General features: G+C 39.0%; 1 protein-coding gene and 1 long non-coding RNA gene across 2 annotated transcripts; both read right to left on the bottom strand.

Annotated features, from left to right (window-relative positions):
- Positions 1 to 18,033: 18,033 nt before the first annotated feature.
- LOC311081709 lies at positions 18,034 to 19,318 on the bottom strand. Its single transcript, XR_014605981.1, has 2 exons — positions 19,088 to 19,318; positions 18,034 to 19,016 (listed from the first exon to the last, which is right to left on the bottom strand). It is a non-coding gene; the product is annotated as an uncharacterized lncRNA (long non-coding RNA).
- A 30,170-nt stretch (positions 19,319 to 49,488) lies between these two features.
- On the bottom strand, positions 49,489 to 94,111 carry LOC311080619 (uncharacterized protein). The gene is made up of 11 exons (XM_084110667.1): positions 94,081 to 94,111; positions 93,848 to 93,929; positions 92,307 to 92,529; positions 90,672 to 90,767; positions 70,329 to 70,579; positions 64,867 to 70,229; positions 64,593 to 64,758; positions 54,023 to 54,240; positions 53,434 to 53,706; positions 50,759 to 50,865; positions 49,489 to 49,954 (listed from the first exon to the last, which is right to left on the bottom strand). Exons 2-11 carry the CDS (start codon positions 93,914 to 93,916, stop codon positions 49,737 to 49,739), a joined length of 6,984 nt encoding a protein of 2,327 aa, XP_083966793.1. The 5' UTR covers positions 93,917 to 93,929; positions 94,081 to 94,111; the 3' UTR covers positions 49,489 to 49,736.
- Positions 94,112 to 144,179: the final 50,068 nt, after the last annotated feature.

Here is a 144,179-nt window from a genome sequence, read left to right as displayed (position 1 = left end):
GAAGGAAGGTGACCTAGACTTGAGGATCATATGGAATTGCAATACGCATGGCATTATCATTTTCTTGTTGATTAATTTACCTCTTTTTACAGGGACTAGACAGCAGGCTGAAAAAGTTTGTACAATGGTAATATTAGAATAAAATGCACATAAGGCCAATTAAGTTTAACAAAGGGCAAAGAAATCTCCAAAAAGATTATATTTTCTGTCAACAGAACAAACAGTCCTAGAACGTCAATGCACCCTCCATTTGTACTTTAAGATGAAAAAAAAAGAAAAAAAAAATCTGTCCTGATCAACACTGCCATCATATTTTCCTTATATAACCTCAGAGGCCAGAAATCCTAGACACTACACTGTGATATGGAGTCAGTATAGCATAGAATTACATATACACTCAGAGACCAGCAAGTATTTATTCGAGGTGTATAAATAAAATGAAGGTGTAGACATCAAGATATTCTAAGACAAGACACCACACCAGAGGAAGCTTACACAGACACACTTACAGTGTTGCTGGGATGTCCTCTTCGGGTATGCCAGCAAGTAGTTTCTCTTTCGGCACATGTTTGGCCAGTGCCATGCCAAACCCGTTTGCTAGGTCTTCCGCCTCTCCCTCGGTTAAAGTGCTGAATATTGTCAGCATTGTCTTTGCCTTTCTAGGCTGCTGCAGCACATTGGGTGGAACATCTTTTTTGCCAACCAAAGTACAGTGTCACAGATGCAAAGCATGAGAGCAGAGCTTTCTAAATATCAATCATGTACTGTACCATGCCTATCAATAGCCATGAGGGGCACAGTGGCTATTCTATCTTCTTTTATACTTAAATGTATGTATATAAGGCTTTGTATGCATACAAACCCTTATCAACATTCGGAACATGTTTGTGGACATGTTTTCTCCTTTGACCCTCCTCCTCAACTCATTTTCATCTACCTGGTAGCTCTTTCCTTGCGCTTTTAGCCTTCCTAAAACTTTGTACACGTTCCTTTCTTTTTCCTCCACTCCCTCATCTTCCCTATGTCTTTCTTCATTGTGTTGCTCATGCATCTCTTCTTCCTTGTCCTCCTCCTCCATTTCTTCCTCACTGCAAATGGCCATAGGTTTTTCTATGGCCTCCAACATGAACATAACGGTCTCTTCTGTTCAAAAATATGTCAGAACTCATGTCAACATCACATGTTTACAATGTGGGACAGTCTACAAAAATGTAATTACTAGCTAAACTTTTCTATCAATTGAAGAGGAATGTCACTCCTTTATAAGAATGTCCCAGGGCAGAGCAAGTAAACAATACTTGTTTCTAACATATAAACAAACAGAACTCAGACACTCCTAGGTGTTTCAAACATTATCAAACGTACACATCATTGCAGCAAGCTAAACTATATAAATGTTGAATTAAATTGAATGTACAATTAAATAGAGAAAGTTTATAGAGCAAATAGATTTGGTCAAAATTACTGAATTTTGTTTAAGATAAATACTGTTGTTAGAAACTGTTTAGGGGTGTCCCCGACTATAGTCGAATCAGAATCGTCAAGTCTTGCCTATTCGCTTTATTCACCTGGCGGCCATTTTGAAAACTCGAACGCCGTTGAGGGGTACACAAACCCGGAAGTTTGACTCCGACGCAGCACCAGCAATGGAAACTCCAGTGTGGACCACCAATCTTTCCTGTCTGCCCGAATTAACGATACAAAATGTGGAGCAGTGGGCCAGTACCGACTGCAACATCCCCCGGGCTGTGTTAATTAAGGGATACAGTAACTGGATCGAAGGTTTTATCCACGACATTAAAGGTATAAATAGACGCTAATTTACCTCAGTTTCTGCTAGCTTGTACCAGCTAACGTTAGGGGTAGTACGTTTAGCTGTGGTATGGAGTTGTTGACTGTGTACTATGTTAGATTTTATTTAACACTTAACATGTCTTTAATCGACAGTTAATAGGAGCCCATCACACATATTTGTGAGAGCTAGTTCAATCTTAATATGAGCTTTTCCACAACCCTGACTTTTTTGTACAATGAGTGTCCAAGATATTATGTATCTTTCAAGTTGTGTTCGCAAGTATCACAGCTGAAAACAACCACTACCAGCATGTAGCTGTAATATTTTCATGGCAGATCATTTAAATGCCAGATGTACTTTATTCACTGCACACTCAGTGTATGTGTGTGTGTGTGTGTATGCACTGTATATATATACAGTGAGGAAAATAAGTATTTGAACACCCTGCTATTTTGCAAGTTCTCCCACTTGGAAATCATGGAGGGGTCTGAAATTGTCATCGTAGGTGCATGTCCACTGTGAGAGACATAATCTAAAAAAAAATCCAGAAATCACAATATATGATTTTTTAACTATTTATTTTAGGGCTGTCAACGTTAACGCGTTAACGCATGCGATTAATCAAATATTCTTATCGCGTTAAAATAATTTAACGCAAATAAATTAACGGAAAAAAAAAACAGAAATACACAAACGTGCGTCATTAACGTAATTTGCGTCACGCAGTTGATGATATTGGGCGAGGGCGGGAGTCTAATCAGCATCTATAATGGCGAAAGCAGTAACTCTGGTAGGCGGACATTTCTCTTTTAAAAGAAAATTGGATGGCACTCTGGATAAACGCAAAGTTGTGTGCATACACTGTAAGGAAGAACTGGCCTACCATCGAAGCTCATCGAGTTTAAAATATCATTTAAAAGCAAAACATATAACAGGTTCTAACGTTACTAGCAATCTGACGAGTCTTGTGCAACAACCCACACTGGATCAGTGTATACCACGGCGTGTGAATACTCAAACGTCAGCCAGGCTTACTACTTCCATAGCAAAGTGGATTGCTAAGGACTGCCGTCCAGTCAACATCGTAACTGACCAGGGCCTGAAAGAAGTGATCAGGATTGCCACTTCCGACCCATCGTTCGAGCTACCGTCAAGATCAACAATCATGCCCAGGATTAACAAACTGTACATTAACGAAAAGAAATGCAAAGTAGAGCTGCTATCACAATCAAAGAGTGTTGCTTTGACTGGGGACCACTGGACATCGGTAAGCCAGCATAATTACTTGGGTACAACTGCGCATCTCATCGATAAAAACTGGCATATGCATTCATTTGCATTAACTGTGCTTAAAAGTGAAGAAAGGCATTTTGCCGAGGCCTGCGCCGAACAGTTTATACAAGTAGCGAAGGAGTGGGAGATAGAGAGCAAAATCACTACTGTAGGTACGGACAGCGCAAGAAACATGATCGCTGCATCTAGATTGCTTCCTTTCGAGCATATGCCGTGTATAGCGCACATCATACAGAGGGAAATCGTCATGGCTCTTCGTGAAGGTGGCTTTGATGGCGTTTTAGTGAAATGTCGAAAATTAGTCGGACATTTTAAACATAACCCATCTAATATGATAGACCTGAAAGCACAGCAAATAGCGTGCCGCACGAGTGCTATTTTTAGACCGCAAGGCCGCGTGACGTCAGCAACGTAAACCGGAAGGGGGTCAACATAGAAGCGCGCTCGCTTATGATTCATGCTAGTACTGCTTGTTTTCTGCCGGTTATCCCTCAAATAAGAACATGCCGAGTAAACACTGCTGCTATGGAACTTGCAGAAACGACTCCAGACACTATGACCGTCCACATATGAAGGATGTATTCTTTATTCGTTTCCCGAAGCCAAAAACCCAGAGGGATAAATGTGAACGATGGGTCAACTTGTGCGGACGTCCAAAAGACCAGTTAAATGCCAGCAACGTGAAACCATTCACCTTCATATGTTGTAAACATTTTGTTGGGGGCCATGGTCCTACAGATGACAATCCTGATCCATTGCCGGCCACAGCCTGCCCCGAAGAGGTAAGCCATTTCTATAATTTCCTTTCTTTTTTGCTTGGCGTTTGGCCGTACTGCTACTGTCTGACGAAAATGAATGACGTGAAAAAAGTTTTTAAATGGTCTCTCTGCCACTGTTGTTCTAACCTGTGTTTTTTTTGCTTCACACATCAATCGTGATATTGATGAACAACCTTTTATTTTCTGTCTGTATGCTTCTGTCAGTCTACCTCAGGGCAGCTGTGGCTACAGTAGTAGCTTACCACCACCCAGTGTGGAATGAATGAATAGTGCAATGTAAAGCGTCTTTGAGTTTCCAGAAAAGTGTTATATAAAACAGATGCTTTATTTATTCTATCTTGTTGAGAGTTGAGATGGGCCTGAACTAAGGCCTCACCTGTGAGATGTATGAGAAGTTATTATTAGAAAGGATAAGCAGAGTTTTTCAGGAGATTTGTAAAGAATTTTGGTTTATTGTTGCAGATTGAACGTATTATCAGGCGGAGGAGAAAAGCACCAACACCTAGGCCATTCGCAAGCACTCCAGCGACAAAAAGAAGGAAAGTGGTGGACTCCGCAAATACTGATCTCGACGCAGCAAACATCTTGTTGGATCTCAGTATGATCTCACCTCTAGATGTTACTGACACAGAAGAAAATAAAGTAAGTGTACAAAGATATTTTTTGATGTAGTGTAAATCTGATTGTCATATACTTCAATAAGTGATATTAAACTATTTAGATCTTTGAGTATGTGCTCTATCAAACAACAAATTGTGGGTATTAAGAACGTGGCCTCTTAATATACACTTTTACAACAGCTTCATTTTTAATAACATCAGAAAAAGGTGGAGCCAAGCAATCTTTGAAAATTTCAATAATCACAAATTTGAGGGCCATCCAGAAAACAAAAATTGATTTTTATACACAAAACATTTTAAGCTAATTCCTGATCTAGTCCACTTAAATTCTAATTTATCAGGTATATTTGTAGCCCTATAAATCTGTACCAGTATTAATGTACATGTATCTTTGTTTTTCTGTCAGGCTAACTCTGTAGGGATTCAAACAGAAGCTCTGGAACCCTGCTCCAAATGTTCAAAGGTGATGGTGGATGTTGGCTGTCAGACTGTATATGACCGATACATGTTGCAGTCCAAGATTGAAAACATCATACTGAAGAATGAAGCAACTGTATCGAGATCCAGGCCTTCTTCTCCTGATGTGCCTCCAAGTGATCAGAAACCTGAAGATGAGGCCCTCCTGACTTTAGATGATGTTAAAGATGATGCCAGAAAAATGAAGTTCTTTACTGGACTTTCGTTTTTACACTTCATGGCCTTATTCAACTTCCTCGGCCCCGCGGTAAATAACCTTACTTACTGGAACAGTACTGGGAAAAGTGAGCAGAGTTCAACTAAGAAGAGGAGAAAGACAAAACCAATCGAGGAACTATTTATGACTGTTGTTAGACTACGTCGTGGCTATTGCTTTTATACAATGTCATTCTTATTCAAATTATCGGAGTCCTCACTAAGGTCAATATTTACTACATGGCTCCAATTATTGTACTGCCACTTTAAAGAGGTAAAACTGTTCCCAGATAGATCTGTCCTCAAGAAATTTATGCCTAAATCATTCAAAGGGTTCAAAAATATTCGGTGCTCTGTGGACTGTACAGAATTCTTCGTACAAATGCCTCGTAACTTTTCTCAGCAAGGAAACTTATTCTCAAATTATAAGCACCATCACACATTTAAGTGTTTTATAGCTGTTGCGCCTAATGGCACTGGTGTGTTCGTCTCAGATCTTTACGAGGGTGCTATAAGTGACAGAGACATATTTGAACAAAGTGGCATATTGGAGCATTTACATCCCGGTGATCTTTTATTAGTTGACAGAGGCTTTACTGTGAAAGACTTACTCATGTCAAGACAGGTCAAGATGAACATTCCTCCATTTTTGAAAGGTCGGGATAAGCTCACACCCCAAGAAGAGCTTCTGACAAGAAAAATAGCAAAGGCACGTATCCATGTAGAGCGATATAACGAACGTATTAAGAAATTTAAACTGATCTCTGGCACGATTCCCTTGTCTCTAACTCCACTAGCAAGTCAGGCTGTCTTTGTTGCTTGTTGTCTTGTTAACTTTCAAGATCAGTTGGCAAAGTAAATAAAAAAAGACATGTTAAAGCTTTATTTAAGTTGTAAAATGTTCTACTAATTCTGCACATTTAATCCAAAATCTATCAATATTTAGAGGGGTCATCTCAATATTACTTTGATGCTTAAAGGCAATCATATTTCCAACAAGTGACCCCATTCAATTTCATTCTGAAATATACACTTGAACTTTGAAAATTTAAAAAGTGATTTTCTATAAACATTTACTTGGATTTATTATTTCATTTTTGTTTACATATAGGGGTAATTTATAACCTATATCCACAGAGAGAATGAAGGTTAATTGCAAAGAGAACAGTTGTGCACTATTGCCTTCATTGTATGTACAGTGAAAGCAATAAAGAAAGATAATAGAAAATATTCTAAGTTTTGAGGTAATGAGTAGATTAACATAGAATTGATATCTTAGGAATTTTTGATCAAAATGTATTTTACATAAAACTAATGAAATGCATACACATGAAATGACCTTTTAAACATTTTAATTCAAAAGTTAATAGTTTAAAATCATCATGAATAACAATGAAATACCCATAAATAACTGATCATTTCTGAAGCAAACATTTGTATAGCATCAAAATGTCGCCATTGTCTTAAGTAAATATAATCAAAATTAAAGTTTTAACAATAAGAGGTAAATGCTGAGCAGGCACTTCTGCTGTAAAAAATGTTTGGTGAAAGGTCTATTACAGTAAACTTGTCAAAAGAAAACTACATTCAATGTCAATACTGTGTTGATATTTTATTTGGGAAGAATGAATGGTATTAGATTACGAGGGGCCCTCATTTCAACCAACTCTGGCATGACAACACAGCTCCACAACTTATAGTTTGAGTTAATAATGTCAGCAATGAAATTTGAATCGGAGTAGATTCTCTCAATGGAAGGATCTCCTTTCACTGACCACAGGACAAAGTCACACCACTCAAGGCCTGTGACACCAAGCTGATACTGAACTTGGTAATAATAGGGATGAGAACGACGCAAAACAAGTTTATTGTCACTAATCGTGAAACAGGTGGCTTGGATGTCCTTGCTGGTCATTTCTCCAGAGTTGTACTGATCAACACATTCCTGAGGAGATTTCTTCTGAAGAAGCCCTAAAATTTTGATTTCAGCAAGACCAAAACTATTTGTGGAGGGATCATATGATAAGCCATCAGGGCTACAAGCCAGTTGGGGAAGCCTGTGTGAAACAAACAGTCCGGTCTTCTCACAAGAGAAGTCAGGAACAGTCTTTTTTTTAAACAGCACATAACTGTCCCTTGCTCTGTCCTCGTTTTTGATTCCTTCATTCATATGTTTTGTGGTGATTCTGTCGAGGCCCCACACATTTTTCCGGATGTAGTGTAGCAGTCTTAACTTCACCGCAGCACTCATTTTTTGTTCACAGTTTGCTATGACCTCCCAAATCTTGTGAGCCTCTTTACACGTGGAAGCTGTCATTCTGAGGTATCTTTCTGAATACCAAACATCTGAGGATGACTGCTCAACTGTCCCTGGAATCATCGAACTGATGCATTGCACACTGCACTTAGGTAGTAAGTTGGCTTCATACACACTACGTAAGCTGGTGATGACATCCCTGTGGCTCTCTGGCAAATCATAGTCCTCATAATGGTATACAAGGACTGTTTCCCACATACTGATAACACCAGTTCCACTGTTTGCTCCCTGTAACTCAGTCAAGAAGGCATTGACATCCTCATTTTTGACATGACTGCCATCTGGACGCGGATCGAAAGATTTTACTTTAGTTGGAGGGAGTTTACCATACGATTTTGCATTGATGCTACCAGGATTTTTTCGTTTCCGACCCCGTTTCCACTCACATGGTAGGTCTGTACAAGCCGGTGTTCTCCCAACATCAGTGTCGACAACTTTTGTCAGGAAAAGAAGAAGGGCAGCCACGTGACTACACCGCCCTAGGGCTGATGCTTTACATTTACACGTTGCACTTAAAACTGCACCACTCACAGACGACATCTCAACTGATACATCATGGTGCTCATTTTTCATAGATGCATCAACTTTTGCTTTGTATACTATAGAATTATGAGTCTGCCTTACTTTGATATCCTGAACAAAGTTTGAGTCAACATACTGCCAGCCACGGCGCAGAGATTTTTCAGTGACAACTGAAGTTATGTCATCCTCCTCATCACTGTCTTCTGTCTGAGTAGGCCTTGTGGGAAGAGTGGGCAGAGATTCCACCAGCCAGTGATACACGTAGCCATAGTTGTACAGTGGTGGGATGTTTGATGGTAGGAACTCCTTCCAATCATTAGATTCGAGAGCAGTTTGTGGACTCTCAGTATGGGTATCTGCTAATTTCTGATACCATTTCCCTTTGTCAACTGATACGTCAATGTCTCCTGCTTTCCCTGATGCAATGCAATCTTTACATCTGAAAAATACATAAAATGACACAAGTTGTAGGCCTACAAACACTAGTCCTGTACTACGCCCTAGACATTATTTTGAATGAATGAATAACTCTCTCTCTCTCTCTCTCTCTATATATATATATATATATATATATATATATATATATATATATATATATATATATATATATATATATATATTGTTTTATGGTGTGTACTTTACTCTTAACACCTTTTACCTATTTATTTATTATTCTCAGGTAAGGTAAAGAAAGTCAAATCTGACCTAAACCGTAAGCATTCAAAAGGTACTTACAATTTGGTCAGAAGACTCCCCTGTGGTATGTTCGCATTAAAAGTCTTCCAGCATCATAAATCTAAGTCTCGGTAGGCAGATTTTGTAATCAATTAAATTTAATTTAATTGGTTACTTTTCTTTTATAATAAACAAAAATATAAAGGCAAATAAAACTTCATCGTTTAAGTATAAAATACAATAATCACATCTTGAATCAAAGGTGTAGTAAGCTCTGGGCTTCTTCTCTTCTGCTTGGGGTTTCTTGTCCTCAGCTCTGGGCTTCTAGGCGTCGTTGGCACACTGGCGTATCAGTATCCCCCCGGGCAAATCAGTTCTTCAGTCTTTTATACTCCTGTTGTTTACAACAGGCGTTGGGTTGTCACTCCTCCAAAGTTTCCCAGATCCTTCTCCAGGCAGGTGCAAGCGGTCCACCTCTTCATGTCCTTGAACTACAGTAAACTCAGCTAAGATGGCTAGCGCACACACATAATCGCACTTTTCTGCTCCTCTTAACATGGGTTGGCACAGTCACATATACATACATAACCAATTACTGTACATCTATGCCAAAACAATATAAGCCATCTTTTACAAACAAAATAAATAACAACATTGAATGCAATGCATTATATCCAATACATTGGCTAAATATGTGTAACAATAAAGGCATCTATAATAAACAAGGAGGCAGGTAATTGCATTTTCTTGATATTATACAACACCCCCTTCATGCAATTATCCTGACTCTTTATCCTTCATTCTCATAATTGTAGCACAAACTTTGTTCACTTCATCAAACTTTACCAATAACATAGACATTTGTCCATCATTCTTAAATAGATTGGTTTGTTACAGTTCATGCAATATTTCACCCAGTTTCGTTTTCTGGTTCCCATAACAGAAATAATCAATTATATTTCTTTTGTAATTGTATTAAAATTATTTATTTATCAATGGGCAAAACTTTGTGCTCTGCTTGTTTATCACGTATTAGGCCAATTTGGATCTCAAAAAGAATCCATTACTTAAAGCACCCGGTCTTCCCCAGAGGTCGCGGCTCCACCCCTAGCCCAGCTAGCGGTTGCGCTTCCAGGTGAAAAGTGGAAACGTGAGCCGCTTACATCTCATAGGGTCTTTAGGGCACAAAGTTAGTATCTGGGGTATGATGGGTTTTCTTGCCCCAACTACAAAATTTAACATCCCCCTTGGTTTGAACCAGTCTTGAAATTCATTCAATGTTCAAACAGTGCACAAGGTTTCTTTTTTTTTTTATTATTGCTGGTAAACGTCCAGTTCCAAACCTCTGGGTCAAATATTTTCAAGCAACTCATTTTCTCATTCAAATATCTTACACTAAATCCAGTAATCATTTCTTAAGCATTAACAGATTCTCAGATATCATAATTGTACCATCAAATATAACAAAACCCTTTTGTAGTAATTGTTGCATAAACATATCACATCCTACAATTATTTATCTGGATAAGTATGGTTACATTTCATTTACTATAATCAGAACAATACAGTTATTAAACCTTTGTATCCAGAGTAATCCTAATGTTTCCCTTCATTTCTGAGAACACTATGTTCAAACATAAATTATATAAGTCAATAAATCAATTTGTTACTTGTTATACATAAGGTTCCCATTGTAAAGTTTGTAAACAATCTCTCAAGTTAATAATGTCCATCTTTAAACCTTTTATATGTTAAATTACATTTACAAGTTCATCTTTTAACATGCCCTACGGTCACAAGAGTTTCTTCTTCAATTAGCATAGCATATATTTTAATTTACTTAATATATTATATACATTCAAAGTCCACTGAAGCCAATGAATTCTTTAATTCATAAAGATTTAAAAATATTTCAAAAAGCAAAAACAACAACATCATTTTCAGTAATTCCTTACTATAAATTATCTTTACATCCCCATTATAAGGTTCACACTTTGTTACATCAGCGTTTGGTGGCATCACACACATTTTAAATCCTCAAAAATGAACCCAATAATTAAATCGTCTTATCAGGAGTTCTCACCCTAAACATCTCCTTAGTTAAATCTAAAAGGTATAATCTTTTCTAACCCCAGATTTGTTTGTTACTATAATACCTTTACACATAATACAATTAAAATATTCTTTATTCATTTACAATAATATATTTCGTTTTCTTAAATCAACATGTATTTATCAGTCAGTAAAAACCATAACTACTTGGCATTATAGATGACATAAAATTATTACATTTTATCATACAGTACATTCGTGTTTACAATATCAAACACCCACTTCATAATTTGAATTTGGTTTTTCATTTTATTTATCTTTTATAAATCATTAAAGTAATAAAGTAATAATATTTACCAGGATTTCCCAAAAGGTTTAACTGACCCCAGCTAAGGTCTCAGTGCTGGTGGATGCAGAGCGGCCGTTTCTTGCTATTACAGTCTATCTTGTTTTACAGTCTATTTTGTGACTGAATAAGAGGCATATACAAACTATATAGGACTTCTTATGCTATTTCCACCCCCTTCTTTGGAAGGGTTCCAGTTTCAGTCAAGGCCATTTGGTGCTCTTGCATGGATCATAATGAGAGCTTGTTTGTCCTCATCTGCTCTCTTGCTATTCTCAAACACCTGCATGATAAGCCTGCATCCAGAAGTGTCAATCAGGTCAACATTACAATATGTCTACTAGCACCTATTATTCATAATGAGCTATTTTTTCAATTATTCATTTCTTTTTGTTTGTTATGGAAACATACTAAATTAACTTTAAGTTGTTTTCTCAACTCCTCTACAAGTTGATTGACCATCCTTGTCCAGTTTCTCTCCCAATTTTTCTAGTCTTTCTAGTCTTCTTTCTGCATATTAGAATACTTTAATATAATAGATACTGCAATATTTTCCATAATCCTAATCTATTTTATGTGACTCTCATTAAATATTATTGGCCTACATGCTCCATATGCTATCATCATATATTCGTGATTTAATATCACTCTTCGTTTCTGCTGCCAAGTACGTGCACACTTTTTTTTTTTTTTTCCTAAAAAGAAATACTGTCTATTTTAATTTTTAATTTTATCATGATATTTAGGATGATGTTTAAAAATAACCCATGTTTTATATCATTTTTCATTTCTCACTCTTACTACAAGTAGGAGGAATTAGCCTCCTATCCATGCATTATTTTATCTTATATTGCCATTATCTCTTGGTTATTTTTCCTTCTAGCCAATGCTAGAATATTCTTCAACATTCTTCACATTATTTAATAGTTTTCAAAATATTAGTTTCATTATCACCAAATAAGTCTCCATAACTGTATTAAGACTTTTAGGATTTGCTTCTATGCCATTTTCTAAATTACATTCTTACACAATTCATATTTAATTTGTCCGTGAATGTTCTTCTTAAACTTTGCTAAGACTGACTATACTGTTGCAGTGTTTACAGATGTCTTTCCATTTTCCCCAAATATTCCAGTTCTAACCAAATGTATACTTTTCTCTCTTATCGTCAAAATATTAATTTCCTGTAATGTTCCTTTAGGGTAGATTCACCTTACAGTGAATAATCTTTGTTTACCTTCCTATTAAATATTTCTATCAGGACATTCACTTTAAAACATCTTGTTCTTTCCGTTTGTAATACTAATATCATTGTTTTGTTTTGTTTTTTTCTTCAATTTTTGACCCTAATTTACTTCACCTATTTTCTAGTGCTTCATATGGTGGATTCATCAGGAAAGATTATGCAGATATGAAAATCCAATAATTTTAGCAGTTCCATAATGCACTATTCAAATGTTCTTCCTTTATGTACTATTAAATATATTTTCCCACTTTCTATATTTTATGCTTGTAGATTTTCCACATTAGCTTTATAGCACAACTTCCTGCTTTCTTTTGCTCCCAAAAAGCTTTAGTCCACTTAAATCGCTTGTACAGTTAGGCTACAATAAAATCAACAAAATGCCAAATTGCTGCTACATCCATAATAATTTAAACAATCAATAATTATCATTTACCCACAGCAATTGATTTATATTAGCAGGATTTTTCTATATTTCAGCATTATTCTCCCCTCTTTTTGGACTATTTACTTTAAATGTTTTTGATAAGTAAATTCCAAAGTATCACTCTACCCGCATCAAAAACTTTTAATATTTTACTGTTTTGTTAATCTTGTGCCAGCTCTTTCTCTTGGCACAGGCTATCAAGGTGCTTTGCTGGTGGTCCTGTTCTCTATTTCCTTTAAGACCAGCCTGTCGTGCTGAGTGAACCTCTGCTAGCAGGCTCTCCCCCTTCCAGAAGTTCACTCACACACAGGATCAGCTCTGCCTTTCAATCATGTATTTGGGACTTTTTTTTTTTTTTTTTTTTATATATATATATATTATGCATTTAATCACATTCCCCCTTTTTGGGAGATTTTTAATAGTGATACATTCTTACGCTATATTGTAAATAACTTTTAGCAATTGTTTCCATTAACCATTTCTCACTTTGGTTGGAATATTTCCTTCTTCAAAGCAAGATTTTAGGCTCTCTAGTGTTCTCCCAAGTCTCCTGGGACAAAACCAGCAGCCACTTGCTTTCTACGTCATTTGTATTTATTTCAATACATTTTGACTATATTTACGACGCTAGAAATACCCAGCTGTTTCCAAGTCTGATTTCTTTGTACACCTTTGTTCCGTAATTTTGCCTTAAATGGTTAAATCACCAAAGGTCCATGCCCCAAATTCTATGCCTATTGCCTACCATATACCAGCAAATTACTTTGGTTAATGTCTTTCAAACATTCATCGCATTTAGTCCACTGCAACCCTGTTACAAAACAGTCCTATGCATCCATGTGCTCACTGATAGTCACTGGGTCATTCATTATTACTTTGAGGATAACTCATCCTACATTCCTGGCAGACAACAACACAATAGGTTCTTTCATTGTTTGTTGACAATCTTCTTTTTCAATTCATCATTAAATTAACCTCAATCCTCTTAATACCTCCCTAGTTATCTCTAACTTAAGAAGGTTTTCTTTATCATAATCATACTTTTATTGTTAAATTTCATTTGTCACCTTTTTTATAGCAAGGATCAAATTCCTTTTAAATCAGAGGAGATATTCTAATAACTCCAAGTTTCTTAGTCAACTATCCTCACTGTTATTATTATTTTTACATCTGTAAATGGCTAATCTTAATCTATGTAAGCTTATTCAGACATTTCTTACAGTCACTTTGCATGCAGTACTTGTTGATTTTCAGTTTGTTAAATAGCTGTAAAATGAAAAATATTAATTTCATTTATCACATATTGCCTGCAACTTTTATTAGTAGGCTATTAACAGTTGTCCTTGCATTTTGATCACTCTGCTGCATATCTTAATACTTTATATTAAAACTAATTTCAGTTAATCAATATTCAAACCTGGTCTTTGTTCTAAATATCCTAAAACTATTTGCTCAGTCTAAAGCAGTCACTATCTCTTCCACCGTAGTAATAATTAGACATTTACTTTTGTTATGTACATTATTATTTTAACATTATAATTTTTTTTATTTTTTTTTATTCATTCCGATGATCCATACACTTTTTCTCTCTCTATGTTTCTTCCGGCTTCTCCCGTTATAGGGGTCATCACAGTGGATCATCCACATATCTGTTTGGCATTGGGGTTAACAACAAATTCCTTTCCTTGTGCGACCCAGCATTGGGAGTGCACTCCTGCAACGCCAGTCGCTAGGACTTCCTAAAAATCCATGAACTACTATAATATGTCACCCACTTAATTATTTTAATATCTTATTTCTTGTTTACTATATTTAACCTCCATATTTGACTTTTAAATAACTGCATTATAATTGTTGCATATCTTGAACATATGCAATAGTATTATATCTTAAACAAACAATAGTAATATTATAATGTCTGTCCCCATTTAGGAACATGTATCTTGTTACCAGTCAAAACTTCAAAGATTAAATTCTCACTAAGCTGTTAAATTTAGTCCAATATCTGTTATATATTATACATTCTGTTTCCGTTTCTCTACTTTTCTTTAAGTCAAGCTAGTTATCAGCTGTATTAATATCATATCACTGTGTTTTCTTTAAAATTGTCTGGTTGGACTAAAAGGTTCAGAAAAAGGCTTAGTCTATATAAGAGGTTAAGTCCCCCCAACATTTTTTAAAGCTTTAGAGCTAAATCAGTTAGTTTACCTGGCAATCTATTTTCCAGTTTTTCAAAACAGTTTAAATCAAACCCTGTTTCTCCATGTATTGTCTGAGTTTGTCTGGCAAAAATGCTGTTGAGCGACCTTGAGCTACTCCCGTGAGCTCTGCGTGCTAGGCTGTAACAGGAGAAAAATCACTCCCCCTAACATGCTTCTTTTCCGGACTTCAAACTGAAATCTTCAGTCTTCAGTGCACATAGTTTTACAAACAATTGTACTTTTTTAAGAAACCTCTTTTCCTTTTTTATGACTTTTTATCTGGCTATTAATAGTTGTTACAACATAATATATCAATCGTGCTTTTATTATAATGTTTTGCTTTTATTTATTTTTTATTTTTATTCCTCACTGCAATGTTCCCACATTTGACTCTAACTGCTCTCTAACTGTAGTTGTTTGTCAAATGAAGCATATCTTTTGACCTCGGTCAAAAATTCCAACTTGGAATATCTTTTGCACAGAACTGCTAATCTTTTTCCTCAAAAGCAAGGTATGTTTTTATTTTTATTTTATTTTTATTAAGTGATATCATATTTTATCAATATCAATATTCAAATGCCCTAATGTTTTTATCTCATTAGTCTAGTTATAATTGCACTAGATACTTAGGGTAAAGTTACTGACAATACAACAGCAGTGAAGCAACACTTTAGTGACTTAAATCTCTTCTTAAAACTCTTCTTATTTTAGGATTTGCTTGATTTTCCATTTTAGTTGTTTGTATTTGTATTTAAAATGTGTAGTTTTCACTCTTGTGTTTGCCTGTAAAGCGCTTTGAGAAAGCAACTTTTAAAGGTGCTATATAAAATAAATGTATTATTATTAATACTTCGGTAAAGCTGGTTTTATGTTCACCATTCGGCACAAACTACAACACATTTGTTTGTTTTTTTCCTCTATAGAACTCTACAGACGTCTTTCACATGGCTGCTTTAATTGCACTAACATTTCAGCTTATTCCTATTTAGTTTAATCAATTTTTTGTTTTTCTAATATGTAATTATGCTTCATCATTTGCTAGCAATAACATGTTTTAATGTAACCCATTAAGCTATGTATTTTATGCGTATAAATCACTTCACATTACAAAACCTAAAACTCTTAAATTCAAACTCGTTAAACATTAATAATCTTTTGTATATATACTTATTAAATCCTCAAACTTGACTTCCTAGGCAATTTTAACACAACTTCTACAGCTTTTAAACAGTTTTTGCTTTATTGAGTCCTCAATCAAATTATTAATTCTAAATTTCACTGTCCAGGGTGTTTCCTTAGCTATCTTGAGCGGCTGGAATGGTAGGCATTTCAACTCCTTTAAAACCTTCTGCCATTAGTATAATAGTATTAAAAAATTATATATATATAGCCTATATATACATAAAAACAGCTTTGCCTTCTTTCACAACTTCTTCAATTGGGATAGACCTCTCTTATCTAAACGTATTTATTAGATCAATTTTCCATCCATTATTCTTAGTTTCTCAGATGTTAATAAAACATCTATCAGCCTTTTTCCTCCGGTCCAAAACATTGTATCTTGTCGCTAACTTAAACATTCCTAATCTAATCTCCTAATCTAAGAAGTTTACAATATAAGTTTTTGTAGAAATTTCTGTATAAAAATCCATAGTTCATGTATAGTTATAATTAACTTTTTACTAATTATAGCTCATCCTTCTTGCTTATCTGTTGGTCCGACTGTTTGTACAGTATTTTATTTTATTTTTGTCTAAACTGTAATATTTATTCTTATTTCTTTTATAATATTTTCTTATATGTAAAGCACTTTGAATTACCATTGTGTATGAAATGTGCTATATAAATAAGCTTGCTTTGCCTTGCCTTATCTTGTTATTTTAATAAATTAATTAAGTTTCTTGCTGCTAGCCCTTAATTACATATTTTTAAATAAATTATATTCTCTTACCTTAGATTAGCAAAGTTTTCTTGTAGAAAACCCGTTATAGTTCAGTCTCAGTCACATCTCCATTTTTGAACATTTATCAGCGTACCAAGCCCTGTTCTAAGTTACTGAAGTATTTATCATTTTCTCTGCTGTAGTCATTATTTAAAATTTTGTTCGAGACTAAAATAGCCTATAAAATATGAAAAATTCTATTTATGTTTGTTTGTTTGTCCACTTATGTAATTTACATATTTATTTATTACTTCGTTGTATTCATATTATTTAGTTTTTACTATCTTGTCATTTTTTGACCTAGGAATATCTCTCTCAGTAATCGGTCATTATATTTGTCTTTATATCTGAGACAGATACACGTTTCGAAATCTCGGCTCACTTATATGCATTTTCTAATGCTTTAACCTGCTGTCAGCATAGTCACTATATGGTTATGGAATTTTTAACTCCTACCCGTTTACTTATGTTTGCAGTATGACCTGACATGATTTAAGTCTAATATTCCAGCTTATAAACTATTCTTCATTGAATTTTGGGTTAAAAGTCAGACTAGCATAATCAAAGTCCCAGTGTCTTTTTCCATCTCTTCTTCTGGACTTTGAAGCTTCTCTTTACCAATATTAACACTCTCTTGTCTTTTGAAGTTCTTACTGACTTCTTACGGTACCTAAGTCTCGCTTCAGAAACTAATTTTTGTTTTTAATGACACTATTACTTGTTCTAAAGTTTTAGTCACTTTTCTACTTAAACCCTCAGTAAATGGGTTCCAATTTTAGACTGGCTAACTTTATATCTCTGTAAGTAAAATTTCTGTAGGCACAATTTTTTTTATATATATATATTTTTTTTATTATTATTATTTTTATCGTTTTCCTCTTAAAAGCATCCTACTTCATTTCTTTCTATCAGAATATTTGTATTTAGTCCTCTGTATTTACTACATTAACCTCTGACTAATCATTCAATATTAAAAGTATATACTAGTGTAGCCAGTGGCGTCAGGTACTTGAGGGAACTGTATGAAACTATTATATAACGTTCGACTACGCCACCCGGTGTATACCGGGAACTATCAGCCCCAAATCAGGGAGCGCACAGGTTCGTTACCAAAAGAAATGGGTAAGCAGAGAGACATAGGCCAGGGAATATCAATGATGAGGCAGCTTTATTCAAATACAAAATTTAAAACCATCAATACATTAACATCAAGGGCTCAATATTCACATGTCAAAAAGAAAAAGGAAAACAAACACCACTTTACAAAACTTCAAAATAAAGAAATAAATACAAAAATACAAATACACAAGAAAGCTTAATTAGGAGGGAGATGGCCTGCTGTGACCCTCAATTCACACAACACACTTAATATCCACACACACCCGCTCTGGTGAAGTCAGGTCACTCAAACACAGCACTCAATGTGAACCCCGTTAAACAGCAGCTAAACCCCTCCTCGATACACTTTCTTCGTCACGCTGTTTACGAGAGAAAAGAAAGGACAAACAATAAACATTAACTGGTAAAAGCCAGCCCCCCCCAAAAAGAAAGAAACCGTCAGTTCACAAACATAAAATAAATAAAAATACACAAACAAAATATATAAACTAATTAAACTTAAACAAACAAAAAAAAAAAAAAATTACATACAAAATACGCAAAAATGAGCACAAGACAAAAATAAAGAAATCTAAATTAAAATTCGAAGCAAACCAAGAGACAAATCAAAATAAAACAAACATGCCACGGTCGGCCGCACACACACTCAAAGAGCAGAACAAGTCAGCGAGGAAACAGCCGCGTTTCCACGTTAATTCGCACACTGCGGCGAGCAATCGTCCCAGCTCGCTGTTATGCAAGTTCAAGTTCGCTCCAACGAAAAGACGACAAAACTAAGCCCAGGCAAGACAGCAGTGCGTTACGTCAACAGACGCGCATCTCTTCCCGCAATATAGAGGTGAAACCCTTGCTCTCGTCACTCAAATCTGTCGAACATGAAACAGAAAAATTACTAATAAAACAATAAAAGGGACAAACCACGCGAATGGCTCTCATACATACCGGAAACGTTCTCAGCGCAGCACTATGCGTGTTCGCTGGCCTCAACATACCGCCGGTTGCTCGTCAATGAACTACACAGACTCAAAATAGTAAATACACATTCCATTGATGAAAATCCTCAAAACAGACGTAGGTTACCAACCTCAAAGCCCGGGGCAGACGGTGCACGGCCGCACAGAGCCGAGACAGCACTTCATACTCTCCATTCATAAATGGCGGCCTCCGTAAAGGGGCGGTACGGGTGTCGACGACGCATCCCAAATGACAAAAAACCTCCCCATTTTATACCATGACACCAGACTGTTGATAGGTTCAATGGTTTCACATGACACTGGCCAATAATCAACACAGATACACTTCACCCTGCTACACTAGCAACATTTAACATAATATTATTTGATTTCCTGCTGTCACTTTCTGTGTTGTGTATCAGAGGTATCGGAGTTCTCCGAACCCTCAAACTCACCCTGACTCTGTTGTAAAACTCTCATACGGAGGCCTGGACGGCCGAGAGAGTCCTTGCGGGACATCTTTTCCCGTTTCTAAAGTTGTTACTCTTTGCATTGTTACTTAACAAGTTTATTGTTAATAGTTTATCTCCCATTTTCTTCATTGTCTGTTATTTGTATTATATTCCTTCAATTAACATTTTCACTCCATCATAAACTATTATTTAACTTTATATTAAAATAAAGTTTACCTGACTTATTTTGTTGTCAGTGCATCCCTTAAGTTTCATTAATTATCGTTTTACAGGTCTTTCAGCCTCTAGCGTTCTGAAGTACGAGCTCTTCTCTGTAATACAGTGTGGGAGACGATCTGGCATGCACCACTGTTGGCTTTTCGAGTCTGAGCTATGCTCACAGACTCTGTCTCTTTAACCGGTACACCTATTTTACAATAAAATCATCCTGGCTGTTCCAGGACCAATAATTATACTTTCATTACACTTTTTATTTTTATTTTAATATGCCAGATAACATCCCATTTTTCTCAGCACATATTGTTACTGATTATAAGTCCTACTTTTAGCCTGCATATTTCCACTTCATAAAACTGTCTTCTGACAATGTTAGGTGCATTTCTTCTGTTTGTTTAAAGATATTAATATCAATTTGATATAGCCTGTCTATCCAGGTCTGGTGGTTTAAATTCTTTTTAGCACTCTATCATTCGCAATATTTCGAAAAACATTTCTTAGCCGTTTATTAACAGTCATTCATTATTAACCATTATTCCTTGTCTAGAAGTCTTATTCTGTAATGTTATTACATGTACACATTTTTCCACTTCATGTTAGACCTACCTCAGTCTTTAAGTTTTAACCTTTTCGGTCTATCTCCATAGCGGAGCCTTGTTCTATTTCTAGAACCGTTGTGTCTGCCTGGAAGGCTAGTTTTCATTTTAATACATGAGAATCTCCTCATGTTAAATATCTACATTGCTGGATTTTACTGCTTGCCCTGTCATAAGCGAAGCGTCCTCCACTAACAGGTCTTATCTTTTAGCCAGTCTCTGCCTCTTACTCTCTGAGGCTAGCCGTTTGAGACTTTCTGTCTCTCCTTTATTTCGGCTTTCTCAATCTTTACGGCTCTCTCGCTCATAAAGTTATTTGTTCTACGCGCGTTCAACCCTTTCTAGGTTGTCTATACATAATCTCTGTTCAACCCTTTCTGGGATTTTCCTTCAAATAATCTTTTCTAGATTATTACTTTCTGGCTAAATTTCTCTTAGTCGACTTTTGGTTTAACCCTTCTGGGTTTTATTATTATTACATTTAATCTTTGCCCTTTCTGGGTATGCATTAGCATTCATTTTTCCACTCTCACGGAATTTTATTTTTATATTTTCCACTCTCACGGAATTTTATTTTTATATTAATCTTTGCCCTCTCTAAGTTGTATTTTTAAATACTATCTTTTCCAGAAGTTTCTCTTAGACGTCTTTTATTTTAACCCCTTTTGGGTTGTTCCTTTAAATAATCTTTTCTAGATTATTAACATTTTTGGGGTCTTACAGGTTGCCTCTTAGTTGGTAATTTACTAGCTTTCAAAGTTCGTACTTCTATACTCAAGCGTACGAGTGCGGAAACGAATGGGCAAGCATTGCTCGATCGACTGTGGCCAGGGGTCGATGGATCAATGCCCCTAAAACGTTGGGCGCCATGTTTTATGGTGTGTACTTTACTCTTAACACCTTTTACCTATTTATTTATTATTCTCAGGTAAGGTAAAGAAAGTCAAATCTGACCTAAACCGTAAGCATTCAAAAGGTACTTACAATTTGGTCAGAAGACTCCCCTGTGGTATGTTCGCATTAAAAGTCTTCCAGCATCATAAATCTAAGTCTCGGTAGGCAGATTTTGTAATCAATTAAATTAAATTTAATTGGTTACTTTTCTTTTATAATAAACAAAAATATAAAGGCAAATAAAACTTCATCGTTTAAGTATAAAATACAATAATCACATCTTGAATCAAAGGTGTAGTAAGCTCTGGGCTTCTTCTCTTCTGCTTGGGGTTTCTTGTCCTCAGCTCTGGGCTTCTAGGCGTCGTTGGCACACTGGCGTATCAGTATCCCCCCGGGCAAATCAGTTCTTCAGTCTTTTATACTCCTGTTGTTTACAACAGGCGTTGGGTTGTCACTCCTCCAAAGTTTCCCAGATCCTTCTCCAGGCAGGTGCAAGCGGTCCACCTCTTCATGTCCTTGAACTACAGTAAACTCAGCTAAGATGGCTGAGTTCATTTAAAGTTCTAGGAGTCTAGCGCACACACATAATCGCACTTTTCTGCTCCTCTTAACATGGGTTGGCACAGTCACATATACATACATAACCAATTACTGTACATCTATGCCAAAACAATATAAGCCATCTTTTACAAACAAAATAAATAACAACATTGAATGCAATGCATTATATCCAATACATTGGCTAAATATGTGTAACAATAAAGGCATCTATAATAAACAAGGAGGCAGGTAATTGCATTTTCTTGATATTATACAACAATATATATATGTATGTATATATATATATATATATATATATATATATATATAGTTACTTGTAGGTGCTACTACTGCCTTGAATGACATGTATTTATCATAAAAGTCATATGTAGGCCTACTTTCTTAAAATACTCTTATTTAAATATGTAAGACATGTTCAGCCTCTGCCTTTTTCTAGCAAGCCTGGTCATGCTACTTTTTCTGTAGTAAGGAAACAGCCTTAGGGGGGAGGGTAAAATAATTGAGAGAATTTAGATTTGATATTAATTAAAAATTAAGTGTTGTTGGTTGTGACCAAGTAGCATTAGCGATCGCTAAACAAAAAATAAATACATTAATAATAATAATATAAATTACCCCCAACAACTGTCAGACGTAAGACAACCAGAGGACATAGTATATATGACAGACAGGACATAGGGTGGTAAAAGATAGCTTGTTGAAACTGCAAAATGTCACTGTCAGTGGCGTAAGGCGATGTTTTTTGGGGGAGAAATTCTGTCGATAACAATCTACCTCTGGATCAGGTCGGCTCTTTTTCCCGTCTTTTTCAGCCCTCTACACTCAAGCCATCTCTTCAATTGAATATTTGTATGTTCTTCTACTTCTATACCAGTGAATTTGGCACCGGGGACATCATTCTCGGACAGAGTTAGCAGGTTTAGCTCAGTAGACATCTCGTCCGTAAACTGTTTACATGCGTCTAGCATGAGTGACACGCGCGAGTTTGACCCCCCTAGCAACCGTCGCTAGCTTAATGAATATTAATGAGAAAAGGTGACGTATATCGTGCGGTACGCTATTGCTCATGGCCTGGGCGAAGAGTCTCTAGTGCAAGATGTTCTCACAAGGTGGCATTCCACCCTCGAGATGGTCAGCCGGATACTACGGAACAAAGACCCCCTGATGGCAACCTTGGCTCATCAAAACCACAAGCTAACCCTTCTAACATCTGCAGAGTTTGATAAGCTTGCCAGGCTGGAGAAACTACTGGAACCATGCAGGTTGGTACTTCAGTTTATTTGATATGTTATTTTTAGACAGTATTTATTGATTTTTCTTTTTTTTTTTTTTTTTTTTTTATTAAAACAAGTCCTGTATATTGTCATATTGGCTTATGTCATGTTGTTATTGTGAGTAATGGTAACTAAGTAACTACAGTAATCAATTACTAGCAAACTATTGTTTAGTGTTAATCTTTGTTTTTATAGTTAACTAATACTTGTAACATTAAATTAAAAAAAAAAAAAAATTAGTAAATGCTGACATTAAAATTAACTAAGACCTAATGATAGGTCATTGTTAGCAAATGCAATCTATTAATTGGATGTGTGTTTATTATTCAGATATGTCATGGAACTTCTTGGGGGTGAAAAATATGTCTCCTGTTCTGTTGTGTTGCCTGCACTTTGCCACCTGGCCCTGAAGATGGCTGTCACAGAAGATGACCCTGCTTATGTTGTGCGCTTTAAGGATGCCTTCAAAGAGGATTTGACCAAGCGCAAAGAAAACACAAACATTGCTTGGCTCAAAATCGCATCAGCTCTTGATCCCAGATTCAAAAACCTGAAATTCATTCCTAAAGCAGAAAGAGCTGAAGTTTGGGAAACATTAGACAAGATGCTAAAAGAGGAGGAACCTTCTCCACATTCCTCAGAAGCGGGATCAGGGCCGCAAAAGAAGAAAATTGGTCTCCTCTTGATGGGCTCTGATACAGAGTCAGACGATGAAACATCACTGGAATCCAGTCCTCTTGCTAGATACAGAGCAGAGCCTAGCATAAGCCTTGAACAATGCCCTCTGCAATGGTGGTCTGCACACAGCAGAAGTCATGACAAGCTGGCGACCATTGCACTGAAATATCTGCCAACTCCTGCTTCAACTGTGCCATGTGAGAGACTATTTTCACTTGCAGGGCACATAGTGCACAAGAAGAGGGCTGCTCTGGCACCTGAGAATGTTAACAAACTTGTATGCCTTAGCAGTTGGTTGAATGCTGACTAGAAAAATAAGCACCACTTTAGGACAAAAATGGAATATTGAGAGGAGTAGAAAAAAGGGAATCTGGTGAGATTTTCTGGATTATGGGTTAAATGGAGAAAAGTGAGATATTTGAGAGAAAGACATGCACACAGATACGAACAGAAAAATCTTTAAACAAAATGGGGAACCAGACTTGCTAAATGCATTAAAAAAAACATTCTACATCCATGAAATAAACACACACACATACAAAAAACACCACATTCAAAACAGAGATATTGTATTGCAAATGTGCAAAAGTAATATGATTTGCTCAAAGGTTTCTCTGTCATTGCTCAGGAATAGTGAAGTATTAACTTTGCCCGAGATACTTCTGAAAGAAAGACATAAAAATGGTTGTCCTACAGAGATATGAATTTTGTTCTTCAGTTCAGATCATTTGATTTTAGAATAAGTTGATTAAATACTGCGGTTTCTGTGTCTTTTTCTGTTAAGTTCATTTCTGTCTAGAATCAACTGAGATGATATCTGTAAAATCTCAGTGTGTTTCCTGTCCAAATGAATGTTCAGGTCATTTGCTTTTTAATTTAATGTTAAATGTTCATATTAAAGTGACTTAATTCTGAATTTGGTCTCTAGGCAGACTAGTTTACAATATTAAATGTCTTCTGAAAACTTTTAAAATTGAATTGAGATTGAAACTGTTCTGGTATAGTTCTCTTTGCTGGATATGGCAATTTTGTGAAATGACAAAAATAAACATGTTGTATGCCTTAGCAGCTGATTAAATGCAGACTAGAAAAATAAGCTGTTCTGTTTTAGTTTGGCAAGCAGGTAATTGAATTGAGATTGAAACTGTTCTGATGGTTCTCTTTGCTAGATATAGCAATTTTGTGAAATGACAAAAATAAACATGTTTTAAACGGTGATAAATAGTGTATGTTTAATTTCACAATAAGAGTGCGATTAATCGCAGTTAATCGCACAAAAAGGGTGTGATTAATCGCGATTAAAAAATGTAATCTATTGACAGCCCTAATTTATTTGTATGATACAGCTGCAAATAAGTATTTGAACATCTGTCTATCAGCTAGAATTCTGACCCTCAAAGACCTGTTAGTTTGCCTTTAAAATGTCCACCTCCACTCCATTTATTATCCTAAATTAGATGCACCTGTTTGAGGTCGTTAGCTGCATAAAGACACCTGTCCACCCCATACAATCAGTAAGAATCCAACTACTAACATGGCCAAGACCAAAGAGCTGTCCAAAGACACTAGAGACAAAATTGTACACCTCCACAAGGCTGGAAAGGGCTACGGGGAAATTGCCAAGCAGCTTGGTGAAAAAAGGTCCACTGTTGGATCAATCAGACCTAATTTTGGATGCGATTAATCGCGATTAATCTTTTCCCACCCCTAATATATATAGGTTCTGGCGTGGCCTAGCCAGTCTCCAGACCTAAACCCAATAGAGAATCTTTGGAGGGAGCTCAAACTCCGTGTTTCTCAGCGACAGCCCAGAAACCTGACTGATCTAGAGAAGATCTGTGTGGAGGAGTGGGCCAAAATCCCTCCTGCAGTGTGTGCAAACCTGGTGAAAAACTACAGGAAACGTTTGACCTCTGTAATTGCAAACAAAGGCTACTGTACCAAATATTAACATTGATTTTCTCAGGTGTTCAAATACTTATTTGCAGCTGCATCATACAAATAAATAGTTAAAAAATCATACATTGTGATTTCTGGATTTTCTTTTTTAGATTATGTCTCTCACTGGACATGCACCTACGATGACAATTTCAGACCCCTCCATGATTTCTAAGTGGGAGAACTTGCAAAATAGCAGGGTGTTCAAATACTTATTTTCCTCACTGTATATATATATATATATATATATATATATATATATATATATTAGGGCTGGGAAAAGATTAATCGCATCCAAAATAAAAGTTTGTGTCTACATGATATGTGTGTGTGTACTGTGCATAATTATTTTGTATATATATAAATACACCCTTGCATGTATATATTTAAGAAATATTTGTTATTTATATATAAAATATTTACATTTATTTATAATATAAAGTATATATAAATATATACAGTATATACATGCAAATATTTCTTAAATATATACATGCATATGTGTGTGTATTAATCTATACAAAATAATTATACACAGTACACACACATATATCATGTAGACACAAACTTTTATTTTGGATGCGATTAATCGCGATTAATCTTTTCCCAGCCCTAATATATATATATATATATACACTGCTCAAAAAAATAAAGGGAACACTTTTTAATCAGAGAATAGCATCAAGTCAGTTAAACTCCTGGGATATTGATCTGGTCAGTTAAGTAACAGAGGGGGTTGGTAATCAGTTTCCGCTGCTTTAGTGTTAATGAAATTAACAGCAGGTGCACTAGATGGGCAACAGTGAGACAACCCCCAAAACAGGAATGGTTTTACAGGTGGAGGCCACTGACATTTTTTTCCCTACTCATCTTTTCAGACTGTTTTTCACCAGTTTTGCATTTGGCTAGGGTCAGTGTCACTACTGGTAGCATGAGGCGATACCTGGACCCTACAGAGGATGCGCAGGCAGTCCAGCTCCTTCAGGATGGCTCATCAATACGTGCCATTGCCAGAAGGTTTGCTGTGTCTCCCAGCACAGTCTCAAGAGCATGGAGGAGATTCCAGGAAGACAGACAGCTACTCTAGGAGAGCTGGACAGGGCCGTAGAAGGTCCTTAACCCATCAGCAGGACCGGTATCTGCTCCTTTGTGCGAGGAGGAACATGATGAGCACTGCCAGAACCCTACAAAATGACCTCCAGCAGGCCACTGGTGTGAATGTCTCTGACCAAACAATCAGAAACAGACTTCATGAGGGTGGCCTGAGGGCCCGACGTCTTCTAGTGGGCCCTGTGCTCACTGCCCAGCACCAGGGAGCTCGATTGGCATTTCCCATTGAACACCAGAATTGGCAGGTCCGCCACTGGTGCCCTGTGGTTTTCACAAATGAGAGCAGGTTCACCCTGAGCACGTGACAGACAGGAAAGGGTCTGGAGAAGCCGTGGAGAATGTTATGCTGCCTGTAACATCGTTCAGCATGACCGGTTTGGTGGTGGGTCAGTGAGGGTCTGGGGAGGCATATCCATGGAGGGACGCACAGACCTCTGCAGGCTAGACAATGGCACCCTGACTGCCATTAGGTATTGGGATGAAATCCTTGGATCCATTGTCAGACCCTATGCTGGTGCAGTGGGTCCTGGGTTCCTCCTGGTGCACAACAATGCCCGGCCTCATGTGGCCCAGAGCATGCAGGCAGTTCCTGGAGGATGAAGGAATGATACCATTGAAGGGCCACCACGCTCACCTGACCTACATCCAATAGAACACCTCTGGGACATTGTGTTTCGGTCCATCTGACATCACCTGGTTGCACCTCAGACTGTCCAGGAGCTCAGTGATGCGCTGGTCCAGATCTGGGAGGAAATACCCCAGGACACCATCCGTCGTCTCAGTAGGAGCATGTCCCGACGTTGTCAGGCATGCATACAAGCACGTGGGGGCCATATAAACTACTGAGAACCATTTTGAGTTGCTGCAATGAAATTTTAGCAAAATTGACAAGCCTGCTGCATCATTTTTTCACTTAGATTTCCGGGGTGTCTTTGAATTCAATCCTCTGTAGGTTTATTATTTTCATTTCCATCAAACGATGTGGCATCCTTTCGTTCATAACACATTACCCAGTCCATATTAGTATAGATATCCAGCATGATATTTTTCCCCATTGAGATCTGATGTGTTTTCAAAGTGTTCCTTTAATTTTTTTGAGCAGTGTATATAGCCTATACCTCATAACATCAGTAACTTGACAGCTCTACCTAGAGTGGTTTTCCTCAGCATTTGGAACGACTGCACAAAGGGCAGCTGTGCAAAGATTTGCCTTTGGAGAAAACTGTTGATTTTATATGCGAAAAATTTATCTTTGGTAAAGTATCATTAATATGTATGTCATATGAAACAGCTATGCATGAATACACTCTAGATGTGTATATAGTGAACATATCTACATTTTCATTCAAACAATAAATAAAGCATTAATTAAATAATTATATTTTATTTACTGACAACAATGTTTTTACAATAAATTAGTAAAAGAATGAATCAAAGTCACCATCACACAATAAACAAATGCATATACAAGTCAACACATGAAACAAAGCTTTATTGAAACTACAATCATGTATGTAGGCTGAAGACGCTGAGGTTGTTGCGTGATGTGTTGTGCTTCACAATCTGAGGCAATAAGGGCAGGTGGAGTGATGGAGGGTCTCGTAAGGGCTGGTGGAGGGATGGAGGGTCTCGTAAGGGCAGGTGGAGTGATGGAGGGTCTCGTAAGGGCAGGTGGAGTGATGGAGGGACTCGTAAGGGCAGGTGGAGTGATGGAGGGTCTCGTAAGGGCAGGTGGAGTGATGGAGGGTCACGTAAGGGCAGGTGGAGTGATGGAGGGTCTCGTAAGGGCAGGTGGAGTGATGGAGGGACTCGTAAGGGCAGGTGGAGTGATGGAGGGTCTCGTAAGGGCTGGTGGAGTGATGGAGGGTCTCGTAAGGGCAGGTGGAGTGATGGAGGGTCTCGTAAGGGCAGGTGGAGTGATGGAGGGTCTCGTAAGGGCAGGTGGAGTGATGGAGGGACTCGTAAGGGCAGGTGGAGTGATGGAGGGTCTTGTAAGGGCTGGTGGAGTGATGGAGGGTCTCGTAAGGGCAGGTGGAGTGATGGAGGGTCTCATAAGGGCAGGTGGAGTGATGGAGGGTCTCGTCCATGGCACCATCTCCAGGATTCAGCTCTGGGCTCTTCATCCTCAGTGTTCACACCAGCCTGCTGGCATTTCAGATCCTACAAAAATGCACAAACAACACAAAAGCAGTCATTTTAACTGCACAATGTCATTTGATTTCAGTATTATTTAGAAGACAAAAACGTTTTTTTTTCACAAATGCCGCCATCATCTTCCCTTGCAGGTCCTTCTCCACAAAAGCTCGGCAGCAAATGCACAGAAATCAAGAATCAGAAAGGTGCTGTAATAGCTCTGTTTGAAATTACAATAATTAAAATAAACTACAACTTAATATTTAAATAGATTTTGTTATTCATTTCTGTAGTATACTCACTCAAAGCCTTCTTCAGCCACTCTCCACTGGATAAACACACATCTGTTCATCTGTCCCTGTAACATCCAGACAAGATTCACATTACCTCTGTGATTTATGAGCTCAAAACTACATTTACATGTTCAGGTTGTTTTAACTTTTTATCCAACATAAATGTTCCTCAATTTATCAACAGTACTAATGGACAAATGGACTATACTTTACTGTGTAACGTCTTTACACCTCCAACAATTCAACAGTTTACTCTTCAGTAGTTCAAAACATGCAATTTTAACACAAGGAACCGTGTTTACTCACATTTGAAAGCACCCGCGTCGCTGATCTATGCGATGTTTAATAATGACGTATCCTCTCGCGTGGCCTCCTGGGATAGAAGAGTATCCATCAGTCGAGCACTCGAAAATCTGTGCGGAAGCAGTAAGCCATCCGGGAACTTCTCGCCTACTCTTTTGTAAATACTGATGTTTCTTACGTACTGCTTCCTTCACGTACTGTTTTCGCCTACTATATAGTAGGAAAGTAGGCATATTCGAACGCACTTAAGTCCGAATCTCGCGATAATTAGTACGTCACCCAGGTAATTCTCGCCTACTCTTTTGGATTCGTACATACTTTTTTGCTCGCCTACTCTTTTTCCCATACTAAATAGTAGGGAAGTATGCGGTTTCGAACGCAGCCATAGTAACTTTGTGTGGCAGGGCGGGTTAAGATCCCGCCCTATTATTTGTGGTGAGTGATGGGTGTGACAGCCTATCGGCAGCCATCCCTGGCCTATTTAAGGCGGAGTTCAGTTCACCTGGGTATGCGTCATTGTCACTATCGCCTCTGTTTGGGTGCGCGCGCATCTCTGCTGGAGGTATGTACCTAGCTGTTTGGCTAATGTTGCTGCTAGTCAGAGATGGGCATAAATACATGGAAATGTATTTTAAATACAAATACAAAATACTGTGTGAAAAAATGTATTTAAATACAAATACAGTATTTTGTATTTTGAAAATACACAAAATACATGTGAAATTGGCCATCCAGTGCAGGTATAGGTCACAGTGATTGAAGAAACTACATAGGCCTATACTGACTTCTTTCTTTCTTTCTTTCTTTCTTTCTTTCTGGCAATTACAAATAAACATGCAAAATAGCAGCCATTTATATACTCATTTCTGGTTACAATGTAGTCTATTACTTGTGGTGAACACTATTAAAAAAATCATACTGTATGTAAAACTGTGGGAACCTTTTCTGCTATCTAGCAAAGAATATGGATGGGCGATATGACCAAAATCTCAATTTTACTTCACAGTAACAATATCATGGTTTCACATTTCTCAATATCAGTTTTGATTCCACAGAATAAACTGAATTTCAAACTCTTTTTACAGGGAGTCCAATGCTTTTTAAGTAATTTTATGTTTATTTTATGTAAAGTTTATTTGTTTCCATAAGTTTATTAAAATTAGAAAGTGTATCTAAAATTTAAAATTAGAATTAATTTAGATTCATTTGACACTATTTAGCCCTTTTTGATTATTATTGTTTATGTACAATAAAACTAAAAGCTGAAGATTTTTGTGGTGTATCATTCATCAGTGTTTGTTTTACCACTCCAACGTTCCAATAATTCCTGCCCACTAAAAGCTGCACGGATAAATTTGCTTACCCCACAAATAGGCCCATCTATGTAAACGATTTAGAAAACGTTCCATCAATTCACACTTTATATCATCGCTATGATATGTAGTGTCATATCACCCAGCCCTAACATGCAGTAATGCTTTAAAGGGGTCATATAATGCCATTTTTGTACAAGCTAATATGATTCTTTAGGGTCTAATTTAAAAGTTTGTAATATACTTTAATTAAAAATTCTCATTAGTATTGTAAGAAAACACTCATTTTACCTGGTCAAAAACAGCTCTGTTTTCAGCACGCCATTTAAGTGCATGCGTTTTTAAATGATAATGAGCTTTGCTCACCCCGCCCCTCTGTTCTGTGCATACACCATTTGTAATAATAACACAATAACCATAACGCGTTGTTCATTATAAACGTGGGATTATGAATTATATTGAGAACGTCGTACATAGAAAACATGCCATAATGTACCCTGAGTGTAAACAGCCGCATTCATCGTGAAGCGGGCAGCTAGCGATTTGCAAAGATTAATATAAATATTAATATAAAGGTTAACCCTCTGAGGTCTGAGCTGTTTTCTGGGCCCTGGAGGTGTTCTGACATGCTCTGACATTTCTGGTTATTTCTGTTACTTGTGACATTTTCATGGCTAAAGTCTAATTACACTGTATTCAGCACAAACTCTGCTACAATAATATATCAGCAGCATGTATGTAAAAGTTTGTAGTTTTGAGATAATGACATTTATGCGTGGTTTGTGAAAATACAAAAAAACATTCTCACTGAAATAAGGCTATGAAACCCATACTGATTATTTCTTCACAAGACTTTTGAAAATTGTATCACGTAGCCTAGAATATTTGCTCTAAAACTATGTGAAAATCACCCTGATTGCTCATTCAGATAAGACAATATATTGATTTAAAAATTTTAAAAAAAGTGTGTGAAAAAGCCTTATGCGAGAGGTCATTAATATGTAAGCTTTTCTCACCTGAGAAAGACAAAGACCCTCCCCTAACGGCCCTATTAGGAGCTATCAGGCCCTGCCATTCTGGGCAACCTTGCACAAAACTGTAAATGAGGAGATTTAAAAAAAGAATGGCTTTTAAATTGTTTGGATTTATTTACAACACAACATAGTCCAAAGATACACACAGCAAATGCCAAAAAAGCACTTATTGAAAACAATGATCCAAAGACAGAGACCTTTGTGCCATTCCTAAAAACATTGTACATACCTTTCATTTCCAAGGTGTTTGATTTTCACTTTACCATGTTCATGTTCACTGAAGTCCTCAGTGGCATATGGGCCCTGAAAAAAAAAAGTGAACATACTGATATCAAGAGAAAGGCCTGCACGATTTTGGGAATAAATTTTAGATTTTTCTGGTTAAAATTGCTTTTTAAAATTCACAGAATACACACACACACACACACAAATGTTTCCAACAATATATAATATAATGAACAGTGAACACCAGGTTTGTTGTGCCTTGTAGGCATAAGCTATGCGCAGTGCTGGATAAAATATGATACATTCAAACGTGATCACAATCCAAAATATGATACATTCAAACGCGATCGCGCTGCAAAATATGATACATTCAAACACGAGAGGCAGAACGCACACCCTGTCTATTTTCTTTATTTTACAAAAGCACAATGTTTTGATTTGATTGTAAGTGGACACATACAAAAGTAGAAATATCACAGATTCTTTTTTTCTATTTCTTTTTTCTGTATGACCATAAATGACGAAGAAATTTAAGTTTATAGTGTTACAATGTGGAGAAAATCCAGCAAAACGCGCCCGCGTGTTTGTCGACCTCAGAGGGTTAATAAAACGTTACATTCACTTCTTCTGGAGGTGCAGCAGGAACACGAATAGTTGGTACTGATCCTTTTTTCAGGAGCAGCTTCTTAGCAAAACCAGCTTTATACTGACCCTCGTTTGTAAAGCAGTCTGGTGTGTGAAATGATTCGCGCAAACATGAAAGCATTGACGTTGATCGTGGGGAATATTCCCTTCGAAAACAAAACTCAGCCACTGCGTCTTCAGCGGTTCGGATTTAGGAACATCAACATGACTGCTGTGTTCGTTATTACACCCAAGAACAGAACACCACAATCGCTTAGACGCTATTCTGCTCATAGACAGTGCTCCAGCGTATCAACAATGACCACGCCGGTCCGCGCGGAGTATGATTGACAGCTCGCTCACGAGCGAGGGCAGGTCTGTGTTGAAATGCTGCTGTCAATCAACAATAGTGGGAGGGGTGTCGATTTTGTGACGTCACAAAATCGAACGGCTTGATTTGAGACAGAGGAAAACATAAGAAGATTTAAAAAAAAAAACACTGGATGGATTTTTAGCATTTTATGATGGTTGTGTACAGGCACTGACAACACACATTTCTGTACAATCAACTTGTAAAAGTGCATGTACCATTTTATGACCCCTTTAAACACATTTGACAAGCTAGTTGATAAAAATCAAGAACCGGTCAAGACTGATGGCGTACGCAATTGTCCCACTTGTCTGTGCTCTTTTATTCTTTCAAGTGAATAATGCACTATTTTAACTTTAATCAACAAGTAGAATTGATCATGACATTCTCACCTTATAAAAGAAAAAAAGAAAAGAAAAAAATCGCTGATCCAATGCTGAGCTAGTGAATGTCTGAACTAGTTGATGCACAAAATCAATACCCTGATAAAGAGGTTGACTGGCAAAAAGTATTTTATGTATTTTGAAAATCTTAAATGTATTTAAATACAAAATACATTTGATTTTTTCCAAAGGCTTTAAAATACAAAATAGTATTTTGTATTTAAAATACGTATTTTAAATACATGTATCTGAAATACTGCCCATCCCTGCTGCTAGTACACATGCACTATTAACGTGGGAATGTATATGTTTTAGCCAGACTAGGGTCCGGATTTGTGCAACGTTGCTTTTGGGTGCAGGCTGTCCTCATCACAGGTATGTTAATTCTAACGGACTACTGTTAGTTCTGGTTTGATCCCCGGTAACCTATGTAATAATCATAGTGCAGCTTATGTGTTTGGCCAGATGGAACACGGTACATTTGCGGTTTGCCTATTATGAACAAGGCTGTGAGTAACTGAGTATTCTGTGGGTCTAGCGATCTACCATTGGGTAGGTAAATTTAACCACTTGATTATTACGAGGTGGGTGTTTTACATTCATTCATTCATTCATTGTTTTTTCTTTAGTGCGTCAATCTGTTTGCGAGCGGTTCATCTCAGTGGACTGCGGGGCAAATGCTCCATAGACAACGTCGTTAAGACTGCATTGTTTGTTCTGCTGCCATTAATACCACTATGTGACCGTTTTATTATTTTGATACATTATTGTGTTTTTCTTTTTAGTTCGTTTTGTCTTTGAAGATTGCTTTAAGCCAATGCTGGTGGACTAAGTGAGTGGCTAGTCTCAGAGCCGTCATTCAATGTGAGACGTACTATCACTAGTGTAATTTAGCCCTTACCTTTTGTTATATTGCCACCAGCAGTTTGGTTATTTTGCTCTTTGATCAGTGCTTTTCTAAAGGACTGTGAAAAAGTGAGCTACATTCTGTTTTGGATTTGTTTTCTGTGATTCAATTAATTGTTCTCATTTTGTATTATTTCACTTTATTTTTTTGTTTTATATAGCATTTGGCTGCTCTAATGTTTATGCTGAAATGGCAATCTGATGTGAACTCTTTGGGAAACACTAGCCGGTTTAACTTCTGTGGCCAGTAATTTGCCAAGTGTTTTTTTTATTTTTTATAGTTAGAATTTGTTCTACTATAATTTGTTGATACATGTGTCTGCAGCTAATTGTGAAATTGTATTGTGTCTTTTTGTTTCTTTCAGAAGCTGAAGGCCCCCGGTGTAGGGAAGCTAGCTGTTTGTCCTTTTTGGTGGTGGTGTTTCCTTCACCGAGTGTTTTGCCATTGGCACCTGCGTTTCTTTCACTTAGCAAGTGTGAGTGAGTGTTCGTGTGGAGTGGAGTTTGGTGAGTGGTGTGGTCTTAGGATACTCACTGCCCAGCTAGCTCCCTACTGGTAAGCCTCAGCCTGAAAGTGTGTTTTTTTTTTTTTTTTTTTTTTTACTTCTGATGCACACTGAAGTGGTGTAAAACTCTTGCTCCCCCTGAGTCAATAGCTTTTTTATATATTTAAAATAATTATTATTGTGAAAATAAAGTATTTTTGTATTCAGATCCACGTCTCTTGTCCTCTGTGGTAGCGAACCTGTGTGTTCTTGTGAAATTTCCCCGTTCAGTGAAACGGGGTGGCGTAGTCTGCTCTTTATTCTGCTATACTTTTCTCATAAGTGTAACTTTTGCCCTTCCACCACCTCGCCACATTTGTTGTCACATTGTTGCCGCGTTTTTGTCACATTTTTGTTGCGTTTTCGTCACTTTTTTTGTGGCTTTTTGTCATGTTTTTGTTGTTTTTTTTGTTGCTTTTTCATTGCTTATTTTCATTGCTTTTTTGTCATGTTTTCACCTTGTTTTTGTCACTTTTTTGCTGCGTTTTCATCGTGTTTTTCGTCGTTATTTTGATGCTTTTTTTTTTTTAAAGCTTTTAGGTTTTGGGTTGCCAAACTGGAGAAAATGTGCTCGGTTCAGGTGGGGGTTAAGAGGTTAACATACATCAGACTCATGCATGTAAACACGCCACACGGATTGTATTCATGGACTAATTTGCATCTGTTTACCCGCACTCACACTCTAAAACACACAAACTCATTCATCCTGACATATTGTACATGTTTTCATTTGCCTATCAGAGAATAGCTGCTTTGCAGGTGACTCATTAAGACTTTCTGTTTTCCTATTTCAGAGCACATTACTCAACTGTCCTGCAGTATCAGAGAGGCTACAAAGCATTCTGCAAAACAGTGTTGTATGTGTTCAAAACTCTGTAAATGTGTTCATTGTGACAATATGAGATTAACTGAGGATAGTGTTTCATGTGAATCTGATATTTAGTGATGTGTATATGATAATAAAATTAATATAGGACATATATTTAATATAAATCAATCAAAATTAAATCTTGTTTACAATAATCATTCCTGTGAATATGTACATGTAGTGCAGTTACTGCTCGTGTATGCGAATTGACAATTCACCATTAAATGTGTTATTTTGAAAAGTGTTTTTTTTATATACAGATGTGGCCTTTAAAAATGCGCGTCTCAGAGAGAAGAATGCCGCGAGCACTTCCGAAATTCTGCGGGATCGTGCAGAAGGGGGATTAGGTGTTGGACGCAGGAAATACTAAAACCTGTAGATGGCAGTCGTGTTTCATGTGGCCATACTGAGTTGACGAAGTATGACGAAGACAATGTTTTCTTTTGCCAGTTACATAAACAGTCACATATTCTTCATAAAAATCCGACTCAAACGCGCATCATTTGTCTTATTTTTTTTCTGTGTACTTACAGTAGAAGAGACGTGATGAAGGCTATGATAACTGAGCCTTATAACAATAATTTGCGAAGACCTTTGAAGAGACCGAGAGCATTTGCGCAATATCATTATCTAATTTTACATTTAGTTCCTTTTTGCATCTTAACGTTTTAATACACTGTAGCTTTAACATGGTTGTAATGCGCTTTTCTGCATTACTGTACAGTACTTTTTAAATTATCATGTTTCCCTTATAGGCGTCGATTTCGGTGGGGACGGTGGGTACGCACCCACCAGATTTCGTCATGAGTCATTTTGTACCCACCACTTTCAACTTCCGTCCATATTAATTTGACTTTTGGTTCGATTTTTTTTTTACTGTTTTCAGTGGTTATGAGGAGCTTAATTAATTTAACCTGAGATGTGCGTTATATCGCTTTTTAATCATTCTTTGTGTTGTCGAATTTTGACACAGTTTCATTATTTGTTCATAATAATTTGATTCATAATTATGTCATTTTTTTTCTAAAAGTAAAAGTAAAAAAAACTAAAAGTTTTTCTAAAAGCAATATTCTAAAGAGATACAAAGACAGTGTACGTGTACCCACCCGATTTCGTCATGAGTCATTTTGTACCCCCCACTTTTAACTTCTGTTGATCGTTTTCAGTGGTTATGAGGAGCAATATGAGAGAGAAATTTGGTAATCATTGACCCAACAAAAAAAACATAATATTCATTTTATTTATTTTTTCGTGTTCGCATTTATGAGGGAAAAAACAACGTGTCAGTTCTCGTTTACGGACGTGAGCGCTCTGAAAGCGGCACTAAAAGACTGCTTTACAACTTTCACAGAGACCTCAAACAGAACAGCTGCCTTTCTTTAAATTGAATATCGTTTTGTATTAATTATATCTTAATTTTAATCAATGTTTCATAAACCAATTGCCTGGATTTAAGAAGTAAATATAGCAGACAATCACGACATTGGAGGCGCCGGCGAGTGAACTGGAGTTCGTCTCATAAATGAACCGAAACTCGGTGTATAATGCACATTCACATTCACAGCGTATTTAGAAGCATTCATAATCATTACTTTTACCGGTTCTTTGTGGCAAGCTTTATGCGTGCGGTCGTGCGCTTGAGTGCGGCTCTATTACGTAAATGCTCATTATCCCATTAGGCTATATAGGCCTAAGTAGGCTAATTAAATTAATATAAAGGGGCGATTTGTCCACGAATTACTTAAATGAACAACTAGACTACTAGTCGACTAGAAGAAAAAAAAAACTTTTAGTCGGAAGCAGCCCTTATTCCACATATTTTCGAACCAGGCAACAGGACATCTGTGTTGAGCGAGCAACCCTACGGAATGAACGAGCGGAGCGGGGAAATTTTATTCAGAAATGCGCTCTCCACTCACAAGCTCTGATCGGAACAAACCCGAACCTCACTGTCTGCTGAACTTGCGCAGAAACATCAAAATATAATATTTTCTAAAGAAGAATTTTAAAACTTTATTGGTGGTAGTTGAGAAGAATTCCTCTTTCCATATCTAAATCATTTTGAGCCCAATATAAATGTAGGCTATCATATTGTTATTCTTATTATATAAGAATAATACGTTTGGGTTTTTTTTACAACATTTTTAACATATAGAGAATATAAGTTTAGCGTGTTGTGTGTATTTCCTAATTATAAGCTTTTAGTGAAATTGCAACTGTCACGGTTCATGAATTCACTGACTCTTTCTCGCGCTGTGTTTGTGTTGTGTGTGTGTGTGTGTGTGTGTGGGCGTGGTCGCTGATCAGCTGCTGATTGTCATCAGCGCCAGCTGATTCTGATCAGCGATCTCTATTTAAGCTCATGGTCTTTCGTCTTGTGTTTGTCAGATCGTTGTGGGATTTTTCCCTGTGCTGTTGGTCTTTGTTGGTGTTCCCGGTACCCGTTTGATGTTCACGTTGAGTTCTGCCTGCCTGTCCTCGTTCAAGGATCCCGTCTCGTCTCTTCACTTCACGGGTTCGTGTTGTGTTCCTGTCAGCCCACGTCATCTAAGGATTCATCTCTTCTCATCATCTCATCACGGGATTCGGGTTGCCCATCTGCTCCCTGCGCTACCAGGGATATATGGACTGAGCCTTGAGTGTTTGATTACTCTTTCTACGTATTCATTCAATAAAACTGAGTTCTTGCATCTGCATCTTCTGTCTTCATTGTAACGTAACAGAACGATCTGACCAACATGGATGCAGCGAGAAGCCCAGACCTGGCCGAGTTTCTGTCCAGAAGCGCTACGAGGATGGACCAGCAGGAGGAGAATTTAGCCCTGACTGGACGCGCTGTGCAAGCCTTGGTAGCGCAGGTGAACCGAGCTCACCCAGCGAATTCAAGATCTAGCTCCTCCCACTGCGCCACCCACACCGCCAACCACACCTACAACCCCGTCGACTAACCAGCCACATGAGCCCAGATTACCAGCTCCTGAGAGATACAGCGGTGAGCCACATTTATGTAGAGCATTTCTAACCAAGTGCTCCATGTTTTTTGCTCTGCAACCCCAGACTTTTGCTTCTGAAGACGCAAAGGTAGCACTGGTTCTCACGCTACTGTCTGGACGTGCGGCTCAGTGGGGAACGGCGGTGTGGGAGAATCGAGATCCATGCTGTTCCTCGTTCCAGTCACTCGCGGCAGAAATAAAGAGAGTGTTCGATCGAGCGGTGGCTGGAAGAGAAGCTGCACGTCAACTAGCCGATCTTCGCCAAGGAAGCCAATCAGTCACCGACTACTCGATTGAGTTTCGCACTCTCGCCGCGGAGTGTAACTGGAACGAGGAGGCGCAGTGGGATCGGTTCCTGCATGGGCTGGCTGACCGTATCCAACGAGAGATATATGCTTTGGATCTTCCGAAGGATCTTAATGGACTCATCGAGTTGGCCCTGCGGGTGGATGCCCGACTGCAACGGGTGGAACAACACTCCCGCAGGACTCTGGTTCCGGAGACCTTCGCAGTCCCTCAAGCCAGTGGTGGTGATACGGTCAGCCATACCTTCGATCACGAGCCCATGCAGGTGGGTAGATCCCGGGGCCTGTGCCTGTACTGCGGTGGGGCTGGTCATTTCATCAATACCTGCCCCGTAAAAGATCGAGCTCGACAGTAAGCAGGAGGCTACTGTCGGGCGGGATCTCCACCAACAAGACCTCCTCCACTCTCCTCCCGGTGAGACTGCAATGGGCAACCCGATTTTTCAACTGCCACGCACTCCTGGATTCTGGGGCCGAGGGGAATTTTATGGATTTATCCATGGCACGTAAGCTGCAAATTCCCATCAGACCACTCACCAGTCCGATTTTTGTCAATGCACTTAACGGACAAGAACTACCGGTCATTACACTCACTACTGACAATCTGACACTCATAACCTCAGGCAACCATACAGAAGAACTATCTTTCTTACTCCTGGACTCTCCTCATACTCCGGTGGTCCTCGGTCATCCCTGGCTCACACAGCATAATCCCAGGGTTGACTGGGGCCACAATTCTGTGTCTGCTTGGAGCACTAATTGTTATGCGTCTTGTTTAATGTCTGCCTGTTCTTCGGTGTCCAGTTCTGTCTTGCAGGAGTCGGTGAATTTGTCTAACGTGCCCGCGGAGTACTTCGACCTGAAGGAAGTGTTCAGTAAGTCTCGGGCTGCTTCTCTTCCTCCGCATCGTCCCTATGACTGTGCAATAGATCTTATGCCAGGTACGTCTCCGCCTAAGGGCAAGTTATACTCTCTTTCTGTTCCTGAGAGGGAGGCCATGGAGAAATACATTTCTGATTCTCTAGCTTCCGAATTCATTCGTCCTTCCTCTTCTCCAGTGGGGGCGGGGTTCTTTTTTGTGGGTAAGAAGGATGGATCTCTGCGACCGTGTATTGATTACCGAGGGTTGAACAACATCACGGTAAAGAATACTTATCCTTTACCGTTGATGTCTTCAGCCTTCGAGCGGTTGCAGGGAGCCTCCATATTCACAAAATTGGACTTACGCAATGCATATCATTTGGTTCACATCAGGAAGGGGGATGAATGGAAAACCGCTTTCAATACCCCCAGGGGCCATTTTGAATATTTGGTCATGCCCTTCGGGCTGTCCAACTCCCCAGCGGTTTTCCAGGCACTCGTCAATGACGTGCTGAGAGATATGGTAGACCAGTTCATATATGTCTACCTGGATGACATATTAATTTTTTCGTCTTCTCTCCAGGAACACGTCCAGCACGTCAGACGAGTGCTTCAGAGGTTGCTAGAGAATGGGCTTTTTGTCAAGGCGGAGAAATGCGCTTTTCATGCACAGTCTGTTCCTTTCTTAGGCTACATCATCTCATCTGAGGGAATACGCATGGATCCTGACAAGGTTAAGGCTGTGATGGATTGGCCAAGTCCAGATTCCCGTAAGGCCCTACAGAGGTTTCTGGGGTTTGCCAATTTCTATCGGCGTTTTATTCGCAACTTCAGCCAACTAGCCGCACCTCTGACTGCCTTGACCTCCCCCAGAACGACGTTCAGGTGGTCTGATACAGCCGAGGCTGTATTCGCTAACCTCAAGAGCCGCTTCAGTTCAGCTCCCATTCTGATTGCCCCTGATTCCTCCCGTCAGTTCGTAGTGGAGGTCGACGCGTCAGAGGTGGGGTTAGGTGCAGTTCTATCCCAGCGTTCTTCCTCAGATGACAAGATGCACCCTTGTGCGTTTTTGTCCCATTGTTTATCTCCTGCCGAACGTAACTATGACATTGGTAACAGAGAGTTGTTGGCAGTCAAGTTAGCGCTGGAGGAGTGGCGTCATTGGTTAGAGGGGTCGGAGGTACCTTTTATCGTTTGGACCGATCATAAGAACCTGGAATATATTAGATCTGCCAAAAGACTCAACTCCAGGCAGGCTCGATGGGCACTTTTTTTCGGACGTTTTGACTTTGTTCTCTCGTACCGCCCGGGTTCCGAAAACATCAAGCCCGACTCTTTATCTCGTATTTTTGATCCATCCGAACGCCCGGTTACTCCCGAGTGCGTTTTACCTGAGAAAGTAGTTATCTCCACACTCACATGGGAGGTCGAATCGAAGGTCAAGACGGCCTTAGAAGGGGTAATGCCTCCGCCCGGTTGCCCACCGAGTCGTTTGTTTGTGCCAGAGGGGGTTCGGTCCGACGTTATTCGATGGGGTCACTGTTCCAGCGTAGCATGTCATCCAGGTGTAAATCGCACCAGTTTTTTGGTCAAGCAACGATTCTGGTGGCCATTAATGGCTCGCGACATTCGGAGTTTTGTTTTGGCTTGCTCGGTTTGTGCCACTGGTAAGACTTCCAATCGACCCCCAGATGGGTTACTCCAACCGCTGTCTGTCCCTTCGAGACCCTGGTCCCATATAGCGCTAGATTTTATAACCGCCCTCCCACCCTCTCAGGGTAAGACGGTCGTTTTGACCGTAGTGGACCGGTTCTCGAAGGCGGCTCATTTCATTCCCTTGCCCAAATTACCTTCAGCCAAGGAGACAGCGGTGGCTGTCATAGATCACGTGTTTCGGTTACATGGCCTCCCGACTGACGTGGTTTCTGACAGAGGGTCCCAATTTGTGTCCAAATTTTGGCAGGAGTTTTGTAGATTACTGGGCGCGACTGTCAGTCTGTCTTCGGGTTACCATCCCCAAAGCAATGGGCAAACGGAGAGGGCCAACCAAGATCTTGAGAGAATGTTGCGATGTTTGGTGTCCAAGAATCCTTCCTGCTGGAGTCAGCAACTTTCATTAGTGGAGTACGCCCATAACTCGCTACCAGTGTCATCCAGGGGCCTATCTCCGTTTCAGTGCAGCTTAGGGTACCAGCCACCAGTTTTTTCTAGCCTGGAATCCGAAGTCGCGGTCCCCTCCGCTCACGCCTTCGTCCACAGGTGTTGTCGCACATGGACCAGAGCCCTTGAGACTCTGCTCCAGGTGAGGGCACGCACCAAGGCTAAGGCCGATCGCCACCGGTCAAGGCCTCCTGTATACGTCGTGGGTCAAAAAGCGTGGCTTTCTACTAGAAACATTCCGCTCCGCTCCGTGTCTAACAAACTAGCTCCTAAATTCATTGGCCCGTTCACTGTCACTAAGATCATTAGTCCGGTGACAGTCCGCCTCAAACTTCCTCCAGCTTACAGGAGAATTCATCCCGCCTTTCATGTCTCCAAATTAAAGCCCGTGTTTCGTTCTCAGCTTAATCCGCCAGTCCCGGTTCCCCCACCGCCGCGACTCGTAGATGGGGAACCTACGTATTCGGTAAATCGTATTCTGGACTCTAGGCGGAGGGGACGCGGATTTCAGTATCTGGTGGACTGGGAAGGTTATGGTCCGGAGGAGAGAAGTTGGGTTCCTGCTAGAGACATTCTGGATCACTCCCTTATTGATGATTACAATCAACAGGTTGGTCCTCCTGGGAGCGCCAGAGTCAAGAAATTACAAACCACCCACCCCCCAGGTCTGCCGATTCTTTGTCAACCCCCAATGCTAATCGATCTCCTCTCAGGGAATCAAAAGAAAACTGTTTTTTCCTGTTTTCACCAGCGCGTGGGCGGGGTTTTAATCACTTGCAGTTCCTTTGTTTAAATGCTATTTAAGCAAATCTACTATAGGGGAGAGCGGGGCACAAAGTAACGCTTTTTGACTTTCTCAGTTTGTGTAAATCTACTTATGGTTCAGAGTATTTATTTTTTCCCACATTCATTTCCCACATGTCTAGTACAATTATGTGTTTTTGTTTTATCAATACAGTATATACTTTTTTTCTTGATATACCCCGAAAGAATGGAAGTGAAATGTGACAACATGCCCCATAGGTGGGGTACATTGTAACATGTGCAGGGGCACAATTGTAACATGACCATATGACAGCTTAAAATGTTATCTGATCTAATAAAAAAATATACAAAACAAAACAATATTTTCTAAATAAAATACAATTAAAAAACTTTTTCATATAAAATAATGGCAATTTTTAATAATTAAATATAAACTAATTTTGGAGTTTTGACTACGAACACACAGCTATACAACATAGTTCAAAACAAATAAATAATTAGTAATTTCTGAACATTGACTCTCTTTCTCAATAAAATTAATAAAAGTATAGAATATAATAGCATATTTCTAATAGGGGCACATTGTAACGCAGTGTTACAACATGCCCCCGCCTGCACAACTGGGATTTAAACCCTGCTAGTGTCTTCTGCTAGTTAGCGAAGCATTAAATAACTATCTCAACTGTTAAATAACATCTTGGAGATTAAAATAATATCAGATTTGTCTTATTTTAAATAAACAAAAAAATAGAGATGAAAAATTAACTTAAGTAAGAAATTTACTTTTGCTATGGTTTAATAAATGTCTATGGATATCTTCCAAAAAATAAATAATTTTGGCGGATTTTTTATTTATATAGTGTTGATATGGCAACTAGTAAATACACAAAGTTTCGTCATCCAAGCATGTGCAGAAGTATTTAAAACAAGCGTGTTACAACTAACCCCGCGTTAGGTTGTGCCCCGCGCTCCCCCTACATACGCTTAAGTTATTTCAAATTAATGTTTATAACTTAATTTGTTGAAATCGCGTAACTTAATTTGACATATGTTGATATAACCAACTGACATTGTAGCCTAGTAGATTAGATTGCATGCCAGGAAGAGGCTTATGCTTTGTATTAAGTAATGAGCGTTTACTATAATATAGCCGCACTCAAGCGCACGACCACACGCATAAAGCTTGCCACAAAGAACCGGTAAAAGTAATGATTATGAATGCGTCTAAATGTGTCTAAATATGCTGTGAATGTGAATGTGCATTATACGCCGAGTTTCGGTTCATTTATGAGACGAACTCCAGTTCACTCGCCGGCGCCTCCAATGTCGTGATTGTCTGCTATATTTACTTCTTAAATCCAGGCAATTGGTTCACGAAACATTGATTAAAATTAAGATATAATTAATACAAAACGAAATTCAATTTAAAGAAAGGCAGCTGTTCTGTTTGAGGTCTCTGTGAAAGTTGTAAAGCAGTCTTTTAGTGCCGCTTTCAGAGCCCTCACGTCCGTAAACGAGAACTGACACGTTGTTTTTTCCCTCATAAATGCGAACACGAAAATTTTAATAAAATGAATATTATAATGTTTTTTTGTTGTGTCAGACAATGATTACCAATTTTTTCTCTCATATTGCTCCTCATAACCACTGAAAACGGTCAACGGAAGTTAAAAGTGGTGGGTACAAAATGACTCATGACGAAATCTGGTGGGTAGCCTACACGTACACTGTCTTTGTATTTCTTTAGAATATTGCTACTTTTAGAAAAAAATGACATAATTATGAATCAAATTATTATGAACAAATAATGAAACTGTGTCAAAATTCGACAACACAAAGAATGATCAAAAAGCGATATAACGCACATCTCAGGTTAAATTAATTATATAAAAAACAGGGAACATTTTGTAAAAGCAAAACTGAACAAAATGCGTAATTAAAATAATTGTATTATGTGTTACCAAATATTTAATACCACTTCCCCATAATGTTGTAATTATTTTTTAAAACAACATCTGTCAAACTGTCAATCAGATACCTCTTATCTGGTCATTTTTATTTTATTTTAGAAGTCATAACTGTTGATCACCCTTTATATGGAATTTGTGAATATGAATATTTAGAAGATTTACAAACTGTCGGCAAGACCTCAAACCAACCCCGGACATTCTGAGACTAACGTGGAAAAATCTTTATGCTTAATGCATTAAGACAGTTCAATTACAATATTTATTAATAATGTAATGGTAAATCAGATGCGCCCAAAATATAAATGCTACGCGTTGTGCTGCAACATTACCTCAAAAGAAATATCTGCCCAAGAACAATCACACAAGAAATATCTGCACGAATTAAGAATCTGGGTAAGTCGCATTATTTAAGCCTTTCATTATGTTATTTTGTGTATATATATATAAACAAAAATACTGCTGGGTTTTTACAGGCAGAGTCACGTGTATTATGCTCACACTAAATTCTCTGTTGCACTTATATAAATGCGCATTGCATGCACAATCATCTTAATAGTTGTACAAAAAAGTTATGCGCTCGCAAGAACGTCACGTTGCTGTTTTAATAAAAGCAATGTTAAATATTCTGCATGCACTCATCTCCTGGAAACCACAGCAATGACAAAGCATATAAAAATTCGTAAACGTTGTCCAAAGCCCTTCTTGTCTTAAGACAACTTTGATGAACCTTTTGCATTTACAAATATTTTCAAATGTCTGTATAATACAGTAGCCTACTGTAAATATTTGTGTCTATTTACTATTTATAATTTATATTTTATTGTGGATGTTTTCTCACAATCATGACGTAATGTGAAGTAAAATAAAAAATCTGATGTAAAGTTGTTGTTTTATGCGCCACCTGGTGGATATTCTGTGAAGCGAAACACATTGAGGGATTTTTTAAGTAGGCCCCCCCGAAAGCACTTGCAGAATTCTGCGAGACTATGCAAGACGAATTGCCGAATGCCGCGGGAGAAAACGCGCGTTTTTAAAGGCCACATATGTATTATATTTTGGCTTAATTCTATTTGTTATTCAGATTTTACCTCAAATATTACCTTTTGAATTGGAACAACATAATGAGAAGTAATTGGGATGTTAATGCTACAGTAGAAGTTTTCTTGATAATCTTATCATGTTTACTGTCCCTAGATAGCAACTTCAGGTATATCACACATTTCAAACTGGTTTATTTTGTACTTCAAGTGGTAATTCTGCATTTTTGGGTTTATATGATAAACAGGTTTGAAAGTGCAAAATTCCTTCTTTTTTCAAAACGGGCACCTTTAGCATAATTTTTTCTCAAAAACTGCAAGGTTGTGTGCGGAGAACTTTTTCCTAAGGAATCTCTATATATTTCTGATGTTAAATATAAAAAAAGTAGGTAGTGCCTATAAAGGAGGTGTTGGGAAGAAGACCCAAACTTGTGACCTCTGAGAAGGACTGTACTTAGGTTGATACAAAATCCTCAATCTCCCCAGGTTGTCCGGTCAGAACAATAATGAGGACGAATTTTACACTCTCATGCCACTCTTTAATGAAACAGTTTGATATAGACCAGTGGTTCCCAAACCTGTCCTGGAGTACCCCCAACACTGCACGTTTTCTTTGTCTCCCTAATCAAACACACCTGATTCAACTCATTAACCCATGTGATGATGAGCTGATGAGTTGAATCAGGTGTGTTTGATTATGGAGACAAATAAAACGTGCAGTGTTGGGGGTACTCCAGGACAGGTTTGGGAACCACTGATATAGACGATGTGAGTTTTGTTCATGGTTTCTAAAACAAAACAGAAAAAAATGGACTTATGAATAATAAGTATTCATACACGATTGTAACAATAAATGCAATTGAGGTATGAAAAGAAGATGTCTAAATCACTAAAATGAATATAATATAACAATAAACAATATATCTCAAAAGTGCAAAATATTATACAACTGGTACATATACAAATGGCACATACAATACTGTCTTGAATTGCACAGACATAAATGATTAAACTGCCTGGTTGGCTGAAAACCACCAAAACTCTGGTGTCACGTGATCAGAGTTAAAGCCTATGATGCGCACAGCCAAAAACACAGTGAAATCGCTCTAAACACCATTAAAGATATGGGAAAGTGTGAAACTATCATGTAGCCTAAATTTGGTTTGGTTATTTAGCTCCAGGAATGCACACATCGATAGGCAAAGTAAAGTGTAAGGAATCGTACAGATACTATATTAATCTAAGCAAGGAACAGATAACAATATTTACATAGACTTACGTTCTCATGGACGCATGAAGCAGAAGTGAAGAATAAAGATATTTCCCCCTAGATATACTGGATCGGGGATGGAGTGAGTGTCTCCGATGAAAGTTACATGCATACTAACAACAGTCCGGAGATGCGCTAGTGGAGACTGTCTGATTGGTGGAGAAAAAAAGGGGGATTGCTGATTGGCCTAACTGTTGCTGGGCACGTGTAAAGTGGAAAGTGACGCTACAGTAAACTAGATAATAACTTATAACACAAACACAAGATAAAGTTAGAACCTTATTAACAGTGCCCCACTTGGTGGAACGAAACCCTATTTCTAGGCCTCTTTTAGGCTACCGACAGCGGCCTACTGCGGTGTAACTATATCTCGCCCATTAGCAGCCAGTATCGCTGGAGCATATGAGAATGAACGCTCCCTTTCAATCGCCTCTGGTCCCGCAAGATTGAGGAGTATGTAGGCTTTAGTTTTATCTGGCTTTTCACTGTGGGCTGCGGTGATAAATATGTCGAATTCCAGTTCGAATTTATAGCGAATTTAGACCATATATGAACATAGCTTCCTTAAACATACCTCAAGTATGTTATAACCAGTGTTGGGCAGTAACGAGTTACTAGTAACGCGTTACTGTAACTCAGTTACTTTTGACAGTAACTAATACTGTAACGCATTACTTTTTAAATAAATTAACTCCGTTACCGGTACCATATGGTGCGTTGTCCGTTACTTTTTAAAATTAATTATGTGCGGCAGACCGGCAGTCATGGCGAGTCAAGGCGAGAGCAAGGCGAACAAAAGCAAGGCGAACAAAAGCGAGGCGAACGCCGCGAGCGCCCTTGAAAGTGCGCGAGAGAGACCGTTGGGGAGCGCGCTAGGAAGTGCGCGAGAGAGACCGTGTTGGAGAGCGCGCTCGAAAGTGCGCGAGAGAGACCGATGTGTCCGAGAGAGACCGGTGTGTATGTTGGAGAGCGCGCTCGGAAGTGCGCGAGAGAGACCGAATGTGTTCGAGCATAATATAGTTTGTTTATAAATAAATTACACACTTCAGCATTTGAATAATATCTGTAGCATATTGGTATCATCTGCAACGTTTTAATTAGTTTACATATGAAACAAAACTCCAAAATAACCTGCAGAGAACGTTCTCAGAACACATCTGACCGGTTGTGAACACGTGCGGCAAACACGACTAGAATTTGGCTTAAATAACCTCTGATGGTGAAGTTCTCTGTAGGTTATAGAAATTTTTTTTTAAGTAACGCAATAGTTACTTTCCCTGGTAATTAGTTACTTTTGTAATGATGTAACTCAGTTACTAACTCAGTTACGTTTTGTGAGAAGTAACTAGTAACTATAACTAATTAAATTTTTAAAGTAACTTGCCCAACACTGGTTATAACAAACTGGATAGCACATCATTAGTTATCTACAGTCTTAAACAACTTCCTTGAGGTACACCACATTGCAACTCTTTCACATCTGAATAACTTCTATTATAAGATACACATTGACAGTGGATTGTAAACTATAGCAATATTGCAGCACTAAATATACAATTTAATTAGCTATGTAATAAGTTACTTTTATAACCAAATACAAATTGGGATTATAGAGTGATTTTTAATTGTAAAATATTTTTAATTATTTTCTAAAATCTCAAAGTTAACCTCATGTTTAAGAATGAAAAAAGTAAAATAATCATTTTATTGGCAAAAGTTTCAGAAAATGAGATCAGTTATAAGTATAAATCCATTCACCAGCATCATGCAGATTAGTAACAAAACATTTTACAAATTTAGATGATTAAAAAATGTCACTGATTATGAAGAATTATATGATTTAAAGTAAAATACAAGTAAGTTTTTAATAGAACACAATCTTTCTAGACATTTTTTTTTTACTGATTTTGAGTTTTAAATGCTCTTATTCTATCACTCTTACAAGCTTACAATTACCAAAATTATCACCAATAGTCTATAGAACAAGTCATATTTACTTGCCAAAATGCTTTTTTTAGGAGCAGAGATCAATCGTTTCCAATTTTCATCACCATAATCATCTTCAAAATGTTTTACATGTGTAAAAAAACCTCCCTTCATTTCACTAATTATAAATAATTATATGATTTAAAGTAATATGATTTCACAGTGTCTTATTTCACTTGTAAAGATCATCAAATTGGGTATGTTCCTGTTCTACACTATAGAGCAGTGTTTACATCAGTCTACTGAAGAGAAGCTGAAAAACTGCATTTGGATTTCATTACCATTATATATTTTTGTAATTTATTCACACAACTCAACACTATTCCTCTGTTTGGAACTCAATTCATGTTTTGTGGGATAATTCTACATGTTTAAACCTCAAACACACTCATTAAAACATTATTACCCTGAAAACTGAAGGAACTACAATAAAAAAAAAAAAAATTAATCATATTGAATAGTCAGTTTAATCAATACAACACAATGTTTCTAGACATTTTTACTGATTTTGAGTTTTAAATGCTCTTATTCTATCACTCCTAGAAATAAATGCTTACAATTACCAAAATGATCACCAATAGATTTGCTAAAATGCTTTTTTGCCGTAAATGCAATTTTAGGTGTAGAGATCAATCATTTGCTACTTTCTATAGCCATCACCACCATCTTCTTCATAAGGTGTTGAAGAGAACACGTTCATTTTTCCTTGAATCCCTGCAGAAGTCGTCCGTACTCCTCAGTGTTGGTGTCCTCGTGCCGATCCTGATTCACCCACTCATCCAGACGCTCGCGCTGCGTCTGATCCAGGATTCCCACACGGCTGTACTCCGACACCAGGTTTCGGTATCCTGCTTTATAGTAGCCTCGGATGCCTTCATCCGACAAAACGCAGCTCTGAGACAGAACGCTGTCACCTGGAATTACACACAAGAATATTATCAAGTGCAGCAACAGACAGCTCTGTTAATCTCAGACTAGCAGTCGTGTTATGCTTTACATTTAATCTCTTCAGTTCAGTTTATTTCTAAAGCACATTTAATGACAGCAACAAGGCTGACCAAAGTGCTGTACAATATAAAATAAAATAGTAATTGAATTATCCCTTTAAGACCTCCTTCAAATCCTTCAAAGCAATGACATTTCAAATGTATGTTTTTCTTATATTTTACAGTGGTCTATGGTCAGTTCTCATTATATAAATAAAACATTTTAGCTGGCTGTTTTCATTTGTCATTATTTACAGTAAAAGATGTATATACAATAGCGACAAACCAAACATATGCTTGGAACAGTTTCATATTCACAAAGAACAATCAAAACAGCATCTCATTGCCATTACGTAAAACATTAATTATTTACTTAATTCCACTTAATATCTTGTGTTGTATTTATTGTCTTGTCCATTGTGTACTGCCACATTGTCTTCCTCTAATCTGTGTGCTACATGTTGTTGAGTGTGTTCACTGCTGTCTGTGACTTCTGTAATGTTGCACCAAGGCTTTAGAGACTTTTATATCGTTCTACTGTATTGTTGTATATGGCTCAAATGACAATAAAACTCTTTAATCTTCCTTATCTAATTGGTCAAAGATTACATTTTCACCATAAAAGCTCCTGCATTATCATGTCTACCGTAAACACTCTGGAAAATCACAGTATCTGCTGGAGGGTAGATTATACACGTGTTTTGCAGGATTAACACCTCAAGAGTTTCTTACCTAGAGCTTCTCTGAGCTTTTGTGAGGTAAACGGGTGATGAAGAATCATGGAGTGTTTCAGCAGAAGCTCCACGTCTCCACTAATCATTGAGTCTGCTAGAAGTTTCCTGTAAAAAACAAATTTTGCCCGTCATAGGATCACTGGTGATCCCAGATTATTGTTGTTCAAAATGCATTACGATTTAAAACATCACACTCTTACTTGATCTGGACAAAATCAGCATTATGAGAAAGGTTTAAGACTCCAGCTTCGATATTTGACCACTGTTAAACTGGTTTGCAGTGACATTAATTTCTTAATTTATGCCAGGAGAGCAAAATAATTAATCTGTAACGTTCGTTATTTTGAATAGAATTAATCACTCACACAACATCCATTCTCGTCTTCTCCGGTTTATTTGTGTTCAAATACATATAATATACAGCATACGACAGGGCTATTAGTCCAATGGTGCGCATATTTGGAGAAATAATGAATAATTATTACATGCTAGTAAAATATTTCGTCATACAGAATAACATTTGTATTCATTTTCCACTGAATTATGCGATCTGAAGAGCTCAAACAGCGAACACAGCGAGATGTGTGTCTCCTCTTCCTGATTTGCGTCATACTTGACCTCAAATCTTTATGATTCGCTGAATAGCTGTCAATCATCTCATGTGATTCAACGTGACCTCTTCTGCATGACGCGTCTGTGTACACTTCCTGATTCTGCACCAGTGTTGCCAACTTAGCGCCTTTGTCGCTATTTTTAGCGACTTTTCAGACCCCTTTAGCTACATTTTTTCAAAAAAGCGACTAGCGACAAATCTAGCTACTTTTTGGACAAACCTCAGTAACCTCTAAACAATGCCAGCACAGTCCTGCGAGCGCGAGTTTTGCTTTCTCCCTGCCGTCACACACCTCTCTTCTGCGTCTACCCTGTTCAGTGAATGGCTGAGAGAGGAGAATGAGCAGTGTTGTTTCACGGACTTATCACTTTGTTTTATATTTAAAGAATTTAGTTTGACCATTTTATTTTCCTTTCTTTTCTTGTGCTTGTCACTTTTAATACTCACTATCACAGTGCTTTAGTTCACCCAGTTCCCGAACTCTCTCAATTCAGATAATTTTACACATATAAAAAAATAGTCATTCAATAGCTACTCGTTCTATTGTCTGACAAAAAAATATAGTAAATGAGAACAGCTTTATTGGACATCCGGCTATATTATATTATATTATATTATATTATATTATATTATATACTAAAATACAGTTAGTATGTGAGCATGATTTTAATGAGAAAAAACATTAGGCAGGCAGAAAGCAAGTACGCCGCGATGACGTCATGAATATGCTAATTGACGTATGACGTCATCTAGCGACTTTTAGGGGAGGCGTTAGCTACTTTCCTTTGAAAATAGTTGGCAACACTGTTCTGCACATCCGTGATAAACAAAGCGAAAGTGGCATTTCTTCACCGAAAGAAGCAGCTAATAAATGCACGATTTAAGTATTTGTGTTTTGTGTTTGATTTTCGTGCGATTTGGGGTGTTTTTATATGAATAAAGAATAAAGTTATAGGTAAGCATAGCCCATAGCTTCATATAAATTGCTAAATATAACATATTTCAAAATCTTTTTTTGACTTGAAAACATTTTAATCCGCGACCGGAATATGATACAAACACTCGATGGTGTTTTAAAGTGAGCTTTTAGTAAAAGTGTAATATTAATCAATTAAATTGTGTCATGTAGCTTGAGGCTACTGTTGTGCTAATGCACCTGCTGCAGGAGCTTTCTATTCCATAATAAATATATATTTTTTAAAGAATTCGCATTTAAAAGTTCCAAGAATAGTTTATTGTTGTTTGTTTTCTAACAAGACTTAACGTTAAGTTAATAGGTGGATTATTCACGTTTAGTGGGATTTACATAGGTGTCAATGGCCAAGCATTATGCCAAAAGAAAGGCTATTATGGCTGAATTCAAACAAAAGAATAAGGATAAAAGAATAAGAAGATTAAGTCTTGGTCGATTTAAATGAATAGAACATGAATGGGGCCAGTTCTCCTCGCCAGACATTAGTCAAAGACTGTAAATGGGTGTTTATAGGGCAATAAAATATTTGATGAGAATCTTGTTAGCCTTTCTGTGAAACTTCTCCAAATCCTCCCCTGACATGGTCTTACAATAGGCATCATAAAATGCATAATTTTAGAGATATCAAACTCAGATTTGAAATGAAGTATGACTACAATTGTGGCTACACTTTAGTTGTGGTTATAAGTTGCTATCCTAAATTCAAATATTTTTATACATTTAATAAATATATTCTTAATATTTGTTGTTTTTGTTTTTATGTTTGAGCTTATATATCTCAATATTAATAACAGTCTGGTTAATTTTGAGTCTTGAACTATAAACTCTCAAGGGTTGGCTTTCTAAATATATGTGTGTTATGTGTCTATTCAGAATGACTTATGAGCAGCAACCTTTTTATTTTGGGTATGTCATGTATGCAGCACTTGCCAAAATTGGGGGTGACTGGTAAGGGGTTAAAAGCAGATTTAACCTTTGTGATGCTGTACCTAAAATAGTCAATGTTAAATATTGCTAAAGATTCCTGTAGTGTTCATTCAGTATAATTGTCTTGCATGAGCACTTGGTCCGTAACTGTGAACGTTACCTGGCCATCTGTGAGCGGCTGCTTGGGCCCGTAGTTAAAGCTCGTCTGTGATCTTGTCCCAGAACCTCCATGGCCATCAGGTTCTGTCCATTATTGTCAGTCTTTATGCTGCTGATCAGTTTATGAAGCTTAGGGTTTTTATTTTTAAACTCGCTCACTGAGTTTGGGTTTTCTATGAACGTCAGAGCTCGTCTGATGGAGTCCTTGGGTGGAATATGGCTCGTGTTGAGTGTCCCTGTGTTGTTCTTACTGGACCTCCGAGCACTTTGAACACTGTCCAGAGAGAATGAGAATTTACTGACAATTTGATAGAATGAAATTAGCATAAAATCTGCTTATTTAAACTAGTAAGCTGATTTAGAGCTCAGGTGAGGCTATGATCTTCCTCTAGATTCTGTTGCTGTGTGGAATCAAATAAATTGACAAATGACACTCCTGATTATGAATACTATTTTTCAATACCTAAATAATATATATATACTGTATATTTGGTGTATCAGGTGAATCTTCTCTATTTCCTTTGTGGATCTCCAGACACAGTCCTATTGTGTTGTGAATAAGTATCAGCTTCAGCAATCAAAAACTTTACCTGTTATATTCACCAACAAATCCAAGATGGTACATTTTGATGAGGATACGTTCGTCACTTCTGATGAATTTAACACTCTGTAAGTATTTCTGCAGTGCACCGTCTGTCTCCTTTCTAATTCCTCCAGTTATGTTGTATATCCTGGGGTTTTTGTGACAGAAGTCATATCCTCTCTGGAGAATAAGCAGGGGTTTGTACGATTCAAGGTTTGTCTGGATCTAATGAGAAAAAAAATTAAGAGTGTGAGATTAAACAATACTGATCATCTGTACAGTGATTGGTCAGGAATGGGATTTTCATCAATCTTTTTTCTCTACCACTTATGCTACACAGGGTTGCGGGAAGCCTGAAGCCTATCCCAGGACACTCGGGGCTCAAGGCATGGGACACCGTGCAAACCCTCCGCAGGGCACGTTCGCATACACATTCACACACTACAGAGAATTTAGAGATGCTAATCAGCCTGCAACGCATGAATTTAGACTGGGGGAGAAAACCAGAATACCGGGGGAGAGCATGCAAATTCTGCACACACAAGGCAGAGACCGAAATCAATCCTCCAATCCCAGAGGTGTGAGGCAAACGTGCTACCCAGCTGACAAATGTTTGTTCGAAGAACGTTTTCTAAACATTATGTTTTGGTTATGGGAATGATGAAAATGTTTTATTAATGTTATTGGAAGTTTTCAGGATATTATTATGTTCTTGAAACATTCTTTCAACTTAAAGGGATAGTTCACTTTGAAATTAAATTTTGGTATGTTTTAGCTTACCTCAAGGGCATTCAAGATGTAGGTGTCTTTTTTTAATTTGGACGATGGGGAATTGTTTTAATTTGGACTCTGTGCATGCTCTTTGAGACAGTGACCACAGACCTGCATTATAGGACTGACAGACAAGAACGGTTTAACCTAAAAATATCAAAATTGAAACTACTGCGGAAAAAAAGACACCTACATCTTGGATGCCCTTGAGGTAAGCTAAAACATACCAAAATTTAATTTCAAAGTGAACTATCCCTTTAATTTTTATTAACATCTCAACATTCTACATAGCAAAATCCTCAGTGTTAAATGAACACTACTTGATGTCTATATAGGTCCAATCTACAGTGTAAACAGTAACATTGAGGGTATGTTTACACGACAATGATGTACTAAAAACAGAAACGTTTTTTCCTTTGTGTTTTTCGCGTACAGACAACAATGTTGTCAAAACGATCCCTATTCACATGGATCCACGAAAATGATTAAAAACGCTGTATTTGTCACGGTTTATGAATTCGCTGTCTCCTTTCTTGTCTTGTGATATGTGTGTGTGTGCACGTGGGCGTGGTCGCTGATCACTGCTGCTGATCCACACGCCAGCTGCTTCTGATCAGCGCACCAGCTGCAGCTGATCAGCGAACCCTTTTAGTCTCACTGTTGTCGCCTTGTCTTTGTCAGATCGTTGTGGATGTTCCCGCGTGTTGTTTCCTGCCTGTCTCCTGTTCCTGTGTGTCCTTCTTGCTCAGCACTTCTGGTTCGTCACACCATTTTCTTACTGGTCTCCGGTTCCCGAGTCTCTGGACTTCATCATCTTCATCATCATCACCACCATCTCCGGAGAGATTGGGTTGTCCTCAGCGTCCCTGTGCTGCCAAGGGCTTAATACCGGACTTTTGCACACCATCACGCTCCCAGCATCTGACCAGCTCTCAATAAACATATCTTTCATTTGCAATTGAATCTTCTGGTTATTTCATAACAGAACAATCTGACCATCATGGATTCAGCAAATGCACCAGAACTGAACGAGTTCCTGTCCCGAAGCATCTCCAGAATGGATCAACAAGAAGAAAACTTGGCCGTCACGGGACGAGCAGTGCAAGCCTTGGTAGCACAGGTGTCCGAGCTCACCCAACAGCTTCAACACCTAGCTAGTCCCACTTCCGTCAAGGTAATCGATCAGTGTCAGATTACTCGATTGAATTCCGCACCCTGGCTGCCGAGTGCCACTGGAACGAGGAAGCGCAGTGGGACATGTTCCTGCATGGGTTGGCTGACCGCATCCAGAAGGAGATCTTCACCCTGGACCTGCCCGGGAAACTCGATGGACTCATTGAGTTGGCGCCGAGGGTGGACGCTCGCCTACATCGATTGGAGCAGCAGACCAGGACGGCCCTGCTTCCCGGGAGTGTCGAAAGCCCTCAGGCCAGTGGCTGCGATGCGGTCAGCCACATTTTCGATCACAAACCCATGCAGGTGGGTAGAGCTCGGCTTTCCCGGGAGGAGAGAGAGCGACGGAGATCAAGGGGTCTTTGCCTCTACTGCAGCGGAGCGGGACACCTCTTGAACACCTGTTCAGTAAGAGACAGAGCTCGGCAGTAAACAGGAGGCTACTGTCGGGCGGGATCTCCATGGGAAAGACCTCATCCTCTACTCTCCTTCTGGTAAGACTGCTTTGGGCAACCCAGTCCTACCACTGTCAAGCTCTACTGGACTCGGGGGCGGAAGGTAATTTTATGGACTTAACATTAGCTCAGAGACACAAGATACCCCTCACTTCTCTCAAAGACAATATTTCAGTCAGCGCACTCAACGGTCAAGAACTCCCTGACATAACACTCACCACTAACCCTCTGACACTCGTCACATCCGGCAACCACACGGAACAACTATCATTTCTCCTTCTGGACTCACCCCTGGCTCTCATCGTCCTCGGTCATCCCTGGCTGGTACAACACAACCCGAAGGTTGACTGGGGACACAATTCAGTTTCATCTTGGAGCACTCAATGTTATGCGTCTTGTCTTATGTCTGCCTGTTCGTCGGTGTCTAGTTCTGTTTTCAGAAGGAGTCTGTGAATTTATCAAACATGCCCGCAGAGTACCTTGACCTGAATGAAGTGTTCAGTAAGTCCTGTGCTGCTTCTCTCCCTCCGCATCGTCCCTATGACTGTGCTATAGATTTACACCCAGGTAAGTCTCCGTCTAAGGGCAAACTTTACTCACTTTCTGTTCCTGAAAGGGAGGCCATGGATAAATATATTTCTGATTTTCTAGCCTCCGGATTCATCCGCCCTTCCTCTTCTCCAGCGGGGATGGGGTTCTTTTTTGTGGGGAAGAAGGATGGCTCTCTGCGACCATGTATTGATTACTGAGGGTTGAACAACATCACGGTAAAGAATACTTATCCTTTGCCACTGATGTCTTCAGCTTTCGAGCGGTTGCAGGGATCCTCCGTCTTCACAAAATTGGACTTACGTAATGCCTATCATTTGGTTCGCATCAGGAAGGGGGATGAATGGAAAACCACGTTCAACATCCCCAGGGTCCATTTTGAATACTTGGTTATGCCGTTCGGGCTATCCAACTCCCCAGCGGTTTTCCAGGCACTCGTCAATGACGTGTTGAGAGACATGGTAGAGCAATTCATATATGTCTACCTGGATGGCATATTGATTTTTTCTTCTTCTCTCCAGGAACACATTCAGCACGTCAGACGAGTGCTTCAGAGGTTGCTAGAGAATGGGCTTTTTGTCAAGGCGGAGAAATGCGCTTTTCATGCACAGTCTGTTTCTTTCCTAGGTTACATCGTCTCTTCTGAGGGAGTGCGTATAGATCCTGACAAAGTTAAGGCTGTGAGAGATTGGCCAAATCCAGATTCCCGTAAGGCCCTACAGAGGTTTCTGGGGTTCGCCAACTTCTATCGGCGTTTCATTCGCAACTTTAGCCAACTAGCCGCACATCTGACCGCCTTGACCTCCCCCAGAATGACGTTCAGGTGGTCCGATAAAGCCGAGGCTGTATTCGCCAACCTCAAGAGTTGCTTCGTTTCGGCTGCCATCTTAGTCGCTCCTGATCCCTCACGTCAGTTTGTGGTGGAGGTCGATGCGTCAGAGGTGGGGGTAGGTGCAGTGCTCTCCCAACACTCGTCCGCAGATGACAAGATGCATCCTTGCGCGTTTTTTTCCCACCGTTCCCAAATTCATCAGCCCGTTCACTGTCACCAAGATCCTTAGTCCGGTGGCAGTCCGACTCAAACTTCCTCCGGCGTACAGGAGAATTCATTCCGTTTTTTCATGTCTCCAAATTGAAACCTGTAATTCATTCTCACCTTAATCCGCCGGCCCCGGTTCCCCCACCGCCGTGGCTCGTAGACGGGGAACCCACGTATTTGGTCAATCGTATACTGGACTTGAGACGGAGGGGACGCGGATTTCAGTACCTGGTGGACTGGGAAGGTTATGGTCTGGAGGAGAGAAGTTGGGTTCCTGCTAGGGACATTCTGGATCACTCCCTTATTGATGATTACAATCAACAAGTAAGTTCCTCTGGGAGCGCCAGGAGGCATAAAAAGTTTTACATTTTAAGTTTAAAATGGTGTTGTGTAAACGGTCCCTGAACCAACTGCAGTTAATGAGGTAATTAAGTGATAATTGAGCATTAATGACAAACACTTAGTATTAACCCTTGTTTGTTGTTTTGCCCTTTTAACAAGCAAAATCACTGAGGAACAGTGATGGGAATAACGGCATTATAAATAATGGCGTTACTAACGTTACTTTTTTCAGTAACGAGTAATCTAATTGATTACTCTTCCCATCTTAATAACGCTGTTAGCGTTACAGCCAAAAAATGTGGTGCGTTACTATAATTGAAGCAGTTTTTCTAGATCTCTGACGCCGGTTTCACACTGCAAGCGTTAGCAGAGCGTGAGCGGCACAGCAACAATAGACTCGGCACCGAAACGATCGAGGCACTGTTGCTTCTGCAGTATGAATGCTCTAATCTGTTAACATGGGCGCCGAAAAAAATATGCGCTGCTTACACTCTGCTAACCCGTGCAGTGTGAAACCGGCTAACGCATACAGTGTGTGTTGTCCCACAGCAACATTAAAATAGTTTAGATTTGTGTACATTGTTTCTGTTAATAATGTGTTGTATTAAGTGTCCATTTCATTATTATATTTAGATTTATCATAAATAATTGAACATGCACATGTATTTTAAGTTCCGTTAAAGAGGGGTGGAGGTGGGGTTACATTTGATTTAAAAATTCAATTTTTTGATAACATTTTTTACAAATTTACTTGAAAGTAACGCAATAGTTTCTTTCTGAAGTAACTAGTTACTTTTACAATTTTTAACTGAGTAACTAATTCAGTTACTTTTTGGAAGAAATAACTAGTAACTGTAACTAATTACTTTTTAAAAGTAACTTGCCCAACACTGCTGACAGAAACAAGAACATTAAAACCGCATTACCATACTCATTACAACCCAGATTGCCTTTTTTTCTTTCATATGTGTACAAAAGTCCTTATTGAGAATTTACTGAGGTTTAGCTAGGTAATTTTGATGGGTTTTTTTTAAATAAATTTCATTTGAATCCACCATTATGGTGATTAGCATTTCCTGCTATATCTTTTTCTACAATTGCAATAGTGTTTTAAAAGAACATTTATATATTGATAAAGAAAGAGATTGATGAAGAAGCAGATGGGGTTAAGATGTCTGGGTTAAAGTGGTTTAAAAGACTGATTTACAGCAAATAATACTGAATTTGTGACATTAATGAATAAACATGTAGTATACAAATACAGCTGTTGTGAAAGCACACATCAACACTGAAAAGAGAAAGTGATCAGTTTTTCAAATACACTACAATATTTTTTTTTGTGTAAAAACGCAGACACTTACATTCAAACCTCAACAATGGTAACAAAACATTCAGATAAACATCTACTCTGAACATCACAAAACAAGTAGTCATATTTTTTTTTTAAAAAATCTTTGATGAACATCCAACTAAAACATTCAACAAAAAAAGTTCTACAAACAATGTATACAAAAATGTTTTAATCTAACATTTTTAGAACATTATTAAAGACCAGACAACTTTGAAAAAAGTTATATTACTGGAAGAATGTTTGTTTATAACCTTGAAAGAACCCTGCCAAAATTTCTGAGAATGTTCCCTGTTAGCTGGGTAACCATTAAACCGCCGTGCCCACAGAATGGTTTTGTAATGGTTATGAAATTTTATGTCTTCTCTCAGTTTCTGTCATGTCTAGTTCAGTTAATTTGCCCTCATTGTGTATCTTGATTAGTTAACCATTCAAACCTGTTTCTGTTCTCCCTGATTACGTTCTCCCTCATTAGTTCCCTTATAAAGTTTCCCTGTTCTGTTCAGTCCACTGTTGGTGATTGTTTATGTTACCCAGTGTGTGCGTGCACTCTTCATCAACCTGAATTAAAATAGCAATTGTTTGAATTATCTTCATCTTGGTGTACTTTATTGAATTTACCACACGCAGCATCATGACAGGTTTGTTCTTATGATAGATTTTCTTTGGTGGTTGTAACAATGCATGCTATGGATCCATGACTCCTAGCATGCATTGTGGCATGAATAAATTATACAGCTGAGTTGTCCTATTATTATCTTTAATACTAACCATTTGCTTTTATTTTTGTTGTTGTTCTGTCTGTCGTTCTGTCTATCTATCTATCTATCTATCTATCTATCTATCTATCTTGTTTCTTTTTTCTAACTATTAGTAAGTTATAAAAAAGTTCAAACCACTATTTTATTACACTCAAATTTCACAAACAATTTCAGCAAATTTTTTTTCTGTAAAAAAAGTGTTTTAGTAAAACAGTTGATAAAAGACTAAATTTTACAAGGGTCAAGAGCCCAACTAAAGCAAACACTAATCACCATAATGGTGACCTCAAATGAAGCATTTTTAATAAAACATTAACACAAACTAGAGCAAAACCTCTGTTCATTCTTAAGAACTTTTGTAGGTGTATGAATGAAATAAAGTCAGTCTGGTTAGTAATAGTGAAGCTGGTAATGCTGTTTGTTGAGTTGTTTAATCCTCTTGAGAGATTTAATGTTTACTTTTATTTACAGTTGATTTCTTCTAAGGGTATGTTTACACGACACCATTTTCATTTGAAAACCGAAACCTTTATGCATTTTGGCCATTCATTTACACCACAACTAGGGATGGGAATTGATAAGAATTTAACGATTCCGATTCCATTATCGATATTGCTTATCGATCCGATTCCTTATCGATTCTCTTATCGATTCTTATTGGGTGAGGGAATAAGTACAAATTTGTTTGTATTAACTCGCTTTAATATCTGATCAGAAGACACAGCACAGAGTATACACAAATTATGTGTAGCAACCTCAGAACAAACCTAAAAGTAGGTGAGCTACTTCTCAAAGTAAAGTCCAGGGACCTATAATAGCCTAGGGCAGTGTTTCTCAACCAGTATGCCATGGCACACTAGTGTGTGCCTTGAAAGATTATCAAGAAGAGTGCCTTAGGATTAGGAAATTGACAATTTTCACATTCATTGGTCCGGACAAAAAAATAAATAAAACTGCCATTTATGTGCCATAAAAACTAAAAACACAGACTGAAAACAGTTCAGGAAGAGCTTGTGTCTTTTGGAATATTAACAGTGCTCATTTGGATTAGGCTATTAAGTTACTAAAACAATCTTTGTCAAATAATACACAGGTTTTCTTCACATTTTGAACGTTTTTGTTTCCATTTGTTTAATTTCAAGATCTGATGTGACTTATCCATTGTTGTTTTTACAGCTACAAAGCTGGGAGCACTAAATGATATTCAGTCACATTATACACGCTTTTAACATTAAATAAAGCACAAAAATAGTACCTGATATTATCATAGCCACACTTTGAGATTGTTGTTCCAGCGCGACGTCGCAGTAAAATAGGATTCGTTTCAAATAGAATCGTCGCGTGTTGCGGCTGGTTAAACTTTGATTAACATGGAAAATTATACTTTTTATCACGTGTCGCGTCGCATGTAGTTAGGACGCGGTCAGAGCGCTTCTGCCTCGATGCCATGTTTGCTCATAGTGTTTGCTACGTTCTGAACCAAAACAACGCAGCACGTGTGTGACGTCGTGTCACATTTGAACGAGCGGAACCGATAAGCGGAATCGTTAAGCAGGCATACTAACGGTTCCAAGGAATCGATTCACTGGGCACCGGTTCTGAAGAAGAACCGGTTCTCAGTTCCCATCCCTAACCACAACAGCATTTTGATGGCCTGGAAAGGCAGGCTTTTAAAAACGGTTTCAAAATGCAAGGTTTTGCAAATGAGGCCTTTACCATCTCCATGTGAACAACAAAAACGTGAATTTATGAAAAAAGTGACATCATTCGCATGCGTATTACGTTCACACATGCTTATTACATGTTCACGGAGTGTTAATTGACAAAGTGACATTGACAACTACTGGCCTGGCATGCATAATACAGCATTTTGGCAGGTCCGTGTGAATGGATCGTTTTAAAAATTTTGTTGTCTGTTTTTAGTGCATCATTTGAGTAAACATACCCATAGGCTGTGTGGCTGTAAGTCAGTTGTAGTTGTTGTTATTTTGACGACTATTTGAACGACTATTTTTGACTGACAAAATGCCGGCGGACACAGCTACAGTGAGTTGTTCAAAATCTTTCTTTTTAGTAAACTCTGTGTACACAAACAATGTTCTCAATGCTCGAATTCATGTGTAGAGCCCCTGGTGATACTTCGAGCAAAGTTTCATGTTGTGTCGAGCCTTCTTAGTGTTTTAAAAATAGCGATTTTGATGCTATCATAGAAGTGCTGAAAGCGCTCCCATTCAAAAGGCAATTTGACCAAAAACGAAAATACGGTCAAACTTAAAAAGTGGCGTTTCCATTCTAATTATGCTTTTAAACGAAAGTTTGCCCTGGGTAGATTAATAAAAAGACCCTAGGTTGCATTTTGGAAAGAGTTATTCTTTCAGTGATCCGGCTTCTTAGCAGCAGGTGTTTTTCATTAATGTTCAATTAATCACTTAATTATCTTATTAACTTATACACTGCTTCAATGTTACTTTTGAACACTTTGAGTGTGGATTATATAAACACTGAGCTGTGTTAATTTAACATTGGGGTTTTTGCTATGTATATATCTCATATATCCAGGGCATATCAACCACTGAATCAATTAGTTATCTGACATCTTCTCAGGCTACGTTTACACGTGGATGGCTATTTTCATAAACGGACATTTCTCCCCTCTTCGTTTTCAAAAATAACATCGTGCACACGAACCTGTGTATATGCTGTCAAGAGCATGCCAAACCTGTAGGTGGCAGTGTAACGAGAAGCTCAAGCCCACCTTAGCCAATCAGAATCCCGAAAATGGTCACATTCCGTGACGTCGCTGCCTAAAACTCCGTTTTTCTCTGTTTACATGCAAACGTGCAAACGAAGATTTTCAAAATCTCCACTCTGGCCGGAGTTTTTAGAAAGAATCGGTTTCATTGGCGAATCCTCCGTTTGCGTGTAAACGAAGGGTGCAAACGAAGGGAAATGTCTCCGTTTTTCAAAATAACCATGTACGTGTAAACGGGGCCTCAGTAACATGACAAGCTGTGTTTTTTGTTCTATTAATTTCAAGAGAGAGAGAAAAAAAGAGGCCGGTTAACGACAACAGAAACTAATTAATTTAAAAGGTACAATGTGTTCTTTTTTGTAAATAAAAATGCTAATTGTCGGTAAACTGCTGTGGTGTAAAGGTGCATTCACACTACAAGCAAACTTGCATGTCGCCAGTAGGCGTTCCCACTACTGGTTGCCTAGTAATGTTTGTGAGTGACATTCATGGATGTTATTCCATGTTGTAGACAACAAATCAGTTTCTTTTTTGCCTCTACAAACAAACATTTTGGAAGAAAAAGTCTAAACTTAAATGGAATCAGTAAATAAAATGCATAATATCAAAGATGAATGAACAGCGAGTGCTCTTTGCCATCTGCGGCTATTTAACTGCAGCAAATGCTGGTCTGGGTTCACGAAAACCATTCAGGCTCGGAGTCAGCACTGCGAGTACCACCGAATATACACTGAGAGATATCATAAATTATAGGACAGTTTCTACTAAAATGAGCTTCTCATTCATCTTGCCTCGGTAGGACTCGGCACTAAAGAGTGACGGATCACGTGTGCTGCACTGACTTCACTCGCTCCTGAATTGGTTGTCGCTCCTGAAAGTCTCTCTTCATTTGCATAAAGTTGAACAGATCTCAACTTTGTTGCGACGCTGGACACACCCCATCCGCCGACAATATTCACGATCACTTGTGTCGCCGGAAATCGCCATTGCTTAAGAAGAATAACACACTTGGGGATGTGCTGTTAGGAGAAAATAATCATTGGGGTGGTAACAATAACTTTGCTTCATCACTCCACCCGGTTATTGATTATTTTCCTATAACTTCAACCCTTGAGTGTTTTTATTTCTTACAAATTTCAAATTTAATCTGGAGGTGACATGAGCTGGGCTGGCTAATAACTCGCATTTTGTGCTTTTGTATTTTCCTAAAAGGTAACCTGGTGATAAACTTTTGAGTAGTGATAAAGTGATCTATTGGTTGGTCGTTCGGTCTGTCTGTCTGACAAACAGCTAGTGATTTCAGTACATCAGTAAATCTAAGCATATCTTCAACTAAAATCTGGCTTTTGCACTCTGGATTTTTGCAGACAAAATTAAGTGTACTCACCTCATTTTTCACTCTCTTGCGTAGCATCAATGCGTCCTCCATCTTGCTGCCAGTTGCTTGTGCTAGAGCATGATAAAGAGCACTCTGATGATCCGAGTTAACGCTGATTATCTTGCCATCATCCTGCAAAATGTCAAAATGGCCGCTGTATAGCTGTGCATCAGCTCTGTTTTGAAAATTAAAAGTAACCACATTCAGTACACAAAGTTCATAAAAATTAACTGAAATTTATTTCTATATGTGAGTAGTATAATGCTCTAGTAATTAGTCTTACTGAGATGTATGTGGGGCTTTTTCAGATTTGGTTAATCTCAGTTTTATATCGCCAGCTGATTTGGTGGTTCCTGGGAAACGTTCCTCAGTGAGCTGTTTTCCATTTTCATCAACGACAGTGAGTTTAATTCCTTTTCCATCGAGCAGGTTAGTTTTTGTGAGCACGTACACATCAAGGGCTGTAACAGGCTGATCAGTTTTGCACGTTTCTTCTGTATACTGCATTAGTTTTGTTTTGTCCTCACCTGACAGCTGTTCCACTTCCTTGTGGCTCGCAGATTTCTTGTTGTGTTTTCCTCTCTGGTCATCAAAGAAACGCTGAGTCTTATGTCTGCGCATGACCTTGTCTACCGCCTCTCCTGCAGCACTATTCAACTCACTCTTAAATGTGTTGGTCATTAAAGAAGTCATGTGTGTAGTACAGGAACTGATGAATTGCTCAGAAACTTTCTGAGCGATAATCTGTAGAAGTTCTCCTTTAAGGCGTTGTACATCGTGTAAATTGTGTCGTCCATCTTGGTCATACTTTGTCATGTCTTTTTCAAGCTCACTGATGCTCTCCAGTAATTCAGGAACAAATTTTTGTTGTATTATATAATTTGTTGGTACGGCACCCAATATTTGACAGAGAGTTGTTGAGTACTCAGCTACTTTCAGAGCCAGCTTTGTCATTTCAAGCACACCTGACTGTTTCTCTTTATTCATAAGCTCTGTTGCTCCTTCACACACCTCAGAAAGTTTGCTGATTACGTCCTGTGCTTTGGTACAGTCCAGTATGTGGTGAGGAATTATCTCTTCACAGAACATATCAACTGATTTTTTTATTTGCTTCTCATAATTCTGGTCAATCTTGAAATTCTCTTTTTTCAAGGCAGCTTTTGGAATGCCTGAGCTGATGAATTCAACAAGAGCCTGATCCAGTTCACTGCTCTGCTTCACCGATAAAGTAACAGCATTCTCAAAACTGCTTTGTAAAATCTTCTTAAAGACTTCCTGAAGTGCTGCATCGACTGCGTAGTTCATGGCAGTGAGCACAGCCTTTTTCCCCATTTCCTGAACTGCATACTTAGTCGCAAGTTTGAAGTTCTGTTTGACCACTGTTGAAGATGTCATGTTTTTCATTCCAGACTTAAAAGATTCTTTACCGAGGGACGATAAACCAGACTGAACACTTCCTTTGAATGAAGTAAACATTGCCTTTCCTGATTTAATGAATTCAGAAGCAACAGAAGAGAAAGACTTTGTACCATTAAGTAGACCTTTTGTCACTTTATACACTGTGGTAACTGCTTTCTTGATAGCGCTAAAGCCAGCCGTTAGCAAAGCAAGCCCAATGCTGATACTCTTAGATATTGCCCATGACGCCCAATCAAATGTGCCCTTTATCATCCCCTCTATTCCACTGATCATGTCATTAACTCCTTCAGAAATCAGGGCCATTCCAAACTGACTGGCTGCTCCAAATGTCAGCGCACAAACAAGAACCCCAGCGAGAACCTGCACCACCCCGAGTATGAAACATATCAAAGCACTGATGCAAAACTTGGGCTTCTCTTTCACCTCAAAAACAACACCGAGGCCATAGTCATATAACGATCTTAGCTCATTAGTGATGATGAAGTTTTTTTCTTCAGACAGAGTGTAGACTGAACAGTCCTCTGTTATGGCGTCACTGTTTTTTTCCTCCAACTCTTTAAGTTTAGCAGATGCATTATCAATGTACGTCCTCCAAGACTTAAAGATGTTCATTCTGGCCTCCATTTGACTCTGAAAGTTGTTGTTGTCTGTACTCTGATCTTTGTTACCAGTGACTGATAAGTTACATGAGACCATTGTGTTTGAGACTTCTGAGACGTAGACGTCAATGGATTTCTTTGCATCTTCCAGCAGTTTCATAGCGTCTGCTTTATAGTTACCCTTACCAAGGTTGATGGTGATGTACGCCTGGTTATAGAGTGCCACAGCCTTGTAGTGTGGGTCAGAGCTACCAACTTTTTGCCAATATGATTCGGCTCCAAATGCATTTTTGGATTTTTCACGGCAGTGTAGATCAGTTCTTACAATTGCCTGTTTGATGTGATCATAGAAATTATCACATTCTCCTCTTAGCAGCTTTCCACTTGTTTCGTTTATTGTCACGATAAGGTCTGCTTCAAGTTTTTCAAAGTCATCATGCCTATTGATGTGATCTTCGTGAAGGGTCAACCACAAGGCCCAAGATTCTTTCAAAGCGTTGATGGCAGGCTGATAATCAAATTTAGGCTGATGATGTTTAAAGCAATCAGGAATATCTTTGAGCTGCAATCGCATGGGGTCCAGTTTTTCTTGCTGTGTGTAATGCCCATCAAAGTTTTTCAACAATGTACAAAATGTGGAAAACAGATTTTCCTTTAGGTTTATTTCAACCAGCTCATCACTTTCCATGTCATGGATTCGTTTAATTTCATAATCCTCTCTTAGCTGGCGCATGATTTCCACAGACTGACCTTGGTAAGCTGGTGCGAGATGATCACAGTTCACAACCATCTGGACCATCCCAGGATTGCCTTTCCGAGATGTACGACCAAATATTTGTTTCTCGACTCTCCGGTTGGGTGGAAAGTGAGTAAGAAGTACAAAAAGACCACCACACTTATTCACACTTTCATCAACCTTGATGTCTGTACCCCGTCCTCCGAGATTTGTAGCAATGATTATTCTGCCTCCACAGAATTTCTCTTTTTCAATGTTGTGCTTCTCACTGATTGTGTACAGAGTAATCTGTTCTGCCTTGAATCTGCCACCATCTTGTATTTTCTCATGTAGTTCATCTGCTGTTTTAACATCTTCACAAATTACCAAGACAACTTGTCCTCTCTCTGCTGCTTTCCACGAAGTTTCACAAATGGTCTGGATCCATTGGTGATTCCCACCTTTCACTTGGACGACTGGAAGCTCCACCACCCTTTTATGGCGATGTGCAGGTACAGTGTAGCTCTTTGCTTTATAATGTCTTGCCAGAAAGTCCTGATCTGCCTTACCTCCTAATGTACCAGAGACACCAAATATACCACTCCCACTGAGATACCTTTGAAAATAATGGAAATTTGACATGTAGTTTGTCACGTTGGATATCGGTGAAATTGCAAGTTGGTGCTTGAACTCCAAAAATTGTTGCAGACCATTACCCCACTTCTTGTTTTTCTCTAGAACACCGCTCGCTTTGAAGTCCACAGGAATTATCGCATTAGACTTATCTCTGTCAGCAACTTCTCTTTCAGCGGCCGGTGAGGTGTCGATCATGTATTCCCGGCCCTGTGACATCTCAACAGCCCTTAGTGCATTCTCAACAAAAACTGGTAACTGATTCTCAACATAGCTTTTCAAAAAAACAGGGATGACAATGAAGTTGTTGAGTTTGTTGGCTGTTTGAGGGTTATCTGAGTACTTGATATATGACTTTACTGTGCTTACAGTTGCATCAATGAGCGATTTCTCAGACATGATTTCACATGCCAGTCCTCCTTCCAGCAGTAGCATTTCAACAGTAAGGTCACCTCGTTTTTCCTGAGCTTCAAAACATTTTGCTTTCTTGTTCTCTAATGAATAGCACTTAAACACTGCACTTTTCTCCAAGACCTCCTCAAATATACTCAGAAGATCGTACTGTTGTGAAACTCCAAGTTTCTTCATGACTTCAGATAATGCTTTAGACATTCCGTCCTCTTTCACATCATCTTGACATATCATTTCAATATCCTCCTGGGTGTAGAATCCCAAATTCACTCCGGGTAGCAAGATCTCATTTGCTGAAAAGCTGTCCGTTTCCTGTCCCATAACGGCTGCTGTTATGGCTTTATGAAAGTACTGTATCCTTGTCGCCCATTTTATCTCCCCTGTTTCAAGCATTTCAACTGGTTGACAAGTAGATATCATGGCCCATATGTTGGAAAGGACTTGCTCCACATGCCTAAATCCAGTAGATTCATGGGACAAGAATGTTACTTGAACTCCATTGTCCAAGGTCATGTAGTCCACTTCATCCACTATCACAAGCTCAAATTGCCTTGTATCACGAGTTGTTCTCTTCTCAAATTCCTGTTTAAGTATGTCTGCTGCAAAGACTCCCACTGTGCCATATACTATTTGGTGCCTGTAAGCATCTTTAAGATGTTCCTCTTGTTCCTCTGGCGAATAGTCACTTCCGTAATGTGGAGGTACTACAGATGAGGTGACACCAAACATTTCAAAAAACTTTTTCCACTCTTCTTGATCTCGTCTGGCTAGAACTGGAGAGCTTGTCACAATGTCCACTTTTGTTCCACGGATGGCCAGAATTGTTGCAAACATGGCTAAGATACAGGACTTGCCCTCACCTGTGCCAATCTCTAGAAGACATCCTTTATTTTCTGTCAGCTGTGCCAGGAGGAGCAAAAGCAATGATGCTAGTTGTGTACATCTCGGAAAATAGCCTTGAATCTTCATGTTGTCTTTCGTGGTGATTGTTGAACAGTCTTGCACTGCTATTGACATTCCAATTAATATGTCTTTCAGAATGTTAATATCTGGGTTTGTAAGATTAAGAGAAGTTATTTTCTTTTTCAAATCAGTGATTTGTTCTTTAGTAAGGTCCACCAGTTGATATTTTGGGAGTTCCGACTCTACGTATCGAAGTACATCCTTCAACAGCACCAAGACTTTCTCTGGGCAGTTTGCTTCACGAAGTTCCTTCACAATTGTATCAGCATCTTTTTCCTTGTCGTTTTGTATTTGTTCTTGAAGAAACATTAAAGGGTTTTCAATCGTAAGAGCAGAGAGAACGTGGATGCAGTCCAGGTGGTAGGTTTGTGCTGTGTGGAGAACTGAATCGAGTTGATCACATTTGATACCTGGACTTTTGCAAATGAAGAGCATTATTTCTGTTGGGGTCCAGATTCTGTTGAACAACATTTGACCCAAAATGTCCCTACTTTGTGGTGAAAGCTCTGAGATCATGTCAAGCACATTTAATAAAATGTGTTCTGCCAAAGTTGGATTTGTGGAATAAAGCTGCTCCACCAAACCCAAGAGAAAGTCATACTTCTTCTCCCAGCCAAGTGGCTGATCTTCATCATTTTTAGCATCTTCAGTGCTACTGTGCAGAATGAACTGTAGAGATGCCTCGAGAACTGTGAGCTTCTCTGTAAGAGACAGCTCATTATATCCTATAGCATGATCAAATGTAAACTGAGACCATACTGAAAGGTTGTTTTCTCTACAATATTGAACTGCAAGTTCATTCTGGAGCGTCTTGATCCTGTCCCAAATCTCATGCTGTATCTCTTTATCTTCTGTGATCTGGTACTTTAACAAAAGGTCTTTGAATTTTTCTTCAACATCAGTAACCTACATAAATATGCAAAACAAAAATGGGTCTCAGTAAAAAGTGGTATTTTATCACATGCTGTATATACAGTTATGTTGCTCAATCCAAATTAGTCATACCTCGTCCCTCTCAATTGCAGCAGCGTCATCTTCTATTTGCTGATGGAGAACTTGTGTGCGTTCATGATGTTGCTCTTGACCTCTGAAGCTCTGTTTTTCACGAAGCCGCTCAGTTGCTCGAGAAAGCTTGAGTCTGGATGATTCGCTCTCTCTGTCCAGCTCCTGTTGAATCCTTTGCTCATGTTCCAAACGTTCCAGACGTCTTCTCTCCTCCTCTAGCTGTCTTTGTTTTTCATATTCTTCCATTTGTCCTGTTTAAAGATATCATAAAATACATCATAAAATACCACAGGATTAGAAACTACGGATCCCCTAAAGGGACGTGGTGGTGGAAAAAAATTGGGATGGGAGAATAAGAAATAAAAAAAAATCTTTTGTGTTCCAATTTTTTTTTTTTATGATTAATTTATATTTTTTATTATACTTTCAGGGTGAAAGAAAAAAAAAGTAAATAAACAGGCATAAATAAGTAATAATAACAAAAATAAAAGACATGACAAAGAGTAAAAATTAATGTGGTAAAATAAATATATAAATGCAAATACAAATACATTCTCATCAGCAGTATTTTTCAGTTCTCCATTATCTTAGACAGACAAAGTAATAAATGCACTTAATTCTAAATATTAATGTAAAATGCTAACTATTAGCTGGAATGAAAAGGGTTAATCAGACAAATTAGGAAAATGCGATGTTTGTACATGGAAAAAAGGGCGTCCAAATTTTAGAGAATGATGTACTAGGCCGGTGAAGAGAAAATAATTTTTTTTTCAAGTTTGACGAAGTACAAGGCATCTTTAATCCACCTAGAGTGTGATGAGGGATGGGAGTTCTTCCAGTTAAGCAAAATTTGTCATCTGGCCAACAATGTGAGAAAAGCAACAAAATCAGCAAAATAGCTGGGAACCAAATAGTCAGCAGGCAGGACACCAAACAGGCCAATGATAGGAGAGGGTTGAATATTGAGAGAGGTAATAAGTGAAAGGGAATTAAAAACAGACAACCAGAATGAGGATAGGGCAGGGCAAGAATAAAATGTGTATTAGAGTGGCCCACCGCAAAACTTTTGCGTTCCCCCGAGAAACTTTGCATTCCCTCGAAAAACTTTTGCGTTCCCTCGCAAATGCATTCCCCCGAGAAACTTTGCGTTTCATTGCAAAACTTTTGTGTTCCCTCGCAAATATATGCGTTCCCACCACTGATCTATATAATGACTGGATAGCTCATGACGTTCTAAACTGCCAGCAGGCATTGAAGCCACTGGAAGTGTTCGAGCGGCCATCTTACGATTCCCTACCAGCAAAGGCTCCAACGGCCGTTATACAGACATTGGTAGCTCCGACGGCACTTTTAAGATGACCTGCTGTGCAGCATACAAGTCTAAAACGATGTTCACTAAAGGATGTAGAAAAACTGCCCACAGGTTGTAATTCAAGCCCTGTAAGTAGTAATTTATATACACAATTGTCGCTATTCCCGTGTTGGTTTCTCTGAGGCAAGAGTAATACTTCTTCTTCTTCAAAAAAAAGTCAACAGTAGCCTATAAGAAACTTTAGAGCAGCAATAATCACAATTAAGTGTTCAATAGCGACACAGTTTGACAGCTTCAAAAGAGCTTCGTCCAGAGTCCGTTTACCGTTACCCATACAATTTGTATTACCGTAAAACGTCAATTAATAGCCGAGTCCCAAATAGATGCCTGTCTCTTTTACACGCCTGGTGTGGCTACAGGTTTGTATAAATAAAGGGCGGTCTCAAATAAAGGCCTGGTCTGTTTTTTAGTTTCGGGTTGTATTTAATCTTCTAAACCCGTCAGATCGTCTGTTTAAGCCAGTTCTATGGAGCAGATTGCGCACGCAAGAGAGCCCTGCGCATCTGGGCGGGAGCTATTAGCGCAAGCAAGGCAGAGTTAGAGAGGGAAGTGACGAGGAGGAGGAATTCGCCAATGAACTTGTAGTTGAGGATCGCGGTGATGATGATAGTGATGAATAGGGTCCTTTTGTATCACATGATTGCAGTTGTTTTACAGGGTAGCCTTCATTCTTTCTTGTTGATGTGTTTCTGGCAACTAGTTCATAGGCTCGATGGATATTACCGGTAACTTGTATTGTTCAGACCATGGCTGTCACATCATTTCGTTTTTTTATGCTGCCAATAATCTAAAGGGGGTCGCACACGCCGTACGAGAGTTGCAGCGCCGTGTCGTGTTTATGACAACTCGAGGTATCGCACACCGGACGCACACTTTGTCAGTTTATGGCCAGCAATATAGTTATGTTTAAGGATATTATGGAATTAAGATCATGTCTGTACTATGTTATGATTGTACTGTACAATTAAATACAATCGCTGCTTAGTCTGCAGTCTGAATTCACTTTACCTCAGAGCGTCCGTTAACTGAATGAATTGAGAATATCACCTGAAAATCCGATAAAATCAGCAATTTTCATTCAAGCAGCTGATTTCTGTTAATGATTGTAAAACTGAATGTATATTGCAGCACAGGGTGAAGTCAGTATATACATTAACGACGATTTGAGACAATGTACACTCATAGAGAATAATGTGTTCGAATTTTAAAGACGTGGCGCTTCTCGTCTGGTGTACGACCCCCTTTAGACATTCGGAAATATAGTAGGCTAATTCTTACATTAACTGATCTGTTAAACACAAACACAGATTTGGTAACCTCCTACTGTCATGCTCATCTCAACACTAAATTAAAGGCCTGTCTCATATAGACGCCTGTCTCAAATACAAGCCGGTGCAGTTCGTTGATTTGGGAAAATAAAAGCCTGGACTATTATTTGAAGTTTTACGGTATGCATTTCCTGAACATGTACTTGCTAACTAATCAAACACTTTATTTGAACAAACTACTGATCTATAAAACACAATCGGTCTTCTGACCTTTTACTATCGTGTCAATTGATTTTGATATGCGCGAGGGAGAGAATCATGCTTACTCGTGTTGTTTGAAGACGGTGAGAGTGCGTGCGGCTGGGGCTCTCTCTCCTTGCTCGTTCTTACAGGTGCCCTGTCCACTGATCTAAATAATTTGTTGTTACGACGACTTATTTGTTCCCTCGTTTAACTAATTCCATCCCTCAGATTTAACGAATTACAACGTGGCCACAATATAGTAAAATGAGGGAACAAATTAGTAAAACGTGCTGTGAGGTATTAATTCGTGGCCACAAAACAATATTCACCTGAATATTCACAAAAATATAGGTCTTTAGCATTCACTATTTAATTAATACTATCAAACTGTTTTTCTTACCTGTGAAGATAGCTCTTCAGTGAAGGCGGACTAGTGTTCTCGTACAGCTTTTTATTCCTTTTGCAAAGAAATGGCTGTTTTTTAATAAGCAGGACAAATTTTCGACTTTAAACAATACCCACTTAAATGCTTAGGATATTTGCGTTGTAAGAATGTACAGGGAGACTTTAAATTTAAAAACGGTTCCTCGTTAGGCAGTGTTTTCTCAGTCAAATCATAAAATTTCCTATTGATTCAATAGAACGCGTGAGCTCACTAGGGAATACCAATATGGCGGCGCGGTGGCTTCACTGTTTATGACGTCATGAGCTATCCAGTCATTCTATCCACCTTATTCTGCTCTAAACAATGCGCGCTGCCATAACATTTTTATTTTTTAAAGAGCCGTTTGTGAGTCAAATCAACCGGCTCTTTTCAGTGCACTGAGTCAAACGAAATGTTTACTTTTCACATCGTTTTAAAAATAAGAACAGTACAGTATACAGTAGTCATAACTTATAACATATAATTTTATTATAATTGTATTTCATATTATATACAATAATGTAATTTTTACTTGTTATATCAAATGTGATAATTGTTAGTTAATTTAAAATATCAAAATATGCACCCCATACACTTACCCTGTTTTAAATGAAATAATGATGTCATAATATTGTGAGATTTACACCATTATGGAAACAATAGAGAATGAATGACATTCTCTGTGATCGATTCGCGCTACGGTAGCATTTTTCGACTAGGCAGCACAAATCATCAGAACACCGGCTCACGAAAAAGAGCCGAAATGCCCATCGCAACGCAAGTTATTAGGTGGCCAGTGTTTCACTTTCCCTCCAATAATATTTTGTTTTAATATCGCGGCGTAAGTATGTGTATGTGTGCTTACTGGGAACATAATAAAGACACCTGGACTCGGTCGAGACCAAAAGCCATATTTGGCAAGACCAGTGGCCGAGACCGGTACAAAAGTCCGAGTCCGAATGCCAGCGAGTCCGAGACAAGTCCGAGACCATAGAAAAACGGTCTCGAGTCCGGACTCGAGTCCAAGACCGGACTCGAGTACTACGGCCCTATCTACTACTTTTAATAACTACAAACGATCACCGTAGCCTTTACGCTAGTACTAACATTCTATGTAAACAAACACTTCAACCGGAAGTGGAAAACCGTTTAGTCAGTTGAAACCGCTATGAATCATGGGAAATAGAACGGGCGCAGAATAAGGTGAATATAGATCAGTGGTTCCCGCGCAAAACTTTTGCGTTCCCTCGCAAAGATATTTGCTTTCCCACGCAAAACCTGTTGTGAGCTCAGCCAGACACTTCCTGTTTAATGTCCCGCTGGCAGTGTTTCAGAGCTCTGTACGTTAATGGAGCGTTTCGCGTTTGAACTTGGACTCAAATATAAAGAAATGCGGTCAGTTGTTAACTCAAGGAGTTCAGTGAAGTTGGCAATATAATCACAGATTCAAACTTCCCGGATCAATATTCGAGAGCTAAACATTGTTAAAACACAAATTACACTTATTAATTAGCAAATAATTCCCTCCATCAATTCTACATTTATGTAAATGCTGCGTGACTTCTGTGTTTTAATGGGCGCACACGCTGAACATTCGAGTTGCATTTGAACTGGAGCGGAGGGCGTTGTCATGGAAACGGGGTGGCAGCTCAACTGACAAGCAGTAACTCCATCTCTCACTGTTGTTTTCACTACTTTCAGGTAAGTTTAATCCCCAAAATAACACAAATGGTACATACAAATGCTTCTGACACATTCTTTCATGTAAATGAAGTTGAATTTATTTACGCTTCCGTTGAATATTTACGTTATAGAAATGGTTTAGGAAAAGTCTGTCAGCATCTCAACCGTTAGGCTCATTAGAGGTAGGTTAACTATAGACTTGAGCTGTACGTTTGGGCTTTTAATCACATATTATGTCTAGATGAGAGATTTTGATAGTTTTGTGAAGGTTTTGCTGGCAATTTTTCAATGTGTGAATGGAAGTAAACTAACTTATTTAACTTAAAAGTATTCACTGGACGGTTAATTCATAGTTTTCTCATGACGTCACACGACTCACAACAATATAGGAACGCCCACCTGGAGGGTGTTGTATTACAAATTTATTAAAATGTCTAATTTAGTTTTACATTGAATTTAGCATGTTAAGGTTAGGTATAAATTATTATTATCAGAGTCTTTTTTAGCAAAAGACTCCGGCCAGTCCTGTTTTACTGAAACTCTTAAATGGCTCTTGGAGCTTGTGTTTTAGCAAGAGAGTCCTGCCAGTCCTGTACTCGGGTCTCAGCATTTGAATAGATATGCTGAGTGGATTAGGATGGGCAGCACTCTCAGTCTAGAACAGGTTCCTAAACCTGTCTCATCACAAAGTTTTGGTTCCTGCCCCTAAATGTATATAAACTGTAAGAGAACGTCCACTTAGTCAGACTTTGGAAGAACTGCAGCCACGTCAACGCGAAGTCCTCAATAAAGAATAACTTCTTGAACGTGATCCCAAAGTCTCCTGGTCTTCGATTCTGAGTTTCCAACAATTTGGTGCCGTGACCCGGATGGAGAAACTGAAACTCAACAAAGAATGAACTTTTCCAGACGGAATCTTGAAACTTCAAGCTCAAAGATCTGAATTTTGAAACTTCAAGCTCAACAAAGATCTGACAAAGATTTCCAGACTGAATCTTTCTAGCTTCCTCCAGATTGAAAACTTCAAGCTCCAAAAAGATCTCAAAGCCTGACTGAGTTCCAGACTGAATCTTGAAACTTCAAGCTCAAAGATCTCAACAAAGCTGACTGAGTTCCAGACGATGTCACGGTTCATGAATCGGCTGTCTCACGCTGATGTGTCTGCGTGAGTGTAATTGTGTGGGTGTGGTTACTCGTTGTGTTGATTAGTGTCTCCAGCTGTCATCAATCCCAGTTCCCTTTATATGCCCAGTAATTTCCCTCTCATGTTGTCAGATCGTTGTGGTTGTTCCTCGGTGTGTGTCCTGTGCTCGTGCCTCGTCTACAAGGTTCCTCGTCTGGATTTCGTCAGTTCTTCGTGTCGTCTGGATTTCGTCAGTTCTTCGTGTCGTCTGGATGTTCCACGGTTCCTGGGTTTCACTCGTGCACGCTGACCACCGCACCACCACCGGATCGCCATCTCGTCCCTGCTTCAACTGCCACCTGAGTGTTTGTCCCCGACCTGTGTCTCTACATCTGACCACTTATAATAAACTGAGTTTTTACTTGCATCTTGCATCCTCCTGTTATTTCCCCACAGAACGATCTGACCAATCATGGATGCAGCAAGCACAACTCAACTCAACGACTTCATCGCTCACTGCATCACACGTATGGACCAACAAGAGGAGAACGTCTCGGGCACAGGTCGTGCGGTACAAGCACTCGTGAAGCAGGTGTCCGAGCTCTCCCAACAGGTACAACAGCTACGGATTCCCACTGCGCCCCCCACACCGCCCGTTCCCCCACCACCAGCGCCCGCAGCAGCGGAAGGACCGGAGCCACACCTACCCACACCTGAGGGATATTCCGGTGAGCCTGAATATTGCAGAGCGTTCCTCACGAGATGTTCCATGCATTTCGCCTTACAGCCACGCACTTTCTAGAGTGAACATGCAAAGGTGGCATTTGTATTGACCCTGCTGTCAGGGAAAGCAGCGCTTTGGGGAACGGCGGTGTGGGAGAACGGAAACGACTGCTGCACCTCGTTCCAGGCACTCTCCGAGGAGATGAGGAGAGTTTTCGATCGTGCAGTGGCGGGTAAGGAGGCGGCCAGATTACTCGCCGAACTGCGACAGGGGGAAGGCTCGGTGGCGGACTATTCCATTCGGTTCCGCACCCTGGCCGCAGAGTGCCGTTGGAACGAGGAGGCGCAGTGGGATATGTTCCTGCATGGGCTGGCTGACCGCGTTCAAAGGGAGATATACACAATGGACTTACCAGAGTCGTTGAACGGACTGGTGGAACTTGCTCTGAGAGTGGACGCTCGACTGAATCGTGTGACCAGATTGACGCGTCCCAGCCGTCCACAGCCCGACACGGGGGACCACCAGCCCGGTGGTGCAAGCGCGGTTAGCCCCGCATTCGACCACGAGCCCATGCAGGTGGGGAGAGCTCGGCTTTCCCGGGAGGAGAGGGAAAGGCGGAGATCCCAGGGACTCTGTCTATACTGTGGCCGGGCGGGCCATTTCATCCATTCCTGCCCGGGTAAAGGAGCTAGCCCGGTAGTAAGTATGAGGCTACTATCGGGTGGGATCTCCGCCGAGAAGACCTCATCACCATCATCGACCCTCCTTCCGGTAAGACTGAGATGGCGAACGTCGACGCACTGCACCAATGCACTACTGGATTCGGGAGCGGAGGGTAATTTCATGGACTCCAAACTTGCACTTAAGCTTCAGATTCCCGTCACTCCCCTCCCGCACCAGATTACCGTCAACGCACTCAATGGACAAGAACTTCCCCGGATTACGCATTCTACTGAAGACGTCACTCTCATCACTTCTGGCAATCACACAGAACTCATCTCATTCTTACTCATGGACTCACCACTTGCACCAGTGGTTTTGGGACACCCGTGGCTTTCAAAACACAACCCCCGTGTCGACTGGGGCACTAATTCTGTTTCCACATGGAGTAACCACTGTCATGAGTCCTGTTTAGTGTCTGTCTGTCCCTCTGTGTCTGGTTCTGTGTTTCAGAGTGAGGCAGCAGATTTGTCTAACGTGCCCGCGGAGTACCTCGACCTGAAGGAAGTGTTCAGTAAGTCTCGTGCTGCTTCTCTCCCTCCGCATCGTTCCTATGACTGTGCAATAGATCTACTGCCAGGTAAATCTCCGCCTAAGGGCAAACTTTACTCTCTTTCTGTTCCCGAGAGGGAGGCCATGGAGAAATATATTTCTGATTCTCTAGCCTCTGGGTTCATCCAGCCTTCCTCTTCTCCTGCGGGGGCGGGGTTCTTTTTCGTTGGGAAGAAGGATGGTTCTCTGCGACCTTGCATTGATTACCGAGAGCTGAACAACATCACGGTAAAGAATTCTTATCCTTTGCCGTTGATGTCTTCAGCTTTCGAGAGGTTGCAGGGAGCATCCATTTTCACGAAACTGGACTTACGTAATGCATATCATTTGGTTCGCATCAGGAAGGGGGATGAATGGAAAACCGCTTTTAATACCCCCAGGAGGCACTTTGAATATTAGGTTATGCCTTTCGGGCTTTCCAACAGCCCAGCGGTTTTCCAGGCACTCGTGAATGACGTGTTGAGAGACATGGTAGATCAATTCATATATGTTTACCTGGATGACATTTTGATTTTTTCTTCGTCTCTCCAGGAACACGTTCAACACGTCAGACGAGTGCTCCAGAGACTGTTAGAGAATGGGCTTTTTGTCAAGGCGGAGAAATGCGCGTTTCATGCACAGTCTGTTCCCTTCCTAGGGTACATCATCTCTTCTGAGGGAGTGCGCATGGATCCTGACAAGGTTAAGGCTGTGGTAGATTGGCCAAGTCCAGATTCCCGTAAGGCCCTACAGCGGTTTCTGGGGTTCGCCAATTTTTACCGGCGTTTCATTCGCAATTTCAGCCAACTAGTCGCACCTCTGACTGCCTTGACCTCCCCCCGAACGACGTTCAGGTGGTCAAACACTGCCGAGGCAGTGTTCACCAACCTCAAGAGTCGCTTCGTTTCAGCTCCAATTCTTGTCACCCCTGATCCCACACGTCAGTTCGTGGTGGAGGTCGACGCGTCAGAGGTGGGAGTAGGAGCAGTGCTTTCACAACGCGCTTCCTCAGACGACAAGATGCATCCCTGCGCGTTTTTTTCTCATCGACTATCGCCTGCCGAACGTAATTATGACATTGGTAACAGAGAGTTGTTGGCAGTCAAGTTAGCGTTGGAGGAGTGGCGTCATTGGTTAGAGGGTTCGGGGGTACCCTTTATCGTTTGGACCGATCATAAGAATCTTGAATACATCAGATCTGCTAAAAGACTCAACTCCAGGCAGGCTCGGTGGGCTCTTTTTTTCGGACGTTTTGATTTTGTTCTCTCGTACCGCCCGGGTTCCAAAAACATCAAACCCGACTCTTTATCTCTTATTTTTGATCCATCCGAACGCCCGGTGACTACCGAGTGTATTTTACCTGAGAAGGTTGTCATCTCCACTCTGGTATGGGAGGTCGAATCGAGGGTCAAGACAGCCCTAGAAGGGGTAACGCCTCCGCCTGGTTGCCCACCGAGTCGTTTGTTTGTTCCGGAGGGGTTACGGTCCGACGTTATTCGATGGGGTCATTGCTCCAACGTGGCGTGTCATCCAGGAGTGACTCGCACCAGCTTTCTTGTTAAGCAACGATTCTGGTGGCCATTAATGGCTCGCGACATTCACGATTTTGTTTTGGCTTGCTCAGTCTGTGCCACTGGTAAGACATCTAACCAACCCCCAGACGGGTTACTTCGACCGCTGCCTGTCCCTTCGAGACCCTGGTCCCATATCGCTCTAGATTTTGTCACCGCCCTCCCGCCCTCCAAAGGCATGACGGTTGTTTTAACCGTAGTGGACCGGTTCTCGAAGGCGGCACATTTCATCCCCTTGCCCAAATTACCTTCAGCCAAGGAGACAGCAGTCACAGTCATAGATCACGTCTTTCGGTTACATGGCCTCCCGATGGACGTGGTCTCTGACAGGGGTCCCCAATTCGTATCCAAATTTTGGCGAGAATTTTGTAAGTTACTGGGGGCCACGGTCAGTCTGTCCTCGGACTATCATCCCCAGAGCAATGGCCAGTCTGAACGAGCCAATCAGGACCTCGAGAGAATGTTGCGATGTTTGGTTGCCAAGAATCCGTCGTCCTGGAGCCAACAGCTTTCTATGGTGGAGTACGCCCACAATTCATTACCAGTGTCATCCACGGGCCTTTCGCCATTTAAGTGTAGTTTAGGTTACCAGCCACCAATTTTTCCGAGTCTGGAATCCGAGGTCGCGGTCCCCTCCGCTCACGCATTCGTCCAGAGGTGCCGCCGTACTTGGACTAGAGCCCGTGAGACTCTACTCCAAGCGGGGGGGCGCATGAAGGCCAAGGCCGATCGCCACCGGTCAAAGCCTCCCGTTTACGTCGTGGGTCAAAAAGTGTGGCTTTCTACCAAGAATATTCCGCTCCGCTCCGTGTCTAACAAGTTAGCTCCCAAATTCATTGGCCCGTTTCCTGTCACCAAGATTATTAGTCTGGTGACAGTCCGACTCAAACTCCCTCCTGCGTACAGGAGAATTCACCCCGCCTTCCATGTGTCTAAAGTCAAGCCCGTGTTTTATTCTCACTTTAATCCGCCTGCCCCGGTTCCCCCCCCGCCGCGACTCGTAGATGGGGAACCTACGTATTTGGTACACCGTATTCTGGACTCGAGACGGAGGGGACGCGGATTTCAGTACTTGGTGGACTGGGAGGGTTACGGTCCGGAGGAGAGAAGTTGGGTACCTGCTAGAGACATTCTGGATCACTCCCTTATCGATGATTACAATCGACAGGTAGGGTTGTCTGGGAACGCCAGGAGGCGTTCTTAGGGGAGGGGGTACTGTCACGGTTCATGAATCGGCTGTCTCACGCTGATGTGTCTGCGTGAGTGTAATTGTGTGGGTGTGGTTACTCGTTGTGTTGATTAGTGTCTCCAGCTGTCATCAATCCCAGTTCCCTTTATATGCCCAGTAATTTCCCTCTCATGTTGTCAGATCGTTGTGGTTGTTCCTCGGTGTGTGTCCTGTGCTCGTGCCTCGTCTACAAGGTTCCTCGTCTGGATTTCGTCAGTTCTTCGTGTCGTCTGGATTTCGTCAGTTCTTCGTGTCGTCTGGATGTTCCACGGTTCCTGGGTTTCACTCGTGCACGCTGACCACCGCACCACCACCGGATCGCCATCTCGTCCCTGCTTCAACTGCCACCTGAGTGTTTGTCCCCGACCTGTGTCTCTACATCTGACCACTTATAATAAACTGAGTTTTTACTTGCATCTTGCATCCTCCTGTTATTTCCCCACAGACGAATGTTTTCTGTACAACCAACGATTCGGTGAGTTTCACTCTATTAAAAAGAACCGATGCAGACCAGTACAAATTTGTTTTCCTCTGAGCCGACAGAGAAGAAGTTAACAAACAGCTGCAGGGTTTTGTTAACTAAGTTATCCTCTAAAAAGTTTTCTTTTAGAGATGAAATTTATCCTCTGTTGTTCAGGCAGGGAAGATTAACAGTTACATGTTAATATTGTGTGTATCCTCTTGCTAGAGAAGACCTATCCTCTGTAAGATAGAGAAGATTAGCGTCATGTGCTAATAAGATTGTACCCTCTGTTGTAGACAGTAGAGAGAAGTTTTTAGTGTTTTTGTTTGTGTGGTAACAAAGAAGTCACAAAATGGTTAGAAGGAATGCTAGGCTGATTCCCACGACAGAGAAAGGTGGATTAGCTAGCCCGTTATGGACAGACAATGAGTTTAAGTCTTTGTTAAGAGAGCACATGGACTCAATCGTGACTGAGGAAGTCAGATTGAATTTGACAAAGAAATTTGGCATTGATGCAGACAAAGTATGCTCAATTGAAGATTGTAAGAAATTATTGGGTGCATGTATCAGGAAGAAAAATGTGAAAGGTATTATCTTCTGTCACAGAGAATTTAGCTTATCCATTGCACAAGAACAATCTCAGTGTATTGATAAGTTAAAAGAACAGAACAAACAATTGCAGACTCAAGTGTCCTGTCTTAAAAAGGTGGGCTGTAACAAAGCCTCAACCAAATGTGACTCCGAAAACCAACAGTCAGATGAAACTTATCCTGACTTACAGTCTTTCTATAGTATAGAGAACAGTGTCAATAATGGATTGAAAGATGTTTATGCAGTTGAAGTGTGTGGAGCAAGACAAAAGTCTCAGAACAGGGAAAAAGGGGTTGATCCAATTCGATCTGCAACCCCCATACTGCAGCCACAAGCAGTCAAAACATCTTTAGGTCCTAAAGATATAGAGAGACTATCCCAGAGCTTACCCTCAGCACGCACAAATTTTTCTGAATTTAGAAGAGCATTGATCAGTAAAATGCATCTTTATGACATGTCGTTGGCAGAAGTTACACAGCTGATATCACAAATTCTAACTGAATCTGAATTCAACAGTTTTGAGTCTGCTGTTACTTCTGAACTACAACATGCCAGTAAAGGCGATTTGAGAGAAAGTGTTTTGAAAATCCTAAAGAATATCTTAGGACCCAAAATCGATTGGTCGAAAATTACCAATTGTGTACAGAAGAAGGGTGAAACTGTTTGTGAGTACACAGAACGATTCTGTCAGTCAGCTGCAGCGTACAGTGGAATTGCAGACACTCCAGAGAAGGTGTTAGGTGATAATGGCCCTTTGGTTCGCACATGGTTTCATTGTCTTTTGCCAGAACACAGAAAGGCGTTGCCTTACTTAAACATCACATGGTGTACGAGAACCCTGCAAGACAACTTGGACAGTTTAGTTACTTGGGAAAGAGACTCTGATGTCAAAGTGAGAGTAAGAATTGCAGCAGTTTCTGTTAAGGTCAACTCAGGGAAGCAAAAGAAACGCAAAAGTCCTAGAGAAGCCAGTTGTTCTTACTGTGGCAAGCACGGACATTTTAGAAAAGAATGTAGAAAAAACAAAAATAACTTAAGACAAGTTAACAATGTTATGCAGCTTTTACTACATTTGTTTGCTACTTTGAAGCAACCCCTCCCCTCGTCATTGGACTCGTGGGTAAGCTTTTTGAGGTGTTAACCATTTGGGCTGTGATTGCTTAATCTCCCCAGTAACTTACAACAAAGATGAAAGACTTATTGACTGCCACAGCCTTTGTTTGGGGGACATTCAGTATACTCACAGCCTTAAATGTTATACTGCAGAACATTACAATCAGACACCATCCTCTGTTATGATGTTTATTAGGACTGATGTTTCACTGGAGAATGGAAATGTGCCAATTTTTCTCACACACTGTACAGTGTGCACACAACAGGGACAGAATAGGACACACAGACCAGTACGGAGCCCATGGAAGAACCGAAGTGCAACAGGCCTCGGGGGTCAGCCATGTGGTGAAGATTTCCTCATCCCCCTTCTTATCCCCCCCTCACTGGTCCATAGGTGTCAAATAAATTAAGAAATAGGGAAAGAATGAAACAACAACAGCAGACTCGATACACGATACAAAACGATACAACCCTAGTGTTTGAACAAGTACTGCTCTGTTTTTATTGTTTTTCTTTCTTACTCTGTGCAGATACCAATTGATGGCTGTTCCGAGATCCATATGCAACAACGTCTCACCTGCATATGAAGCCACAACCTCAAGAAGACAACTAGACCCACTGCTGAACGAACTATCACAAAAGAAAAAGAAAAATACACAACGCAGAGACTCATCTACGGGAACTTCAGTCATCCATCAGAGAACTTGAACAAAATACAACAAGACATTCTTGATCTTTCAACAAAATCACACCAGATGACTGAAGATAACTTTTCATGGTTCGGAAACCTGTTAGTATCAAGTGTGTCAACCAACAAATGACTCACGTCCAGCACAAGGAAATAACAGTTCCGACTAGAAAAGACTATTACCCGTAAGGACTTCACAGACCCTAATTGCATGTTATGTTTCTGTGTCAGCATGCAATTACAGATGAACAACACAGATCATGCTATGTGCCTGTAACTATCACACGTTACAAGAATGAAATTGCTATGTGCCTGTAACTTACACAAGATACAAGAATGAACTTGCTATGTGCCTGTAACTTTTTCAAGTTACAAGAATGAACTTTTAAGTGTCTAAATTTGTTTTTTGTGAGAGTTTTTAAGAACTCTCAAAGGGGCAAATGTTGTATTACAAATTTATTAAAATGTTTAATTTAGGTTTACATTGAATTTAGCATGTTAAGGTTAGGTATAAATTATTTTTATTATCAGAGTCTTTTAAGATAAACTGTAAGAGAACGACCTCTTAGTCAGACTTTGGAAGAACTGCAGCCACGTCAACGCGAAGTCCTCAATAAAGAATAACTTCTTAAACGTGATCCCAAAGTCTCCTGGTCTTCGATTCTGAGTTTCCAACAAGGGCAAATCAAACGGGTGTTATAATGCCATTTACACCTAGTAGTAACATGAATGTCACGCAACCATTTAATGCACAGGTAGTTCCAAATCAGTTGAATCACCGTTTTATATTAATATGCTCTTTTAATTTAAGCGCACAGCCACACATGTCACAGAGGCCTATTTAAAAAAAAACTATTTATTCCTGGACAAGTAACTTTTTTTTTTTACAAGTGAATGACCGATTTATTTGTCCAAAGGACAAGGACAAGTACAAGACAAGACTTTTCTTCATGCTGCTATTGTCATACAATGAAAGTATTATATTCCTACTTCCATAGTATGGCAAATTAGTACAAATTAGAAAAGTTTAGCAGGTACAGAATTTTGATGCACATTATCTTATTTTCCCCTCAATGATGGAAGTTTTCATTTTCAGGGGTAATCCTTTACAATGCGTTATTGAACCTTTCCATTGTATAACATTTGTAAGATACATTTGAATCTTGTATGATTTAATATTTATACTCAAAGCACAGCCTAAATAACTTAAGGGTTAACATTTATGGAGTAGCCACACTGTTATTATTAAATGTTTATTAAAAAATAAAATAAATCATAGTAACATCAGTCAATCTGTTCAATTTACAGACGGAGCATGAAGAGACTGGACCACAGGCTGGACCAAAGTGCTAGTTTGGCACCCTCACACTACTTATATTAACACCGTTTCCATTTCATTCAAATGTTGATAGGAAAATATTTGTTGTTGTTGTTGTTTTAAGCTATAATGTAGCATTTCAAATTAGGGCTGCACGATATTTAAGAAAAATGCGATGTGCAATAACTCATTAAATAATGCGATATTTGATACGTGATCCAATAATGCTTAAAGTGTGTAAAATAAATTTAAATTATCTTTAAAATATATTCAAAATTATATAACCTACAGTACATACGTGTTTCACATTCTTTTTGTGACGAAAACATCCCTACAGCTTCTGAAAGTGAACAGCAGTGTAGCATTACTATTTACTGTAGCCATAAGAAGTGTTATTTTAACATCAGTGTAAACCACAGGGTTTAGGTTATCCTACATTAGGTTTATTTAACAACAGAAACTGAATGATCAAATGTAAAAATACAACACTGCTTAGTTTTCACTGTATGAATTAAATATATCCTGATTCTTATTAAAGCTACAAAAGTTATTCAGTCAAGAGCAGTGAGTGATTTTCTCTTTGTCTTTTGTTCACCCCAGTTATTGCAAGCCGTTGCGATATGCATATCGCGATACATTTGCGATAATTCAATCAATTCAGTGCAGCCCTATTTCAAATGTATGATAATCATATGAAATGTTCACCTTTTTGATTTGCTGTAAAAGTGTGCACTTATAATTCACATGGTTGTGTTAAAGGGATAGTTCGCCCAAAAATGATATTTAAGCCATGATTTACTCACCCTAAAGCCGTTCGAGATGCATACGTCAATCTTTTTTCAGACGAACACATTTTCAGTTATTTTAGAAAATGTCTTAGATCTTTCAGTGGTTATAATGTGAAGCTTTAATCAAGAGAGAATCAAGTTCTCTTTCAGCCTGAAGTTGTACGAACACTAACACGCAATTATGCCAAAATGTCTGTTTTGTCGAGTATCCTCATAAGAGCAGACTGAGCAGTCTTAAATTAGTTAAATAAAGTTTTAAATGAACGTAAAGAATTGTGAGAGAATGAGACCTGCATGAGATCCGCATCTCTGTCAGCAGCGGCTGGTTTTAAAGGGACAGCAGCCAATAAAGCTTTCTGTCAGTAAAGTTAATCACAGAACAAAGGGAACAGAGAAAAACACTCACTGCTCTTGACTAAAGAACTTTTGTAACTTTAATAAAGATTAATCTACATATAATTTAAATTCATGCAGTCCAGACTGTTTGATAACTTTATTCAATTTCTGTATATTTCCTGCCTGTTAGACACATATTTTAAATATACTGGCTTTATTGTGTTTCTACATTAATTTGGAGATTAACTGTGAAGTTATAACATTATAAAATATATTACAAACGTTATATAAAAACGTTAAAAACGTTTTTAATGGTGATTCATCGTGATTTATCACAGAAAAAAAAGTGTGATTAATCTAGTTAATTTTTGCAATGATATTCATGTTTATTTTTATTGAATATTATGTATTTATTTAAGTTAATATATGCGCAATTGTATTCGAGAAAAATCATTGTCAAATAAACTCAAAGGTCTTCACTATAACCCCAAAATGATGACATAAATATATTACTATTGTACAATAGAATGTACTTCTCAATAATAATAATAATACAATTTATTTCAACATTATTTAAGGAATATAATTTTTATATATTTTTTTTATAATTTTTGTCTGTTTGTAATTATAGTAAATCTCTGTTGTACTTGTGCCAAAATATAAAACAAAAAAAGTTATTTTCATTTGATTACATTTTAAAACACTAGTTAAAATGTTAGTTTTATGCATTCATTTGATTACCACCGTTTTTGATAATATTAAATCATAAAAAGAAAAATTAATTTTCTGAATAAAATACATTTGGGTAACACTTTAGAATAATGGTCCGTAGTTAACAAGTAGCTATGCAGGAGGTAACAGGTAGTACTGCATTAACACCGAACTTAATACTATTAACTTAATATTGCTTCCATATTAGTTAATATTTACAGACAAAAATTATAAAAAATTACAAACAGACAGTCTCTTTGTGGAAACCAGTTTATGAATATTATATCCCCCCAAATACATTAGCTACAGGTTGAGATTGTGACTACTACTCTTACCAAAGGATGGACGTATGTTCTCTGTTTATTTCAAACTTAAACATAGGATAATACTAATAATGATAATTTGTTTAAAATTTTAAATAATTAGGAAGTGATGCTGACACTCATGACACTTTATGTTACAGTAGCCACCTGAGGAGGACTTCTCTTTAGGATATGAATATAAACATTGATGTTCTCTTGTCAAAAACAATTTACATCCTTAATGAAGAAATTGGTTGCATTTATGTTGCGATAAGCGCAAAACCACATCTTCCAGATTACAGTGTTTGTTAGAATATTACTAGTGCCTCACAGAAATGTTTGTCTGTACAGTATGTGTCAAATATAAAATTAAATAACTTGTATTACTTGTGAAAAACATGTTAACTCCTCACTAATTACTCAAGCGTTACTTTTTCATCCCGCAGGAACTACTAGTGATTCACTAGTAGTATAATAGTGAAGTGTTTAAAAACTCTAAGTGTTATAAAGTGTTTTTAAAATAATGGGCCACATCACTAGTAGTTCCTGCGGGATGACAAGGTAACATTTGAGTAATTAGTGAGGAGTTAAAGGGATAGTTCACTTTGAAATTAAATTTTGGTATGTTTTAGCTTACCCCAAGGGCATCCAAGATGTAGGTGTCTTTGTTTCCGCAGTAGTTTCAATTTTGATATTTTTAGAAAACGAACAGTATTTATATCGTTTTTACCTCTTGTACACGCGAGAGATCACTTCCGGCACTTGCGCAAACTAAGCCAGAACGCATGCACACGTCACACACCAGGAAGCGCGCGCACCCTCAGATCACTTGGACGTGGTTGTGTACAAGAGGTAAAAACGATATAAATACTGTTCGTTTTCTCACACAAACCGCTCGTTTCGTGTCTTAGGCCATCAATGTGTACTTACAATGGGGAATTGTTTAATTTGGACTCTGTGCATGCTCTTTCAGATAGTGACCATAGACCTGCATTATAGGACTGACAGACAAGAACGGTTTGACCTAAAAATATCAAAATTGAAACTACTGTGGAAAAGAAAAAACCCCTACATCTTGGATGCCCTTGGGGTAAGCTAAAACATACCAAAATTTAATTTCAAAGTGAACTATCCCTTTAACATGTTTTTCACAAGTAATACAAGTTATTTAATTATCAAATACCTACCAAGGAACTACCTTTGTACTAAATTAGCTATTACTTACTGCTTAGTTAATATTGCTTCCATATTAGTTAATAGTATTAAGTTCGGTGTTAATGCAGTACTACCCAGGGCTCCAGACTGCGACCAAATGGTCGCATTTTGCGACCAAAATTTGAGAGTGTGCGACTGAATTTTACATCCAGTCGCACATGTGCGACCAGTCATTTTTTTATGTTAAACGTGGAAGGGGCGCGTCAATGAATCCGGAATGTGTAGCAGGCCAATGATGACGAGTGTGAGAAGAATAGGGAATGGCCACTGTAACTGGCTAATGTGTGGAGGCCGGGGGAGGGTCCTAGAGATAATCGAGCGCGCTACCGCGCGTAAACGTCTGTTGGAAGGAAACAGACAACGGAGACAAATATCAATGTCACAGACACAGTCGGATGATGATTCAGAGTCAGAGGTTTGTGAGGTGATAAAGTCCCGAACCCACCATTTTCCCAGAACTGCGGGGAACACGAAGTTTGCAGACAGTGCAGGCACTTCGCAGTTTAAACACAATACGCTAGTTAGACACAATCTCAGCCTCAAGCATAGAGTGACATGTTAATAAATGAAAACAAAATGAAAGCGGAAAAAACTGCGCTACTCATTTTTGCTTCACAGACCGTTTAATAGTTCGAACCAATAATAGACAGCGCAGAGCTTCTCTCGCCAGTCGCGGGCGGATCTCGATCACGCAAAACCGTTACATCGTTGAGATCCAGTGAAGAAATCCATTGAGTTCGCGACAGAATTAATAACATTGCTGCGAGATCCAGTGAGAAACATTCAAATTCGACGCAGAATTCTCTGTTATAAACTATATCAGATCAAACAGCACTGACGTGGAAACCAGGAGAAACATTGTGCCATGAACGAACAAGTTATAGAAGGCTTTAAGTCCACAGATCAGCAACATTCACCATGGATTTAATGTAGTAACACTAACTGTAACTATGGTTATAACAGTAGCCTACACATATCTTTTTCCAGCACTTGAAAACTATAATATCATATTTAAATGTTATTTTTAATGTGTTGACCAAATCATTTTTTGTTCATCCATTGTCCCTATTTATAAAACTAAAAGTTTCAAGAAGTAGGAAATCTCAAAATACAAAAAAAAAAAAGATTAAATTACTATAGTAAACATAGAGGACGCTTCTTGGCTATTTTCACTCCCTAATAGCTATTTTGTCACTCATTTTGCTTTTGAATTAATATTAAGACATTATGAATGGTAATAATTAAAGTTAACTGTATCTATACACCTCAAATTAAGCTCAATGCTTTATCATCCCACAGTGCTACCAAATACTTTCTGTAGAACTTAGTGCTTCTGCCCTCAAATGTTAGTCTGGAGCCCTGCGAACTTAAAATAAAACTGCACATTGTAATTTCTGTACGTTAAATCTATTTATTATCAAAGCATTTGTCAGTAATACAGTTATGTGGGGGGAAAATATGAATAATTGCATTGCAAGGTCATTTAAGGTGTGCCCCTAAATTTTCTGCTTGCGCTCCTAAAATTTTAAGTCAGGGGCTACAGCGCTCCTAATAAAAATTTAGTCTGGAGCCCTGCTACCTATTACCTCCTGCATAGCTACTTGTTAACTACGGACCGTTATTCTAAAGTGTTACCTATATTTCATAGGACTATATAATAATAATAATAATAATGATAATAATAATAATAATTGTTTAATACTGTATACTGTTATATTACCTGAGACTGTTATCATACCATGAAAATCTCATGCCATTACAGCCCTAGTGTGTGTTTGTGTGTACACATATGTAAGGTTTTCTATGTGTAGTTTCCAACCACTGAGCCATCATAGGAGGACTGTGCAGCCAGTTCTGAGTAACAGCTTTTTTGTCTGCTACCTCCAGCTGGTACGCACTCCTATAAATGTAGAAGATAAAGATATATTCACTCTTTCTGTCCAGCTCCTGTTGAATCCTTTGTTCACGTTCCTGACGTCTTCTCTCCTCCTCTTGCCGTCTCTGTTTTTCATCTTCTTCAATTTTTCCTATTGAAGGATATCATCAGACAACATGGGATTAGAAACAATGTACAGATTCAACTTTATCATTTTATGGGTTACTTAATTTGCACATGCAAAAGTTATACGCTATCACTCAGCTCTAAACACGTGCTGCTGTCACAGATGAACATTAGTGATGTCTGTATTGTTTGTATTAACTGCACAATTGAGACTGTATTGGAATGGCTTTATCTTTTTATCTCTACTACTTTTATTGATTTTTATATTAACAAAGGTAGCACATGTCTCACTCTTTCTCTTGGACATTTTTTGGAGTCACCCACTGGAGGTAGGTACTTATTAACCCTCTGGGGTCTCGGAGCGCTCTGCTGGATTTTTTCCTCATGACAGCAGAAATAACTTAAAATACTCCGTCATGTTTGGCCATACAGATAAGTGTGAAACATTATTATAAACTGTTAAAGGGTTAGTTCACCCAAAAATGAAAATTCTGTCAGTAATCACTCACCCTCATGCTGTTCCAACCCCGTAAGGGACACAAATTAAGATATTTTTTATTAAATCTGAGAGCTGGATCACTTTATGAGAGCCACTGAGAGCCATATGTCTTTATTTTTTATTTATTTATCTCACATCATGTTGCTATAATACGTATTTGCTTGTCAGTTGGGATCAGGAAAATGTAGATTCAAACTAGGGTCAGTCGCGTCAAAGAATGAAACAACTGGAACCTGTTCTTACTCGCTGTGTCAATTTTTTGTTCTATTAGTGTAAATAGCCTTTGCCAGCAAGATGGGATATTTGCACTTAGTTTATGTAAAATTAAACTGAATGTGCAATTAATAATGGGCTCTTCAGTTTGTCTGTCTTGCATGATCGCTATCTTTATCATGTTCTACAGAGGAGAAAAGGCTTAATGTAAAATATTATTTGTCTCCTTAAATTATAGTGTCATTGTTTTGGTAGTGAATTGGGCATAAGACAAGACGAGTGTGATAAAAAAAATTGCTGGTTTCTTGTCATTGTTTTTTACCACACTACAACATGCATTTTACATGGACGTAAAGCAGAGCATATAATAAAACTCAGCGCTATACAGTAGTAATGAGAGATATTTTATCCATGATCGAACTAGCATGTTAAATGTAATAATACTGTTAATAACAGAATCATGAATATTTTATCGGCATGAGCGCAGAATAATACTTGAACAATAAACTTGAATATGCTATGTCTCGCCCATGTGTATTGTGCTCCGCCGCCTCCGTATGTGACATGACTGCCCCCTACTGATCATGTATTTGCTGTGCCAGAGCATCCCACCTGACCACGCGTAACCTCTTTTTCTTTCGACACGCATTCTCAAAGGCCACATCTGTAGCTGAATGAACACACAGCCATGCTCCAAAATCTAGTGGAAAGCCGTCCCAGAAGAGTGGAGCTTATTATAACAGCAAAGGGGAAATAATTCTGGAATGGGACATTCAACAAGCTCATATGGGTGTGCACATACTTTTGGCTGTATAGTGTATTGCATTAACTGAAATACTTGCAGAAACTTACCATAGTTGGGACAGTAATGAGTGCCACCCTCAGAGGTGCAGTGCATCTGAATCTGGGAACGGTCGTAGGTTTCTCTTAAGATGAAAGAGGTGTCGCCTTTATGGGTGTTAAACTCGTACTTAAAACTGTTCCATGAGTTATGATCATATCTGACGTAGATATAGCGATGGATTAACTTTTTCTCCTCATATTCTGCTCTGCTGTAAGGACTGACACGAGTAAACTGAGGAGCAGAATTATACATCAGTTTCCATCAGAAAAGCAATAAATAAAATGACATGCAAAGAACAGTATTACATTGTTGTGAGTAGTGTTGTCAAAAGACCCGGTACTTCGGTACCAAGTCGGTACTAATTTTTTTTTAAACGTCACGGTACCAGGTTTTCTCAAACCCGGTACTTGATGCGCGTGCATGCCCGAAGCGCGTGCAGTTGCGTCCTCTTCATAAAAGCGCTGATGGCGATCGGCGGTGCTGCTGCTGATGTGGTGCTGATGTTTTTGCGCGTGCAGATACGTTATTTCAAATGGCGCGCGGCAAGCGCGCTCATAATAGAAGCGGCGCGCTCGCTTTTCCATGCGCGTTCATGGATGCATAGCAACGACAGACGCCACGGGAGTACAAACGCTTGTGCGAACTGCGCTCTCCATGACGACGAGGAAGTGTGACATAGGCCTATTAATTGATTTCTAGCCCTTGCATTAGCTTTACTACTAGATATATTTATGGAGATGAGAAATAAAAAGCCGTCATTAATATCAGTCCGTCAGAAAAGCAGTTCTAGTCTTATTCTTGGCTGGATAACTCTTAGCAGGTTTAAAAAGCCCTTTTAAAGTTAAATATGAATACAGTTTTGGATTAAATAAAAGTATAGTCAAGTCAAATAAAACATATTTTATCTCCCGTATAGTTTGGTAATGCTACAATAAGATACCATTCATTAACATCACTTAATGCGTTATCTAACATAACACATTGAGTGAACAATATATTTTTACAACATTAATTAATGTTTGTGAATGTTATTTAATACAAACACTTGATTGGTCATGTTTGTTCACTTCATTTATTGTGCATTAAATAATGTTAACAGAAATAATGTTAACTTTTGATTTTAAAAATGTATTTTTAAATTAACCCCTAAAGGAGAATAATTGCGACAGTATATAACTATTGTTTTTTTGTTAGGTCATTTTATCTAATGTTATCTAACAAATGGAATCTTATTGTAAAGTGTTTTTAATACTACAGTTTCCATCTTTGTAACTGTGATATACACTTTAATATAATTATGTAAATTTAATCTAAATTAAGCTTTGGTACCGAAATTGGTACCGAGAACCGTGGATTTTCACTGGTATCGGTACCGAATACTGAAATTTTGGTACCGTGACAACACTAGTTGTGAGATATTATTTCATGCTCTCAGTTGTTATCTGGTTAATCAGAGGACATGCTAAATATGGAAAAAATAACTAAGAAACAGAATTTTGAATACTTAATTGCATAAATAATCTGGTGTAGTGAATGCAAAAGTTCTCACCCCTCTGTCCTGGGTGGCGTAGTGCCAGGTATAAGGAGTCTCATTGACGACTGAAACCTTGGCCCCCATTATTCAGGATATTCTGTTACAGTAAAACAAGAAACACTAGTCAGTATTTAACAGTTATGCAAGGTACGATAAAAAACAGCAACAATTGGAATTGCATTCATTATAGCTAAATTTATTGAAGTAAAAAAAAAAAAAAAAAAAAAAAAAAACACACAAAACACAACCTGATATCATTCCTGTGCAGAGAAGTCGATGTCTGTGAGAAAAATGAAGCAGCTCCTGAAGTCTGATGCTCTTTATAAACTGACTATCAGAATGTGAAGGGGGCTGAGCTTAGGACTACTTAAGACACACACACACACACACACACACACACACACACACACACACACACACATATATATATATATATATATATATATATATATATATATATATATATATATATATATATATAAAGATTTTTAATGTTTTTGAAAGAAGTCTCTTCTGCTCACCAAGGATGCATTTATTTAATTAAAAATACAAAAAACAGTAATATTGTCAAATATTATTCCAATGTAAATCAGCTGTTTTCTATGTGAATATATAGTAAAGTATAATTTATATCCTGTGATCAGCATCATTACTCCAGTCTTCAGAGTCACATGATCCTTCAGAAATCATTCTAATATGATGATTTGATGCTCAAGAAACATTTATGATTACTATTATTATTATTATCAATGTTGAAAACATTTTGTTTTTTCAGGATTCTGATTTTGTTTACCCAAAAGTTTGGGCTCAGTAATAAAAAAAATGTTTTGGAAAGAAATTAAAGAAATTAATACTTTTATTCAGCAAGGATGCATTAAATTGTTTAAAAGTGACAGTAAAGGTATTTATAGTGTTACAAAATATTTAGTTTGAAACGGGAAACCTGAAACAGGCGCACAAAATACAGCTTTAGAAAGCACATTGGAAAGGAGACAGAAACAAACTAAAATTATATCGAAATTTCTGTTTTGTCAGGTAAAGTCATAACCACAGTTGTAAATGTGTTAAAAAGTGTTAAATGAATATAAACAGTTGTGTTGATTAACTGCAGATACAGAAATTATTCAAGAAATTATACCAAAAAATCAGTTATCATACACTATATTCTTAACAAGAACCCAGGAGTTAAATATTATCACTGGCAACTTTAAGTATGTGTTTTGTACTTTAAACAATGTATGAGATAAGTTAATCTTAAATGTTCCTAAGCTTATCCCCCTTTGGACTTATTTATGAGGTTATCACAAAATTTCTCACATATACATGTCCTAAACACAGTTGTATATTTCCAATTCCAACTTTCTTTCACACTTCCTCTTTTTGTGTGCATGATAGGGAAACACCAGAATTTATAGAAAACAGGAAGATGAAAAAAAGAGAAGTCTCTGAGAGAAAATCAAAGAGAAAGATCAGGGTTTTCAGGGAGTTCAGAGAGAGTTCAGTATGAGAACATGCACTATAATGTAAATAAATTTAATTATTTCTTAAATGAATATTTTCTAAAAAGCTGTTTTTGTGCTTCCCCACTGATGAATGTGCTCTTCAGAAAGTTCTCACATCGCTTTGATCTGCAGTTCGGCTTTTTCTTTTGAGTAGTTTTATTAATGTCTTTGTCTTGTTTTACAATTCAAATTTTACTCTTTAACATATAAGTTTGGTATCAGATAATATTTTAAATGTATTTATACCATTGTCTGTCTGATTCGATTGGCTGATTGGCTGGAAGGTGTGCGATAAAACAGTTTAAAGCACATGTAGTTCCAAGTCAGATCATCACCTTTCCATATGAATGCACTGCTTTAAATGAAGCACACACTGCAACAACAAAAAAAACAAAAAAACAAAAACAACTTTTTCTTACATAGTTTTTTTTTCTTTTCTTTTTTTTCTCAGTCCTAATATCTAAAAATTATTTTAAAAAGATACATTTACTAGATAAGATATTATGTCTTTGTGGCAAGCAGGCCAGAGAGCTGTGGGAATGGAACGAGCATCTCTCTGAGTGCCACACTGGTCTTGAGTCACACAGAGGAGCTCTGGAAGGATAAAAGGAGGAGTGACGACAGTGAAGGACGAGAGAGGACCAGGCCTGGGACCAACACAAGCTCATTGGAAAAACATTCCTATGGCAACATTTTTGCAGAATACGTACCAATACGTACATATCACTGCAGTTTCTAAAAGACATGAAAACTAGAGGCAGTGAAACAGCTAACACTTTTAATCATTTTCACACACAATGATGATTACCGGGCCAGATAATGGATTAATAAAGACTTGTTTTCAATTATGTTATGACCTCAAAACACGTTTTACCATAGTGCATGATTTGTAAACGAATATATATTTTGGAGTTTGCATCACTTAACCAGCTCCATATGTTTTACTGACTCATTAAGCTTGCCTGATAGCTCAGCTGGTACAGAATTGTACTTGTGATGCGAAGAGCTCGGGTAATAACCCTGTGAAAGACGAGTCACTATATATGAGGGCTCAAAGTTAAAATACAAGCTGTAATGCCATGGTTATGATTATGTTTTTATGTCACATTTGCTTTTGTTAACACTATCTGGTAGGTTTAGGGTAAATTATCAGCCAATGGTTTAAGAAAAATAATCGATGGTCTTAAAGTCCCCCTGTAGTCAATAATTTTATCCCTTAAATCTCATCTTTGATCACTAAAATGACATATTTAAATGTTTTTTCTTTGAATTTTTTTTTCATGCCTTAAAATAGCAGAATGTAACTCGACACCATTGCCTCATTTAGTATATGTGGTTCTATGAATATGCAAATGAGCCCCGCCTCCACTCACTCACTCAGCTCAGAGATCCACTCGTTGACGATCACACGATGATCTGATTGGTTACAAGGTAGTTTGTGACGTCAGAAACACCAGCGATTTCAAATCGTGTTTTTGAGACCGTCTTTGATTCACTGCAATTTTAAGGAGAAAATACTCAGAAAAGGTATTGACTTATGAATTTACACATGGTTTGTCTTAAAGCATATTACAAATAACATTAAAAACTTGATTTTCACCACACCAGGATTTTATCTACTATGTACTTACATCACAGTACATATGCTGCTATTAAGGTGGATACAGGTATGGTTAGGGGCAGGTTTGGTGGTATGGGTAGGTTTAAGGATGGGTTGAGGTGTAAGGGAAAACTCAACACTGGTAATTATAGATGTAAAACAAGGAAAACAAGATGTCCATCACTCGCACAGAGATCGGCGATCGCTCTGAGCACACAGAAACAGGAACACAGAAACTTCTTGTCAACACTGCCTTGCAAATTTTATTAGTCATATTGCTTCATTACTGAATTGATTACTACTGAATACATTATACTTCTCAGCAAGGAGGGGGTTACATTGCTGGTTTTTAAATAATTAAACTTACAGCTTTGTTGTTTGTAGTTTGAAATGCTGAACAGAGGTAGGTGATTCACACATGCATCTCTCGATAATTAATTTGAATAAATGCTATAATTCACTCATTCAAATAAATGTAATCTTTCTGCACTGCTTCATCTCTGTGTCTGATGTAAAGTGGGCAGAATGCTAGATCTGAGTCGAAATAACGATAACAACTGTAATTTTTACCCTTCTGGTTAAATATTGTGCTGCAAACATCAATAACTGCTTTAAATTGTTTAAAACTGGCAAATGAACATGGTATAAGCGAGACCATTTTAATGCACTCTGCTTCGCACCTAATGTTTCTTTGCCTGCACGTCGTGCATTATAATAGTTTAATCCACCCCTTATTTCACACATTAAAACCGATGTAAACACCCTGAGATAAGCCTTAGATGATTCACTCTGATCCAGACTCTGGGTGAATCTCAGGTTTCTAGGTCAAGGAGGAGGAAGCTGTAAAGCAACTCGTTACAGTTTTCTGCCACAGTTTAACTTTACTGGCTGCATTAATATTTTAATTTTGTACCATGCCAATGTCCAGTACACAATATTGGAGCAACACTGGTCCTGGAAGCCTGTCGACAAAGGAGTGGTAGATAGAAGATAAATACAGATACAATTCAAAAATTAAACTCCTATATATCACTAAAATTAAACAGGAAGTCGCTTACAGATTCTCAGTCACACTTCTAAACAACATGAAGCCTTCACTTTCGGGTCAAGAATTTGTCAAAAACTCAATTGCCATTGAGAACCACCGACCACACAAGGGATTTGAATCAGAAAAGGAACGAAAACTCAGGAACTGTAAAAGAAAATAAGAGAAGTGTAAATAAAAACAGTGCATTTTTGCTTCCAGATCAGCAAAAGAAAGAAGAGAAAGCAGTTACCAAAGCAGCGTATTTAAAAACTAAGTAAAAAATATTCCCTGTGAATTATTTTTTTCCAATTGTAAAAGGTTTTTATTCATTATTCAATGTATATTTTATTATTTTCTTGAAAAGGTACATTCAGTTTTATTGGCAAAATCAAAAAGTCTAGACAAGTATGAAGTATTCAAATATTTTAACAAAAAAAAGAAAACAAATGTGTTTAAGACACAGAACCTATGAAACAACTATGGTTTTAAAGGCGCAGGGCAAGGAGTTTTCAAAAAGTTTTTAACCAAGTAGCCTTTGTTACTAGAAACACAGGTTTCATTTCGCTTTAGCAAAAGAGCTACGTATCTTGCACTGTTCAGAGAGAGACGTCCTCACCCTCCAGCGACAAAACTGTGGGTCGATCATGAACGATTAATTTTGAACAAATCTTTCACATCAGGAGTATTGAGTTAGAGTTAAGAGTTACTCAAAGAGTTCATTTTTTGACACCACACATGTACAACATCCTTTCCGTTATGAATGAAAAGACCCAGAAGGTGAACTAATCAATTCTGTTTCCTGTGCACAAGACTCGGCAGTATAGAATTCCGATACAGGAAACAGAATTTATTAGTTCACCTCCCAAGTCTTCTGGTCCGTGTCGTTCTTTCTTTAGCCACAGGCTTTTGAAGGAGGTGGATTAACAATCCTTATTTTTATATTATATAATGAATTGGTCATCATAGTTTTCTTAAATCCAGTGTATCTATTCTGGCATTTCTGTTACAGGCATTGTCTGCATTTGGTATCTGAGAGGTGACTGAGGGTCTGACCATGCCAGGATTGCGGTAACAGTGTTTAGCTCGGCTTCCAGATAATAAATATGTGTTTGTTTTGTAATTATTTAGTTTGCTCACTCAAGAGTCATATTTTGTAGAAAGAGAATGGTCAGTTTGGCATTTAATCTTTGTCTAAGTTCAATAACACACTACATGTCCCCACAAACACCTATGCATACTTCCCAGGTGAAAAAGACGTAGTATTAAATTAAATTCAAATAGTATGTTCATAATACATTTGTATTTCCAACACGCTTATTTGAAATGCATTAAAAAATATATTGAATTACATTTTAATATATTTAAAAAAAAAGTATACTAGAAGTATATTGGTAATAAATATATGCTTAGTTACACTTTTAAGAAATATGCTAAACACAAACTTACTTTTAGTGAAGTTTTAGTGTATTTACAGAAAACATACTTATGTTACTCTTACTTTAAAGTATATTTTATGTGTACTTTGTGTAAGAACGTAGCAAAATGATTAAGCTTTTAGTGTGTTTAAAATATATGTACTTTATAAACGCTTAGGCCTACTGCAATATATTTTAAATATTTATATATAATTTGAAAAAAGAAATTTACATTTACAATGTAGCAACTTATAATGTATTATAAACATTTGGCAACTATTATGAAGCATTGCAATAAGCATACCTAAAATGAATATGTTGTTCACTTTAACTTTTTTGTACTTGTAAAAGGCTACTTAATGGGCTGTTGTCCATTACATGATAAGTTTGTACTACTGAAATTCCCACAAGGAATTTATTATATCACATTACAGTATATTATTTGAAATGCATCATAAATAAATTTTCCAAAGATTTAAAAAAAAGTTTTTACTTGTTTAAATTCAAACAAAATGCATAACACGATTGACTAATCCTGATTGGTTCCAGAGCCGTTGAACGGTTGTGATTGGTTCTTATGATAATGAGCTCGCACCTCACTCAGAGCTTCCATTTATCAGATATACTGTGCGTGTATATGTTACTTGAATGTGTTTAGATTTAGAAGTCTAAATTTAAACTGTTAAATTATATAGAGCAATCGTGTCTCTCCAGAGGACTTGGAGAAAACCACACGATTCATATGGATTAGTTGATGTTTTTTTGCAATGAGCCTTTTGAAAACGTAGTGTTATTTTATTTTTTTACCCAGCTTCGTCAAGTTTGCATGGTGTGTGACTTTTTGAACCTCATTATTTTGTGATTCTAGCTAAGATTTCTATTAAATTAACGTCACTTGTCTGTGCCAGTCGTATTTTTTAAACAAAGTGTAACAGCACATCTTTTTCAGCTAACTTGCATTCAATTTAACCAATCAGAGCCAAGCTTTTCAAGTCTAAATCGAAGCAGACACGAAGAGATGAAGATATTGTCCTCAGAAGTTACTGGAAAGCTTTATTTGCTGTTTACATAAATAAATTGCTCACTGTTTACTTTTGTCCTAGGTGGATAGGGCTGCTATGCATTTGCTAATATGACTAACACGTGGAATATGACGTTAACCACTCTAATTTCTAGCAACTTCAGCACTGGGTATATGGGACATTCTACCAGAAACGTACATTATCTGTCCTTGAACTGTTACAGTGAATAAATAGTATTTCATCCCCCAAAAAATTCTAAAACTGACTGATGGTTGATTTCTGTGAGTTGTTCTGTAAATTAATATGTCATTCATTAGGTTCTCAGATATTTTTTTCTTTATTAAAAACACTTTTGAAAATTACAAATCCTGTCCTTGTCCTCAGCCATATTGGAGCTACATCTTTCATAGTTTTGTTATGTTAAAAACTGTTATTTAGAAAAAAAACTCCATGAATAACAAGTTTAACTTGTTTTCATTCACATCAATTGATTAAAAACGTGAAATTATACATAAATTCTACAAATAAATACTATTTTGCAACTGTCCCCATGGTTTCGGTCAGTCCTGTCACTTTACTAACTCTACATAAAATGTGTGCAATACGCCTTTAAGGGTATGACTCAGAGGAAGTGACATCATTTGACAGAGGTGAAGCTGACACTGATCAAGGGTAAGTTCTCTCATTGAATTGTATGATTTTAAACTTGTTTTGTTTTTTTTTTGTTTTTTTTAGGAGGATGAGCTAAAGGGTCAGGCCCCGCCACAGGAAAACATCCCAGAATATAATGAATTATTTTTAAATCCAAAACATGTCTAAAAATGTTACTGAAATTCCTTGTTTGCATGTTAACAGTTTTTATGCTATCATGCTAGCAGGCTGAGTAATAGCAGTTTAAAATGGCCGACCGTCAGGCCCTATCACGTCCGGTCCTGTCACACTCACATCCCTTGTGACAGGGCCTGACAGTCCTGTGACACGGCCTTACAAATGAATGGCATTGTTCTTTTTTATTACCTTTATTGCATATAATATGTATTTAATGCATGCCATAGTAAAACATTGAAGCTTTTTATGCTCATTGTCTTTTTTTTTTTTTTTAACCTAGGCCTATGTAGCACTGCTTTTAAGGGTTGCAATTTGTATATTAATGATATTTCAGTACATAAATAGATATAATTGTAATTTATATTAGCTTTTAGTAACGATTACTAATTATTCCAATTCATACAGGTTGCAGTTAGATGGCTCCAGTTAGTGCAGCTGAGAGAGGCAATGTCGGGCACGACTAAATGCAGACCCTGAGAGTAAGGAGAAACGTCTTCAGAAAGAAAGGGAGAGATGGAGCCAGAAAAATTAAAGAAAGAAAAGTATTCACGAGTTGAATGAGCGAGACCAAAAAAATAGGCGCAAATTATGGAGAGAGCAACAGAAAACCTCTAGGGATAAGAGAAAGGCTGCTGTTCCAGGGCTAGGGCCAGGGCCTTCAAGTTTAGAAAGGGCTACCATCACAGTACCACTTCATATTACAGCTTGGTAATAACAAGGTGATAGTATGTGTGATGAATATTTGCAGGCAAAAGAGAGAGGGATGGAAGCAATCCAAGAAAGAGAGGAAGAAGCTCCAGGACAAAGTGAAAGAGCTACAAGAAGCCTTAGCAGCTGAAAAAAGATTAAAACAGCGATATAAAAGAAGGTTCCAACAGGTGTTGACGAGATCAGGGTTGTATGACTGTTTATACTTGTGTATTTTTATCTCAGGGTGCATTTTTTCTCCTCTGTTCTCTTTGTATACCTCCAAAACATGTGTACTTCTAGTGGTGTTATGAGGCTCATCTCCTGGAATGTTAAAGGGCTGAATTCTCCTTAAAGCATAATACGATTCTTAATCAGGGTCTGACATTAAGCAGTCGTGTGGTTGTCCTTGGAACAAGGAAATTTGTCATTCACCTGTCAGAGAAAAAAAGTTACTTGTCTGGAGAGAAAAAAATGACACTTCAATTGAGGTGTAAATATAATTATTTCTTGTAGTTATAGAAAATGTTAGCGCATATAGTAGTGTATACATTCACGTTTGAGTGTATATCACATTCAGTCCAGCACTTCTGTATCTTTAGTGTCACTGTACATATGTCTTGATTCCCAGGGGTTAAACCCTTGTCGATGTCGTCTTTGGCTGCTTGTCCACCACCTCTCTACTGTCAGTCCGGCTTTAAAGGAACACGCCAAATTTTTGGGACTTTAGCTTATTCACCGTATCCCCCAGAGTTAGATAAGTCCATACATAACCTTCTCATAGTCACAGCATGATCACATGAGACACAGCCATCTAATAACTGTATACATACTGGGAACTATATTCTCAGAAGGTGAAGCACTGCTACTTGGGCGGAGTGATTTGTTCGCAGCACCTGAGAAGCCTCGTGGTGAGGAGCAGAGAGTTCGCTTGTGCCTAATGTTATTTGTACACACTGTGACTATACAAATCACAACATGTAAATAGGAAAATGTTGGCGTTATTTTGTCACTTGCAGTACAGTTTTGGAGCAGTACGCTAGCTGGAGCTGTTTACCTCCAGTCTTTGTGCTAAGCTAGGCTAGTGGTAGGTGCGTCAGCGGTAGGATAAAATGTATTGGGAAGCACTGATACTTACATGTTTTTAAAATATTTTAATACGTACTTTAATAAGTTCTGTAGCTATACAATGTATATGCTGAACTGCACAGTTTTTTAATGCTGCATTTTGCAAAGGTTTAAGTGCAGAAAATCACCCTTCAGATAAATAACAAGAGGTGATGAGGAAGAGAGTCAGGACTTGGAAGAGACAGAGGATGTTGAAGACACAGAGGAAGACCATGAGAGAATAAATACATACATTATGAAGAATATAGAAGAGGGAAGATTCAGAGCAGATAGAAGAAGAACAGAGATGAAGTGGAGAGATAGAAGCAGAGAGACCTGTGGAGGAAGAAAGAGAGAGAGGGAGATAAAAGTGACAACAATACTGAACAGACAAAGGGGGTGAAGAAACAGACTGATAAAGCAGAGATTATTTCACTTGAGATGGAGGAAATGAAAGAGAGGAGATGGAGAGAAGAGAGAATATCGAATGAGGAAGTCATATGAAAGCAGAAGTAAGTAAAAGAAGATGAGGAAAAGCCAGTACATAAGGAACAATGTGAACTTATGCACTAGGACTAATGCCAAAAACTGACATGTTCGGTTTCTTTTATTTTTTTCTTCACAGCAAATCAGCTGTCAACATGATTGCAAAAAAGATAGATCTGGATATAAAGGGTTATATAATACAGTTTAGCTTTAGCATTGCTTAACTTTAACATGTTGTCATCCATTTGGAAAGTTCCTATGATACTGATATTTAAATGTATTGCTTTAAAATTTGAACTATCGGACATTCTCTGTTCAATTGAGTAATTCTTTTTTAAACCAAATTTTATTTTTTAAGCCGAACTTATCGTAACACTAGAGGCAGAACATTTTTGCTGTGCTCTAGTTAAGTGTGCATGATGATGTTGACTAAAGGAGACAATAGAACCACTTCATTGTCAGGAGGCTTATGTCTTTGTACATTTTATAATGAGTGATTTTTTGAGTGAGGAAAAGAGCAGAAAAGATACCAAGCAAGTGTCTCAGAGCTGGCAAAAGCTATGTAAAGAGTGACTGTTTCATCTCCCATAGTAAGACACAACGTGCAGAAGTGAAATGTATGATCCTTGTCCACACCGGATCTACTGTACTAACTGTAGCCAAAGAGCAATAAACTCACGAAGGCTGATGGAAACACATTTACCGAATAAATTCCTCGATGTATGTCACAGGGTAAGCCTGTGACTATGCACAGACTGAACACGCACACACACGCACATTTCGCACATACACCGGCATCATGTTAACACAGTCTGTTTGCCGGCATTGACAATCATGTATACACGGACTTGTGTAACATTTGATGGAATTGTGTGTTTAAAGCCTGGTGTGTTGTGGTGTATTATGTCCTGTATGTTGGTATTACCTGGTTTACGTGAGTTATGGGGAATCAGTGGCTGTAACATCATAGATTTGTTGTCTTATGTACAGAAATAAATCACCCCACCACTATTTTTTGGTTTATATGGTTTATTAAGAACAGTTTTAAGAATGACACAAATATACTTACTACATTTGACGAGTCATTTGTCAAACCTGCTCAGTTAAAAATCCGGTCTATTTATACATGGTGTTCGCGCCATCTTGGTAGTGCGTCCGTGTGTGTGACGTCATCGGAGGTTCCATCCATCATAGCTGTACAAAAGAAATGTTTCATGAGTTATTTGTTTTATTATTTATGTGTGTATTTAATCTGTGATGTGTATCTGAAGATATGAGTTGTTGTATTTATTATTGTTATTATTACTTATATATGTGATTTATGTGAAACACATTTACCTTTTCAAGTGGTACGTCCCAGGGGGAGGGAGGAGTCAGGCCTATAAAACGGCTCCAGAAATGTAGTATGAGGGTGGGAAGTGCTGTTTGTGTCGTGCGGCTGCACGTACAGCACTCTTGAACCTGACCAACGGCTTCCTCTGTCACTTTGGGCCTCCATCCGCTACTGCTATCTTAACAATGCACATCAAAATAATCATGTGATTTTGCGTGATGGGATGGCATGACTGGACGAACCAGATGACTGATCTCATTGCACAGCGTCTGAAACACTTGAGCAAAGTCTGTCCTTAAAATGGTTCAGTATAATTACCTCCCAGAACCATCTGTGTTCCCAAACAGCAGCATCAGCCTCAGAAATTAACTTTATTGTGTTTCGTCTGTGCACTCTGAGACACAAGTCATTTATTATACAAGAAAATTATTATATACAGTGGCTTCTCCTACTTTTCTTAGTGATATTTAATGCCAGTTTATCAGGAAGTGATGATTTTGTTATCTTGACTCACCGGATGGAAACGGATGCAAATGTTTTATGCGATATTCCAATTTTGCTCATATTCCATAGACTGTAAAAAAAAAAATATGGACTTAGTGTCTGTGACGTCACCCGTAGTGTTTCTGAAGAGCATTTTTGAAGCCCAAAGTAGGCGGATCCGGCCGTCGCCATCTTGGCAGCGCGTCACTCCTGGATAACAGAAACTGTGCAGCGAGGCGGATTAGCTGAGGTGACGTGACCCTAACACACAGCAGACAAACGGCTAGTAGTGACAGCAGCGGCAATCCACCTGTCACTCAAGTGGACATGCCCATAATTATGCAGAACTTTAAGACTTAATATAATTTAAATGGATGAGTTATAAAAAAATTCACAGTTGTCATGAAGGGCAAAATTATCTATATAGACCAAAAGCACTTTTTTGCACCAGGCTGTAAACATGTTTTTTTTTCTGCTGTTAAGTTGGGCATTTTAACATGGGGGTCTAATTCGCTCAGCGAGTTACTCTGGCATCGAGTAATGATGCTCATTAACTATACCCTTGTATCCGAGCTGCACCAATCACATCGGGTTATCTGATATAGGCGGGCCAGAGGCGAGCTAAACAGATGACGACAGCGCTGTGACGTCAAAGTCATTAGTAAACATTGCAAGATGGCTATGGATGAACACCAGTTGTTTGAAACGGCTTTGGCCGCTACAATGAACGAGTTAGACTTGGCTTTTTATCTAAAAGAGGAACAGAAGACGGCGCTCGAATCGTTCCTTTGCAAGAAGGGCGTTTTTGCTGTTTTGCCGACCGGATACAGTAAGAATCTAATCTAGCAGTTAGCTCCGCTGGTAGCTAAGCGAATGGGGCTTGTTGTGATTGGTCATAGTGTTATCCAATTGCGTGCAGTGAGATTTTCAAATGCATGCTTGGTGCCGCCCCTCGAGCTGGCTGATTTTCATTACTCAATGCCAGAACCTTAATCTTTCGGATTTGAGTCTGGATTTCCAGGCTAGGGGGTCTATGGGATTGACTCTCTTTTGCAGCCTGTCTCTAGCGGCCAGTCAATGAATTGCAGTTTAATTCACTTCCATATTGGTTTCAAGGGAGAGACAGGAAGATTGCCGCTTTGCATATTCGCAACTTTGGATGTAAACATAGCTAATGGTGTCATGAATTCACACATTCATTTGTGTGATGTAGTACAAAAACTCGAAACAGAAGATGTTACCCTCTCCTCATCCCGTGTTGTTGGGCATCTTTTCAAGCCACTACAATATTCACTCTCTCAAGGTGGAAAAACCTTCTGTGGACGAGTATTTCACCCTGCCTTAACACTCTTGAACACATGTGGGAGATTCTGTAGAGACGAGCTGAGCAACACCCCGCATTAAAGATCAGGGCATTTAAAGAGGTCGTCCTCCAGGAGTTAAACAGGACAGATGTGACAGTTTGTCATTGTATACTCAATGCCAAGAAGGGACGGAGGACATACAAAGAACTGGACTATTACACATTTGTTGAATTTAATCAAGGGTTTACTCATTTCTGCAACCATATATTTAAAATAAAATTGCCTAATTTACTTATTTTACATATAGTAGTCGCACATTTCTCTGTTTTTATTAGGAGAATTTTACATTTTGCATTTGTTCAGAGGGGATGTATTAATTTATGCTGAATACTGATAAAGAAGTTGACCTATCTGTAACATTATTGTAACCAAAAGAGACTGACTAGAGTTTTTAAATGTTTAACACTGGAGGCAAACGTGTTGTGTTTGTAGGGTAATGTTGTTTTCTTTGTGCTTTTGAAATCTTCAGTTTACAGTAATAGTCCCAAAAGTTTAATAAATTAAGGGAAACCAGTCCAAAGATTTGTATGAAGTTAACATAAAAGAGCTGCCTATTTCAATAACTGATAAGCACGCACTTTAAAAACGATAGAGGCAGATACCTAACCTGCATAATCAATGCAAAAATTACCTTACAGAAAATAACAAGAAAATCAATTCAAGACACCAAGTTTTATTGCACAAAAAAGAACTGCCACAGAACTTGCCAGGAAGAATATGAGTTAAAATGTTTTTTAAAAGCTGCATTAGAATACAAAATCCTGACATAAAATCCATCCTTCACTAAGTGTGCCATTCATTTAAAATTAATATCAAACAATCTGTTAGAACTGTGCTTTAAAACACAGCACAATGTGATTTACTTACAATCACCACTTTAATTTATGACCCACAATGTCACACTTACTCTGTAATTACATGGAACAAGAGTATATTTCCCCAGTATTAAAGGAACCGTATGTAAGAAATGTGTTTCAATTAATCATAAAATGGCCCTGATATGTCACTAGACATTAAGAAATCATGTTCATTTCAAATATTTATATCACTGAGAACAGTAGTCCGGCCAGGATATTGTCATTTAAAAGTGAAGTTGCAGCCCTCAACTGATGTTGATGTTGTCATGTTGTGTTTTGGCCTGATGTTCCACTCTCCACCTATCTACCAATCACGAAGTCAGTAGTGTTTCACCGTCCGGGTTGCTAGCTCTGCTCTAGTTACCACAGTTGCAGCTACAAACGTGTCGGATAAAAAATGTCTAACATTATGAAACCTAAAACACCTCGTTATGAATCCGAAATACGTCGTGACAAAGTCCGAAATAAAACAAGGATTTGTATAGGAGATGCCTTTGAAAGATGGAGACGGCTGAAAACGGAGAAGAATTTGAATACAGACGCCAACGTTGCTAATTTTCTCCTGGACAGGTAAGATTCATCTATGTTTGGTTAACTTATGTTTAGCATACTCTGGAAACACAAACCTCTGTCTGTACCCTTCAGTCATTTTGGATCATCTGAACTCTGTTCTCTTCCTTTGCATCTCTGCCTCCTCTCCCTCTCCTTCCTCTGCCGCCAACTCCAGCACTTGGACCTGCATTATCTCCTCCTCTCGCACCTCTTTGGCCTCTGTCACCTGAAACAGGACCTGCACTCTGTCCTCTTCCACCTCTCTGACCTTTTCCACCTCTCTGACCTCTTCCACCTCTCTGACCTCTTCCACCTCTCTGGCCTCTTCCACCTCTCTGGCCTCTGTCACCTCTCTGGCCTCTGTCACCTGGTGCAGGGCCTGCACTCTCTCCTCTTCCACCTGAAACATCTGCACTCTCTCTTCCAGCTCTCTGGCCTCTGCCACCTGGTCCATCTCCTCCCTCTAGATTCTCTCCTTCTCTCTGCTCTGTGTCTCCTGGACCAAGACCTGCACGCTCTCCTCTTGTCCCTCTCCCTTTCGCTCTTCTTTTCCTTGGTCTGCGCCTCCTCTCACCTTGCCAGCTCTCATCAGCCTCACTTAGGACAGCGGGCACCTCATAACTGAGGTCTGCATCAGGCTGAAACAAGTGAGAGCAATACAAGTGCTACCTCAAAATAAACATTCTCTACCTTTTGGGCTATGCAGTAAGTTAGTGTTGGTTTGGAAGCACTAGGCGCAATTCCACGGTAAAATAACTTTTTGTAACGTCCATAACACCAATGAAGAGCACATTGTAGCCTATGATGTGAATAATCTGGCCCACTTGGAACGTTTTGTAGCCTACTTGTTTTTCATGCAAGTTCTACAGCCAAAAATAGTAGAACGTCATGTAATCTTTCACATCACATATTTTAGCGTTATGGACGTGTACTGCAGGGTAAGTTAAAAACTTACTTATAGCGTCAGCTAAATGAATAGCTGTATCTTTGATATCTGTTACACATAGTGACTTAGGCTTGTGCTTGTACTTGCGTTAATGACAGATACCTACCGTTACAAGTTAGACTAACAGCTACTGTTCTAACAATGTACTGTCACATACGAGCGTACATCTTTACGATTATATTTGGCTAATCGCCATTAGTAAATTTTTGTGATACATAATTACTTCGCAAAACATCTCTCATGAAGCATAAATATAATTAACAGAAAAAAAACTTACTGTGTAGGACTCGTCACTTGCCATTGGAAGCTCCTTGTAGCAGCCTACGTTCCTGCTGGATCCTGCAGCCTAACTAGCAACCTTGAGTCAGGGGGGAGGGGGAGGGGATACACCGCTCTACAGTAATTTGAAAGTGATTGCAGTACCAGTTTTGGCCACAATCTTACATACGGTTCCTTTAAAACAAAAAAAAACAAAAAAAATTGCAATAGTTTTATTTTTACTTGCCTTGAAACATGCAAGCCTAAACTAAAATATCTGTACTTTTGCTATCAAAAAAATAAATAAACTACTGTATAAATGCACATATATGTACCCTGTAATAAAAAATAAAAAAACTATATTGGTACACTTATTACAAAAAGGTAAGCAGTGTATGTTATCGCTTAATTGCTCACAAATGTAAGATTGTTGTGTCATAATAGTAGAATAAGTACCTCTTAGTTCTATAATACTTATAAATAATTTGTTAATTCTCCTGGTTGTTACCCCTTTATTTCATATTGCTCCCTTATACTTACAGTAGTTAGTTATTCTTTTGACAGAAAAACAAACTTGCTGAAAACAAGTTTTATTTAATAAAGTTTTAAATAGTTACAAACCCTGTAGTTTGTACATTGTGTGAATGTGCACCTTTACAGGGTTCTCAAGTTTTATCAAAAGCTTGGAGTGAGATCACATGCGGTTAGGGGAGGAGCCCTAATGGAGCCTCGCCCCCACCTGTCCCTGCCCCCCAATTTTACCCACTGTTCATAATTAACCAAGCGGGAAGGAAGTCGACCGGAAGTTGAAGCCGGCCGCGTGCCACCATCTTGTAGCAGAACTTCACCTGCTGTTAGCATTCCATTGACTCCTATTCATTTTGGCGTCACTTTGACAGTGAATAACTTTACATCTGAGGCGTTTGAAGACTCCATTTGTCCATTATTTATTTCTAAAGAAACACGACAATGTATAAAATGCTCCATTTCCTTGTATCTTACGTTATGGCCCCGTAGAAGCAGTTTTTGTAAAAATAGGCTAACGATTGCGTCATAACCACGCGACTCTCTGTCGCACACTAGAGAGATTACCGTATGGACGGGAGGAGAAGCTCGCGGGCAATCGGGGGGACGTGGAGGCAAAATGACAATATAATGAATCAGAATACCTAGCAAAAGTTGCTCCTGCTCCAAGCTCATGGACAGCTCCTACTCACACTCTCCATCTCTGCAAGTTTCGGAAGGGAATGATTCAGATTTCTCATGCCATAGCCACTAGAAGACAGACGGGTTGCTCACGTCACATCTACGTCGTCAAGCTCTGTTTGAGTCTGCGCGTCAGGAACGGAAGTCCTAAAAAATCGCTAAAAATGGGCTTCACTTGTCTCAATTGAATTCCAATGAGATGGCTCTGTCCACTTCTTATACTGTCTATGTAATTAACCAGCACAAATTGAAATTATAACAATTGGTAAATCTGACAAATGACAGAGCAATTCATCACATCAAATATAATCTTTAATGTTATATTTCAAAATTACAAATATAAAAAAATTTGGTGCCCAGAATGATAAAATATCTTTTTGCTTTTTCCCTGACATCTTTGAAAAATACAAATGCAATGGCAATGATTAATGTAGGCTATGTTTTGACAGGATATAAAATATTACCCAGAGCACTCTGCTTTGTAGCCTTAATGTAACTAGAAAGACTATTAATACAGTATAATATATAATTTAAAATAAAATGAAGAAATACATCTTCATTCCTTCCCATACCCACTAACATTTCCCTTAGTTTCAGATAACGTAAGCTAGCCAAACTGAGCCAAAGCTTCTGGCCTGGTTGCAAAGTAGTTGTAGAGTTTTTGACTGCATCAATAATAATGTATACAATGGGCTATATATTAAATGTTCTAGCCTAAAAATGTTAGACAAGCTTTATTCCAACTTACCTTCTCCATCACGACGTGTGTTTGTGCGATGTTGTTGGCTACCTAGTAACGAACGAACGGTGGCCGAGAATGTTCCGTGTGTTCGCGCATCTATGTTGCCTAGTAACGAACGCAATCTGGCCGAGATACGTGCTGGCGGCAGGAAACTTCACTTTGTGTGCCTGCGCCTCGTATACAACATTATATATAAAGCTTGCAGGACAACTTGGTTGGCATTGCCTTTTCAGCGTGAGAAATACACGGTGTGGCGTGTGAGCGTGTGAACTGGTTAATAAGTAGGCACTTCTACTTATTTGAGTTATATCAAGTTCAAAATCAAGCAGAAAATATGTGTGCTTTTTCCACCACTGATTATGCAACTCTAAGTGACTAAATTATAGCGGCACTAATTTTATACTTATAAATGACTTCACAAGGGCATCTGACTTAATTTACATAACATAAGAGCATCTCACTTACATAAATGCATGCAAAATGCATTACCAGCACAATGAAAAAAAAAAAAAAACTTTATTAACACACAAGGTAAAACAGACATTTTGAATACAGTAGAGAAACTTTGAAGGCAAAACACAAGGAAAACCACATTGGGGGCACATCATAAGCACTTGCAGAATAACACCAACAAACATTCAATTGTGGAAACCACAGGACATTCAAAATTATTAATTCATCCTTTCACACTGCACTGGTCAGCACATATTTGGCAGAACTCGCTGCAGAAGTCTTCGCTGATTATTTTTATAAGTTCCCCCCTTCTCCCTCGACCTACATATCCTATGGGTTAGCAAAGAAAGGAAATATTTCAATGTTCATTATTTTTGTAATGTTTTAATTCATCATTGAAAGAAAAAACACTCCTTGACAAAAACTAACAATGCATATCTGGGGTGCAGTTGCCTCCACATTGCCTACAGGTTTCCAGTCTGTACATTTTATAGTACTCCGCCTTGTAGTATGTGGAGAAAACAGTCCAATTTGTGAAACATTAAAAAAAAAAAATCACAAACATTCAAAAATACACAAGGCTGGAATTCATTAACCAGCCAATCAAGCAAAAAACACCTGAATTTCTGAATTTCTTTTTAAAAAAGTTATGCAGAAACTGCTAGGAAACAGTCATTAAAAACACTGTGATGAATGGTTCACGTAATTGCCTGAATTGTAAGTTTCAACCCAATTTGGTTCTATTTTCCCTCCCTTTCTCTATTGGCTCCTGATATTCAAACAGACCACTTTGTCCCTAATTTTGCATGTTTTGGAGCCTTTGGGATCATGTATATTTGGGCAGCCTTTTCAACATTTTCTCTAACATGGGTGAGGATCTTGTCCTGCTGCTTTTATTGCCTCTGACACCACCTCCTCGTCTATAACATCCTCAATGTTTCTGTCATTCTGTTGGGGATGAAACACAGTTGTGAGTAATTATCCTTATAAATATTTAGAACATATTGTAAAAGTGTATGATTGGTGATATGCTTAATAATGGGAATATTGGCATATATTGCTAATAATAAAGTATTTAATGTTTAATATATGCAATACTACAAAAGCAGTTTAATTATTCTAACCTTAAATTTGTAAACTATTAAAATAAAATAAAAACATTTTATTAAAAGTGCAGATACATACTTGCTATAAACAAACCTTATAGTCCTCAGGCACTTCACAAGGATAGCAGAATATTGTTGTAAGCTGGAGGGGTTTTGTTCTCAGGATGAACATCACTGAGTCAAGGTACTTGTCTCAGGTGTCTGGCTTACAGCGTTCTCTTAACTTTGGACATAAAATAAATAAGAGAAGCACATTTATTAAAATTATTTATTTTATTTTCAGAGTTACTGCATAATTATTCCACTAATTAGCACGATGATCTCATGAAAAAGTAACTTTCAGTCAACAGTAACTATGACCTCATTCCAGTGGAATATACCTGTTATCAAAAATGTATTTCAAGAAGACCAGTTACCATACAAATGAGTATAAATGAGTATAAAGGTAACATTAGACATGGTTTTCATTTTAAGGTGGATAGTCGTATGACAATGAATGAATGAGACATTTATATAGCACTTTCATATGTACTACTGTACACCCAAAGCACTTTACAATCATATTTCTCTCCTCAACCACCACCAGTGTGAGCATCCACTTGGATGATGCGACGGCAGCCACAGTACAACGGCGCCAGTGCGCTCACCACACACCAGCACACTCATCCGAAGGACGGACTATACCTGTGTGACTTTTCTGTGGAAGACAAAAGAAGATATTTTGAAAAACGTTGGCAACCAAACAGGTTCGGTTCCCATTGACTGGAAGTTGGAATTTGTTTTGTGTTCCACAGAAAAAAGAAAACTATACAGGCTTGGAACGACATGAGGATGAATAAATGATGACAGAATTTTTGGTTTGACTATCCTCTTAATTCAAATACATTTGTGTCTGTCTTCTGAATTGATTGATTTAGTCTCTCCACAAGTCCATTTGTCTGTGGATGAATCGGTGCACAAAGACTCCTTTTGTTTCCCAACACAGCACACACGTCTTCGTTGACCTGTAATTTTTCAAGGTAATGTTTGCTCTTAACCATGTTTTCCATTGTTATATTTTGATCAATTGTATTATAACATTTTTACATTTACTGCAGAACCATCTTATATGTTGGCTTAAATCTTCACATGAAAAGGTGCAATTTTTTTATAATTCTCATTTAACAAATTCTTGCTCCTGGTCAGTCAAAATGTGATTGGGGCAACAAAGTGGTAGAAAAACTCGGATGGAACGAAACACGTTTTCAGCTGTTTTAGCTTACATTGGATATGCTTCACTCCATTTGGTGAAGTAATCCACCATTACACATGTATATTAGAGTGCGGATCGGGCCGAATTTTTCTGTCCGAGCCCGGCCCGCGTCCGACAGAGCAGTAACCGAACCCGACAGGCATAAAGATATTTATGTCCGAGCCCGACCCGAGACCTACAGTTAAAATCCCATTTTTTTCTCATACTAATGACACATGTACGTTTGTTTGTGTGGAAAGCCCGCTTTTATTAAGCACCTGTAGGAAGGCATTCGGAAATGTCAACAGGATGAGTGCATCAGCGCGCACGGAGCAACAAGCGCATTTAACACAGGCGCACATGCACGTGTTTCGTTGTCACGGCTGCATAAACAAATTTTCGCACACAGGAAGACAGATGTTATGGTAATATTTTACATGTATTTTAATCACAAAAACGAACGTTTGCATCAAGTGAAAGCATCAGGCACATTGACTACCTATATAATAAGCTGTTTTAAATTTGTTTTTAAATTTGTCTGCTAAATGTTTAAGAACTCTGTAATTGTTAATGTGAAAAACCTGTAACATTATCTAAAGAAAAGTCTTAACATACCTTTATGGGGATGTAGTCTGCTTCTTGTTTTATAGTCACAGCACTGGCCTGGCATTGGACACATGCACTCAGCAACCTGGAGTAACCAAAAACAAGCTGTTAACAATGTATTATGAAAATCAGAAATAGGTCAAATTTAAGGTTTACAGCATTAAAACCATTTTTAATTATGTGCCATACAAATTTGGCAAACAGAGGAACCTGGGAACATAGGAATGTCTTATCACTAATAAATCTATTCTTACCATGGAAGTCAAAATCTGCCGCCCTTTGCCGAATAACATTTTTTTCCTTCTTTGTAACACCAACAGGATAGATGCTACTTGTTTTGTAGGTGACATTCTCCTTGTAAATAGCTAGATACATTTGTCTGAACAGCCGTTCAAACTCTGCATTTGAGTGTGGTGAGAAGACAGTACAGCTTTGCACAGGCTTCTAGGTTGCTTACTTAGAGTAACAATATAGTTGATTCATCATCTCCAAATTACCTTTTCATCCTCTGGCACAAGACATTGTGCATTTGAAAAGGTACCCAAGGTTTGGTGCTGGACTGAGATGTCAATCAATGGCATCCTTCAGGACATATTTTTTTGCCATTGGGTTGACTACTCTGCTGTAAATTACTAATCTGCTGCAAAGGTACTCTAGTAAATTACTAGGTAAATTACTACTCTGCTGCTCACTGGTCTTGGTCAACTCAAAGTGGAGTTTCAGTTCTTCCCACTGGTCTAAAATATGAGTAACCGCAGACTCAACCGATAGCTAATGTGTGGCACACACTTTCAACTCTCAGATACAAAAAATAAATACATAAAAAAGAAAGACAAACTATCTCATGAAATATCATCAAAATGCAGTGTCATCAGTTTGACAAAAAAAAAAAAAAAAAAAATTTCGAATGTATTACGTACCATTTACACGAAGTAGAGAGCACTAATTAAGTTCACCTGTTGTTCATTAGTTCCCTCATTTACCTCTGTGTATTTAAGTGCTCAGTTTCCTTTGTTCAGTTGTATAGTGTTTAATAGTGTTTTCTGTTCTGTTTAATAAATACAAACTGGCCTATATCTTTATTTCAACTCAAGTCACGCCACTGATACTGTACGTCAAAGGATCTAGTCTTGGTGTGTAAATGCAAAATAAACCATTGGCCAGAGGAAAACTGAGAACAGAGCAGAACTGCCCTCTGGCTTTCTTAGTTGGAGACAATATTAATATTTTCAACAATATTGTTGATCTGACTGCTGATACTGCTGTATGAGAACTGAACTGAGCTGGACGATGACATCACTGTTTTCTACAGAACTTCTTTATAGATTAAATTGACTAATTCAATAATTGATGATCTTTACAATGGAACTGAACTGAATTCAGCTGAACAACAGCCGAAATGCGTCATTTTCCTGTTATCACTGTAAAGCTGCTTTGAAACAATCGCTATATAAATAAAGGTGACTTGACCTGTCACTTTTCTATGTAAAGTATACTTTGTTGTTCATTAATAATAATTATAAACTTTATTTTATATAGCGCCTTTAAAAGTTGCATCTCAAAGCACTTTACAAAGACATACAGAACAAATACATTGAGATACATACAGATTAACATAATTAAAAAATAGAACCATAAAATCTAAATAAAAAAAAATCACATATATGCTAGCCGGAAAAATACGTTTTAGGAGAAGATTTAAAAAACTAAAGTCTATGTTAAAGTCTTCAGCATGTCTAATCTCAGTGGGGAGAGAATTCCATAGTTTTGGAGCCAAGGAAGAAAAAGCCCGGTCACACATAGAGCGTAAACGAGTTGCAGAAACAGTTAAAAAGACAGAATCAGATTACGCCTTGGGGTATAGACAGTTAAAAGTTCAGACAGGTATTCTGGCGATAAATCATGCAGGGCCTTGTAGGTAAGCATGAGGATTTTAAAATATATGCGAAACCTGACAGGAAGCCAGTGCAAAGACTCAAAGACTGGAGTGATGTGCTCACTTGTCCTAGCCCTTGTCAGGATTCTGGCAGCTGAGTTTTGAACATACTGCAATTTGTTTAGAGTTGATTTAAAGACCCCAGCGAGCAGAGCATTACAATAGTCAATGCGAGAAAAAACAAATGTGTTGATCAGTTTTTCCGCAAAGGAGAAAGATAGCATGGGGCGCAGTCTTGTTTTGGACATGTGGATCAAATGTTAAGTTTGAATCAAATATCACCCCCAGATTTTCTAATTTTCTTTGTAACTCCATAGCAGAGCCATCAACCTTTAGGGTTAAAGTGCCGGCTTTACGTATTTGGTGGGGTGAACCAATTAGCATAACCTCAGTCTTGTCACTGTTGAGACAATGAAAATTTTGTGACATCCATATTTTTACCTCCGATATGCAGTGTTCTAGAAAGACAACAGCCGAGTTTTCACCAGGTTTTGAGTGAATGTAAATCTGAGTGTCGACTGCATAAAAACGAAACTTAAGACCAAGGGATCTTAGAAGTTGCCGAGGGGGGAAATGTACATGCTAAAAAGTAAGGGAAAATGCACTGAACCAATATTGGACCTAAATTCACCCAGGGACACAAACTGCCTACGGTCTGAGAGGTAAGACTTGAACCAGTTTAATACAGTGTCAGTAACACCAAAAACGTTTCCAAACGAGTGAGTAAAAGAAAATGATCTACAGTGTCAAAAGCTGCACTGAGATCAAGAAGAATCAGAATTGAAAGACAGCCAGTGTATTGTTCCTTCTCGTGTAGTGCATTTATTAAACTACACACACATAGAGATGTATCTCAGAACTAGATATTTATTATTAAACACTCGCAGCGTGTGCTGCTCACAAGTCTGTGCATGTATATCACTCACTCCCGGTAACCACAGTATTAAGAAACAAGGTAGCCCTCTACTGGAGTCAATATGAAATTACACCACAAAATGCACCACATCCCCCTTTTTCTCAGGGAACAATTCTAGCTATAAACAGGATATAAGAACACTAAACATAGCTCTTAAAGTCCACATAACAGGAACATTGTCTTTCTCATTTATAGCAAACATCTTGTTAAATAAGCAGTTCAAAGCTTAACATGTCTAACCTTAATTACTTGGCAAACTTATAGTCAGTCCATACAGTAGTCCTGAAACCTCACAGGAACTTTCACCACCCGACCACTCCTGGTAAGTGTGGTACTGTTTTTATGTAAGGATTGATCTGGTACACCCTGTGCAAACCGATCTCTCACTTCATGTGCCACTGGGATGTTAGAGTGTGCACCGTCATTGCGCTCATCTGCAGGAACAAATGTTTCTGTTTGCTTGTGAATTGTTTTCCTTAGGTGGTGCCTGTTGTGACGAAACTGCTGCATTGACAACATTGTATGACCTTGGCTCATCTCATTTGGAAACAATGAGACCCGGCTGCCACCCTCTGTCTGTTTCAATGTGTACGGTATTACCTGCATGCAGTTCTGACAAGGCTTTTGCTCCCACATTGTAGTGACACCCTTGCTTCTTTTGCAGGGTTTGGAGCGCCTGATGAACACTTTTGGGAGTAGTTGATCGCAGGACTTCACTAGATGCTGGTAAGGTGCTCCTCAGTACTGTTCCCATCAGAACTTGCGCTGGTGAATAAGACGTGCCAGTGACAGGAGTATTCCTTATCGAAAGCAAAGCAAGGTGATGGTCAGAACAAAAGGTTTATAGAATATTTTTAGAGTTGTTTTGGGTCAATTTGGGTCCGTTTTGGGTTTTGGAGGAGAGGGGAGATATCTTGAAGAGACATCACCCAAAGAGGAGAACAGGATTCTCCTAAGTTCTCAATCTTTCTCATAATACCAATGACTGCAATGAAATTAAGACCATTTTACCAATCGCACTGAGACACTTAAAATGATACCAAACATGAAAAGGAAAAACAATAGATTCACAAGATACATCATATGTGATATACAGTGAGGAAAATAAGTATTTGAACACCCTGCTATTTTGCAAGTTCTCCCACTTAGAAATCATGGAGGGGTCTGAAATTGTCATCGTAGGTGCATGTCCACTGTGAGAGACATAATCTAAAAAAAAAAAATCCAGAAATCACAATGTATGATTTTTTAACTATTTATTTGTATGATACAGCTGCAAATAAGTATTTGAACACCTGAGAAAATCAATGTTAATATTTGGTACAGTAGCCTTTGTTTGCAATTACAGAGGTCAAACGTTTCCTTTAGTTTTTCACCAGGTTTGCACACACTGCAGGAGGGATTTTGGCCCACTCCTCCACACAGATCTTCTCTAGATCAGTCAGGTTTCTGGGCTGTCGCTGAGAAACACGGAGTTTGAGCTCCCTCCAAAGATTCTCTATTGGGTTTAGGTCTGGAGACTGGCTAGGCCACGCCAGAACCTTGATATGCTTCTTACAGAGCCACTCCTTGGTTATCCTGGCTGTGTGCTTCGGGTCATTGTCATGTTGGAAGACCCAGCCTCGACCCATCTTCAATGCTCTAACTGAGGGAAGGAGGTTGTTCCCCAAAATCTCGCAATACATGTCCCCGGTCATCCTCTCCTTAATACAGTGCAGTCGCCCTGTCCCATGTGCAGAAAAACACCCCCAAAGCATGATGCTACCACCCCCATGCTTCACAGTAGGGATGGTGTTCTTGGGATGGTACTCATCATTCTTCTTCCTCCAAACACGTTTAGTGGAATTATGACCAAAAAGTTCTATTTTGGTCTCATCTGACCACATGACTTTCTCCCATGACTCCTCTGGATCATCCAAATGGTCATTGGCAAACTTAAGACGGGCCTTGACATGTGCTGGTTTAAGCAGGGGAACCTTCCGTGCCATGCATGATTTCAAACCATGACGTCTTAGTGTATTACCAACAGTAACCTTGGAAACGGTGGTCCCAGCTCTTTTCAGGTCATTGACCAGCTCCTCCCGTGTAGTTCTGGGCTGATTTCTCACCTTTCTTAGGATCATTGAGACCCCACGAGGTGAGATCTTGCATGGAGCCCCAGTCCGAGGGAGATTGACAGTCATGTTTAGCTTCTTCCATTTTCTAATGATTGCTCCAACAGTGGACCTTTTTTCACCAAGCTGCTTGGCAATTTCCCCGTAGCCCTTTCCAGCCTTGTGGAGGTGTACAATTTTGTCTCTAGTGTCTTTGGACAGCTCTTTGGTCTTGGCCATGTTGGTAGTTGGATTCTTACTGATTGTATGGGTGGACAGGTGTCTTTATGCAGCTAACGACCTCAAACAGGTGCATCTAATTTAGGATAATAAATGGAGTGGAGGTGGACATTTTAAAGGCAGACTAACAGGTCTTTGAGGGTCAGAATTCTAGCTGATAGACAGGTGTTCAAATACTTATTTGCAGCTGTATCATACAAATAAATAGTTTAAAAATCATATATTGTGATTTCTGGATTTTTTTTTTTAGATTATGTCTCTCACAGTGGACATGCACCTACGATGACAATTTCAGACCCCTCCATGATTTCCAAGTGGGAGAACTTGCAAAATAGCAGGGTGTTCAAATACTTATTTTCCTCACTGTATAGACATCTCAGTGAACTTTTAGTGACTTGACTGAGGAAGGGAGGAGGGAGAGGGGGGATGCAGAAATAAGGAAGGAGAAAAGTTTGGACAAGACAATGTCCTGTGCTCTTTCTTTAAGATCTTCTGTCCAGGGTGCGTTTTATTGCTTTATTGTAGGGTTAGTTTTATCTCAGCTTTTGTCTTTGCAGGAAAATCAGTTCTTACAGTACTGTCTCTTGCAGTAGCGTCTGTAAGCTGCTTTAGCATGTCTTCACTGAGACATTTAACTTTTGATGCAATCAACTTTTGATGCAATTTGATGCAAACACAATGCTTTTGGTTTTTAAGCATTAAAACTTGGTTTTTGGTTTGGTTTTTATCAAGTTTTGAATCAACTTATTATTCCGTACCTCCTTTATGACCAATTGTATTTCCTCATCCAAAGCAGTAGACAACTGCTAATTGAAGTTGCAGGTAAATATAATGTTTTATCATTGCATACATGACTGTCCATGCACACTTTAAAACAAGAGGAAGATCATTGGTCTTAAACAACTTCCTTAAGGCACACCACATTGCAACTCTTTCACATCTGAATAACTTCTATTATAAAATACACATTGTCCCATTAGACAGTTAACTTTTAAACCAATGTACAGTATGAGAAGTTAATTTGTAACATTTCAGTTTATCCAGATATAATTTATGATCCAGTACATCAAAAGCTGAGCTAAAATCTGACAATACTGCTCCTACTAAGTTATTGTCATCAATCTGTGCCCTCTCAATATGCATGCTGAAAATTAGAGAGCAAATTATTCTCCTTAAAGAATAATTGAATTTGCTCACAAACTATAATTTTCAATACTTTGCTAAGAACTGGTAGCAAACTTATTGGTCGACTATTATGACCATTAAAACCCAGTGGTGCATTTTTCTGTAGATGAATAACCTTTGCATCTTTCCAAGCTAATGGAAAAATCCCTTTTTCAATACTGATATTAAAAATGTGCCAAACTGGTCCTACTAAACAACATTTCTTCTCTTCATTTATCAACTTTATTAATGAAAAAATCATTAAAATAATTTTTAAATTATTGGTTTCATCATTGGTTTAAATCATATGGTTTAAAAATAGTTAAAAATGAGTCACCTGCATCAATAAAAGAAGGAATTTGACTTTATTTCCTATCCATTATTTCAATGAGTGTACTCCACATTTTTTTTACAATCATATTTACATTCACTTATTTTAATTTTGTAAAACGTTCTTTTCCTATTAATTTTAGTTACTTGATTTCTTAATTTGCAATAGACGTCCCAATCCTCCTTGTTCCCAGTTCGTTTGCTGTACCCTTTGCCACATCTCTCTCAAACATAATGTTTTTCAACTCATTAACAATCCATGGTGCCCTAACATTCTTCACTGTACATTTTTTCATAGGTGCATGTTTGTCCACTAAAGGGTAAAATAACCTTTTACATGCTGACAATGTATTATCAGGATGAACTTCCTTATAAACAACAATCCAACATACATTATTTACTTACTGTATGTACAAAATGATTCTTGACTGAATCTCTCATATGATCTTTTATAAATTACTTTTGGTTTCCTAAGTGTTTACATGCTTACTAAATAAAACATAAAATCTTTTTACGCATGTGCTTAAAGGCCTTAAACCGCTTGAACCCCGATAAATGCTGCTTGTTATTATTAGGGGTTCAAGCACGAAGTGCTGAAACCCTATTGTAATTGGAAGGATTTTTATTAGGGGTTCAAGTGCGTAGTGTTTTCCCATGATGCAGCATTCTCCATCTAAAACTGATCGGGCAGACCAAACCGTAAGTCGTAGAGACTTGAAACTTTGGGGGCTGATAGTACTCACACCGCCTACAGCGTCACCAAGGCCGCGCCGATCGGCCTGACGGGGGCGCTACAGCAGTCAAAAGTACGAAATGGCTCATAAATCCTAAACTGTTAGGCGTAGGCTCTAAGTGTCTTATATCGTTGGAATCCTCTGCTTCAAGATTCTCTGGAGTCTGATTGTCAATAGTTATCCTAAGGGCCGCCAAAACGTTTGAAGTGGGAGGAGCCACTTTTACTAAATTGGCTATAACTCGTGAACAGAACGAGATATTTTCACCAAACTCAGCACACCTATGTAAGAGCTCATTCTGTGGTCGCTTGGAAAAGGACGTGGCGAATGGCCACTTGGTGGCGCTTAAATTATTAAAAAGGTGTCAAAATGATGTATTTCTATGGCAAATCACATGAAATGGCTGAAAGCGGCCCTCTTCCTGCCTGATTTGCATACAACCTCACAAAATCGGGCATGCGCATGCATCACGTGATCCCAACGAAGCTTGGAAACTTTTATGGACGTCGGGCCATTGGTGGTGCTTTGTTATAAAGGTGAAAAATGCTCTATATTATCCTATGCAAAATGACATTTAAATGACTGAAAAATGGTCTGCTCTGCGCAGAACTTCACCAAATTAGCTGAGCATGTGCGCCATATTATTCTAAAATGGTTCTCGCGGAAGCTCCTTGCTGAAGCTCAAATGTGCTGCATAACATGAGAATGAACCTCATTTGTTCTTGTGAAGCTCAAACGTACTGCGTAACACGAGAATGAACCTCATTGGTTCTTCTAGAAGCTCAAACGTGTTGTGTAACATGAATAAACCTCATTGGTTCTTGCAGAAGCTCAAACGTGCTGCGTAACACAAGAATGAACCTCATTGGTTCTTGCTGAAGCTCAAACGTGCTGCGTAACACGAGAATGAACCTCATTGGTTCTTGCTGAAGCTCAAACGTGCTGCGTAACACGAGAATGAACCTCATTGGTTCTTGCTGAAACTCAAACGTGCTGCGTAACACGAGAATGAACCTCATTGGTTCTTGCTGAAGCTCAAACGTGCTGCGTAACACGAGAATGAACCACATTGGTTCTTGCTGAAGCTCAAACGTGCTGCGTAACACGAGAATGAACCACATTGGTTCTTGCTGAAGCTCAAACGTGCTGCGTAACACGAGAATGAACCACATTGGTTCTTGCAGAAGCTCAAACGTGCTGCGTAACACGAGAATGAACCTCATTGGTTCTTGCAGAAGCTCAAACGTGCTGCTTAACACGAGAATGAACCTCATTGGTTCTTGCTGAAGCTCAAACGTGCTGCTTAACACGAGAATGAACCTCATTGGTTCTTGCTGAAGCTCAAACGTGCTGCGTAACACGAGAATGAACCTCATTGGTTCTTGCTGAAGCTCAAACGTGCTGCGTAACACGAGAATGAACCTCATTGGTTCTTTCAGAAGCTCAAACGTGCTGCTTAACACGAGAATGAACCTCATTGGTTCTTGCAGAAGCTCAAACGTGCTGCGTAACACGAGAATGAACCTCATTGGTTCTTGCTGAAGCTCAAACGTGCTGCTTAACACGAGAATGAACCTCATTGGTTCTTGCTGAAGCTCAAACGTGCTGCTTAACACGAGAATGAACCTCATTGGTTCTTGCTGAAGCTCAAACGTGCTGCGTAACACGAGAATGAACCTCATTGGTTCTTGCTGAAGCTCAAACGTGCTGCTTAACACGAGAATGAACCTCATTGGTTCTTGCTGAAGCTCAAACGTGCTGCTTAACACGAGAATGAACCTCATTGGTTCTTGCTGAAGCTCAAACGTGCTTCGTAACATGAGAATGAACTTCATTGGTTCTTGCTGAAGCTCAAACGTGCTGCGTAACACGAGAATGAACCTCATTGGTTCTTGCTGAAGCTCAAACGTGCTGCTTAACACGAGAATGAACCTCACTGGTTCTTGCTGAAGCTCAAACGTGCTGCGTAACACGAGAATGAACCTCATTGGTTCTTGCTGAAGCTCAAACGTGCTGCTTAACACGAGAATGAACCTCATTGGTTCTTGATGAAGCTTAAACGTGCTGCGTAACACGAGAATTAACCTCATTGGTTCTTGCTGAAGCTCAAACGTGCTGCGTAACACGAGAATGAACCTCACTGGTTCTTGATGAAGCTCAAACGTGCTGCTTAACACGAGAATGAACCTCATTGGTTCTTGCTGAAGCTCAAACGTGCTGCGTAACATGAGAATGAACCTCATTTGTTCTTGATGAAGCTCAAACGTGCTGCGTAACATGAGAATGAACCTAGTACCTTTGCTGTTCACTTTTATTTTGCTGTTGCTGTACATGCTACCCTTAGGAGATATTGTTAGATTTTGGTGGTTCGTGGACAAACCCCCATGGGGTCATAAGCTGCCATTGGGCGCATAATCATTGATAATCATTACAAATACTCACCGCTCGCTCCATTTCTGTAATCCGTTTTTATGAATGAATGTCTCTCTCATCCGTTGCTCTATAGTTTTCTTCGTCAACAGCCGCTTGCACCCCCTGCTGGTGAGGTCGACCTACAGCTATGGAGACTGTCAATCGGCAATCTACTGAGATTCCTGCCATTCCCGGATGTCAAATGTTGAATTTTCTGTCGAATTTGAACCACTGAATTTGTGGAAGCGATTTTGTAAAGCGAAATAAAATGGACCGATATTATAGGTTGTATTTTTTAACAGAATGAATATTTTGGAAGTGAAATCTGAAAAGTTAATATGGATTATTAAATGTTTATTAATGAAAACATGTATTAAATGTTTTGAATTGAAATATTCACAGCTTAAATATTCAACCATGTTGAATTTCAGCCCATAAAAATGCAAGCCCTAAAAATACAATGCATTAAAATGCAAGCAGGGTTAAAGATGCAGTGTGTGATTTTTAGCGGCATCTAGTGGTGATATTTGCGAATTGCAAACAGCCATTCACTGACGCCCGCTCCCTGTCTTTTCAAACTCGAATGAGAAGCTATGGTGGCCGACTTATGATAAAAAGATGTCGTCGTCTGAGTCGGAGTCTGCAGAGAGTATCAAGTCAAGCCATGAGGTTTCTTTATATTATATTAAATTATATTTACTTAATTGTTCAGTTAAACCACATGTTATTGCGATTGTTATTTTTACTTGTTCATCATTGTGTTTGTCTTTTATTCAGTGAGTTTAGCATAGCTTTTTTTCCATGCTAGTTAGTAAAAGATAAGAGCTAATTATGTATAAGATCATCAAAGTAGCTTGGTAAGGGTAAATGGCTAACGTCGCGATGTCCGTGGCGTCGTTCAGACAGCATGGTTTTTTCCACGTTTGCAGAGTCAGGGACAACCTGACTATGTACCTGAGGTAACTAGAAGAGGGAGTGGTAGAGGGAAAGGGAGAGGAAGAGGGCAGAGAGGCAGAGGTGTTGGAGGTGCAGTCAGGGAAAGGAGAGGCAGAAGACCTACCCGTATTGATGAATCAAGAGAGGATGAAGAAAGAGTGGAAGCATGTCAAGATACTAAGAAAAATAAATAACTATATAAAGTAGGCAAGTAAGAAATGTAATTAAATATACAAAATATCTAAATAAAGGTAATGTGTATAAAGTAATTTACAGCATCAACAGAAGTGTAATGATAAACAGTAGTAGTGAATTAAATACTAATAGTAATAATGAGTACTGGTATAGTTCGTTTTGAGTGGAATACAATCTTAAAAACAACATTATTTAGACAGTAGCCAGAGTATTGAAGCAGATAATATTGCATATTGAGTATTTTTCCCTGTGTCCTCTTTCTTCAGAGACTTCTTCAGGAGATGACCCTCGAAGAACACAGAGAGCTCTCCACCCTTCTGCTGGAGAGGCAGCCAGGCCTGGTCTTTGATGCCTTGATGATGCATTAGCGCAGACATGGTGCCCCACCTTCTGCCGGAGTGCCAGGAGTACCATTGTGTACTTGTGGTAACTGTAGGGAAATGCCTATGGACCAGGAGAGGAAATGCTGTGGCCAGGATCAAGCAAACTGTGTGAGCCTACTGCCCCACTTCTCCCAGTACTGCCTTGAAGAAGGCTTTATTCGCATTCACAGGCAGTACCAGGAGGACATTACGGCATTAGGCAACATCAGGGAGCCTGGGGATGACAACAGAGAGTACCGCTATGGTGCCTATAGACACTACATCTATTGGCAACATGGAGCTTTAGGCCAGGGAAACCGACTTGTCATCCCCAGTTGTTGTCACCCCACATGGTGTTTTTATTTTCATTATATACATTTAAACGCGTTTAGAAAAGTATGACAATTTCAAACTTTGCCATACCATTTCCAATAACAATTTCATTTATTTATATTTACATTTATTTATATTTACATAACATGGGACAGCTGTAGCATTACTTATCATTACTGTTCAAATTTTTAAGTTAAATTTAGGCTACTTTTTGAAAATAATATGCGCTGGTCGCAGTGTACTTGGCAGAATAAGAAGAAACTAGGTGAAAGCAATGACTTTGTCAGTGAACTGAAGTTCTTTCCCTCGTGATCCAGGCTGACAAGTACCAGGACACATGTAAGGTGATCTCCTATGGGGATCCTTCCACATCAGATGCTGGTTGGAATAACGGTCCTGTTGAAGACAGTGCCATCAAACATAGTTACAGACTATATTGTAATGTAAATAACATTCAGTGACGTAATATGGTTGTCACGAAACAGTTAACGTGAGACGAGGATACAGATGGAGGAAATTTATTAGTAACATGCAGACAAGGTACAAAAACTCAAAAATTCAGGACTCCAGGAACGGGGAAACTCGGACAACGAACCAGCACAAGACTACAAACACAAGGAGGCTAAATAGGGGAACAAACAAAGGAGGGTAATGAGACAGACAGGTGGGACAAATTAACCAATAATCAGATAAGATGGGAGGGGCTAGACAATAGACACGAGCACATGGCCCAAAATAACAAAACACCCATGTGCAGCACAAGACGGGCGGGACGGGAGGGACAGACCGGGGCGGGGCGGGGCGGGGCGGGGCGGGGCGGGAGGGACAGACCAGGGCGGGACGGGAGGGACAGACCAGGGCGGGACGGGAGGGACAGACCAGGGCGGGACGGGAGGGACAGACCAGGGCGGGACGACCCCTCGGGCGGCCGGGGCGGAGACGACCCCTCGGGCGGCCGGGGAACAGACACCACCGCCCCGGGAACAGACACCACCGGCTCAGACACCCCCGGCTCAGGAACAGACACCCCCGGCTCAGGAACAGACACCCCCGGCTCAGGAACAGACACCCCCGGCTCAGGAACAGACACCCCCGGCTCAGGAACAGACACCCCCGGCTCAAGTGTGTGCGCAGCCCACACACACACACACACCACACACACCACACACACCACATGGCTGTGGCCATAATGGCCAGTGTCGCGGTCACTGAGGGCTCAGGCGGCGCATCCATGGATTGAACAGTCTCTGGCTGGGCAGACGTGACGTGAACAGTCTCTGGCTGGGCAGACCCGACGTGAACAGTCTCTGGCTGGGCAGACGCGACGTGAACAGTCTCTGGCTGGGCAGACGTGATGTGAACAGTCTCTGGCTGGGCAGACGCGACGTGAACAGTCTCTGGCTGGGCAGACGTGACGTGAACAATCTCTGGCTGGGCAGACGTGATCTGAACAGGTTCGGCGGCGGCCATCTTGTCCGAAGACACAGGCTCGGCAGACCCACTGTGTCTCCTCCACGCATGCAATACCGTTACTGCATAGAAGAGATGCACGGCCCTCCTGGCCATGGCAGGACTGATGATAGGGAGTTCTGGGACCACCGGAACTGGGACCACCGGACTCGGGACCACCGGAACTGGGACCACCGGAACTGGGACCACCGGACTCGGGATCACCGGAACTGGGACCACCGGAACAGGGACCACCGGACTCGGGATCACCGGAACTGGGACCACCGGACTCGGGACCACCGGACTCGGGACCACCGGAACAGGAACCACCGGAACAGGCATGGAGGAAGTCTTCCTTCTCCTCCTCCGTTTCGGGGTCACCGGAACTGGGACCACCGGAACTGGGACCACCAAACCCGGGTCCACCGGAACTGGGTCCACCGGAACTGTCACGGAGGGGTTCTTCCCTCTCCTCCGTTTCGGAACCTCCGTTTTCCTTTCCGCTGACTGCCATCTGCCGTGGTCCTCTCCTCCAACATAGTCCTTTGAGCGCACCTGGTGAAATACTCCAGCAAAGAAATAGAGGATCCTTTCTCCTCTCCTTGAGGAAAAATCTCACTCTGCTGTATCCACATTTAGGCTGGTTCGTTCTGTCACGAAACAGTTAACGTGAGACGAGGATACAGATGCAGAGGAAATTTATTAGTAACATGCAGACAAGGTACAAAAACTCAAAAACTCAGGACTCCAGGAACGGGGAAACTCGGACAACGAACCAGCACAAGACTACAAACACAAGGGACAGGCATGTGACAATGGTACAACATAGTCAACAAATTTGTGTTACTTACCTAGACCTCTCCTGACTTGTCTCTGCAACAAGTCTGATGTTGCTGGTGCAGGTACGGGGGGGACCAAACCAAGCTGTCTGGGGTCATCTGGTCGAAAGCTCCTCCTTCTAGGCATCCCAACACCGCTTGCGAGTCTGTTATTCACAATCCTTCTTTGCAACTCGGAAATGTATCCATAGGTTTTTTCTGATTTCAAGGCATATACACTGTATCTTCTAGCGTTCTTCTTATACAATCTTTTGAAACTGAAATTACACAAATTACAAACAAAAAACAATAAGTTTGTAAGTACTACATGAGAGCATCTTGTGTGTAAAGACAATCAATTGCATATAAAACATTTGCTGAATATTGTACTATGAATGTGAATATTATATATAATTGTAAAACGTACATCTCTTTGCCTTCCAACGTTTTCATTGTTGGTCGATTCAGGTGGAAATTGTAGTCCAAAGCAGCAAGCAGAACTCTTGCCTCATAAACTGGGGGGCTGAAAGCATAGCGCTTGCTTGCATACATCAGGACATGATTGTAGAATGACTCTAGGTCTGCAGTCGATCTGATAGAACAACCAAACAAACAAATACATACTTCTGTGTACATGAGCAGTAAGCACAACTATTACTAATATATATCAGTGTGAAAAAGTATAGCCACACTACCTGAATCGTAGATATTTGTGAACATCTATCTGCCACCTCTTATTGAGAACAATGTCCAATAAAGATTTGTGGCACTGGGAGTCTCTCTGAATCCACATCTTTCCCCACATTTGCTCTGATTCAAGGTGCCCGTGTTTGCAGCTTCCCATAGTCCAGGTGTGAATGTTGCAGACATGGTGAAGGATGCCTACCTATAATGCCTGCAAAACATAATAATGCACTTTAAATGTCTTTAATATAGCAATTAATGAAATTATTCAAAGATATAATAAAATTGTGTGCTTACAAGAAACTCCTCACGTGTGTCGGCAGTCTTGCAACACCACCAAAAATGATTGACTATGTCCTTAAGCCAGTTCAAGAGGATGGACTGTCCTTTTAACTTTGCTGCCTTGAAAAGATAAAAAAAAAATATATATATTACTGTAAAATACAGGCATTCATAGTGTTAATGTTCAAATCCTACAAAAAGTCTAGAATGAGTAACACACCTTCTGGCAGAGTAAAGTAAACAAAATCTATTGTCTTTTTTAGTGCAATGAAAAATTACATACTGTCATCCATCAACTGCACATAGTTCAATAACCCTGATTTACAGTATAGTAACTTTAAGGTTAATAAATGTTACACAACATGAGCCTGTGATTACACTTACTGCTGCTGTTTTTTTGGCAATGTTCTTCGCACCATGCCACATATCCAGACTGTGATGAATTTCCAGAGCCTTGTATTTGCCTTTATCTGGGTCTATGAAGCGGTAAATAATGTCATGTAACTATAATAATTATATTGCTGTTATACATATGCATTCATACCATAAATCACTTGAATACTTACTCATAAGGGCACTAATCTGGGCATGAGCATCTGTGCAGATCTCCACTAGCTTTATGTCCGATGTAAACTTGTCCACAGTCTGGATGAAACCCTCCTTCTCCATGATGACAGAATTCCATGATGCTTGCCGCTTGTCTATGGTGGCAACATGAATGATCTCCTTGCTCTCATTCTCCATGGTGGTGTAGCTGCAGTATTGTGCACAGTGACCAGGAGAGTCATTTCTGCCATCCGCTGAATTTTTTAAAATTATAATTAAACAGAAAAAAAGTAATTACTTGCTTCCATACTGTCATTGCTTAGTAATATTTGATAGATGTTACATAATACAGTATCAACTACAAACCTAGGACAACAACCTCTTTCCCTTGAAGCCGACAAAGAGCCTCTGTCCTTCTCTCTTCCCAGAATTCCTTTATTATATTGACGCAGTAAGTGTCCTGAATGGAGAAGAAGGTGTTCCTGTTCACCATTCCCATGTTCATGAACTTGAACAAGAGGGCAAAAACTTTGCGTAGTTGTTGCCAGACAACAAAATATTGGTAGACAAGAGAAAATCGCCAGCTTGCATCCCAAACTTCATCACAGGCTGTGAATTCCACCTCCACAAGCTGTGTCCATTAGGACAGATCTAAAAGTCAAATAGAAGAAACATTTGCTTTTATGATGTGCAGCAATGGCTTTTGGTACAAGCTTTTATTTTATACTAATTTTAAGTTGTAATATTCTGTGATTTTCTGGACTTACCCATTCGATAGTAGCTGCTGTGCCCTTGGTGGTGATGTCGATCTCAAAGGGTGCAACAGAGTTGCACAGCGCACCAGTCCTCAGAAGGCCAGTGCATTTATCCACAGGCAGGATCAGAAATAGCCAGTTGTCTTAAGCAGTTCTCGTACACAATGGAGGCTCTGACACCTATGATGTCATCTTCACAAAGGACTTTTTGTGGTTCTGGGATAACAGGGTCATGATCACAGGGAGAAGGCTCATCAGGAGGGTCTTCATGTGCAGGCAGATCATGGACAGTCTCGTCGATTCCAATAACAGGAAGTCCATCGATAGAGTGTGCTTTCTTCAGTGCTCCACCCATTCTGTTGAGGGACAAAAATCTGTAGTAAACACAAAACAATTGCAAATTGAGAATGACAAATAACACACCGTATAGAAAGCAGTGGAAAATACTCTTCATCCGAGCTGAAACCATTCTGTCCATCATCTCTTTCAAGGGAGTAAGGGGAAGCTTCATCTGCCCAATCAATTCTGTATATAATGACAACTTTCAGTTAAATACAACTTCTCAAGTAATCTCACTGAAAAATAATACATGTAATTATAAAGTACTACTTACACACTGTTCATTGGGTCATTGAAAACAGTTTCCTCCAAGTCCTCCTCACCAATGCTCATGTTATGTAAGCTGCAAAAACACGGTATAAATATATATTATGAAACTTTGTAGAAAATCAATACAGGATTAAAACTTATGATGTGTTGATCTTACCTATGTTCAAGACACTGAATTTCAGTGGCTTCTGGAATGACATTAAGATGCTCATCTCTGTAAAGAATAACCATAGCAATTTGTGTATATCCTACATATGCTCATTCAACAGTAGATATAGACCAAATATAAAATTAAATTACACACTATTCATACAGTTCATGTTTATAATCATAGATTTTAGGACAAAATTAATATATTATTATTAGGGGTGTAACGGTTCACAAAATTCACGGTTTGGTTCGATACGATACACTGGTGTCACGGTTCGGTTCGGTACGGTTCGGTACGTTTTAGATTCAGAAAGATGAGAGTGTCCACATTTTCTGTGGACAGCACAGATCTGCTTGATGTGACAATGTCCCCAGCAGTGGAAAACACCCTCTCGCTAGGGACAGAGGTTCCAGGCACAGCCAAGTAACGCCGTGCCAACATGGCAAAATGAGGGTATAAGTGCTCATGGGTTTTCCACCATTTCAGTGGATCTGCATCCAGGGGAATAGAGTCCACTGTGTTGTAAAGTTTTTCTTTCTTCAAGGCAGAGACCAGGAGACGTTGTTGCACGTTCTAACAAAGTTATTCTTTATTGAGGACTTTGCGTTGACGTGGCTGCAGGAATCCAACATAATCTAACTAAGGGAACTTTACATGGTATCTTATAGGCATTTTAGGAGGAGGGACTTTTGAAGGTGGAGACAAATTCAAACAAAGCATGTAACAGGTTTAGGTAACACCCTAGACTGAGGGTCTGGCCAATCCTAATTCAATCAGCATAAGGCTCCAAGAGCCATTTGGGTCCAAAAGCCATTTGCAGAACAAAAGGTGAGATTCTCAGTGAATCATTCGTGTGCTAATCCAATCAGCCTGACGGTATCACCCATACCTTCACATGATCACAGAGACAAAAGCACAGCTGTACATTGAGCTTACTGGTCAGGAAATGCATAAGGACGAAGGGTGGGGTGAGAGTCTCAGGAATTGACTCATTTAGAGAAACAGGACTGGCCAGAATCTCTTGATATAATCACCATAACCGCTGCTAAACTTTCTCAGTCTATATTGGAATCTAAATTAAAACCTCAAATGCTAAAATCAGAATTCTTCACCATGATGTTTATGTAAGGAAGCATATCTGAAATAGATTCTTTAAATTTGTTATTCCACAACTGCCGTGAACAATTTCATCTCCTCCTCTGCCATTTTTGCCACAGATTTGGGGCTTGGCTCATGATGATGGGTCATGAACATTCCTCCAAAAAGTTCAGTCATGGCTGATTTCTTTTCTTGTGGAGGTGATGTTGAGGGCTCCAAATCCACTGTCTGAGTCTCCATGGAGGTTGCTGGCTCTGTGGTGCTTGTAGCTTGCTCCTTGAGAAATATAAACAACAATAATCTTAGATACATGCTTGTCAAATAACCCATAGCATGGGATTCACTACAAAGAATGTATCTCTATGTTGCTATCTTTGTCAATATTCGTCCTTAGTATTGTTTTGATCTCCTCTGCATGACGAAGAAGATTTTTGATAAGAGACTGTGATAAACGTTATGGTTCCATGCGTTTTTAATTCCCTGAGCATAATATCATACTTTGCCCCCTCGTGATTCCACACGAGGGTCGGGCTACATTAACACACAAGAAAATCTTCTGCTCGGAATGCTCTAAGAGGATTCGTCCACCACGAAAAAGGGGACGGTACACGGGACACTGATAAAAGCCTAAACCTTCAGTTTCCTCTCTCTCTTCTCCCTCCTCAAAAACTTTGGAAACCCAAGTCCGGACCGGCTTCGGCCTGCTTCTCTTTTCTTCTCTTTTATTTCTTTGTATGTTTTTCTATAGTCTAGTTTCGTTTTCCTATTCGCCTCTGTTCATTCACGAGCTGAATGAACTTAGCCTGAATCATTCCCGGCAACTTCACCTCAAAGAAAGAGACTCTTTGAACCTCCCGCGCTCGCGCTCGCATGGAAGACACAGCACGCGCTCACCGAAGCAAGCCCTGCTTTCTTAAAGAGACACACGCACGACTCTGCGTTCTTCAGCAACAAAGAGAACCATTTTGCAAGATAAGTTTATTGAACTTTTAATGTGATTTGATTCCTTGCTGTCTGTCAAGGTTACATTGCCTGTGATTTTGCCATGCTGAGATCATCTCGGTGATCTCTCTCATCCTGAACTTTAGTTTCACTTTCTCCCTTTCATCCTCTCCCTCTCTCATCTGTTATTCGTTTAGTCTTGTATTTTGTTTACGTGTCCTGTACATACATATTTACTCGTGTAAATTGTAGTATTTTGTATTCCTTAGTTCAATGTATTAGTCCAATTATTAAAATTCCATATATACTTCATTGATCCTGACTATAATTCTCACATTACGAGTCCCTGAAATGTTGATCTAGCTACAGGCTTTACAATTTGATTATGGTTTAGTAACCTAAATTTTATAAGGACAAAAGGAATGGTTTCATGGCCAGAAGCTATTCCTTTCTGAAATTATAAGAAGTGATAACTTTATTGAGAAGGTTAGTAAGTTAATCTTATGGTCGTTTGCGGGACAGACAACTGTTCGATAATTACATTAATTTTCCATTAAGGGTTATCTCATAATCGATCTGAAATAGGATTTTTGATATATGAATGATGAATTATAATTCGTTGTGATTGATTATTCATATATACAAATCGATCTATTTTCAACTTCGAATAAATTAATGTAACTGTAAAATGCAAAATATTAATCATATTCATGATTAATTATTAAAATTCCCTATAGATCATTTGAGCTAAATGTTAAATGTACTACTAATGCCAGTGCGGTTACAACCTTCATAGAAAGGGGTGGCCGTGGTTATGTAGATATAAATGACTCATTCTAAGTTAATACAAACATAACGGTTCATTAAGTAAGGTCTTTATACACCACTGAAAACATAGTTATGGATCTTATATTGCATTTCTGCCATTAGATCCTCAGAAAAAACACAAATTGCACCTTTAATACAATGCATATTTTTTTCAAGTAGTGCAATTCAACAAAATAATTTTCATCTGACTATAGAACGTTTGAAAAGTAACTGACACTACTGGAACTTCAAACGGGATGGGTTCTATGGTCAGATGAAACAAAAAAATCGCTTTTTTGGCAGCAAACACTTAAGATGGGTTTGGTGCATACAGGGATAAAAAAGTATCCCATGTGTAAAATGAAATACTCTGCTGTATCTTTAAAGCTGTGGGCCTAATTTTCTGCCAGAGGTCCTAGACATCTCGTTCAGATACATGGCATCATGGATTCGATCAAATACCAACAGATAAAAAATCTAAACCTGACAACCTCTGCTAGAAATCTTATAATGGGCCGTGGTTGGATCTTCCAACAGGACAGTTATCCAAAAACAAACATCTGAGCACAAAACCAAGCATCTGTAATGGCCATCACAGTCCCTGACCTGAACCCTATAGAAAATGAGTGGACTGAACTGAAGAGAAGAAGCGCCAACATGGATCTGGGAATCTGAAGGATATGAAGAGATACTGAATGGAGGAATGGTCTCTGATCTCTTGTCAGGTGTTCTCCAAACTCATCAGGCATTATAGAAGAAAACTCAGAGCTGTTATCTTGGAAAAAGGAGGTTGCAAAAAGTATTTCATAAAAGGGGGCAAATAATTGTTCCCAACGTGTTTTGGAGAAAAACATTTATTTCATAATGTGATTTCCCCCCCCACTTTCAATTCTTTTACTTCAATGAAAGGTTAGATTTTTTGCTAATTGTTTTAATAACATATCAAAAGGATTGACAATGCAGATTTATTTTTTACAGCCATCTTTGATTTACCAAGGGGGCAAATCATTCTGACAAGCACTGTGTATATAGACATGAGTGTCCCAAAATAATCCTCTCTGACCAGGGAAAAGAATTTGAGAACAAAGTATGTGCATATTTCAAATACTATTGTTGTATTGTTATTAGTCCCATCTGCTTGTTGTTGTTTTTTTTGTATTTAATTTTACTGTAACTGTTTTATGTTTCAGCTCAACACCACTCAAAACCAAAATAAATAGTGTTCCAACCAATCACCGACAGGGGTGGGTGTTGTGAGGTTTTGCGCTCGTGCACGACTGCCTATGACGGCTGCACGCGAAAACCTCACAACACCCACCCCTGTCGGTGATTGGTTGGAACACTATTTATTTTGGTTTTGAGTGGTTGGTGAAACCAACTGTTTTTGTGTGCAGATCTCAGAGCCTAGGCTGCCTACAGAGACGCGTTCTTTTGGCAGATGGGAGTTTTACTTACTCAAACATGTTCTGAGGGCAGAAAGGAAAATGATTGGTTTACAGCTTCAACCAATGAAATTGAAGCAAGGGCGGGGTTTAGACGTTTGAATTTGAGATGCGCTGCGGAGGGATTTCTTGAGGAATAGTCGGAATAAAAGACATGTTCGTGGGAGAACGCATTTATTGCAAGGTAAGTGAATTTACAACTATATTGTGTTACAATTCAACATCCTCTAACGTTTACTAAGATAATAAGCGAACATTTAAAAATGCACAGAACTAATCATCGTCTAAATATCGTATTGTATGCATTTTGATTTGACTGTTTCATCAGTCGACCAAAACATAGCTGCTTATGGGGTAACTGGTGTAAAACATGCTTTTCCAATGCTACCTCGCTGTCTGTTAAATTGATATGCGAGAACAGAACTCGTTCAAATTTTCCGCGATATTTCAACGGTCAAAATGATACATCTCCCGCGATCGCGCTGCTCTCAGGGCAGGAGTACTCGATAGATTCAAATTGCTGTTATTTTTAGTGTATTACGAGCTCTCAGGGCAGGAGTATAGATTCAAATTGCTTTTATTGTAGTGTATTACGCGCTGCTCTCAGGGCAGGAGTATAGATTCAAATTGCTGTTATTTTTAGTGTATTACGAGCTCTCAGGGCAGGAGTATAGATTCAAATTGCTGTTATTTTAGTGTATTATGCGCTGCTCTCAGGGCAGGAATACTCAATAGATTCAAATTGCTGTTATTTTAGTGTATTACCCACTGCTCTCAGGGCAGGACTACTCAATAGATTCAAATCACTTTTATTTTAGTGTATTACGCGCTGCTCTCAGGGCAGGACTACTCAATAGATTCAAATCACTTTTATTTTAGTGTATTACGCGCTGCTCTCAGGGCAGGAGTACTCAATAGATTCAAATCACTTTTATTTTAGTGTATTATGCGCTGCTCTCAGGGCAGGAGTACTCAATAGATTCAAACTGCTGTTATTACGCGCTGCTCTCAGGGCAGGAGTACTCAATAGATTCAAATCACTTTTATTTTAGTGTATTACGCGCTGCTCTCAGGGCAGGACTACTCAATAGATTCAAATCACTTTTATTTTAGTGTATTACGCGCTGCTCTCAGGGCAGGAGTACTCAATAGATTCAAATCACTTTTATTTTAGTGTATTACGCGCTGCTCTCAGGGCAGGAGTACTCAATAGATTCAAATCACTTTTATTTTAGTGTATTACGCGCTGCTCTCAGGGCAGGACTACTCAATAGATTCAAATCACTTTTATTTTAGTGTATTACGCGCTGCTCTCAGGGCAGGACTACTCAATAGATTCAAATCGCTGTTATTTTTAGTGTATTACGCGCTGCTCTCAGGGCAGGAGTACTCAATAGATTCAAATCGCTGTTATTTTTAGTGTATTACGCGCTGCTCTCAGGGCAGGAGAACTCAATAGATTCAAATCGCTGTTATTTTTAGTGTATTACGCGCTGCTCTCAGGGCAGGAGTACTCAATAGATTCAAATCTCTTTTATTTTAGTGTATTACGCGCTGCTCTCAGGGCAGGAGTACTCAATAGATTCAAATCACTTTTATTTTAGTGTATTACGCGCTGCTCTCAGGGCAGGACTACTCAATAGATTCAAATCACTTTTATTTTAGTGTATTACGCGCTGCTCTCAGGGCAGGAGTACTCAATAGATTCAAATCACTTTTATTTTAGTGTATTAGGCTACGCGCTGCTCTCAGGGCAGGAGTACTCAATAGATTCAAATCACTTTTATTTTAGTGTATTAGGCTACGCGCTGCTCTCAGGGCAGGAGTACTTAATAGATTCAAATCACTTTTATTTTAGTGTATTACGCGCTGCTCTCAGGGCAGGAGTACTCAATAGATTCAAATCGCTGTTATTTTTAGTGAATTACGCGCTGCTCTCAGGGCAGGAATACTCAATAGATTCAAATCGCTGTTATTTTAGTGTATTACGCGCTGCTCTCAGGGCAGGAGTACTCAATAGATTCAAATCGCTGTTATTTTTAGTGTATTACGCGCTGCTCTCAGGGCAGGAGTACTCAATAGATTCAAATCGCTGTTATTTTTAGTGTATTACGCGCTGCTCTCAGGGCAGGAGAACTCAATAGATTCAAATCACTTTTATTTTAGTGTATTACGCGCTGCTCTCAGGGCAGGACTACTCAATAGATTCAAATCACTTTTATTTTAGTGTATTACGCGCTGCTCTCAGGGCAGGAGTACTCAATAGATTCAAATCACTTTTATTTTAGTGTATTAGGCTACGCGCTGCTCTCAGGGCAGGAGTACTCAATAGATTCAAATCACTTTTATTTTAGTGTATTAGGCTACGCGCTGCTCTCAGGGCAGGAGTACTCAATAGATTCAAATCACTTTTATTTTAGTGTATTACGCGCTGCTCTCAGGGCAGGACTACTCAATAGATTCAAATCGCTGTTATTTTTAGTGTATTACGCGCTGCTCTCAGGGCAGGAGTACTCAATAGATTCAAATCGCTGTTATTTTAGTGTATTACGCGCTGCTCTCAGGGCAGGAGTACTCAATAGATTCAAATCGCTGTTATTTTTAGTGTATTACGCGCTGCTCTCAGGGCAGGAGTACTCAATAGATTCAAATCGCTGTTATTTTTAGTGTATTACGCGCTGCTCTCAGGGCAGGAGAACTCAATAGATTCAAATCGCTGTTATTTTTAGTGTATTACGCGCTGCTCTCAGGGCAGGAGAACTCAATAGATTCAAATCGCTGTTATTTTTAGTGTATTACGTGCTGCTCTCAGGGCAGGAGTACTCAATAGATTCAAATCTCTTTTATTTTAGTGTATTACGCGCTGCTCTCAGGGCAGGAGTACTCAATAGATTCAAATCACTTTTATTTTAGTGTATTACGCGCTGCTCTCAGGGCAGGACTACTCAATAGATTCAAATCACTTTTATTTTAGTGTATTACGCGCTGCTCTCAGGGCAGGAGTACTCAATAGATTCAAATCACTTTTATTTTAGTGTATTACGCGCTGCTCTCAGGGCAGGAGTACTCAATAGATTCAAATCGCTGTTATTTTTAGTGTATTACGCGCTGCTCTCAGGGCAGGAATACTCAATAGATTCAAATCGCTGTTATTTTAGTGTATTACGCGCTGCTCTCAGGGCAGGAGTACTCAATAGATTCAAATCGCTGTTATTTTTAGTGTATTACGCGCTGCTCTCAGGGCAGGAGTACTCAGTAGATTCAAATCGCTGTTATTTTAGTGTATTACGCGCTGCTCTCAGGGCAGGAGTACTCAATAGATTCAAATCCCTTTTATTTTAGTGTATTACGCGCTGCTCTCAGGGCAGGAGTACTCAATAGATTCAAATCGCTGTTATTTTTAGTGTATTACGCGCTGCTCTCAGGGCAGGAGTACTCAATAAATTCAAATCACTTTTATTTTAGTGTATTACGCGCTGCTCTCAGGGCAGGAGAACTCAATAGATTCAAATCGCTGTTATTTTTAGTGTATTACGCGCTGCTCTCAGGGCAGGAGTACTCAATAGATTCAAATCGCTGTTATTTTTAGTGTATTACGCGCTGCTCTCAGGGCAGGAGAACTCAATAGATTCAAATCGCTGTTATTTTTAGTGTATTACGTGCTGCTCTCAGGGCAGGAGTACTCAATAGATTCAAATCCCTTTTATTTTAGTGTATTACGCGCTGCTCTCAGGGCAGGAGAACTCAATAGATTCAAATCGCTGTTATTTTTAGTGTATTACGCGCTGCTCTCAGGGCAGGAGTACTCAATAGATTCAAATCCCTTTTATTTTAGTGTATTACGCGCTGCTCTCAGGGCAGGAGAACTCAATAGATTCAAATCACTTTTATTTTTGTGTATTACGTGCTGCTCTCAGGGCAGGAGAACTCAATAGATTCAAATCGCTGTTATTTTTAGTGTATTACGCGCTGCTCTCAGGGCAGGAGTACTCAATAGATTCAAATCGCTGTTATTTTTACTGTATTACGCGCTGCTCTCAGGGCAGGAGTACTCAATAGATTCAAATCGCTGTTATTTTTAGTGTATTACGCGCTGCTCTCAGGGCAGGAGTACTCAATAGATTCAAATCGCTGTTATTTTTAGTGTATTACGCGCTGCTCTCAGGGCAGGAGAACTCAATAGATTCAAATCGCTGTTATTTTTAGTGTATTACGCGCTGCTCTCAGGGCAGGACTACTCAATAGATTCAAATCACTTTTATTTTAGTGTATTACGCGCTGCTCTCAGGGCAGGAGAACTCAATAGATTCAAATCGCTGTTATTTTTAGTGTATTACGTGCTGCTCTCAGGGCAGGAGTACTCAATAGATTCAAATCCCTTTTATTTTAGTGTATTACGCGCTGCTCTCAGGGCAGGAGAACTCAATAGATTCAAATCGCTGTTATTTTTAGTGTATTACGCGCTGCTCTCAGGGCAGGAGTACTCAATAGATTCAAATCCCTTTTATTTTAGTGTATTACGCGCTGCTCTCAGGGCAGGAGAACTCAATAGATTCAAATCCCTTTTATTTTTGTGTATTACGTGGTGCTCTCAGGGCAGGAGAACTCAATAGATTCAAATCGCTGTTATTTTTAGTGTATTACGCGCTGCTCTCAGGGCAGGAGTACTCAATAGATTCAAATCGCTGTTATTTTTACTGTATTACGCGCTGCTCTCAGGGCAGGAGTACTCAATAGATTCAAATCACTTTTATTTTAGTGTATTACGCGCTGCTCTCAGGGCAGGACTTCTCAATAGATTAAAATCACTTTTATTTTAGTGTATTACGCGCTGCTCTCAGGGCAGGAGTACTCAATAGATTCAAATCACTTTTATTTTAGCGTATTACGCGCTGCTCTCAGGGCAGGAGTACTCAATAGATTCAAATCACTTTTATTTTAGCGTATTACGCGCTGCTCTCAGGGCAGGAGAACTCAATAGATTAAAATCGCTGTTATTTTTAGTGTATTACGCGCTGCTCTCAGGGCAGGAGTACTCAATAGATTCAAATCGCTGTTATTTTTAGTGTATTACGCGCTGCTCTCAGGGCAGGAGTACTCAATAGATTCAAATAACTTTTATTTTAGTGTATTACGCACTGCTCTTAGGGCAGGATTACTCCGATTCAAATTGACTTCAACATGCACTAACTGTGATAAGCACAATATAACTGTGTCTTTAGTGCTGTTTTGAGGGCATTATAAATGTATTTTAGCTTAAAGATCAGTAAAAGAAAGTAATTTTATTTGTTTACATTGGTACCACGTTACAATAAGGTTTCATTAATGTCCCTTGCACCAAGTTTACTCCACAAAAGAAATAGTCCAGGAAATATTTTAAAATGAGGATGAAACTGAAGCTTTCAGGTGAAATACATTTTACGTTTTGTTTTTTTATGACTATCAGCTTACATTGAAACCAACATCTTTATGTAATTCATTTGCAGGAAGACCTACAGATCTGGAGAATTTAAGGAGGAACTGACAGACATTTGACCAGGCGACCCGTAGCGTTGGGCCTGGTTTAACAGGAAGCCCATTCAAGTTCAATGACACCCGTCTAAAAGAAAAATAATAAAGCAATTAAAAACCTCTAAGAATAATGATATGAGCTAGTTAAAAGTACAACAGTTTAATGATAGGCTACATCTTTGCTCTGCATTTTTTTTGTGATACGTTTCTGTTTTATACATTTAATTCACTGGAAATGTTTTGTAATACTATAAAAAAGGAAAGTCATAATTATGCTTGAATTGGTTATTTTGCACAATTGGACCAAAAGACAGTTCAATAAAAATATAATTAGTAAACTAGTTATTTACAATCAATTTTTGTTCAGTCATTAAATGAAATCAAAATTCCATACTTTTGTAAGGATGGATTTCCTACAGGGGTTCAGGCTGCTAGACTGCCGAATGACTAAAGAAACGTTATCAGTAAGATGGTGGAAAACTGTAGATTTCTTGTCCATTACCACCCACTGCTACTTATATCAACAACGGAAATAAGTTGTTACAAGTAGTAGTTACAAGTTGTAACAACAGCTAAATATGTGGCAGATTGCTGCTAGAGTGACGATATTGTTTTGCAATAGGTAGCACTTCAAAGTCAATAACTAATCAAAACTAGTTAGCACATTATATGTAATTGAAAGGGTCTATTGACACTATATATGGTTACACTTAAAGTTACAAAATGTGATGATAAAAACTTATCCCATCCCAAAATACCATTAATTGTACCCCCCATATATGTAAAGTGTTTCCTGAAAGATTTAAAGAGAGGGAGAGAGTGTAGAAAGAGACAAATAGAGCCAGAGAATAAAAGGGACAGAGAAACTGTTATAATCTTTGATGCCTTCCTTGACCATGTGTCTGTAACCCAAATGTGAGACGTTCAAATCGACTAATCAGATAATTACAATTTCCCCCATTGTAAAAGGTGTGACAATTCGTAGACCCCCGAAGTACACACATTTTGACCTACAGGCCTTGAGCACTATCAGCACCTCTGCCTTTAGGAATTCCAAATGGTACCCTGGGGTAAGAAAGGGGAATTGAAACAGTAAAAGAAAATGTTTTTGTTCATTTTCAAATATCTTTAATTATTTTCAATCTTACACTTTTCCACACAGACTTAAAATTGCAATCCTCTCTCTAGATTTTTCTAACCATATTAAACATTAATGATTCATAAAACATTAAATTTTTGGTATACAGTACAATCAGTACAAAAGTTTTCTGGAAGTGATAAGCACTAACAGGATGAGAAGAAACCTAAAATGCTTTATAACCTGTGTGGTTTGATGTTGCATGAGTTAAATGGTAGTCTGATCCTTTATCTGTTGCTGGTAGAGGGGTAAATGCACATTAATTTAGTGACATTCAAAAGAGACTCGCTTATGATAAAGACAAACAATCTCTAAATGATCACTAAACTTTTGCCATGAATTCAATCTGCTTTTGATAAATGTATTTTTAGAAAATCTTAAATTTATATTTTAGAAAACAGAATGGTGGGAAAAGTATGGAAACAAAAATATTTTTCCATACTTGGAAATTACTCAAATCAAATGCCAAACTTTTCCAAATTGCCTAGGAACCCTGAAATTAAGTGTCTTTGTTTCTCTGCAATACTCAGTGGAAAATTAAGTATTTGAACATAGATCCACATTTTGCAATCACATTTATGCATCACAAAGTCAACACTGAGATTGTGTGCTTGTATCAGGTGGAACCAAACGCTCTCCATCTTTGCATCCAGGCCTTAATCATAGACTGGGTAGCATCAGGCATCTTCAGTGTTGGCTCCTTTTATTCATCCAGTTTCTGCCAGCTCTTTCAGGTAACTGAAGAATGAGATACAAGAACAAGTTAAGGTAACACTTTACTTGAAGGGGTGTGCATAAGACTGACATGACACCGTCATAATCATGACATGACACATGTCATGAATATGAAGGAGGTTTTATGCATGTTTATGACAAATGTCATTAAGTGTCATTTGCTCAATTATGACATTTTTAATGCAAATATGACATTGTGTGATACAGGAATATTACAGGACTTCATTTCTAGGAAAATGCAAAGCAATTAGAATCTCTTAAGTACTCCTTCCCTGACAGCTAGGAGTATTGCGCTAAAAGAACAGCAATTTGAATCTATTGAGTACTCCTGCCCTGAGTGCAGCGCGTAATACACTAAAATAAAAGGGATTTGAGAGTACTCCTGCCCTGAGAGCAGCGCGTAATACACTAAAAATAACAGCGATTTGAATCTATTGAGTACTCCTGCCCTAAGAGCAGCGCATAATACACTAAAATAAAAGTGATTTGAATCTATTGAGTACTCGTGCCCTGAGAGCAGCGTGTAATACACTAAAAATAACAGCGATTTGAATCTATTGAGTACTCCTGCCCTGAGAGCAGCGCGTAATACACTAAAAATAACAGCAATTTGAATCTATTGAGTACTCCTGCCCTGAGAGCAGCGCGTAATACACTAAAATAACAGCGATTTGAATCTATTGAGTACTCCTGCCCTGAGAGCAGCGCGTAATACACTAAAATAACAGCGATTTGAATCTATTGAGTACTCCTGCCCTGAGAGCAGCGCGTAATACACTAAAATAACAGCGATTTGAATCTATTGAGTACTCCTGCCCTGAGAGCAGCGCGTAATACACTAAAAATAACAGCGATTTGAATCTATTGAGTACTCCTGCCCTGAGAGCAGCGCGTAATACACTAAAATAAAAGTGATTT

Source organism: Abramis brama (assembly GCF_963993115.1).
Source record: "Abramis brama genome assembly, chromosome: 4".
NCBI classification, from domain to species: domain Eukaryota; kingdom Metazoa; phylum Chordata; class Actinopteri; order Cypriniformes; family Leuciscidae; genus Abramis; species Abramis brama.
This window is presented reverse-complemented; position numbering and strand designations above follow the sequence as displayed.

Excerpts from the sequence above, each read along its gene's own strand:
- LOC311080619 (XM_084110667.1), bottom strand. The coding sequence starts at position 93,916 with ATGGGGGCCAAGGTTTCAGTCGTCAATGAGACTCCTTATACCTGGCAC. Across the intron at positions 92,530-93,847 it reads ACGCCACCCAGGACAGAGGG|TTTACTCGTGTCAGTCCTTA; the intron begins GTGAGAACTTTT and ends TCTGCTCCTCAG. Across the intron at positions 49,955-50,758 it reads AAAGCTCAGAGAAGCTCTAG|GTGACAGCGTTCTGTCTCAG; the intron begins GTAAGAAACTCT and ends GTGTAATTCCAG.